Source organism: Chiloscyllium punctatum, chromosome 17 (assembly GCF_047496795.1).
Source record: "Chiloscyllium punctatum isolate Juve2018m chromosome 17, sChiPun1.3, whole genome shotgun sequence".
Classification (NCBI taxonomy): domain Eukaryota; kingdom Metazoa; phylum Chordata; class Chondrichthyes; order Orectolobiformes; family Hemiscylliidae; genus Chiloscyllium; species Chiloscyllium punctatum.
The window spans coordinates 45,317,358-45,461,536 of NC_092755.1; the positions used below are offsets into that span (position 1 = coordinate 45,317,358).

Here is a 144,179-nt window from a genome sequence, read left to right on the forward strand (position 1 = left end):
CTTGAGACGTTCTGCCCCCTTTGTTGCTCTATTGAGTGAATGCAATCTTTTGTAATCAATGAAATCAATTCCACAGAGTCCAATCTCTAACTGATAAAGTTCAACTGTACTTTTGGTGAATTATGCGATCTTAAGACAAATTACCCTCAGAATTCTTTAACATAGCAAATTTTTCTCTTTATTTGTTCTTTTGGAATGCTCTAATCCTAGCAATTATTTTCCTCTCTTGCTGTGAATCATTTTGCTAACTATTTCACTGCTATTTTATGCAGCTATTAATAAATTATAAAACCAAGTTTTGTTTTGCATTGTTTTTATTCAATTATGCGTACTGGGGTTTCACTGGCAAGACTTGTATTCATAACCCATCCTTAAAGAACCTTGAGAAAGTCTTGCTGAGTCATCTTCTTGAACCACTGCAGTTAATTTGGTATGGGTAAACTCAGTGCCTCTGGGGAGAGAGGTGAGGAGTTTGACCCAGACTTTGTGAAGGAATGGTGACGTATTTCAAAGGCAGGATGCTGTGTGATTTGGAGAGGAAATTGCAGATGGCGGTTCTTCCATGCTGCTCAAGTCGTCCCAGTCACTAGAACATAGAACATTACAGCGCAGTGTAATGTTCTATAGCCCTCGATGTTGCACTGACCTGTGAAACCAATCTGAAACCCATCTAACCTACACTATTCCATTTTCATTATTCAATGACCATTTAAATGTCCTTAAAGCTGGCGAGTCTACTACTGTTACAGGCAGTGCGTTCCATGCCCCTAACTATCTCTGAGTAAAGAAACTACCTCTGACATCTGTCCTATATCTATCACCCCTCAATTTAAAGCTATGTCCCCTCATGTTAGCCATCACCATTAAAGGAAAAAGGTTCTCACTGTCCACCTTATCTAATCCTCTGATTATGTTATATATCTCAATTAAGTCACTTTCTCTCTCTAACGAAAACATCCTCAAGTCCCTCAGACATTCCTCATTAGACCTTCCTGCCATAAATCTCCTGAGAACCCTTTTCCAAACCTTTAACATCCTTCCTATAATGGAGTGACCAGAACTGTATGCGATACTCCAAGTGTGGCTGCACCAGAGTTTTGTACAGCTGCAGCATGACCTCGTGGCTCCGAAACTCAGTCCCTCTACTAATAAAAGCTAACACACAGCATGCCTTCTTAACAACCCTACCAACCTGAGTGGCAACTTTCAGGGATCTATGTACATGGACACCGAGGTCTCTCTGCTCATCTACATTACCAAGAATCATACCATTAGCCCAGTACTCTGTATTCCTGTTGCTCCTTCCAAAGTGAATTACCTCACACTTTTCCACATTAAACTCCATTTGCCACCCCTCAGCCCAGCTCTGCAGCTTATCTATGACCCTCTGTAACTTACAACATCCTTCGGCACCATCTACAGCTCTACTGACATTAGTGTCTTCTGCAAATTTACTAACCCATTCTTATACGCCCTCATCCAGATCAGTTTTAAAATGACAAACAGCAGTGGCCCCAAATCAGATCCTTGCGGTACCTCACTAGTAACTGTAATTTAGGATGAACATTTCCCACCCTCTGTCTTCTTTCAGCTAGCCAATTTCTGATCCAAACTGCTAAATCACCCTCGATCCCATGCCACTGTATTTTGTGCAATAGCCTCATCAAACACCTTACTGAAATCCATATACATACATCAGCCACTTTACCCTCATTCACCTGTTTGGTCACCATTTGTGAGGCATCACAAAACTGTGTTCTCTAACCCTAATCAACTTATTCCTTTCTAGGTTATTATAATTCCTATCTGTTATAACCTTTTCTATAATTGCCAGGGTTGTCTCTACTCCCCTTCTTGAACAAGGGGACCACATTTGCTATCCTCCAGTCTTCTGGCACTATTCCTGTAGACAATAACGACATAAAGATCAAAACCAAAGGCTCTGCAATTTCCTCCCTGTTTTCCCAGAGAGTGCTAGGATAAATCCCATCTGGCCCGGGGAATTATCTATTTTCACACTTTCCAGAATTGCTAACACCTCCTCTTTGTGGACCTCAATCCAGTCCAGTCTAGTAGTCTGAACCTCAGTATTCTCCTTGACAACATTGTCTTTTTCCGATGTGAATACTGATGAAAAATATTCATTTAGCGTTTCCCCTATCTCCTTAGACTCCATGCACCACTTCCCACTACTATCCTTGATTGGCCCTAATCTTAGTCCAGACATTCTTTTATTCCTGATATACCTTTAGAAAGCCTTGGCATTTTCCTTGATCCTATCCACTAATGACTTCTCATGTCCCCTCCTGGCTCTTCTTAGTTCACTCTTTAGGTCCTTCCTGACTAACTGAGCCTTCACATCTCAGCCTAATATAAGCCTTTTTCCTCTTGACAAGAGCTTCAATTTCTTTGGTAAACCACAGCTCCCTCGCTCGACAATTTCCTCCCTGCCTGACAGGTACATAGTTATCAAGAACACTCAGTAGCTGTTCCTTGAATAAGCCCCACCCATACTCTGCATCCTAAATCTTGCCTAATCACATCATAATTGCCTTTCCCCCTGCTATTACCCTTGCCCTGCAGTATGTACCTATCCCTTTTCATCAGACTTGTTCGCCTGTCTACATACTATGCCAGGAAACCCTCCTGCACACATTGTACAAAAACTGACCCATCCAATGTATTGGAACTGCAGTATTCCCAGTCAATATTTGGAAAGTTAAAGACCCCACAACAACAACTCTGTCATTCTCACTCCTATCCAGAATCATCTTTGCTATCCTTTCCTCTACGTCTCTGGAACTATTCGGAGGCCGATAGAAAACTCCAAACAGGGTGACCTCTCCTTTCCAGTTTCTAATCTTAGGCCATACTACCTCAGTAGATGAGTCCTCAAACGTCCTTTCTGCCACCATAATACTGTCCTTGACTAACAATGCCACACCTCCCCCTCTTTTACCATCTTCTCTGTTCTTACTGATACATCTAAATCCTGGAATCTGCAATAACCATTCCTTTCCATACTCTATCCGTGTCTCTGAAATGGCCACAACATGAAAATCCCAGGTACCAACCCATGCCGCAAGTTCACCCATCTTATTCTGGATGCTCCTGGCACACACTTCAAACCAACTTCTTGCTTGCCAGTGCCCTCTTGTGACCTTGAATCCTTATTTCTGACCTCACTACTGTCAACCTCCTGGATACTGGAACTACAATTTAGGTTTGCATCCCCCTGCTGAATTAGTTTGAACCCTCCCGAATATCCCTCCCAGAATATTGAACCCCCTCTGGTTCAGGTGAAGACCATCCTGTTTGTAGAGGTCCCACCTACCCCCAGCAGTTTCCAAAACAGCATGCTTGCTGTTGAGGGGAATGGCCACAGAGGATACCTGTCGGATCCCTTTCCATCCCTCACAGTAACCCATCCACCTTCTTAGTGTACCTGAGGTGTGACTACCTCCCTGTATCTCCTCTCAATAACCCCTTCCACCTCCCGAATGATCCAAAGTTCATCCAGCTCCAGCTTGAGTTCCCTAACACAGTTTCCGAGGAGCTGGAGTTGGGTGCACTTGCCACAGAGGAAGTCAGTAGGGACACTAGTGGGGACCCTTACCTCCGACTTTTTGCAGGAAGAACATTCAACTGCCCTAACTTCCATTCCCACTATTCTATATTCCCAACGAGACTACTGACAAAATAAAAAAAAACTAGTCAACTTACCAATCAGGTGCACTGAACCTTTTTTTTTGGTTAGAGGAGGAGGATGGGTGGGAGACACTACCCGAGTAGCGTTTCGGGTAACACAACCGTCCAAATAATGAACCTCACTTACCCAGCAGTCCCGTATCCGTTCCTGCTTAGCATGCGCTTCACCTATACACGAGGTCAGCTTTCTACTTTAAAGTTACCTTCCTGTCAGACCCCTGGTCCTCGCTGTCGCTCCTCCCACTGCAACTGCCACAGAAAAAAAATAAAAACCATGAACACATGAGCACAGTGCTTCTTGAAGATGATACACACCGCTGACAAGATGTACCTGTGGAGAAGTGAAGGGTTCAGCTTGAGGGTGGGGAGCCAATCAAGAATGCTGCTTTGTCCTGAATATTTCGTTGACAACATTGAGAATTCTTTGTCTTTAACTTCATTGTCTGACAGGTTAGGAAGAGGAGAAAATTGCTTAATTATTAGGATAGAGAAGTACAATTAAGCTCACTGTGCTATATTGAAAACAGCAAATACTGTCGATCACAGTGGGTCAGACAGCATCCAGGGAGAGAGAGCAAGCTAATATTTTAAGTCGAGATGACTTATCATCAGAGTTGATCATCTATCTCCATGAATGTTGTCTGATCTGCTGTGATCTCCAGCATTTTTTGATTTCCATAAAGATTCCAGCAACTGCAGTAATTTGCTCCTAACTGCTATGTTATCAATTGCTATAATTCTGTCAGTATTGGAATTAGAGAGGTTTTGATCTCCTTCTTACATGTGTAGGTCAGATCCTTTTAAAACATGCTTTCTGTCCAGCTCCAAAAGCACACTTGTTCATCATTTCCACAAATTAAAAGTATGTACATTTAAATAGAGCCTGTGTGAGTTTCAATACCTCAAAATCATTCAGTCAGAGTGATATGTCTGAAGTGAAACACTAAAAAAAACAGTTATAGATGAAGGATCAAAGTCAAAGTTCATTTGGTCAGAATTAAGGAGCAACAGTGGAATTATTCTGGGTGTATACTACAGGCCTTCAAATAGTAAACAGGTTATATGCAAGCACATTTTCAGGCAAATTACAGAAGATACAAGAACTTCAGTGGTTAGCACTGCTGCCTCACAGCGCCAGTGACCCGGGTTCAATTCCCACCTCAGGTGACTGACTGTGTGGAGTTTGCACATTCTCCCCGTGTCTGCGTGGGTTTCCTCCAGTGGAACAGAGAGGCTGAGGAATTGCGGTATATAACTCTTTGAAGTTTGTATCGCATGTAGATGAGGTAGTTAAGAAGATGTTTAGTGTGCTTGCCTTCATTTGATCAGACATTTGAGTTTAGAAGTTGGGATATTATGTTGAGGTTGTACAGGATGTTGGTGAGGTCTCTTCTAGACTGCTGAGTTGAATTCTGTAATGTGGTTTGAAGTTAAGCCAAGCATTCATTATTTGCTCTGATTGCAGAGCTGTGCAACAAAATCACCAATACTTAATTCTTTAAAGTTTTTAAAATGGTTGAATGAATAACCATGAGTTCTGTTACTTCAAAAGCTGTCTGATCATTTAGTTCAAAGGTGTAACAAATGATTGCATTTCAGTTAATGTAAAGAGCATAGCAACGTGCCCAATTGGCAAGTTAAAATCTGAATCACCATACTGCTGATTTTGAGAAAGTCCTTTATCTCCTCCAGGCACAACATTAGACATTCCCCAGTCATGCGGCACATCACCCGTAGATTACACAAATATTTTTGCAAGGTGCCTGCAATTTCCTCTCGAACTTCCCCCAAAGTCCTGGGATACACTATATATTCAATATATTTGAATACTTGCACAATGTTGGTCAATTTACTGCACTTGCATTTTAAGAACAAAGTCCTATGATTAAATTACTGCATCAAAAACCAGCACAGGCCTCCCTGTGATCATACAACCCACTCATATGACATGGTTCACACAAGCTTCATAAAATCACCCACCTTTCCTTAAATATCAAACACAATGAAATTCTAGAGGTCAGTAGGAAAACAGCAGTCCTGACATTGGTTTGCATGTATGCAGAACACAATCTGCTACATTTTCACCATCTATAAAAATGACAGCCAATAGCAATGAGGTCATAATTTTGGATTTCTGGCTCAATCCACTTCCATTTAAGTATGTCAATGTGGGTTTGTCCCTCATTGGGTTGGCAAAATCTGGCCCTTTAAATATTAGTTGGTCGAGCCCTGGGAGGTGTTGTTGAACAAAGACCTCAGGGTTTGGGTGCATAGTTCCTTGAAAGTTGCAGTCACAGGTATACAGGGTGGTAAAGAAGGTGTTTGGCATGTTTGCCTTTGTTGCTCTGCCTGTTGAGTTGAGGAGCTGGGATGTCATGTTGCAGTTTACAGGATGTTTGTGAGGCCACCTTTGGAGCACTGTGGACAGTTCTGGTTGCCCTGCTATAGGGAGGTTTTTATTAAATTGCAGACAATGCAGAAACAATTTACAAGGATGTTACTGGGAATGGAGAGTTTGAGTTATGAGGAGAGGCTGGATAGGCTGTGACTTTTTACACTGAAACATGAGAGGTTAAGGGGTGACCTTATAAGTTGACCACTCAAAGTCATCTTCAAAGGTATTTCATCATCTCAGTGGGAGCTCAGCAATATTACACCATCCTTGCTGCAGTCACTGGATACGTACCTAAAGAAAAGAACAAAGGACAAAGAAAATTACGGCCCTTTGTCCTTCCAAGCCTGCGCTGATCCAGTTCCTCTATCTAAACCTGTTGCCTATTTTCTAAGGATCTGTATCCCTCTGCTCCCTGCCCATTCATGTCACTGTCCAGATACATCTTAAATGATGCTATCATGCCTGCCTCTACCACCTCTGCTGGCAACGTGTTCCAGGGCCCCACCACCCTCTGCGTAAAGAACTTTCCACGCATATCTCCCTTAAACCTTTCCCCTCTCACTTTGAACTCATGACCTCTAGTAATTGAGTCCTCTACTCTGGGGAAAAAAAGCTTTTTGCCATCCACCCTATCTATACCTCTCATGATTTTGTAGACCTCAATCAGGTCCCCCCTCAATCTCTGTCTTTCTAATCCATAGCTATGAATCCTAATTCATAGCTAGCGCCCTCCATACCAGGCAACATCCTGGTGAACCTCCTCTGCACCCTCTCCAAAGCATCCACATCCTCTTGGTAATGTGGCGACCAGAACTACACATAGTATTCCAAACGTGGCCGAACCAAAGTCCTGTACAACTGCAACATGACCTGCCAACTCTCGCATTTAATACCTCATCTGATGAAGGAAATCTTCTTGACCACTCTATTGACCTGTGTTCCCACCTTCAGAGAACAATGGACCTGAACACCCAGATCTCTCTGTACATCTGTTTTCCCCAGGACTCTTCCATTTACCATATAGGTTGCTCTTGAATTGGATCTTCCAAAATGCATCACCTCGCATTTGCCTGGATTGAACTCCATCTGCCATTTCTCTGCCCAACTCTCCAATCTATTTATATTCTGCTTCATTCTCTGACAGACCCCTTCACTATCTGCTTCACCAATCTTAGTGTCATCTACAAACTTGTAAATCAGACCACCTATACCTTCCTCCAGATCATTGATGTATATCACAAACAGTGGTCCAGGCATGGATCCCTGCGGAACACAACTGGTCACAGTTCTCCATTTTGAGAAACTCCCTTCCATCACTACTCTCTGTCTCCTGTTGCCCAGCCAGTTCTCTATCCATCTAGATAGTATTCCTTGGACCCCATGCAACTTCACTTTCTTCATCAGCCTACCATGGGGAACATTATCAAACGCCTTACTGAAGTTCATGTATATGACATCTACAGCTCTCCTCTCATCAATCAATTTTGTCACTTCTTCAAAGAATTCTATTAATTTTTTAAGACATGTCCACCCATGCACAAAACCATTTTGCCTTTTATTGATAAACCCATTTCCTTCCAAATGTAAATAGATCTTATCCCTCAGTATCTTCTCCACCAGCTTCCCTACCTCTGTCCACTCACCAGTCTATAGTTACCTGGATTATCCCTGCTACCCTTCTTAAACAAGAGGACAACATTAGCAATTCTCCAGTCCTCCGAGACCTCACCCGTGTTCAAGGATGCTGCAAAGATATCTGTTAAGGCCCCAGCTATTTTCTCTCGCTTCCCTCAGTAACCTGGGATAGATCCCATCTGGACCTGGGGACTTATCCACCTTAATGTCTTTTAGAATACCCAATACTTCCTCCTTCTTATGCTGACTTGACCCAGAGTAATCAAGCATCTATCCCTAACCTCAACATCCACCAGGTCCCTCTCCTCGGTGAATATTGACACAAAGTAATTGTTAAAAATCTCACCCATTTTCTCTGATTCCATGCATACTTTTCCTCCTTTGTCCTTGAGTGGGCCAACCCTTTCCCTAGTTATCCTCTTGCTTTTGATAATCAAATAAACGGCTTTGGGATATTCCTTAACCCTGTACTCTAATCAACCTCTCTGTAAAAGCCTCCTACATATCAAATGTGGATTTACCTTCAAACAGCTGCTCCCAATCCACATTCCCCAGTTCCCATGAAAGTTCGGTATAGTTGGCCTTCCCCCAATTCAGCTCTTTCTTTAGGACCACTCTCTTCTTTGTCCACGAGTATTCTGAAACTTACGGAATTGTGATCACTATTCGCAAAGTAATCCCCTCCTGAAACTTCAACCATCTGGCTGGGCTCATTCCCCAACACCAGGTCCAGTATGACCCCTTCCCGTGTTTGGCCATTTACACACTGCTCTGAAAGAAAAACCCTCTGCCCGCTGCCCAAATATGTCGGTTCACTCACCTTCCCAGAGTGCGATTCGACCTCTCCCATTCAGCTCCTCACTCTTACTGTCCCCCACTGCTGCTGAAAACGAAGACCGCTGACACAAGGTAAGTCCTTTTCAGAGGGAAATTTACCATTGCGGCAGCCGCCTTGTCCTCGAAATAGCAACGAAAACAACCACACAGCAGACACACGTTAAGGGTATGCATAAGATTGATTAGGTTTATTTTTGGAGGTGAGGGAAGAACAAATAAGTGTCTGAAACAAGGTGATGGATTTCAGTGCAACGGGAGAGAACAGATGTACAGTAAAAGGAGAGGTGTAGTTGCTGACAGCAAGGGGCTGCCTATGTTGTATCTCCATTGCTTTTCCTCCTCCTTGTACTTTTTGTTTACCTCATACATGCTATCTACTCAATGGCTGTGGAGCCCTGCATGAATCGTGATACCTACTCACTGAGTACAACAGGGCTTTCCCAAAGTGATCCAAGAAATATAGATGTTGTTTGAGGATGATGATAGCATTCCTTGAGACAGCATAGTTTGCATTGTAGGATTTTTTTGTGCTGGCATGCATTGTTTCTTAGCAGAATTGAAACTATGTCCCAAGTGATAACCTTTGTCACCCAGGCGCTAGCCCTTGCGATGCTGTGCTCATACACAGGTGGAGCAGAGAACTGCCGCAGAATGACAGAATTTGCTGCCAGGACACACAAAAGCTGCACATTGGGAGAGTGAAAACCCTTCCTGCTTTGCAGTTGCCAATTTCAGAAGAGAAACAGGCAAGACAACATGCACGTAATCAATGGCACCCTGTACTGTGGGAAAGCCTGTTTGAGCAAAAATGCATTCTCACTCTTCCTGCTTGTATACAGAATGATGGAATGAACTATACTTGTTTATTTATGTGTAGAATGCCTCCATGGTCTCTCTTGTACATCAATGTACAGCAAGTTATGAGATGGCCCTTACCATCTCCAACAGCTGCTTGAAAGGAACCAATGGCAAAATATAGTTAAGAGCCATGGGCATTTTGATGGGCACAGGCAATGCTATCCATATGTTTCTTTGAAACTGCAATTGCGAGTGCAGGAAGTTTCTGTGATAACCTCTTGTAAAAGGAAGACATTGTGTGCAGTGGTCCTTGGAGCCATTTAAGTGAATAAATTTGTCTGCTGATTCTCCAACCAGGGAATATTTTATCTGCACCTAAGTTGTCTACACTTTTATTTTGTATGTTTTAATGAGCATCATGCCTTCAGTGCCGATGTATACCTGGTTTAACATGGACGCCATATCTTGGTGTGTAATACTTTTGGTAAGAGGATTTATTTGCCTCTGAAAATATGAATGAGAAGCAATAATTTTATATCTCATTTCTTGGGAACATCAGTCACAATCTGTCAAATGCAACTGCAGACATTATTCGAAATTCTGATTCCGTGAATGTGTCACTGGATGCTCCCCAATCCGTCAGTAAGTGTTTACCTTCCATTTTCCATTGCAGATGTGGTGGTACTGTGCCTTGAAGAGATGTGTTCTGTCCCATTTCTCTTCCAGAAGGGTACTGCTACACTTATGGTAGAACGTCTCCATCAGAGAGGCAATTGGTAAACAGCCCGGGGTGTTCTTTTTTAATGAGACAAAAGAATCTTGAGTGGCTGGAGTTAGGACTCACACAGACCCAGGACGGCCTTTAGTTTTGCTTCAGTGAGTTGAAGATTTCAACTGGCTGGCAGAGTGAAGTCTTAGATAGTAGACTTCCTCTTAAAACTCAAAAGGGAAGGATTGTTTCTTCCTCATGGACTGGAGAGAGACAGCACATGAAACTTATAACTGTTTTGATGAACTAAAGTTTTGCCAAATGGCTTGTTTATGGGATGCTGCCTCTATTGGTACAGTTGATGATTATAAATTAAATAATACATGGTTACATATTTCAATAGTATTAAAGTTATGCTATTTTTTTTGTGTGTATGCGTTTAGATTGTGTTGTAAGCAAAATGGGACAGCAGGATATCGATAGATTGCAGATTTGGGCAGAGAAATGGCAGGTGGAGTTTAATCTTGACAAATATGAAGTGATGCATTTTGAAAAATCAAATTCTGGTTCAAATCATGCAATAAACGGCAGAATCCTAGGTGCACTGAGATGCAGAGGGATCTGAGATTACAGGATTACATGAGCTGGTCAAATGGGATGATGAGTGACAAATGGAATTTAATCTGGATAAGTGTGAAGTGATGCACTTGGACAGGACAAGCAAGGGAATAAGCAAAGGAATGATGAACAGTAGGACCCTGGGAGGCTCAGAGGAACCTCAGTGTGTTAGTATACTAGGTCATTAAGGCATCAGAACAGGTAGATAAAGTGGTTAAGAAGGAAAATAGGACATATCTTTATCAGTCAAGTCATAGAGTTTCAGAGCAATGAGGTTCTGCTAGAACTGTATAAACATTGGTTAGCTACAGTTAGAGTATTGTGTACAGTTCTGGAATTGACATTGTAGGAGGGTGGAGAGGCTGCAGAAGAGATTTGCCAGGATGTTACCTGGGCTGGATAATGTCTGTTATGAAATGAGATTGGAGAGACTGGGGTTGTTTTCCTTAGAGAGCTTGAGACTGGACGTGGTTGAGAAGTACAAAATTGAGGAGCATTGGCAAGTAGATATCAAAAAGAGACTTTCTCTTTGATGGAGGGGTCAATGAGCAGGGCCATAGACTTGAGATAAGGGGCAGATGGTCTCAAAGAGATGTGAAGAAAAGCATTTACCTGAGAGGGTGGTGGGAATCTGGAACTCATCGCCTTTATAGGTGATAGATTAGGAATCCTCATATAATTTCCAAAATATTGAGATGTGCACTTCCCATACCAAGTCATTCAAAGCTTTGGGCCAAGTGCTAGAAAATGGGATTAGTATAGTTCGGTGGTTGTTTTTGACTGGCATGAATGAGATGGGCCAAAGGGCTTTTTTCTGTGCTGTAGATCTGTATGATGTATGACACCTACCCATTACGAGCAGACATTGCATTCTTCAGGCACATAGTCTCTCAACCAATAGATTACTGTTCATCACTTAAAACGCTGATGCTGAGCCTGCTGTAGTCCATGTGCTAGACATAGACTCACAATGTTGTTAGGGAGGAATATTGTCTCTGGAGTTTGACAGTGAAGAAAAGACGATATATTTCCAAGTCAGGATGGTGAGTGGCTTGGAGGGGAATTTACAGATGGTTGCATTCCTATGTATCTGTTGCCCTTGTTCTTCTTGGTAGAAGTGGCTGCGTATTTGGAAAATGCTTCCTAAGGAGCCTTGGTGAATTTCTGCTGTGCTCGAGCAGCAATTTGAGACACTAAGGAGCACACAAATGGGTCATAGATAGAAGTGATAGAAATGTGGCTACTCCCAAGGTACGGGAAGATAAATCAGTCACCACTGGGCAGGCAGTCAATGCAGGAGGCCCCTGTAACTGCCCCCGATCAGAAAAACTATTCAGTTTTGGATACTGATGAGGGAGAGAGTCCATCAGGTGACAGTAGCAGCAGCAGCCAGAGCAGTGACACCATGGCTGGCCCTGCCGTATGAAGGGAAAGGGGAAAAGCGTAGTAGAGCAATAATAATTGGAGATTCGATAGTCAGGAGTGCAGTTAGGTGCTCTTGTGGCTATGAGAGGGACAGCAAGATGAGTTGCCCCTTTCTTGATGAGAGGGTCATGGAGTGGGTGCAGGGCATCGTGAAACAGAATGGTATACAGACAGAAGTCATTGTCCATATTGGTATATAGGTCGGAAGAGTGACAAGATCCAGCAACAACAATTCAGGGAGCTAGGTAGTAAACTAAAAAGCATCACCTCTCAGGTAATAATCTCAGAATTAATCAATCTCCGTGCCACATGCTACTGAGGCTAGGAACAGAGACAGAGTACAATTGGATACATGGCTAAAGAGCTGGTGTTGTGGGGAGGGCTTCGGATATGGGGATCATTGGGATATCTTCCAGGGAAGGTGGGAGCTGGAGAAGAAGGGTGAGTTGTACTTAAACTGGAGGGGCACCAATATTCTGTCAGGGAGCTTTGATAGTGCCACTCAGGAAGGTAACTTAGTGCCGGTGGTTGGGGGTGGGGGGGGGGGGGGGGGGGGGGTGATTTGGCCGGGGGGGGGGGGGGTCGGTGGAATCGAACCGGCAGGTCAGTAAATATAGAGACTGAAGTATAGCTTCAAACTATCGCTAAGAGGAAGAACGGTCAGGGAGAGGTTGCAGAGCTCAATGAAACTGGAGGCTTGAACTGTATTAGCTTCAATGTAAGAATTATAACAAGCAAGATGGATGAAATTAGAGTCTGAATTAATGCATACAGTTATGATATTGTTGATTCAGAAGGAGGGACAGGATTGGCAGCTTAATGTTCTCAGATATTGAAGTTTTAGTTGAGATTCAGTAGGAAGCAAAAGAAATAGGGACGTTGAGTTACTGATAAAGAAGTATGCTGCAGCTATGATGAGGGAGGATACCCTGGAGGGACTTTGCATCAAGGCACAATGGATAGAGCTCAGGAATAGGAAGGGTGCAATCACAATGTTGGGATTGAACTACAGACCTCCCAGCTGTAAGCAAGAGATAGAGGTATATGGCTATAAGTTGGGAGATGGGAGTGTGCAGCAGGACATAGATGTCCTTGCGCACCTGTCGCTGAAGGTAAGCATGTGGGTGCAGCAGGCGGTAAAGAAGGCATTTGTTGGCCTTCGATGTGAGAGGTTTCGAGTACAGGAGCAGGGATGTGTTGTTGCAGTTATGCAGGGCCTTGGCGAGGCCACACCTAGAGTACTGTATGCAGGTTTGGTCTCTCCCTTTCTGAGGAAGGATGCTCTTGTTCTCGAGGGAAGGCAGCAAAGGTCTACCAGGCTGATTCCGGGACTTACATATGAGGAGAGACTGATTACATTCGGATTGTTTTTGCTGGAGTTCAGATAGGTCAGGGGGAATCTCATAGAGATCTATAAATTCGAACGGGACTGGGTGGGGTAGATACAGAGAGGATGTTCCTGATGGTGAGTATGTCCAGGACCAGGAGTCACAGTCTGTGGATTCGGGGGTAGACTATTTAGGATGGAGATGAGGAGACATTACTTCACCCAGAGAGTGGTGAGCCTATGGAATTCATTACCACAGGAAGTACTGTATATACTCATGTATAGGTTGAACTTTGAAGACTTTTTAAAGCTGAAGTTAGGGGGTCGACTTATATATGAGGTATTGTTTTCAAGAGGCTGAAATTCATGCTGCAGTTCGAAATACTGTATTATTAGAGGAATTCGATTTGATTGCAAAATTAATCCTGGGTAAAGAAGCATCCTAAATACTTATTGAATCCTAACTATCATTTTTCCCCCAATAATGTTCCTTTCAAATAGTTTGGCATGTTTTATTCCATTAAAGGTGAAATATAAAGTTGAATCAACAGAGTTAGAGACGATAATGCATAGCATTTTCCACTGCCTTCCAGGCTCTAAACCAGGCTCTATTTCCCTCTAATTTTATATGATAATGTAGTAACTTGCCATTTTTAAAGTTTATAAGTACTGATAGACTTAGTACCAGTCTGAATGAATGCATGAATCAAAACATGCTGCCGTAAATCAAGTGCAGTAAGTAGAGTTATGAACGAATGAATAGAGATGCGATATAGTAGAGTTACCAGTATGAATGAATGAATGAGATTTCGTTTAAGTGGGTTAATGGGAACATTGACTTATTTTCTTCATTAAGCAGATATTTTCTGAAAAAGCTATGAAATTTCAGCAGAATAGGTTAATGGGAACATGCAGTTTCCTTTGTAAGAGGTTTATAATGTGATATGATAGGGTTGACTTATACACGAGTCATATGGAAAATGCAAGATTTTTTGGCAAAAATAAGAGGTCAACTTATACATGAGATCGGCTTATACAATAGCATATATGGTAGTTGTTGCCAAAGCATTGAGTGTATTCAATAGGCAGCTAGATATAGCATTTGGGGCGAATGGAATCAAAGGTTGTGGTGTTAAGTAGGATTAGGCTATTGAGTTGGATGATCAGCCATGATTGCGCTGAATGGCAGAGCAGGTTTAAAGGGCTGAATGGCCTTCTCCTGCTCCTATGTCTATGTTTTGGTGTTACTATGAAGAGATATGTAATCAGATTCTGGAAAAATGTGTGCAATGATTGTAATGAGATCAGCCAGGTGGACCAGATAGAATATGAGTTCCCTGATTGGGACAGTAAACCTGGTCCAATCAGGGAGCCCTGGCTGACATATATAAACAGGAGATTCAGAGTCTCCTCAGTTTAGGGGACTGACTCTGTGCTGGCTGGTGTTACAGTCAGTATGTTATTGTTAGTTTCTGTTTCCTTTTTTTTGGAGGGGGAGACCTGATTCCTGACCTGGCTGAATTATTTAGCCAGTTTGTTAACTGGCATTCCTTTAGTGAGGACTGATTGTTAAACTCCTGATGCACATAATGTGTTTCAGGTGTAACTCAGTTCTCATCAGGGGAGTGTTGTTTCACTGGCTGGTTACAGCCTGTGTTACTCTTTTCTCTTCTTTTACTTTTTGAGGAAAGTAAAATGTTAATTTTGTGGTAGGGCTTAGCCCTTGGACTCTAGTTTCCTTTGTTTTTTTTGAATGTGTCTTCACTGTTTTTGGTGTTTGGACTGAGCCCTGTGGAAGACATACATTTTACCAGAGGAGCTGTTCCTGTGGGGAGGCCTAGCCCTGGGACTGGGGCTCTGAGGATTGAACACCTGTATGTGTGTTGGGTGGTGAGCACTTGCTGTATCCTGGAGTTTGGGAGAAGACCTTTCCTTCAGGAGTTGACCAAGCCCCCTGTGAGTTAACTGCACCTGTACTATGTACTGTGTTCCTGTGAGTGGGCCTGGTTTTCCAAGGCTGGGCCAGGACTCCATGGCAACTGAACACCTGTGCGCTGTGGGGTGTGCATTTGCTGCCTTCAGGAGTGGACTCTGCAGTTTGGAATGGACTCCATTTTGGACCATGCACCTCAAAAACTGGAGTGGGCTCCATTCCTGGGAATGGACTGTATATTTTGAAGAGTGTATTTGGACTGTGTACCAAAAAGGACTCTTTTCTTTTGGTAATTAACTGTATTGTTGTTTGTTGGGTCTATCACTTGCACTGTCTTGTGTCCCTGGGTCTGGCAGGCCTTACTGTCAGCTGGGAGGCTCATGGGTGGTCCTGAAAGCTGTCACCCCAAGAGCCGGAGGTTGGATAGGCCATCCTGTTAACCTGAAGGTTGGTAGGCTGTCCCGAAAGCCGGAGGGTGGGTAGGCCACCCTGATGCCAGTCGCCCCAAGAGCCAGAAGGTGGGTAGGCCGTTCTGAGCGCTGTCGTCCCGAAAAGGGATAATCGGGGCAGGCAGTCTTAGAGGTGGTCGAAAGGTGTGTCAGAGCAGCCGAGAGCCAGAAGGCACGTAGGGGTGGGCTGAGATCCGGAAGGCTTGTGGGCTACCCTGCACGCTGTCGTCCCAGGGAAGGGAACGGGCTGTCCTAGAGGTGGCCGGAAGGTGTGCCAGGATAGTCCACTGGCGGGATGGGCACATCGGGGTCGGTGAGAGCCCAATGGTACACAGGGGCAGACCGAGAGCTAGAAGGCGGGTAACTGTCCTCAGCGTTGTCACCCCATGCAGGCACCCGGGCGGGCTGCCCCAGAGGTGGTTGAAAGGTGTGTCAGGGTGGACCGTGAACTGGAAGGGGCATGGAGTGGACCGAGAGCCAGAAGGTGTGTAGGGGCGGGCTGCCTTAGAGTGGCTGGAAGGTGAGAGGGGCAGGGGGCTTGCTGGGTCTGTATTGTCTGCACTTTTTTTATGTAACTGGATTGTCTGATGTATAAAGGTCATTGTTGCTGTCTTTTTATATTTGAAACAGGGATTTGTGGTTTGTCCTCAATTCCCTGTAAACTGGTTGAACGGTAGGGTTTGGGGCCTAGCTTTGCTGCTCCTCTTCCTTGTAAAATTGCTGTTGTATACAGCTGTAAATGTTAACTGTTTTTCTGTAACCTCTTTTGTAATTGTTTAATAAAAAAAACAGGAGTGTCAGAGGGTCTCTTCGCTCTGAGAGCTGGCTCTCAGGAAGTCGGACCAAAGTCAAGTACTATATATGTGTGAATAAAGGGTGACTTGGTGATGGGATACCGGCCTCTGTGGAGCTATTTCAATGCGAACATAACAGGGTTGCTGTGGTGTGTGATTTTAACTTCCCCCATATTGACTGGGACTCCCTTAATGACAGGGGTTTGGATAGAGAGCAATTTGCTCGGTGTATCCAGGGGTTTGTTTGAAACAATATGTGAAAGTTCAACAAGAGAGGGTGTCACACTGGACCTGCTATTGGGAAAAGATCCTGGCCAGGCATTCAAAGTTTTATTTTGGGAATAGTGACCATAATTCCATAGGTTTTCAGATACTTATGAATAAGGACAAGAATGGACCTTGGATGAAGGTGTTAAACTGCAGTTAAACTATGACCAAAATAGGCAAGAATTGGAGAATGTGGACTCAGAGCACCTGTCTGAGGGAAAATCCACATCTGTCATGTGGGAGTCTCAAAGATCATTTGATTAGAGTGCAGGACAGACATGTTCCTGTGAAAATGAAGAACAAGAATAGCAGGATTCAGGAATCTTGGATGATAGAGAAAATTATCAGTTTAGTCAAAACAAAAGCATACCTATGGTCTAGGCAACTGAAAATAAAGTTCTTGAAGATCATGGAGGAAGTAGGGAGCAGCTCACACAGGGAGCTAGGAGGGTTGAAAGGGGATATGAAAAGCCCTTAGCTAGCTGGGTTAAGGAGATTCCCAAGGCACTTTACACATATATATTAGGAGCGAGAGGGTAGGTAGGGAAAGAATAGGCCCACTCGAGGATAAAGGAGGGAGGAAATGGGTGAGATCCTCAATGAGTACTTTAACGTTGGTATTCACCAAAGACGGGGACATGAGGGATGCTCTGGTTAGAGATCAGTGTGTGAATACCATTGGACGGGTCGACATACTGAAGGAGGAAGTGTTGGGTGCTTGAAATGTATTAAACTCGACCAGTCCCCAAGGTCAGATGGGTTCTATCCCGGGATACTGTGGGAAGCAAGGGAAGAAATAGCTGCGGCCTTAACAGATATCTTTGCATCCTCTTTGGCCTCAGGCAAGATTCCAGAGGACTGGAGAATTATCAATGCTATTCTTTTGTTTAAGAAGGAAAACAGAGATCATCCAGGTAATTACAAGCCGGTGGTGGGGAAGTTGTTGGAGAAAATACCGAGAGACAGGATTTTTCGCATTTGGAAGCAAGTGGATTTGTTATTAATAGGCAACATGGGTTTGTTTGGGGAAGGTCATGTCTCCCCATCATGGTTGAGCTTCTTGAGGAGCTGACAAGAATGATTGATGAGGGGAGGGCAGTGGATGTTGTCTACATGGACTGTGGTAAGGCATTTGATAACGTAGCTCCTGATAGATTGGTACAAAAAATAGAGTCTCATTGGATCCGGGGTAGGCCGTCTAAATGGATTCAAAACTGACTTGGTCATGGAAGGCAGAGAGTAGCAGTGGAAGGGTGTTTTTCAGAATGGAGATCAGTAACTAGTGATGTTCCGCAGGAATCAGTGCTGGGACATTTGTTGTTTGTAATATATGTTAAAAGTCTGGAGAAAATGATAAGGTCCTAGGGAGTGTTGCTGAACAAAGAGACCTTGGAGTGCAGGTTCATAGCTCCTTGAAAGTGGAGTTGCAGGTAGATAGGATAGTGAAGAAGGCGTTTGGTATGCTTTCCTTTATTGGTCAGAGTATTGAGTACAGGAGTTGGGAGGTCATGTTGCGGCTGTACAGGTCATTGGTTAGGCCACTGTTGGAATGGAGTGTGCAATTCTGGTCTCCTTCTTCCTATTGGAAAGATGTTGTGAAATTTGAAAGGATTCAGAAAAGATTTACAAGGGTGTTGCCTGGGTTGGAGGGTTTGAGATACAGGGAGAGGCTGAACAGGCTAGGGCTGTTTTCCCTGGAGCGTCGGAGGCTGAGGGGTGACCTTATAGAGGTTTACAAAAGTATGAGTGGCATGGATAGGATAAATAGACAAAGTCTTTTCCCTGGGGTCGGGGAGTCCAGAACTAGAGGGCATAGGTTTAGGGTGAGAGGGGAAAGATATAAAAGAGACCTAAGGGGCAACTTTTTCACACAAAGGGTGGTATGTGTATGGAATGAGCTGCCAGAGGAAGTGGTGGAGTCTGGTACAATTGCAACATTTAAGAGGCATCTGGATGGGTATATGAATAGGAAGGGTTTGGAGGGATATGGGCCAGGTGCTGGCAGGTGGGACTAGATTGGGTTGGGATATCTGGTCGGCATGGATGGGTTGGGCCGAAGGGTCTGTTTCCATGCTGTACATCTCTACAACTCTAAAAATGGAGATGGTCTGATTGGTAATGTTGCAGATGACACCAAAATTGGAGGATTTGCAGATAGTTAGGAGGATTGTCAAAGGTTACAGTGGGATATAGATAGATTCCAGATTTGGCAGAAAAATGGTACTGGAGCGTAATCCAGACAAATGCAAGGTGACGCGCTTTGGAAGACCAAATTCAAGTATAAGTAATAGAATAAATAGCAGAACCTTTAGGAGAGTTGACATACAGAGGGATCTGGGTGTATAGGTCCACAGTTCCATGAGAGTAGCAACACAGGTGGATAAGGTGGTCAAGAAGACATACAGCACACTTGCCTTCATCAGCTGGGGCATCAAATATAAAAATTGGCAAGCTATGTTAGGCTGTATAAAAATTTAGTTAGGCCGCATTTGGAATATTGCATGCAGTTCTGGTCGCCACACAATAAGAAGGTTGTGGATCTTTTGGTGAGGTTGCAGTGAAGTTTTGCCAAGCTGTTGCTTGGTCTGGAGGGTTTTAGTTATGAGGAGAGGTAGAAGAGACAGAGGTCGAGGGGCAACCTGATTAGAGGTCAACAGAATTATGAGAGGCATAGATGGGATGTATATATTCAGATAGTTTTTCCCCAGGGTGGAAAGGTCAACTACAAGAGGGCACAGCTTCAAAGTGAGAGGAAGTAGGTTTGGGGGAGAAGTGGGGGGAACATCTTTAACACAGAGGGTGGCGAGTGCATGGAACAAAGTGCCAGTAGAGGTAGTGGAAGCAGACACCTTAGGTGTATTTTGATAGACACATGAATGAGAGGCGAACAGAGGGATAGAAACTGTATATGGGCAATAAGTAGCGAGTCTAAATAAGGATAAGGAATAGGTGCAATCCTGGTGGGCTAAAGAGCCTTTCCTATGCTGTGTTGTATTGTATTATATTGTACTGTATGAATTGCTGGAGAAACTCAGCAGATCTGGCAAAATCTGTGGAGAAAAATAAGGAGGAAAATAAATGTTTTGTAATGCAAGGATTTTTTTTGACTCAAACTCCTGCTTTTGCTCTAACACCTCTCGTAATCAGCCTCAAGGAAAGTAACTGGGGAGGTAACGTGATGGATATCGGTGCAAACCCCTGTGCCTGCCCCCATTGCAATTTTAAAACTCCGGTCCATGGTGAGTATTTGAAGACTGTGCAAGAAAAAGGTGCAACTAACAGAGCCAAAGACATCAACTTTTTTTTTGCAAAATGAGGTCATAAATATACCAGAAACTGAAATGGTGCTGGGCAATATTTGTGATAAGTAAGTTTAATATGCAAATGTGAATCACTCAGCAGCAAGTGAGTTTAACCCACAGAGAAATTTCATTGAACATATTGATGATGTATCAGTTACTAGTTCACTAATGTCATGTGGTGACAAAGTACTCAATACTTGCAGAAAATACAGAAATTTATAGATAAAATTCTTTATTGAATGTAAATAAGATACAAATGTTCATAATCCAAACTGGAATTATATACAAAAAAATCTATTAACACTCTGGTCAGTCTTAAACAATAACAAAAGCAGCACTGATACTTACAGCAGTATTGGGTGATTAGATGTCACAGTAACAATTCAGACTGAATAAATCACAGGAATAGTAAATGTCTATACAGTCTCAGCAATGAAATGTGTGTGTGAGAAAATTAATAACAAACACTTCAACTGTAACAAAAAATCTTTTTTAAACTCACATTGAACCCTTGTCACAAAATAGTTCAGAATCTTTGATTTCTGCTTCTGGTAAGCATTTCATTGCACATAACTATGTATTTTGACACTTAATGAGACAGTGTGTAATATCCATTTGATTTGTGTGTAGAATCATACAAACAAATGACCCTGTGGGAGGCTGGATACTATTGCCAGAAGATGTTTGCCATCATCGTTAGAAAATTATCTGACAGAGCATTGTTAACGTTCAAATCAGGTGCAAGATTCCTATTGTGTAAAACAAAACACCCCGTGGTCCTGCTTTGATTGCTTTTCCCTTTAAAGCAAAGCAGTGGAAATGTTTGAGATGAATTGGCTTATTCGAGAAGGGAAACATTGGATTTTAGAAAATCTCACCCAGTAGTTTTTTTATACTGAAAGGATAATCGGGTCAGGAGCCAGCAACTCTTTGGTGAAAATACTTGACAGATTCTGTTGGTCTGGACCATTAACTCTGTTTCTGTCTCCACAAATACTGCTGGACCTGTTGAATATTTCCAACATTTTGTGTTTTTATTTCAAATTTTCAGCATCTGCAATGTTTTAGTCTTGTATTAGCAGCTCCTTCAGAAAGAAAATGATAAAATTTCTGCAGTACAAATAGAATATTTTCACGCTTGAATGTGGTGATAATACTGGAACCATTATAGTTTATACCGTGGGCTAGTCACATTGGCAATCATAATGACAACAAAACAGTCAACATTTGACACCTCCGAAAGCGACAGCAACATTTCAGGTCTGACATTTGCAGTTAGATGTAGAATGGAGAAATTGCTGTCAACGATTCTGTACTTCCCCATAAAGTATGCAGCTAATGTCCTCCTAAACCACAACCAAGTAGAAAATGCGAAATAATTAGCTGCATCTTACCATTCCAGTAAAGTTCTTGCTGTGTCTTGTTGAGGAAGGAGTAACTGGTGTAACAGTGTAAAGTTACAGAATTAATGCTGAACAGAGTCATGGGTGTGGGAAGAAGTTTAAATCACTGCAGACCATTTAGAGGAGATATCAGCTTTTTACTCAATTGTCTAGATCTGAAACGCCCAAATGGAAAAGGTAGTTGAAAAGATACTCGAGTTAAATGAAGGAATTATGAGGCAAAAAAGGTTCTGACTGTGATTGCCTTTAAAGAATAAAAGAAGGAAAATGGACTGAAATGGTCACATTGGATGCAAGCTTCTATAAGTACCAGTTAAGTAACCAGGCGTAGTAACAGCTTGGTAAAAAATAAATTGGCAGCACATAATCCCCATGTTTGTGTGGGTTTCCTTCCAAAGTCCAAAGATGTGTAGGTTAGGAGGATAGGCCTTGGTACATTGCCCATGTGCAGGCTCGGTGAATTTGCCCTGGGAAATGCAGAGCTCCAGGGATAACGTAGGGAGATGGGTCTGGATGACTCATCGGCAAGTTGGTATGGACTCGATAGACAGAATGGCCTACTTCCACATTGTAAGGGTTCTATGACTTCTTGATGTATCCATAACGTAGACCATTATATGTTTGAGATATTTTATAGTATGACCACTAGAGGGTGTCAAATCCACACAAATCTCAAAGAGGTGACTGACATCTGAGCCCTGAGTGAAGGATTACTTCCACAGAGCATTCTCCATTGTCGAAACCCTACATTTGCCCCATCCACACATCAAGTCTCAGCTTCCCAGCAGAGAAAGTACACTTAATAAGTAATCTGATCAAAGTTGAGGGCTAATTTCATAGAACATAGAACATTACAGCGCAGTTCAACTCCTTCAGCCCTCGATGTTGCACTGCCCTGTGGAACTAATCTGAAGCCCATTCAATGGAGTGAAAGCCTCTGTCTGCTGTTAAAGTGCTATGAGTCAAAAAGTGTGGTGCTGGAAAAGCACAGCTGGTCAGGCAGCATCCAAGGAGCAGGAGAGTTGATGTTTCAATGAAGAGCTAATGCTCAAAACGTCGACTCTCCTGCTCCTCGGATGCTGCCTGACCGGCTGGGCTTTTCTCCCACCACACCTTTTGACTCTGATCTCCAGCATCTGCAGTCCTCACTTTCTCCCTGTTGAAGTGCTATGTCATTTAGTTTGGCTAGTTTCCAACAAACTTCGAGTGGGTATGAGCTCTCTGCACAAAAACCACTTGTCTAACTGGCAGTGGTATTGATGAAAATAGGAAGGTAGCTGGTATGGGCAATGAACCATATTTCACTTATTCAGTAAAAGCAGGGTTAGTCTTGGGACAGGTCTGATCTGACAATGTCAAAAGAGTTTATTCTCCATCCTGTTTTTGATCATAGACTGCCCAATGCATTTGTCAAATGGAATATTTCATTCCAGTTTAAAACTCATTACCATAATAGGCATGCAAAAAGAAAATTACAGCTTGCGTTTGAATCTGAACAATGCTGATTTCAACATTTGAAACTCAATGTTTGCATTGACCCATCCACAGTGACTACATCAAGGAAAGTAAAGGTTTTATATTCCTCAGGGCCCTGACAGTCAGGAATTCTGTTCCCTCACTGCCACACCCACCAAAAAGCTGGTAAAGCCCAGCAGGTATTTTGTGTTTGGTTGGGTAGTAATTGGCTCAGATTGAGATTTTGTTCCTATCTCGGGATGGATTCCTGTCTTGCAGAGCCACCCATCATCCTCAGTGGTTGGCAGCTCTGTAGTCCCAGCAGTGGTCACAACCTGATACTGAGGAGGAGCAAATGAAGGCTGGGGAGTCCCATAACTCCAGCCCTAGAGAGGGGCGGGTGGGGAGGTTTAAAGAGGATGGATATCACCCATAAGAGTTGCCGCTGAGGTACATAACAGGCTTCAAAAGTAGGCTCTGCTCCATTTGTCTCCTTGCTTAAGTAAAGGTAGGCACTGAAAGCTGTAGAGGTGCCCACTCCTGTGGAGCCAGGCAGGTAAAATATTGGTAGGAGGAAGACCGAGCACTCAACTGGTCTTTCATTGGGAGACAGGTTGGATGCAGACAGTAGGCAGCCCTCACTACATTGTACTGGGCCAACCCATCTCTACCAATTCCAAACACCCAGTGCTGGATCATTCAAATCCAACCTATGAGAAAGCCTTTGTGACATGCAGATTAGTCATACACAAACTCATCAATCGAAGCATCAGAGTAGACTAATTGACATTAGATTATCACAGATCATACTGGTTAAATCCAAATTGACCACTTCAGTTGGATTCCAATCCCACCAATAATTGCTGATTTTAGAGAGGTAACATTATTGCAGTTACATAGTAAACTCAGCTTCGACCTCTCTTAACAATCTACAACGTAATGCAGTCCTGGCATCCAGACACCCGGTTCAATCTAGCCCAAGAGGTTAGTCTGCTCCGGTTTAAGGGGTAACTCCAGTGTTAATCCAGAGCTTCACAGTATCATCCTACAGTTGTTCCCATAATTACCTTACACTGAGTGCATGTACTTAATAGAAAAATACTACGAGATGGATTTGGTTGTTTTAAGATTGACAAATCTCTTCCCTCCCAATAAAATATGCTTCATTCCAACTGTGGTTTTAATATGTAACTAGGATCGTTAAAGGAAGCAGGTCCTATTAATATGCACTACTTTAAAGCTAAATATGTAATACACAAAGTAACTGAGTGTCAATCTCTGACTAACTTACATTGCACTCTGATTTGTGATGTAGGACAACCCTGGTCCCATCTTTTTCAACAACTTCCTTCTAATTTACCAATTAAGAATTCAGCTTGGTTCATTTCAGACTCATTGTCCAAAAAGCTCAGGATTCACTAGGCGGTCTGATTACCAGATGATCAATGTTGCACGTTTCTGAGCAAGTTGAGATTTTATCTTACTGACCAAATGGTAGATGCAGTCTCGCTTTCCCACACTGTCTGGCACAGATGCTAGGATAGAAAGTCAAACACTACATCTTTGTTGTCAGTGGAAGTCTTCAGCTTTATCTGAGGTGACCTCCAGACCTGAAGTGCTAGTAGCCAGCAGATTTTCCAAATTTCCTGTCATCTGACACTGCTTCGATGCAGACTTGATCTTTAAATATTCCTTGAATAACAGATGGCAGCTTAATCCCAGAGTCACTGACATTATGGCTTTTCTCCTTCAATGCTTCAATGACAGTCTGCCCAGTAAAATAAACAAACATTTTAAATAACAACGCAAAAGCCTTATTTTCGGATCATTTGTTCTTGGCAAAAGGGATTCCTGGCACATTGGGAAACTTGCACACACGGGGGACAGGGGAATGTATTTCACTCACATTGTGTGGGAATAACATGGTTGTGAGGATGGGGATTTAAGATGCAGCAGGACTGTCATTATGAGGGACAATCTACAGCCCTTAGGGGTGGGGAAGGGGATGGTTGCACATCCTCTATTCTGAGTCTAAGATGAACTTGACTCCAAGGCCAAGACCCTATCCATCATGTTGACTGTGAAATGTCTCCCCAAAATTACAAGTCTGGCCATCGATTACATCTTTTTCAAAATTTGAAGGGGCAGGTTTTGGGACAGTCCTCGGTTAATGCATGTGAGGTTGACATTAAAATGTCTACATTGAAATCCCAAACTTAGATATTCCTGCTGTTTGGAATCTGTGTGCACAGATCAAACTGTTTTGGTGCAGGTCTGTTTCATTTAAAGTTAAAAATCACACAACACCAGGTTATAGTCCAACAGGTGGTGAAGGAGTGTCGCTCCGAAAGCTAGTGCTTCCAAATAAACCTGTTGGACTATAACCTGGTGTTGTGTGGTTTTTAACTTTGTACACCCCAGTTCAACACCGGCATCTCCAAATCATATTTCATCTAATTTATTTTGGACAGCCAGGTGCAGTGAAATATATCCATTATCATGTTTAGAATTTGGATTTTAAAATAAAGGCAGATAGATTTTAATTAGTTCTGGAAAGGTTTGTTTTTACAAAGGTCAGAAAGTCAATTTGTAATAGCGATCTAAATAAATCTAAAAAGGCATATGACTTCAGCCAAGTGCCTAACAGACCCCTCTAGTGTTAATGGTTGAATGCTTATACTCTTGGATTTGTTACTGTCAAAGTAAGCACATTATATAAATTATTTGAATGTGAGGTATGTGAGGAGGTATGGTTAGTAAGTTTACAGATGGCACCAAACTTGGTGATGTAGTGCTTTAATATAGAGCGATAAACATGTACAGCGTAGAAATAGATCCTTTGGTCCAACACATCCATGCCAACCAAATATTCTACATTATTCTATTCCCATTTGGCCTATATCCCTCTAAACCCTTCCTACTAATATATCCATCCAGGTGCAAAGAAAGTTACCTCAGAAGACAACAGGACCTTGGTCAGATGGGCTAATGGGCTGAGGAGTGGCAGATAGATTTTAAATTGGATAAATGTGAGGGGCTGCATTCTGTAGAGCAAAATCAAGGCAGGACTCATACATTTAATGGTAAGGTCCTGGTGAGTGTTGCTGAATAAAGAGACGTTGGAATGCAGGTTCATAGTTTCTTGAAAGTGGAGTCGCAGGTAGCCGGGGTAGTGAAGAAGGCATTTGCCTTTATTGGTCGTTGCATTGAGATATGAATTGTGAGGTCATGGTGTGTCTTGACAGGACATTGGTCAGGCCACTTTTGGAATACTGGTCTCTCTGCTATAGGAAAAATGAAAGGGCTCTGAAAAGGTTGACAAGGATGTTGCCAGGGTTGGTGGGTTTGAGCTACAGGGAGAGGCTGAGGCTATTTTCCCTTGAGAGTCACGGATGAGGGGTGACCTTATAGAAGTTTATAAAATCATGAGGGGCATATATAGGTGAGCCTAAAACTAGAGGGCAAAGGTTTAAGGTGAGATGGGAAAGATTGAAAAGAGATCTATGTGGCAGAGGGCGGTACGTGTATGGAATGAGCTGTCAGAGGAAATGGTGGAGGTCGGTACAATTACAACATTTAGAGGCATCTGGATGGGTATGAATACGAAGGGCTTGGAGGGATACGGGCCGGGTGCTGACAAATGAGGCTACATTCATGTAGAATTTCTGGTCAACACGGATAAGTTAGATCGAAGGTCTGTTTCCACATTGTACATCTCTATGATTCTACAGTAAAGCAATTTGTTTTGTTTCAACTATAGAACAGGAGGCTCAAAGTTCTTTCAGACGAATCCAGAGTTCAATTCAGAAGATAAAGCGGTTTCACCTCACTAGAGAGCCAAGGATTTCCCCCAGTTCAGTTCAGAGGAAGCAGCCACCTCAGCTGGAGTAGCTTCCATCCTGTGGAGCTTTCAAACCGGGAGAGTTTGGATAAAAATCCTCAAATTGAGAAAGTTTAGGCCATCAGAATTGTGAGAGTTCATGCCATCAAACTGGGAAAGGAATTGTTTAAAAAAGGATGTTTCTGTGGCCCTAAGGAAAAGAAACTTGAAAATGTCAATTAAATAAACATTTTAAAAGCTGGGATATTTCTCTGGGAACAAGGATGGCATTGGGAAACAAGCTGAAACTTTATTTTCATGCATGCATTAAGATTTTTTGAACTGTTATATGTATGATGTAGAGGTGCCGGTGTTGGACTGGGTTGGACAAAGTTAAAAATCACACAACACCAGTCATAGTCCAACAGGTTTATTTGGAAGCACTAGCTTTTGGAGCGCTGCTCCTTCATCACGTAGATGTAGAATGGGATAAGACACAGAAATTATAGCAAAAGGTCGCAGTGTCATACAACTGAAATAATGTATTGAGCAAACTTAGATTGCTGTGACATCTTTAATCTTTTAGAATGGGCTGCAGGTATCAGTTCATTAATGTGTAAATCCTAGAACTTCTTTTGAATCACTTTCTCGAGATAACTTAAGGTTTTATTAAAAAAGGTGACATCTCAGTTCAGACAATGCATTAACAGCATGAGGTTAAAGTCTGTCTGTATCCCAGTCTTGAGTCAGACTGGGTTTATTTCCAAAGTGGAATTTACAAACTGTTACATGGATTGACTGCCTGCAAATTGTGCGCCTTTTGAGCAAAATAAAATGGGTCTGCATATATAATCCTGCAAATGCAAATTCACCCCATAGATTTATATGTGTGTCATGTGCGCACATGTAAGTCTAATGAATTAACGGCACAAATACAGATTAATGGGTATGATCTTACAGCCATTACATAGAAATGGTTAAAAGGAGATCAGAGCTAGGAACAAAGTAATCTGGAGTTTTTGACTTTTAGAGAGGCCAGGCAGAATGCGAAGGGTGGTGGGCAGCATTGTTTGTACGGGATGAAACAAATATGATAACAAGAAATGATTTTGAATCAAAACGTGTAGAATCCATATGGATGGTGACAAGAAATAAAAAAGGGAAAGAAGACACTGGTAGGAGTCATCTGTAAGTCTGCCTAACAGTAGAGTAAATGAGGAGATTATGATGGCATGTAATAAAGACTTTAATCTTAATTAGATTGGCATTTTCGGACTGGCAGGATGAAGAATTCATACAGTGTGTCAGGACAATTTTCCGCAACAATGCATTGTGGATACAATCAAGGATTAGGTTATTTTGAATCTGATGATGTATGTTGAGAAAGGTTAAATAAGTAATGTCAGAGTAAAAGATCCCCTAGGAAACACAGTGACCTTAACATGGTACAATTTTGCAATCAGTTTTAGAGGGCGGGGCTGGCTGGAATGAACTGGGGAGAGCAGTTTAGCAGCAAAGATGGGAGAGGAACAGTGGGGGACAGACATTTAACATAATTGTCGTGTCTCAACAGCAAATTTATTCCAGGGAGGAAGAAGACCATAAGCCAACCATAGTTAACCAGTCAATGTAGCATCATATTGAAATCAAAAACATATGATCTGGCCGGGATTAGTAGTAAACCAGAGGATTGTGAAAGATCTAAAAATTAACTAAAAGATGACCAAAAAGAAGATAAACATTGAAGGTAAACATTCAAGTAATATAAAAAGAGGCAGACAAGATCTTCTTCAAATATAGCAAAAGGAAGAAAGAAACTAACATGAGTGTATCCAACAGGACTGAGGAAATGGCAGAGGAGTTGAATAAATGCACTGAATCAGTCTTCACATTAGAACACAACAACAGCATTCCATAGTAATCAAGGAGCAAAAGGAGGAGAGGAAATAAATACAATAATTATCACTGGAGAACTGGTACTAGGAAAACTAATGGGGCTAACCTGAGATGCATACTTCCATTAAAGGAAGTAGTCACAGAGATAGTAAATGAACTGGTAGTAATGGTTCAAGTATCCAGAGGATTGGAAAACTTTCAATCTAATGTCTTTATTTAAAAATGGAAGGACACAAATAAAACAGGTTGCTAAACATATGTTATTGGGAAATTGTGAGAGTTTACTATAGCAGAGCATTCAGAAATACGTCATATAATCAAGCAGAATCAGCCTGGCTTCATGAAGGGGAAACCATGCCTGACAAATTCACTCGAATTCTTTGAGGTGGTAATAAGCAGGATAGATAAAGGGAAAGCAGTCAATATTATATATTCAAATTTCATTTTCCTAAGGTATCATTAAGCAACTTAATAAGAACCCATGGTGTTGAAAGTAGTGTAATAGGATCGGTAGAGGATTGGCTAACCAATAGAAGATAGAGTGTTGGGAAAAGGGGGAATTTTGAGGATACCAACTAGTGGTGTGCTACAGCGGTTGGTGCTGAGACTACGAAAGAAATGAAGGAACAAGAGTGGAACACTCAGCTCTTCACCCTGCTCTACCATTCAATAAGATCATGGCTCATCTAATTTTAACCTCGACTCTCCATGCCTGCATGTCCCTGATAATGTTCCATCCCCTTGATCATAAAGAATCTATTTGTGCCATAAAAATATATTTACAGTACATAATAATGACTTGATTAAGGAAAGTGAATATACTTGCATTTAGTCAAGTTTGCAGACGACACTAAAATAGTTGGGAGCGCAAGTGCTGAGGATGACACAGAGTCTGCACAGGAATAGAGACATTTTAAGTAAGTGGGCAAACACATGCAGATGGAATATAATGTGGGAAACTGTGAGGGTTTGCACTTTGGCCAAGAATGGAAAAGCTGAAAATCATTTACTAGGAAAGATTATAGAAAGCTACAGCACAGAGAGGTCTAGTAACCCTTGCAGATGAATCACAAAACGCTCGCATCCAAATTTACTGGGTATTGTGGACGTCAAATAGAATGTTCGCCTTCATTCTAAAGAAAATGGAGTATAAAAATAGAGAAAACAAAACAGTACAACATTCAGACTACAGCTTGAAAATGGTAATTAGTTTTAGATCGCTTATCTTTGGAAAGATATTTGGAGGCAGTCTGGAGAAAATTCAATGGGCTGATCCTAGAGGAAAGGTTAAGTAGGTTCGGTGTGTACTCATTGGAATTTACTGTTTAACCCACCTGTGAAACTTCCAAGGATCAGGTTTTTTTTAGCTGCTGTAGGTTTACAATGTTAGTGAACTGTAGCAATTGTTTGTCTAACTGAATATCTTGTTACACTACTTGAGAAGACTAGATGAGGGAATGGTGTAGTCTGACACAGAGCGACAGGCACACTACATTAGGTACAACATCCAGACTCTTTCTAAAGGACATTAGGGAAGCACTTTGGTTTTTATAACAGTCAGACAAGATTTATAGTTTTATTTTCATATGTTATATATTGCCAGATTTGTAGAATTATTTCGTAGCTTGTTGCAAAAATCCAATGCTATCCACTACATTACAGAATACCACTGCAGACGTGTAGGTGCTCTGCTTTCATCTTGGAAAGCTGAAGGTCACACAGATGAAATGGTTAGCATCAAAATACCACATAAATGGTGACCTAAGGAAACTCATGGAGAAGCCACCTAAGGGATAAATCCAGGGGCTGGGGAAGCTTTAAAAGAAGTGCAAGTATGGAAGCTATAGGGTGGTGCCTTTTACCCAAGGGAGTAGATCTGGAAATGAAGTCACATTTCTGGGTCATGTCCCTTCATAATGCTAAGGATAAGCAATCGATTTATGTCTTCATCTTTAATTGGCAATGGTTATGGTTCCAAGTTGTAAATCTTAAGACATACAATATAATCTTTTATACTTGGAACTTACCTTATCAAATTGTTTTTCAAACTGTAAGACATCATCTGAATTCACATATAATCTTTCTTTCTCAATTGCTTTTGTCATGTTGAGTCCAAACCATAATTTGTTCATGATGATCTGGAAGCCAAGAAGAGAGAAGTCCACTTCAACTCAGCAAACACACTGTACACAGAGGAAGAGACAAAGGGCAGCAACACTAACAGAAAACATGAGGTGGAACACTATCATCTCTACTGCAATCAACCTTCTTGATGCTGAGGGTAGATATTTCCAATGCAGCTGAAGTGGTTTCCTTTTTCTCCAGCTGGAGGTCAATGACAAGGGATCATCCATTTCAACCAACACTGACAAGAGAGAGGGCTAGTAAGGTAGGTTCTGAAGAAGTGTCAAAGAATTTGAAGTGTTTACCGTGTTTCTCTCTCCATGGAGGCTGCCAGATCTGTTGGTTGCTTATTAAAGGAGCGAGGTTAATACACATTAAGCTTTGCTGCAGGAGTATTTGAAATTGAGATTTTTTTTCACCTTTTCTGGGCAGACCCATATGTTTTGACAGAAGAAGACAAAAAAGTAAATTAAGAGAATATGGGAGCGGGTCGTTGATGCTGCATTTCATATAATCAACTACAGAAGGGCTTCGTTGGTATTGTAAAACATTTTGGGAGTAGCGAAAAGCAAGTTCTTGCTTTGATGTTGGAATTACAGCCATTCAGATAGCAGATACTGTGCTGCTGTATGCACTGACACAAAAAGGTTATCATTCGAGTTTTAATTGGTGGTTGACAAACAGATCCTGAAGACAGGATGGTGAGGCAAAGATTAAGCTCTTCACATCTTTTTTGCACTGTGAAGACATAATCACAGTCTTTCTAAATTACTGCCCACTCAGTCAACAACAATGACTTGCAATTGTTAATGGAATTTGTTATTTTTTGCTGTTGAAAAGAAATATTTATTATTGTGTTGTTGTCATCAGGACAAACACAAAAAATGCCAAATTTCAAGCTAACACAAAAACTTGTACAACAGGCGTTAATGGACACTGATTATTTGGTAAGTTTCCTCTGAGCAATTAAAGTATTGCCATTGAGAAAGCAGCAAGGAACTGGGGGCTCCCTAGCTCCTTGTGAAAGTTCTCTGGTTCTGGATGCAGCCTATAGTTTTCTGTTGCTTTCTCAATGACAATCAGGTGGTGCATGGGAGACATGGAAGGTGCCTTGGAAGCCGGTGGGATGATGGAGGAGAAATGAAAGGACATGAAAGATATGAGAATACATGGGGTGGGGGGAGGGGTCAATGAGGAACACTGATGGTGTGAAATGGCAGAGCTATGGGCCCAACTACAAGGAATTGAATTGGAATGAAGACCCGGTAAATAGAGGCAACCTTCTAAGGTGCTACCCTCCCTGTGTGCCTACCTCCATTGCCACACTGGGTCAGCCCCAACACCCGGAGACTGAAATACCAGATGAGTGAATTGACTTATAAAATCCAGGACCACAATGTCAGGGAATAGCCTGATTTGCATGTTCCTGACTGAAGGGAAATATCTGACCACAGTTTTCATATGTGCAGAGTGAAAGGTAGTATTTCAGGGCTTGGTGGAACCAATGGTCTAGATTTACAATTGCGATGCCTCTGTAAAGGCCCAAAGTGTAAAATAGAAACAGAGAAAATAGAAGCAGGAATAGGCCTTTTGGTCCTTCTATCATTCAATAAAGATCATGGTTGATCATCCAACTGTGTACCTGTTTCCACCTTCTCTTGATGCTTTTTCGTTCCGTTAACCCTAAAGGTTGGATCTAACTCTTTCTTGAAAACATTCATTGTTTGGCCTCAACCATTTACTATAGCAGAGAATTCCACAAGATTAGAGTGGTGCTGGAAAAGCACAGCAGCATCTGCTCCTCGGATGCTATCTGACCTGCTGTGCTTTTCCAGCACCACTCTAACCTTGGCTCTGATCTCCAGCATCTGCAGTCCTCACTTTCGCCTAGAGAATCCCACAAGCTCGCTTCTCTCTGGATGAAGAAATTTCTCTTCACTTCAGTCCTAAATAGCCTCTTCTGTATTCTTAAACCATGACCCCTGATTCTGGAATCCCGATCATCAGGAAAATCTTTCCTTCATTTATCTAACTAGTACTCTTAGAATTTTATAGGTTTCTATTAGACTGCCCCCCATTCTTCCAAAGTCCAGTGAGTATGGACATAACTGATCCAGTCTCTCTTCATGTATCAGCCCCACCATCCCAGGAATCAGTCTGGTAAACCTTTGTTGCACTTCTTCCTGAGCCAGAACATCCTTCCTCAGATAATGACACCAGAACAGCACACAATACTCCAGACTCTTGGTCTCACCAAGGCCCTGCAAAACTGCAGCAAAATATCCCTGCTCCCATACTTGAATCCTCTTGCTCAGAATACCAACACATCATTTGCCTTCTTCACCACCTGCCAAACCTGTATGTTTACTTTCAGTGACTAGTGTACAAGGACACTCAGGTCTTGTTGCACCTCCCCTTTTCCCAAACTGTCACCTTTCAGATAATAACCTGCCTTCCTGTGTATATTACCAAAATGGATAATCTCACATTTATCCACATTATACTTCATCCCTGATGTAATTGCCCACTCACTCAACTTGCTCAAATCGCATGGAAGCATCCCTGCATCCTCCAAAGAAAAAGATATAAATCAACAAATGATCGCACGATGCCAGACATGTTTTTAAAACATGGATTTTCAAATGTTGATTTTGTTCCATCACTGACGTTCTTAACAAGGTTGAATATACATTTATTATTATATTATATAGTTCACAGAGATCTCCTAAAGTAAGCTCACATATTATTCAGTATTTTGCCATATAGGTAAAGACAGCATCAATTTTACCAGGTGTTGGCCATTCAGCCCATCCAACCTGCTCTCTGTTCATATGCCCGTAGTGTTAGGTAAGGGGTAGATGTAGATGTAGATGTAGGGGTATGGGTGGGTTACGCTTCGGCGGGGCGGTGTGGACTTATTGGGCCGAAGGGCCTGTTTCCACACTGTAAGTAATCTAATCTAATCTAATCTAAACACTCCCGATGATCTTCACAATACCATTTCCCTGCACAATCTTCATGTCCCTTAATGTCACCAGTGTCCAGAAACCTATCAATATCTGTCTTGAAACTGCTCAGTGATTGAGCTTCCACAACCCTCTGTGGTGGAGAATTCCAAAGAGTCACCATCCTCTGAGAGAAGACATTCTTCCTCAGCTCCATCTTAAATGGCCGACCCATGATGCTGACACTGTATCCCTTGGTTCATTATAGAATCCCTACAGTGTGGAAACAGACCCTTCGGCCCAACAAGTCCACACTGAACGTCCGAAGAGTAACCCACCCAGACCCATTCCCCAACGTTTACCCCTGACTAATGCTCCAAACCTACACATCCTTGAACACTATGAACAATTTAGCATGGCCAATCCACCTAACCTACACATCTTTGGACGGTGGGAGGAAACCTATGCAGACACAGGGAGAATGTGCAAACTCCCCACAGACAGTCGCCCAATACTGGACTTGAACCCAGGTCCCTGGCACTGTGAGGCAGCAGTGCTAACCACTGAGCCACTGTGTCATCGTTCTAGAGGAAACATCCTATCTTTGTCTACTCTGTCATTTCTGTAAAAGTTCTATATGGTTCAATGAGATCACCTCTTACTCTTCAAAACTGTAGGGCATACAGACCTCATAAAATCTTAACTTTTGAACTCAAATCTCTTTGAAATCAATGTCAAAGGACTATTTGCCTTTCTACTTGCTTGCTGTATGTGTATGCTGGCTTTTAGTGATTCTTGGACAAGCACACCCAGATACCCTTGGATACCCATACTTCCCAAACACTCACTTGTGGTGTCAGGTGTGTAACTTATATATATTTAATATCACTTATCTGAGCTTACATTTTTGAAGTTTGACCTAGTGGTGTGTGTTTTCAGTGTTTGCAAACAGTAAGTGACAGAAAATATTTCAGGAGGAATAATGGGTTTTTGTTTACACTGCAAGAATGTTTCCAGTCAACAACCTTGGGATATATCCAAGGTTATGACAGGAAGTAAGGGGAGAGATTGCTGGGCCTTTGGCGATGATTTTTGCATCCTCACTGTCCACTGGAGTAATTCCAGATGATTGGAGGGTGGCAATTGTTACTCCCTTGTTCAAGAAAGGGAATAGGGGTAATTCTGGGAATTACAGACCAGTCAGTCTTATGTCTGTGGCGGGCAAATTATTGGAGAGGCTTCTAAGAGTCAGGATTTATGATTACTCGGAAAACCATAGTTTGATTAGAGATAGTCAGCGTGGCTTTGTGAGGGGCAGGTCATGCCTCACAAGCCTTTATTGAATTTTTTGAGGATGTGACAAAACACATTAATGAAGGTAGAGCAGTGGATCTGGTGTACATGGATTTTAGCAAGGTGTTTAATAAGGTTCCCCATGGTAGGCTCATTCAGAAAGTAAGAAGGCATGGGATACAGGGAAACCTGTCTGTCTAGATACAGAATGGCTGGGCCACAGAAGGCAGAGGGTGGTTGTAGATGGAAAGTATTCAGCCCAGAGCTCGGTGACCAGTGATATTCTGCAGGGACCTGTTCTGGGACCTCTGCTGTTTGTGATTTTTTATAAATGACTTGGATGAGGAAATGGAAGGGTGGGTTAGTAAGTTTGACAATGACACAAAGATCGGCAGACTGGTGGATAGCGTGGTGGACTGTTGTAGGTTGTAACAGGACATTGACAGGATGCAGAGCTGGGCGGATAAGTGACTGATGGAGTTCAACCTGGAAAAGTGTGAAGTGATTCACTTTGGAAGGTCGAATGTGAGTGCAGATTACAGGGTTAAAGGCAGGATTCTTGGCAGTGTGAAGGAACAGAGGGATCTTGGACACGGTGGCACAGTGGTTAGCACTGCTGCCTCGCAGCGCTGGAGACCCGGGTTCATTTCCCGCCTCAGGCGACTGACTGTGTGGAGTTTGCACGTTCTCCCCGTGTCTGCGTGGGTTTCCTCCGGGTGCTCCGGTTTCCTCCCACAGTCCAAAGATGTGCAGGTCAGGTGAATTGGCCATGCTAAATTGCCCATAGTGTTCGGTAAGGGGTACATGTAGATGTAGATCTAGATGTAGATGTAGATGTAGGGGTATGGGTGGGTTACGCTTCGGCGGGGCGGTGTGGACTTGTTGGGCCGGAGGGCCTGTTTCCACACTGTAAGTAATCTAATCTAATCATAGATCTCTCAAATTTGCCACCCAAGTTGAGAGGGTTGTTAAGAAGGTGTATGGTGTGTTGGTTTTCATTAGCAGGGGGATTGAGTTTAAGAGCCGCAGGGTTATGCTGCAGCTCTATAAAGCCCTGGTTAGACTGCACTTGGAATAGTGTTCAGTTCTGATCGCCTCATTATAGGAAAGATGTAGAAGCTTCAAAGAGGATGCAGAGGAGATATACCAGGATGCTGCCTGGACTGGAGGGCATGTCTTATGAAGAAAGGTTGAGGGGATTGGGGCTTTTCTCATTGGAGCAAAGAAGGACAAGAGGTGACTTGTTAGAGGTGTACAAGATGATGAGAGGCATCGATAGAGTGGATAGACAGAGAGTTTTTTCCCAGGGCAGAAATTGTTATCACTAGGGAGCATTATTTTACGGTGACTGTAAGAAGGTTTAGGCAGGATGTCAGAGGTCAGTTCTTTACACAGAGAGTGGTGGGTGCATGGCATGCAATGCCATCAGTGGTAGTAGAGTCAGATACATTTGGGACATTTAAGCAACTCTTGGATAGGCACATGGACGACACTAATATGAAGGGAATGTAGGTTAGTTTGACCTTAGAATAGAATAAAAGGTTGGCACAACATCGAGGACCAAAGGACCTGAACTGTGCTGTACTGTTGTATGTTCTATGAACAAGGTAAACAGTTATGCATGAGGCTGTAGTTGAGATGGTCAGGGATTGATTTCTTTCTGTTTTGATAGGCAGAAGCATCCATTAACTTTTTTTTTCCTTTCAACTTGGGTGGTTCTACAGAAGTTTAGCTAAAGATGGACCTGTAAGAAAGGGAATTTCTTTGAGAAATAGATTATTTGTGCATGAGGCATTGAGTAAAAGTAGTGGATGAGAAGCGTTTGGTTAAAAACCTGAAAGGGTTATTTGAAGCCGAGAACATTTAAGCTTAGTTGTATGAAGGCTCCAGAAAAGCCTGGTGTTTCTCAATACTGCAGCTTGCAACCAAGTAAGTTAAACCCTTCGAGATGATAGAGAAGGGAATTCTCTCTGTTTTGATACTCTAAAGGGGTGGCTTTGGGATTAAGGAGATTATATTTTTACCATGTATTTTAAAATATTTAAATGTGCATTGCTTGTAAATAGTTTGCTTTATTCTATTTTACCTTCATTTATTAATATTACTGAATTTCAATCATTATCCTACTAAATGCTGGGGAATGTCTTCTGGTTCCCTTTGTTCATACGCCTGCTGCAAAAATGAATCTTGCTTAATTCATCACACTATACACTTACCTGTGCAATTGCACTGATAATCATACTTCCACCAGAACTTCCCACCATCATGATAGATTTTTTGTTTTGTGATATTAATATGGTTGGAGCCATGGAAGAAGGTGGCTGCGTTCCTGCAACTGAGAATGACACAATTATACAGCACACCATGTTAAAAAACACTGTGAAGAACACAATACAACATGACCCAATAAAGCTTTTTTTTTGTGCTGACTGTTGCCAAGTGATTTGGCCTGGAGACTGAGACACTCCACTGTATTCTTACACATTACTTAGTGCTCACCGTATCCCCAACCTCATTCAATGCTGAGATGGAGATTCTTAATCAAGAAGAGAATCAAAGTCTATCGGGAAAAGACAGGAAAGTGGAGTTGAGGATTATCAGATGATCAGGATGATTTCATTGAGTGGTGGAACAGAATTGATGGGCTGAGTGTCCTACTTTTGGTTTCCTCCTTTGGGGTGTCTGCATGCTTGCATTTCTGGAATATGTGTGTGTGTGTGTGTGTGTGTGTGTGTGTGTGAGAGAGATCCTCAGAATGAGGATAACCCTTGTTCCTTCCCCAAGATACTATCTAACCAGGAGTCATAGAACATGGAAATAGGCCCTTCAGCCCAAATTAGTCATGCTGGCCACTCAACTAGCTCCAATTGCCTGCATGTGGTCCATATCCCTTTAAACCCTTCTCATCCATGTACCCACCCAAATGTTTTATAAATGTTGCTCTTGTACCTGCCTTAACTACTTTCTCTGGCAGTCCATTCCATATACACACCATTCTCTGTGTGAAGAAGTTGCCCCTCAGGTCCTTCTTAAATCTTTCCCCTCTCACCTTAAACCAATGCCTTCTAGCTTTTAATTCCCTATCCCTTGGAAAAAGATCATCTGCATTCATCCTATCTATGCCCTTCATGATTTTATACACCTCAATAAGGTCACCCCTCATTTTCCTATGGTCCACGGAATAAAGTTCTATCCTGGCCAACCTCTCCCTATAACTCAGGCCTACTAGTCCTTGCAATAGGGAAGCAAAAGTGTGGCACTGGAAAAGCACAGCAGGTCAGGCAGCATCCGAGCAGCAGGAGAGTCAACTCTTCGGGCATAAGCCCATAATCAAGAATGTGGTGGGGAAAGGGGGCTGAAAGATGAACAAGGGGGTGGGGGTGGGGGTGAGGCTGGGGGCAGGGAAGGTAGCTGGGAAGGCAATAGGTAGATGAAGGTGGGGCATAATTATGATATTCCTGATGAAAGGCCTTTGCCCGAAATGTTGAGTTTCCTGCTCCTCGGATGCTGCCTGACCTGCTGTGTTTTTCCAGCACTACTCTAATCTTTACTCTAATCTCTAGCATCTGCGGTACCCACTTTCGCCTAGGTAATTGTGCTAAGTCAGTGGGGAAGGTGGAATGGATACATGGGAAGGAAGATGAACAGGTACAACAGGTCAAGTTATGCCCGAAGCATTGACTCTCCCGCTCCTCGGATGCTGCCTGACTTGCTATGCTTTTCCAGTGCTACACTTTTCGACTCTAGTCCTGGCAACATGCTTGTAAATCTTCTTTGTACTCTTTCCACTTTAACTATGTCTTTTCTATAACAGGGTGACCAAAACTGTACAAATATTCCAAGTGCGGCCTCACCAATCACTTATACAATTGTAACATAATGTCCCAACTCCTATGTCAGTGCCTCAATCAATAAAGGCCTTGTTCACCACCCTGTCTACCTGTGATGCCACTTTCAAAGAATTATGTATTTGTACTCCTAAGTTCCTCTGTTCCACAACACTCCTCAGGACCTTACTATTTACTGTAGAAGTCCTATCTTGGTTTGACTTTCCAAAGTGCAACACCTCACACCTGTCTGTATTGAATTGCATTTGCAAATCTTCAGTCCACTCCCCCATCTGATCAAGATCTCTCTGTAATTTTTGATAATCTTCCTTGCTATCAACGATACCTCCTAATTTTGTATCATCCGCAAACTTACTAATCATGCCTTGCACATTCACATCCAGATCATTAATGTGACTAACAAATAACAAACTTCCCAGCACTGACCCTTAGGGCACGACACTAGTCACAGGCCTCCAGTCTGAGAAACAACCTTCGACCATCACCCTCTGCTCCCTAATCTAATTAGCTAACTCTCCCTGGATCCCATGTGACCTAACCTTTATAACTAGCATGCCATGTGGCTCCTTGCCAAAGGCCTTACTAAAGTCCATACAGACAACATCCATTGCTGTACTCTCAACTATCCTCTTTGAAAACCTCTAAATGATTTGTCAGACATGACTTCTCATGCACAAATCCATGTTGACTATCCCTAATTAGACCTCAACTATCCAAATGTTGGTCGCTCCTGTCCCTCAGTATCCTCCCCAACAATTTGCTTATTGCTGATGTCAGGCTCTCCCATTCTTGGAGAAAGTGAGGACTGTAGATGCTGGAGATCAGAGCTTAAAAATGTGTTGCTGGAAAAGCGCAGCAGGTCAGGCAGCATCCAAGGAGAAGGAGAATCGACGTTTCGGGCATAAACCCTTCTTCAGGAATGAGGAGGGTGTGCCAAGCAGGCTAAGATAAAAGGTAGGGAGGAGGGACTTGGGGGGAGGGGTGTTGGGAATGCGATAGGTGGAAGGAGGTTAAGGTGAGGGTGATAGGCCGAAGAGGGGGTGGGGGCGGAGAGGTCGGGAAGAAGATTGCAGGTCAAGAATGCGGTGCTGAGTCCGAGGGTTGGGACTGAGAAAAGGTGGGAGGAGAGGAAATGAGGAAGCTGGAGAAATCTGCATTCATCCCCTTGTGGTTGGAGGGTTCCTCCTCCGCCCTTGAGCCCCGCCCCTCCAATCGCCACCAGGACAGAACCCCACTAGTCCTCACCTACCACCCCACCAACCTCCAGATACATCGGATCATCCTTCGTCATTTCCGCCACCCCCAAACGGACCCCACCACCAAGGATATATTTCCCTCCCCTCCCCTATCAGCGTTCCGGAAAGACCACTCCCTCCGTGACTCCCTTGTCAGATCCACACCCCCCACCAACTCAACCTCCACTCCCGGCACCTTCCCCTGCAACCGCAAAAAATGCAAAACTTGCGCCCACATCTCCCCCCTCACTTCCCTCTAAGGCCCCAAGGGATCCTTCAATATTCATCAGAAATTCACCTGCACCTCCACACACACCATTTACTGCATCCGCTGCACCCGATATGGCCTCCTCTACATTGGGGAGACAGGCCGCCTACTTGCGGAACGTTTCAGAGAACACCTCTGGGACACCCGCACCAACCAACCCAACCGCCCCGTGGCTGAACACTTCAACTCCCCCTCCCACTCCGCCAAGGACATGTAGGTCCTTGGCCGCCTCCATCGCCAGACCATGGCAACACGACCCCTGGAGGAAGAGTGACTCATCTCCCATTCTTGCCATTGGCATGTCAGAAGAGTTTACGAACTGATCATGCACCCATTTACACATATCATGATATACCTCCCTTTGATCATCAAGTCCTGAAGTGGGACTTGTTCCTGAAGCTTCTGAACCAGAGGTATGTACATTACCCCCTGCACCACATAGCCTGTATATGGAGCTAGGCCATTCAACTAATTTAACCCAGACTGTGAAAGTTTTGGGTTCAGTCTTCAATCTTTTTTTCCTGGGCTTGGACTTATTATGGGCGGCACGGTGGCACAGTGGTTAGCACTGCTGCCTCACAGCGCCAGAGACCCGGGTTCAATTCCTGCCTCAGGCGACTGACTGTGTGGAGTTTGCACGTTCTCCCCGTGTCTGCGTGGGTTTCCTCCCACAGTCCAAAGATGTGCTGGTCAGGTGAATTGGCCATGCTAAATTGCCCGTAGTGTTAGGTAAGGGGTAGATGTAGGGGTATGGGTGGGTTGCGCTTCGGCGGGGCGGTGTGGACTTGTTGGGCCGAAGGGCCTGTTTCCACACTGTAAGTAATCTAATCTTATTACTGGAGCTGTGTTTAAAATATTAAACTCAAAAGGAACAGTTATCTTGGCTGGCTTACATGTTATTCCTTTTGATTTCCAGTTCGCTGTGCTGCCTGCCCAGTTTGGGATGTTCACTCAGGGCTGGAGAGGAACATGGAGTTGGAGAGGGGAGATACCAGTTAGCATGGTCAATGTAGGTACCAATGACACAGGCTGGAAAAGGAAAGTAATTGTGTATAGCCCGTATATGGAGCGAGGCAAATTATGAAGCAGAACCTCAAGTGATATAATCTGCATTAGTACATGAGCCACATGCAGATTGGCAGGTCGCTCCCCCAACACACAACCCCGCTCCCCCACCCCTACTCTTGAGGATTAGAGGTACAATTCCAGAAGCAGCAATAAATCAGGAAATGGAAGCAAAGGAGGAACTCAGGAAAATCAAGATCATAGTAAATTATTGGAGCTGTTGGCTGATAACTGCCCAGATCCTGATGGATTTCAAGTCAGCCGATTAATTGGTTGCAATTTTCTGAAGCTCACTAGATTTGAGGTTGATTCCTTTAGATTGAAAATAGCTAACATAACTATTTTAATCAAAACATGAGGGAGGTAGGAAGCAGGAAACTACAGGGCAGTTAATTTAGCATCTGTCATAGCGAATGTGTTAGAAGGTACCTTCTGGGGATCAACTGTTTACAATTCATATCAACGTTGTACACTAAAAGACAGGATGCATGGTAACCAGATTTGCTGACACCACAAAGGTAGATCGGAAAGTGGCTCAGCGGTTAGCACTGCAGCCTCACGGCATCAGGGGCCTGGGTTCGATTCCAGCCTCGGGGCGACTGTCTGTGTGGAGCATGCACGTTCTCCCTGTGTCTGTGTGGGTTTCCTCTGGTTTCCTCCCACTATCCAAAGATGTGCAAGCCAGGTGAATTGGCCAGGCTAACTTGCCCATAGTGTTTAGGAATGTGTAAGGTTAACTGTAATAGTCAGGGGTAAATGTGGTTCTGGATGGGATACTGTTCGGAGGGTCAGTGTGCACTTGTTGGGCCAAACAGCCTCTTTCCACACTGTAAGGGATTCTATGAAAGTAAGTTGTGGAAGAGGTTACAAAAAGATTTATAGGTAGGTTAAGTGAGTGGGAAAATGTGAAATTGTCCACTTTGACAGGAAGAATCAAACCATAAAAGTTGGAGAAACTCAACAGGTTTAGCAGCAGCAGCCAGAAAAAAAATTAATGTTTCAAGTCCAAAATGCACTTATTTTATTTTCTCTCCACAGATGCTGTCAGACCTGCTGAATTTCTCCAATACTTTCCGTTTTTATTTCAGCTTTCTCAATATCTGTAGTATTTTGCTTTAATTAGGATTAAAATATGATGGAAATAGTGAGCTATGGAGATGGACAGATGGACAGGGATCCTGGGTGTCCTAGGGCATAAGTCATAAGGATTAGCGTAAACGTACATCAAGTGATTAAGAGAACATCTAATCTCACTTGTCACAAGAGAAACTGAATACAAAAGAACAGGGGTTATTCCTATACTACTACATTAATAATACAAGGCATTGGTGAGACCGCATCTGGAGTACTGTACTTGTTATCGGTCAATTTATTTCCAGGAGAATGTAAATGCTTTGGAGTCAGTTCAAAGACATTTTACCAAATTAATACCTGGAATGGGTGGGTTGTCTTATAAAGGAACAGTTGGGTCGGCTGGGCTTGCGATTAGAGTGGCTGAATTGAAACATAAGTTGCTGAGAGGACTTGACAGGGTAGATGTGGAGAAGATGTTTCACTCTGGGAAAGTCTAGAACTTGGGGTCATTATTTAAGGATCGGGGTGGGGATTCCCTGTTCAAAACAGATATTAAAACATTTTTTTCTCTTGCGGAGGATTGCAAGTCTTTCAAAGGTTCTTCAGGAAAAAATAGCAGAGAGTTCTTGAATATTTTTAAGGCTGAGGTAGATAGATTCTTATTAAGCAGGGCATTGTGAGTCCATCAAGGGTATGTGTGGATGTGGATTTTTGCCATGATCCTTGGTACAGCAGGATTGATGGAATGAACAGCTTAATCCTGTTCCTGACTGATATGTAAATCCTGCTGACATCTATGATAAATGCAAGTTATAGTCTATCATCACAGCTCTTTCAACTGTACTTACTATTTACAAGTGAACTGCCACAAAAGTCTGCCAACTGATTATTCAAGATTATTCCTGTGCGATTGGAGAGGATCATGCTACCAAATCTGTGAGAACAAAAACACAGCTTATCTTAAAACTTCTCCAATTCAAGTTAGAAGCCAGTTTCATCCCAAAGTATCTTTGTTAACATCTTACAAAAACACACCAAAGAACTGCAGATGCTGTCAATCAAAAACACAAACAGAAATTGTTGGAAAAACTCAGCAAGTCAGGCAGCATCTGTGGAGAGAAAGTGAGGACTGCAGATGCTGCAGAAACTAGCCAACAGGCACCTGGAGGAGGAAAGCCTCATCTTCCTCCTTGGGACCCTCCAGCCACACAGCATCAACGTCGATTTCACCAGTTTCCTCATTTCCCCTGCCCCAATTTATCCCAGATCCAACCCTCCAACTTGGCACTGCCCTCATGAATGGTCCTACCTGTCCATCTTCCTTCCCACCTCCCTGCTGCACCCTCCACTCCAACCTATCAACATCACTCCCACCTTCATCTACCTATCGCCTTCCCTCCAGCCCCACTCCCCCTTCCATTTATCTCTCAGCTCCCTTAGCCCCCCCCCCTCCCCCCACATTCCTGATGAAGGCCTTATGCCCGAAACGTCGATTCTCCTGCCCCTTGGATGCTGCCTGACCTGCTGTGCTTTTCCAGCAATACACTCTCGCTTCTGAGCTCCTGCATCTGCAGGCCTCAGTTACTCCATCCAAAATAATATCCCAACCCTCCCGTCTTATCCCACTCCCCATCTTAATTCAGGTACTAATTTCTTGTCCCCACTGACACTTGATGCTAATCACATTTTTTATTCAAACTTCCATCTGAATTTAGGTCCAACTCCCAACTGAGACCCATATCACCTCTAATCCCAGTGTCCTCCATAAGCAAGCATACATGTTCAGATTTAGGGGATCAGTTAGCTCAGTTAGCTGGACTGCTGGTTTGCGATGCAGAGTGATGCCATTTAATTCCCGTACTGGCTGAGGTCACTATGAAAGTCCCACCTTCTCCACCTAACCACTTGCCCCATTGGCAAGGTGACCCTCAAGTTAATTCACTGTCTGCTGTGCCTCGCGAATGAGAGAGCTGGACTACGGTGTCTATACATTTATCTTACACTCAGACTAAACTCAGCACTTTGTAAAGAGAAATGGAACAAAAATATCTTATTTACAAAATTATATTTGCAGCAGACTGACATTTGTTTAATTTGTTACCTTTTTGACATCATAAACATGTTTGAATGTACACTCTGTGCACCATTATGCCTGCAGTAATAACACAATGCGATTACCAGATGGTGCTGTCTCTGAACATAACATTAGAAGCTTGACTGGCTGCCAGTCCACCCATTCCCTGACCCTTCAGCAGAGATAGCAGAAGTGCTGGAGATAAAGCCTGCAGTAGGTCCACCTCACGGGATTTCCAAGAAATCCTCTCCCAAGAAGCAATATTGAGGTATACAGCAGCAGAAGATGGGGCAGGGACCTGTTGGACTTTAGTCGCTGCCATTTCACACCTGCATAGTTTTCCTGCAACACTTTCATTAAAGAGATGCATCTTTAACTTCCAATCCTACAGGCACTCTGTATCATTTTGGACATCAACTTCAAATATTTATGAAACCTGTGCAAGAAAGATTTGTATTTATAGAACATCCTTCCTGACATAGCAAAACACTTTGGAATTATTGGAGCATTTTGAGGTATCGCCACCATTGCAAAGCAGGAGACACTGCAGCCAAAGTTCACATTGTAAACTCCCGCAAATAGCATTGAATTAATGACCATCTGCATAACAGGCATTGATTGAGGTGAAGGATTAGCTAAGATCCCGTGGTTAGTTCTCCTGCTGTTCATTGGGAAAAAAAATGGAGAATCAAATTTAGCACCTTAACCAGGAACATGGCACCTCAGCAAGCACAGTACTCCCTCGGTACTGCACCAAGTGTCAGCCATGTCTCTCGGAAGAAACATGAACTCAAAGCCTTCAGTGATCCAGGCAAAAATGCTTACCAACCGTACCAAAACTGACACACAGTGACACCATTCATTTCGTTAGACAGTTATGGACAGCTGTTGCTTGATAGCAGCTCAATGTATGATTAAAATATAAAGATCTATGACTTTTGACTTAGCAACACATTTCATGTATATTAATAGAGCACTAGCAAAATGATTTGAATTTATTTCCTTTTCTATAATATTACCACTGAGTTAAATGGTAAAGATTCTAACATTAAATAGAATAGAATCCCTGCAGTGTGGGAACAGACCATTCAGCCCAACAAGTCCATGCCTACTCTTCAAAAGAGCATCTGACCCATACTCACCCCCCCCTCCTACTCTATCCCTGATTTGCCATGGCTGGGCCATCTACACATTCCTGAACACTATGGGCAATTTAGCATGGCCAACCCACCTAACCTACACATCTTTGGATTGTGGGAGGAAACCCACACAGACACGGGGAGAATGTGCAAACTCCATACAGACAATCACGCGGGGCTAGAATTGAACCTGGGTCCCTGGCACTGTGAGTAGTAGTGCTAACCACTGAGCCACCGTGTTGCCTTAAGAATTGCGCAGAAGAATTACAGGCTTTTGGTCATGTGACATAGTTTGATTACAATGTTTGGATTCCAAGCACCAAGTACTGATTACACACCTACCAAATGTGATGGATTCTCTGGCAGGTATCCAGTCTATGATTAAATTGGTATCATGTGGCTAAGGATATCTGTACTTACAAATGATTGATCGAGCTAGTGACAGAAACCGCATTGCCATGTCTGTCTAGCACTGAAATGTGACTGGTGCCGTACGTGTCGGGTGCCTGATGGTCAGTGTTGTAGTAATCCGGAGAATGGGCTTGATCATCGATACGCCGTCGTATAGACTCAGCAAACCCATTTGAGAGCAGCAGAGATATCTGAATTACAAAGAGAGACCAGAAAGTTATGCCGGGAACATTGCGCAAATCTATCTCCCCCACAACAGAGGTCGTGGTATAACAGAGGTTCCTGTGGTGAGGAATATGATACATCAGAATGTTGCAGAGAAATGTTTACTGCTGAAGCTGTCTATTTTGGTTTGGTTTTCACTTCTCATCCAGTTTCCCATGCTTCACTTGCGTATGTTTTAAACAATACATCATTGAGAAGAACACACATGCAGAATTAGGAAAATTTAAGTCTTTAATATTATAAAAGGAGTAGATGCAAGATACCCCTTGCAAGAGGGTTCCAATGAGCGTCTCAGCTAATTGAGTGAGTAAATGATTCATGCCATGTGGCACTAAACAGTACCCTCTTTCCTCCACGCCATGAGGGCTTTGTTGTTCAATGCATTTGTTGATCGTGTTGTGCGCACAAACGGTCTCAGTGCTCCCAAATTAAGAACAGGAAGATTAGTGTTGCTTCCCACACCTGGCTAGTACACCTGATGGGCATTCCAGGAAGGTGTCCTTAGTGGATTTCTGATTTCTGGGCAGTGGGGGAGCAGGGTTTTCATTCTGTCTGGATGCAACTCACTGAATGAAATAGAATGTCCAGGCTGACATATGAACAATGTCAACTTGAGCATTTTTATCCATGGAGTTGTACTCCAGCAAGAATTATCACCTTCAACAGCAAACAGCAAACAACCCAGTAAATCAAGATTCACACAGCAATAACTTTCCTTGCCAACAGTTGCAGAGATAAAATAAACAGAGGCCACTAACATTTGAGTTGAAGTTAGAATCCATCGGTTTACTAAGCAGTCCATTTCCAAATTTTAAGGCTTCTATGATACGATGGTATGTCTGGACCCTTTGATGTTCCTTCATAGACTCAACAGAAAATTTAAAACCTGTTGGAGGCCAGAAAATAATGTTACCATTCAATTCACTGGGAGGGAAACACAGATTAGTTTGTTTATCGCTTGAATAAACGCCGAAAAGTAAAGAACTTGCATATCCAAACACAGTGGAATTTATACATGTTTATGTCAGATTACATAATTCGCATTCAAAGCTGGGTTCAGAAGCCAAAAGATGAAGAAATAAATGACGACAATACACACCAAATCACAAAACCCAAGAGTTACTTCAGGAAAATAGAAATAGGAAACAAATGGTGTCTTCACTGGTGTCTCTGTCATTTCAAATATGAATGAAAATGAATGAATAAATGATTAATTGTCACATTTATCTCGGGAGATACCATGAAAAGAGTTCTGTTGCCACAATCTGGTGCCATTTTGAGGTACAGAAGAATAGAAAGGTAAATATTAAATAGAATTCATCTTCATCAACCGGGGTCTCAAACATGGTTCTGGGAATTATTCAAGGCCCCACTCCAGACCTACCACAGCCAGGAGTTCCTGCTCTGTCACCATTGTAGCCAACGCCTTGTCAGCAATTCCATGAATCCCCGCTCTGGTCACCACCAACACTGCTCCAGCCTCCCCACAACATCAGTCAGATGAAGAAAAGAAGAAGAAACAGAAAAAAAGGCGAAAAGGAGAGTGAGAGAGAGAAAGAAATAAAAAGAATTTGGCCAACCTGGAGCAGACAGGCCTGGCGTGCTGGTGCCACCATCTTGAATAGCTAGGCCCACTCTCCCCTCCGTGCTGCGCAGGCTACATACAGAGTTAAGCTCCAAATCCACTGTCCTCATCAAACTCTCCCTGAGGCAGGTAAACTTAGATGCACAGGAGAAGCTTCCAGCACAATGTCCCGACAAACAGTGACAGAACACATACTGCATATGTTTGAAATGGAGGAAAGCTCCCACTGTATCACATTAACAATAGGCTTAACAGCACCAAGCAGGAAGAGTAAAGCAACAGAATTTTGAAGGGAATTTCTCGTGATCATTAGCCTTGAATTGATTGAGAGAACTGCAGATAATTTGGGTCAGTTGTGTTTATGTCGTGTCTTTGAGGTTTTCACAGATCTTCCATGGCACCATACGAGGAGAAACTTTATGGAAACACAGACAAACAGCTAGACAAGTACACAGATATATAAACAGAGACAACATAAAACAACAGAACTGAATGAGAAGACAGATACACAGGTACTTTAATTGTTAACCATACCTTTCAGTATGTTGAGGATGAGGCAGAGAATGATTCCCTTGGATGGCAGAGGTGGGAAGTACATCACGTAGTCACCCACCGAAACATTCAGTGGTACCATAATGGAAGCTTTGTATTCTTTCAAATCTTTAAGCGTTAAAATGCCATCTATTTAAGTAGAAAGCAATGATCTGAGAAATTTTTGAACATTCAATAACCACTCAGATAGTGTTTGAGGCATGATCAGGAAAACCAACACCGACAACCAAGATCCGATATATCAGCTAACCGTGAGTCTGTTCAATTTGCGAGTTGGCCATGAGATGGTGACACTCTGCAAAGATTGATGTGTAAGGTGACCAAAAACAAGGGGTGTCAGGGTGGAATGACTTCAGATGGGAATTACAGTGACAGAACCAGCAGGAACATGCTCAAAAAGAGTTGGAACCTCCACCTGAGGCTCTCCTGGCTGCGTAGCGATGCACCAAGGATTATGAAATGGATTTCAGTGTTTAGGGCTCGACATATCAGTGGGGAGTTTGGTGTCAGAGGTTGGTTGTTTATACAGGGAGTGGTGGGTGCTTGGAATGCACTGCCAGCAGTGGGAGTAGAGTCAGACACATTAGGGACATTCAAGTGACTCTTGGATAGTCACATGGATGACAGTAAAATGAAGGGTATGCATGTTAGTTTGATCTTAGAGTAGGATAAAAGGTTGGCACAACATTGAGGGCCAAAGGGCCCGTACTGTGCTATACTGGTCTATGTTCTACGTTCTATAAGAAATAAAGCCTGACAGGTCACTTGGCAACAACCTCAGCATTGGAAATGACAATGGCAAATCCCAACATTGTTCCCTGCAAAGTTCTCCTTCGAACATCTGGGGTGTGTGCCAAAATTGAGAGAGGTATCCTAAATAGTCTCACAGACTAGCCAAATGACAATGTGACAGTTCTACAGAATCGTACATTACAAACAATGTCCCAGGCTCCAATCCATCTGCTAATCTGCCTCCTATGCATTTGACTGGTGAATCATACTCTTCAGTGTTGAACATCAATTTGGAGAAAACATTCAGGTGACAAGAACACATAACGCAGTATTGATGGGGATGTGGGTGTGGACGCAACAATGGCCACCATCAGGATTGGCTGACGAGCATGAATGATGTCTGAAACCAAAAGGGCGTAACTACTTGATTGGACTGGGCAGGTGGTGAGAGCATCAAAAAATGGAAAAGACCTATTTGATTGCATCCTCAGCAATCTGTCACGTGTGTCGGTCTCTGACCATATTGCTAAGAGAGAACGCTGCACAATCTTGAAAGTGACGACGTTCCAGCCTCACATTCAGGGTACCATCCATCGTGATGTGGGACACAACCATTATGCTAAATGGCACAGAGTCTGAATAGATTTAGTAACGCAAAACTGGGCATCCATGAGGTGCTGTGGGCCATCAGTAGGAGCAGAGTTGTACTCTAGCACAATCTGCAACCTCATGGCCAGGTATATACCCCACTCAACCATTATCATCAAACCATGGGATCAACCCTGGTTGAATGGAGAGTGCCGCAGTGCATGACAGAGCAGTACAAAGTATGCTTAAAAATAAGGTGTCAGCCTGGTGAAGATATCAAACAGGACTAGTTACAATCCAAACAGCACAAGCAGCAAGTGATACGCTGAACTAAGCAATCCCTCAACCAATGCAGCAGTCCTGCCGTATCTATTTGGGAACGGTGGTGGACATTTTAATAAGGAGAAAGTGAGGAGTGCAGATGCTGGAGATCAGAGTCAAAGAGTGTGGTGCTGGAAAAGCACAGCAAGTCAGGCAGCATCCGAGGAGCAGCAGAATCAACATTTCAGGCATAAGCTCTTCATCAGGAATGAGGTTTGTGGGCCGGGGGTCTGAGAAATAAATGGGAGGTGGGTGGAGTTGGGGAGAAGGTAGCTGGGAATGTGATAGGTGGATAGAGGTGGGGGGGGAAGGTGATAGGTTGGAGAGGAGGGTGGAGCAGATAAGTGGGAAGGAAGATGGACAGGTGGGACAGTTCAAGAGGGTGGTGCCGAGTTGGAGGGTTGGATCTGGGAAAAGGTGGAGGGAGGGGAAATGGGAAAACTGATGAAATCCACATTGACCCTGTGTGGTTGATGAGTCCCAAGGTGGAAGATGAGACATTCTTCCTCCAGGCATCGGATGGTTAGGGTTTGGCAATGGAGGAGGCCCAGGACCTTGGCAGAGTGGGAAGGGGAGTTAAAGTGTTCAGGCTCCAGGGATTGGTTGGTGTGGGTGTCCCAGAAATGTTCTTGGAGACGATCCGCAAGTCGGTGTCCAGTCTCCCCGATGTAGAGGAGACCACATCGGGTGCAACGGATCCAGTCGACGACGTCATTGGTTAGGCCAGTTTTGGAATACTGCTTTCAGTCCTGGTCTCCCTACTGTAGGAAGGATGTTGCTAAACTTGAAAGGCTTCAGAAAAGATTTACAAAGATATGGACAGGGTTGGACAGTTTGAACCATAGGCAGAGGCGGAATAGGTTGGGGCTATTTTCCCTGGAGCATCAGAGGCTGAGGGGTGATCTTATAGAGGGTTTATAATATCATGAGGGGCAATAATGGGGTGAATAGACAAGGCCTTTCCTCTAATCTTTACCACATAGTATCAAATTGAAAGGAAAAAAAGAAAGCAAACATCTTTAATTTCTCTGGTTCACCATGGCCAGTTCATCCCTTTCCGAGAATCTTTTCTCCCCCACTGGGATATATCTTTGCTGTGAGTCATGAACTATTTTCTTAAATACCTGCCATTGCTTCTCAACCAATGTTTCTGCTCAACTCCTTTCCCAGCCCACACCTACCAGCTCGGCCCTCCTTTCATTTGTAATTACCCCTTTATTACAATTTAGCACAGTTGTTTCTCATTCCTCCCTCAAACTGATTCCTAAATTCTGCCATGCTTTGGTCGCTGTGTCCTAGGAGATATTTTAGGTTAGATTCCCTACAGTATAGAAACAGGCCATTTGGCCCAACGAGTCCACACTGACCCTCCGAAGAGTAACCCACCCAGACCCATTCCCTACCCTATATTTACCCCGAATAATGCACCTAACACTATGGGCAAATTAGCATGGCCAACTCACCTGACCTACACATCTTTGGAGCACCCAGAGAAAGCCCATGCAGACACAGGGAGAATGTGCAAACCCCACAGAGTTGTCTGAGACTGGAATCAAGCCCGTGTCCCTGGTGCTGTGAGGTAGCAGTGCTAGCCACTGAGCTACTGTGCTACCCCTTTGGTGATTTTACGCTGACATTACTTATTGAACCTGTCTCATTTCACATCACAAGATTCAAAATAGCCTGATCCCTGATTGGATCAACACATACTGTTCTAGAAAATAGTCCTAAATACAGTCTATGAGTTCTTCCTTGTGGCAACCTGACTTTCTCATTTTTAGGAAAATTAAAAACAACCACAATTAATGTACTGCCTCTTTTACATGTTTTCAGTATCTCCTAATTTATTCCCTGTCGTACAGCTTGTCAACTACTCAGAAATATTGAAAATAAGAGCAGGAGTAGGCCTGTTCGGCCATTCATTATGATCATCACTGATCATCCAACTCAATAGCCTATTCCCACTTTTCCCTCATATCCTTTGATCCCTTTCATCTCAAATGCTATATCCAACTCCTTGAAATCACACAATGTTCTGGCCTTGACTGCTTTCTGTAGCAAAGAATTTCATAGGCTTACCACTCAGTGAAGAAAATTCTCCTCATCTCTGTCTTAAATGATATACCCTGCATCCTTAAGACTGTAACTGCTGGTTCTGGACTCCCCCATCATTGAGAAATATCTGTCCTATACCTACCATGTCCAGCACTGTTAAATTGTACAAGTTGCAATGAGATTCCCCTCTCATTCTTCTAAACTCCATTGAATACAATCCTAACTGAATCAATCTCTCCTTATTCATCAACCCTGCCATCCCAGGAATCGGTCTGGTAAATCTTTACTATATTCCTTCTATAGCCAGAATATCCTTCCTCCAATGAAGAGCCCAAAACTGCACACAGTACTCTGGGTGTGGTCTTACCAATGCCCTGTACAATTGCAGCAAAACTGTCCTACTCCTCTCCTTTCACTATAAAGGCCACCATATCATTTGCACTTCTTGTTGCCTGCTGACCTGCATGTTTACCTTCAGCGACTAGTGTACAAGAACACCCAGGTAACATTGTATATTCCCCTCTCAATTTACGGACATTCAGATAATAGTCTGCCTTCTATTTTTGCTCCTAAAATGGATAACCTCACATTTATTCACATTATACCACATCTGCAATGCATTTGCACACTCACTCAACCTGTCCAATCACTCCTCCTAGCATCACCTTTCTCTTATTATTTCTTACCTCCACATATATAGATTCTACAACTTTCAGACAAAATTCACTGACTTTATTGTTTTGGCAATTTTGTCCTTCTCTGATCCTATTTGCTGCTGTTTCCTTATGTTTGTACTGTCACTTTTCATTTTAGTCTGGGTATCATTATCAAAATACTTTCCCTGTTCTGCCAGCATATCTCTTTCTTTTGGAAGTAGACGTATCTTTCCCGAGCATCCCTTCCCCAACTAAAATTAGTATCAAGGAAGGATTAAGGAGCCCTAGCAAAACTGCATTCAATGGGAATTGAAAGAAAAATCTCCACTGATTTGAGTCATACCTGGCTTTACCATTGATTAGAAACTCAACTGGATCAACTACATACATACAATGGCTACAACAGCAGGCCAGAGGCGAGAATACTACAGTCACTTCCTGACTCTCCAAAGCCTGTCCACCATCAATAAGGCACAAGTCAGGAGTGTGATAGAGTACTCCCCACTTGCCTGGATGGGGGCAATTCCAACAACACTCAAGAAGCTTGACACCATTTAGGACAAAGCAGCCAACTTGACTGGCATCACATTCACGAACATCCACTCCATCTACCACCAAGGCTGAGTAGCAGTAGTATGTACTATTAACAAGAAACTCCACTGCAGGAGGCCACCAAAGATCTTCAGCCATCACCTTCCAAACCCACAACACTTGCATCTTGAAAGACAAGGGCTTGAAAGAAAAATAGCAAACACCACCACCCACCACCTGCAAGTTCAATTCCAAGCCACTCACCATCCTGACTTGGAAATATATCACTTTTGCTTCACTATCACTGGATCAATGCAAAAATTGTGAAATTGTGTCAAAACGTTTAATATGCCAGTCGAAGAGAAATCAATTGGAATTGCATTCTTTGAGATTTGATGAGATTAGCAGCAACAACAAAACATGAAAATCTTCCATGACCCAATTTCTCCCCAGGAATGCGATTGAAAGTAGCAAACTGCATGTACACATTCGCAGATGTTCTGTCTGTTAAAATTATGAGACTGAAAAATCAGAAACTGGACCAACTGAATTTCCATAACTGCCATCCTTACAGCACTAGCCAAGGCCATCACCCTTAACTTTCCACTTGTATTACGCCTTAGGATAAAATGAGAGAAATACCTAAATTATTAGCAGCTTCTTCCCGTAGATCCAAAATGAGATCACGTCCAATTACGCCATTGTAGAAAGCATCAGGCCCCTGTTCCGCAATAATCTTCAGTGTTTTTGCAAGCTGTTCATTCTTCACAATCTCACGTGGATGACCAGTATGGTTGTAAAACAGTGAACTAAAATAAAAATATGCCTGATTAACTTAAATCCCTGAACCATCTTCCAATTCAACTCAATCACCTGACGCTGTGCTCAAAAATATCTATCAAGGTGCTAGTACTATTAAAGTGGTTTGGTTTCCTCTGGCAGCTACTTTCAGCACACTATCAATTTACTTGTGGATATCTTCTCGATGTATTATTTTAACAGCTTCCTACATCCAATCTCACACCAAGTCCCATTCATCCACAACCCTGTGCTCACGACTAGATTAATGAGCTATGTGAATGGCCCTTTGCTTATTAAACCCAAAGTCTGGACAAACCACGTACCAATGTATCTGCTGGGCTTGAAAATAATTATCTCTGGATTATTAATTAAATCACATCCAAATTGGCACAGGCCAAATAAGATGGGAGAAGAGTATTCAGGTTCATGAGGCACCAAAAATGGGGGCTGTACCATTAGCACAGTTTTCACAATAACAGGCCAGCATTTCAGTGAACTGTATAACTAGGTAAATAGAGAGGATAATGCACTAATAATGGGACAAAGGTTCAAACTAGCAAAGATGTGGAAACATGTATTGTCATTACAGTGGCATTGCTGCAGGATGACATAGATTGGGTCTCGAATATTGAAGGGCATATGGCATTTAGGGTGGACAAGAAGCTAGGCAGAGGTGGAGGGGTCATTCTCTTACAGAGACACAAATTTGTGAAAAAGGATCACCGGACTAGAGCCATTAACTCTGTTCTCTCTCCATAGATGCTGCCAGACCTGCTGAGTTTCTCCAGCACCCTCTGGTTTGTTTCAGATTTCCTTCATCCATAGTTCTTTGTTTTATAATACAAATTAGGTCTGTTATCTCTAGAATTTAGAAGGTTAAAGGTGATCTGATTGAAATCTCTAAGACATTAACAGGAAAAGACAGGGTAGGTAAAGCTAAACTATTTCCACTGTTTGGACAGTCTAGAACTAGGACACATAGTCTGAGAATTTGAGCCAGACTGTTCAGGACAGATGTTAGGAAGCATTTCTACACAGAAAGGGTGGCAAATGTTTGGAACTCTTTTCCATAAATGGCAGCCGATGCTACGTCAGTTGCTAATTTTTAATCTGAGATAATACATTTGCTCAGCAAAAATGCAACTAAGGATATGCGTGAAAGGCAGGTATATGGAGTTAGGCCATAGATTAGCCATAGTCTCCACTGAATGATAGGACAGGATTAAGGGACCGAATGGCCTAACTCTGTTCCTCCATTCTAAGTTCAGGAAATGAAGATGTGGAAGTGAGTTGGGTAGGGATGAGAAATGATAAAGGCAAGAGGGGTATATCACCCATCTTACAGAGACCAAAGTATTGAAGTATTGTGTGAAGTACTGGGGTGGGGGGGGGCGGGCATAGAATGAGAATGAATTCTGTTTCACTGAGCAACTGCCCCTTATGTATGCCACCTCCACCAACCCAACAACCTTCTAAAACCTAAATTCTACAAAAAGAGGTCTGATTATATAACTCTTTTCATAACTTAGCCCCTGAAGTCTAGGTATCATTCCGTAAACCTATGTTGTGCTCTCTCTCTCCGTGGCCAGTATATCCTTCCTAAGGTGTGGTGCCCAGCACGTTGTCAGTGCTCCAAGTGGGTTTAACCAGGGTTTTGTAAAACTAAAGCAGAAAATGAGGTGCTGTCCCTCCTATTTAGGCTGCGTCTCACTGGAGCACAGCAGCAGGCCCGAGAAAGAAATGTTGGCTCGGGAACATGGGAGAAAAACAGCATCTCATTTTCCACCTGAGCATCCTGCAGCCTTCAGGACTCAATATTGAGTTCAATAATTTTAGGGTCTGAACACCTTCTTCCATGTCCTTTATCTACCCTTATATGCCAGGTCTTGTCACGACATGAGCAGCTTTCTGCGCAATCAACCCATTTTCATCCATTTATGGTCATCATTCTCTCTCTCCCTGGTCTACCATTAACCATCCCTTTGTTTTCCTCACGGTCTCTCTCTCTCTCTCTGGGTTCCACCTTCACCTCTGGTTCACTCCTCCCCCCATCCCACCTTCAGTATATATATCACCTTTTCCTAGTTATTATCAGTTCTGAAGAAGGGTCACTGGACCTGAGACATTAACTCTGCTTTCTCTCCACAGATGCTGCCAGAGCTGCTGAGTTTCTGCACCAATCTTGATTTTTGTTTCAGATTTCCAGTATCCATAGTTCTTTGTTCATTTCAGTCTTCAGGTCAACTTTTGGTCGCTAACACTACTGTGAAGTTTGTGAGCGTTTTTACTATGTTAAAGGCTATTTTGAAATGCACGTCCTTTTTGACGCTGCTGTTGTTTTTGTGTTCGATCAAAATGTTGTGTGATAGAATAACTACATTCAGTGTTGGTTTTGAGATGACTGCAATCATGTGATCTTGTGTGGAGCCCTTACTTACCGCAGTGTTGAACTGTTTAGTCTACGGCGAATGAATCCATTATCTAAAATCTTCTTTAGAAATTTTGGGGTCTGGAATCCTTTCTGTGCAAGCTGTATTGAAGGTTCAAACAGGGCTTTCCATGGTAATTTTCCAAATCTCTTGTGAGCTTCCCAGTAACCTTTCAGTTCGCCTGGAACAGCAACCCATTGGCCACCTGGTTCTGGAGTTTACACATACACAAGTCATCCTTGTGGTTCATTCAATCAGTGGCAAACCATTCCAGTTATTCAGTAAAAATAACCAGATTAAACAGAAGCCTCTGCTTTCTGAGTCCCTGCTTGTACCAGTTCTTTCCTTAAATCTTCCCCTTGGTTCCCCCTTTCTCCTTAATATTAAAAGATTAAAATCTCTACAGTGCGGAAACAGGCTATTTGGCCCAAGAAGTCCACACCAACCCTCGAACAGTAATCCATCAAGACCCAACGTTTACCCCTGAGTAATGGACCTAACACTATGCGCAATTTAGCATGGCCAATTCGCCTGACCTGCACATCTTTGGACTGTAGGAGCAAACCCATGCAGACAAGGAAGAACATACAAACTCCACACAGACACAGTCGCCCAAGGCAGGAGTCAACTCATTTGCTGTGAAGCAGCAGTGCCGCTCCAAAAATGTACCTATTTGACCAAGTATTATCATTTGTTCTAAGATCTCCTCCTCTGACGCTGCATCGATAACATTCTTGCGAAACAAGTGTGTTGAGTGGATGTATAAGTACAAGTAATTGTTAGGACTTGGAGGTGCTGGTGTTGGACTGGGGTGGACAAAGTCAAAAATCACATAACACCAGGTTATAGTCCAACAGGTTTATTTGGATGCACTAGCTTTCGGACGCTGCTCCTTCATCAGGTGATTGTTGATATTATAATTGTAGAAAGAAAAGAACTGTTCAGCAACAGTGCTCATTATCCAGTCTCGAAACCACTCATTTTAAAGTATTTCTCTCTCACTCCCTAATGTGACTAGGTCTCTTGTGTTACAAAAGCAGCTGGATTTTCTAAGGGTTGGCAATCATGTAGATTGCCACCCTGCTGTCAGTTTTTTTTTATGCATTGGGAGAGGTCTCCATGTTTCTGACAGGAGATTCCTATCAAGGCTTGTCCAAAAATGCAAGCGTTATCTCCATTCTGACAAGTCCTTCAGTGTAAAGGAGACTGGAGAAGGAAAACCATGTCACCTATCCCTCACCCACCATCACAATAGTCAGCAGCTCTATTCTGAAATGGAAAAAGCCAATATTATGGTGACACTATGAAAGGATACATATGTAAGATTAGAGAAAAGCCAGACTGCTGGGAGTGTAGGATACCAAGCAGATGTTGCCAGGTAAATAGGGTGCTAAGTGAGTAGAAGGCAATGTGCCAGGTGGATAAATGCTCAGGTGGATAGAGATAGGGTGCCAGGTCTTTAGAGGATAGGGTGTCAATTGGATACAGGGTAAGGTGCCAGTTTTGCAGTGCCATGTTTGCATGGTGCCAAGTGTTGAGTAGGATATGGGTGCCAGATGGGTAGCTGCAAGGGGCAGGTTATTGATCAAGTGTTTAGCACAGGTCAGGATGGATAGGAGACATTGAGTCTGGCGGTTTGGTGTTGGATCCTGTGGGCTTGGGATGTTGGGTACCAGAGATCGAAGGGTGATGTAGGATCAGGGCCTGGGGGGGAGGGGGGATATAATTTTGCAAAGGAGAATATAGTTGGGGTAGAGGAGCAAAGAGATTTGAATGTACAAATACACAAATCACTGGAATGTTGCACCACAGATTGACAAGATCATAAGAAAATAAAACAAGATCCGGAATTATTTCGAAAAGAATAGATCTCAAACATGAAGAGGTTTATGTTGAACATGCATCAAGCCTTGATTATATGACATTGAGAATCCTGTGTGCTGTCTGGCTGCTACTGAGGTAGCAGAAAAGAATTACTAGTATCAGAAATGTAAGAGTATACACATACAGGAGGACAGCATAAGTAGCTGGCAACCTAATTTCTTTACATAAGGAAAGCTAAGGGTGGTCAAACAGAGAGCTTTAAAATTATGAATGCCCCTGATATAGTTAAAAAGGTAAAAGTAAAACAGTCATATCCCTACCAGAAGGCTGCACTTTCATTGGAGAGAGATAACTGGTAGCAACTTTAACTCAAGGGTTACCACACCTCAGGCAAGGGGAGAGGTTGAGAAGGAGGATCCTTCATAGTAACCTCATCTAATGCAGGGATTGAACCCACACTGCTGGTGTTACCCTAAATCACAAGACAGTTGTCCAGCCAACTGAGCTAACCCAACCTCCTTTCTGATACAGTAAGCAGAGGGAGAATTGTTTCTTTTGTCAGAAATATCTCAACTGTAGGCTGTTTATACATAATAAACACTGAGATATCATCCAACTGACAGTGTTCAATGAATGAGGCATGAGAGGAACATCAAAGCTGGTTAGAACCAGTTCAGTTAAATGATTGGTTGTGGAATCACAAACAAAAACAGCCTGTAATCATAGCAGGACCACCTTCTGCGCACATACCCACCCCCCCCACCACCGAACCTGACACTCCATTAACCTTCAGCCACCCACCCCACACTCTCTCCCATCCTCCAATCGCTAACTTCATACCCCTCTCCTCCTGTTTCTGCTCCACCTTCTCCCCAATCTTCTCACTTTTCCCCAACATCAGTATTCACCAGTCATTGCACCCCAACCTTCCACCCCTGCCCTCAACCTTCAACACACCTTATGCCCCTTGCAAATCTCCCACCACCCTGCCATTGCTGCACCTAAACATTCCACCACCCACAGTTCTATCTCGGCTTTCCAACCCTTGTTAGCTTCATGGGGTTGGGGGGGGGTGTGAGGGGGAGAAGTGGACTACACCTAGAATCACCCTCACATTTGTGACTGCCACCATCTTCTATTCACGATATTATTTACCTGGTTTTGGATAAGGGCCACACCCACTGAGTAAGCCTGGCCTCACCTTCTGTGGGGCCACCTCTCTGGCATTAATTACTGTCACATCACCTGAGGGAGAGATGACACAGCAGTTACACAAAGTACATGCAGTGAGATGGTTTATTTACACACTGTCACAGATAATAGAACAAACAGCGAGATGGTATACAATACAGTAGTTCCGCCATACCCATGGGGGATATATTCCAAGACATACTACGGAAGCCCAAAACAGAAGATAAGTGAGCCCATTCATTTAAAAGGGAAATATATCTTCCCAGCAGCTTCCTGGTGCCTGGTTCTGGAACATTCCCTATAATATGCTTGGGCAGCGGTAAACTGGGATAACTGAAACTGCAGAAACCAGAGCCGTGGATACAGGGGTCGCCCTGTATATGCACAGTCACAGACAAAATACAAACAGTGAGATGTTCTACACACACACACTGTCACAGATGAAGCACAGGCTGCGAGATGGTCTGTGCACACACACACACTGTCACAGATGAAGTACAGACAATATGATGGATTTTAACACAGTCGTGAACAAGAGGGATTTGAAATGTGCTTTTTAAAAAATTTTATTTCCCTTTCAAAATAGATCTTGGTGAAATCCCTCCCCCAAATAAACCCGCTGATTGTAAAATCCAATTTTTAAATGACTCACAACAAGTTCTCTTTGGCATTATAGCAAAAGAGAAATGATTTATACAAGCGTTCAACCTGCAGAATAAATGGCATTGCATACCAACACACAGGCATACATGAAAGAAAGAAAGGAAGTTTCAATTACAATTTGCAGAAAATCCTCACTTAAAGATGTGGTTGCATTCCTGAAAAGCCAAACATTAAATGAAGCAACTTTAAAATGAAGAATGTCTTCCTATCAGAATCTATGTTAAAGTGAGAGTTACTTCCCTCAGTGCATTTCTCACCCACAAAAAAATGTAAAAGTTGAAATACCGTACTCTACATATGGAACACTGCATTCGTAACTAACTTACAAAACAAAATTCTAAACATAAAAGGAATACAATATATATCAAAATCTATTCACCTGTACTGCACAATACTTTTGGATAACTATAAGCCCCATCTGGTGCCAATAGTTAGACACTGGTAGCGAGACTCCAAAGAGTACCTACACTGACCAATGTCTACAACTACCTGGAGCCCAGGGTTTAAGCTTTAATTCACAAAGGATGAAGTTTCAGTGGCACAGATGGGAAGATCAGACCTTAACTGGTGAAAATGGGTTGGGAGTGAGGCTGGGTCAAATCAAGGCTGAGGGTGAGATGAGGCCAAGGCAAGGGACAGGCCAGGAGAAGACAAAGCCAGGCTGGAGCAAGCCAGGAGACCAGGGCTGGGGGAGAGGAGGCCAGGAGGGAAGGCCAAGAAGAAGGCAAGACCATTTGTTCATGGCCAGAACCAACGGGGATGCAGGAACTACGGTCCTTGATGCTGATTTGTGATGATGATGATATTGACAACGATTTTAAAATAAAAATAGTGACACAGAAGAGAAACATAGTCCTTGAACAATAAACCTTGTTCAACTAAAATGACTTTAAATGATCACTTCACGTAAACTTCACGTAAATCCATTAAATCAATATCCAAGTATGGGTTTGCAGTTGACTGGTGAGGCAGAATTCCTTTCATGTGGAGCTTGGATGCAGGAGAATTGTAGTTAAAGGCTCAGTAATATTCTTGCAGACAAGGAAATTCTTCTTGCTTTTGAGGTGAAGTACAGGATTATTTTTGGAAATCAGATTTTGAAAGCGACCAAGACTAGTGGCAGGCTTTTTTTCAGCTGAGCCTGGAGCTACTTTAGCTGCCCCCTTTAGTTGAAGGAGGAATAATTTTTAAAATGGAAGGCAGGAGGTTCAGAGGGGATTTGAGGAAAATGGCTTTCACCCAGAGGGTGTTGGGGATTTGGAAATGTGCTGCCTGGGAGAGTAGTTGAGACTGGAAATCTCACAACCTTTAAAAAGTACTTGGATAAGCACTTGAAATGTCGTAAAATTCAAGGCTCTGGGCTTCGTGCTGGAAAGAGGGACGAGTGTAGAATTAGAGGAATTTTTTTGTCAGTGCAGGGCCTCTTCCATACTGTATGATTTGGCACCTTGTGTCTGAACTTGGTGTACAAGTCATATATCACCAATCTTTATTGCAAGGATATGAAACACTCACATTAGGAATATTTCACCTCAGAAGTGTGTGTTTTAATCATCTTACCCACCATCTCAGGGAGGTCAGGCAGGTGATACAGACTGTGTCGTCTATCAGGCATTTAAGATGTACCAAACATAGAGTACAGATGGCAGACAACAGCAGAAACTGATTTTCCGCACAATAAAGAATGAAGCACAAAACGGTTTTCAAGCTACTAGTTGTAACTTTTCCAACTCATCAAAAAACTGTGTTGGAGTTCAGAATCAGTGAAACATTAGTGTGAAAATGGAAGCAGGAAACTACCCTGAAGGAGATCCCAGTGTCAAATATACCATGAGAAAAGGGGCCATACTGATTTGACCTTGAGAACGGTGCGTCAGAATGGGCCCTTGGAAATTACCAGGTCGGTTGCAGCATCACCAGAAATCCAACGCATAGATAAGGATTTAAGTGAATCAAATCAAGCCCAAAAATCAGCCAAGATTACAGAGCAACAGTGAAGTTAAGTGCCACCATTTCCTTTCGCACTCACTCTCTGTTACTGCATGCACCTCCCATTAAGGCTCATATTCCACCATTCTCACTACTGCTTCCAACATCTTCCCTCACTCACTCTCATCCACCTTCTACAGTACTAACCCTGCATTCGGTGGAACCCCTCACCATCTTTCCCCCACCTGCACCAGCACTAACAACTGAGCCAGCCTCTTCCTTCTCGCTCAATCCCCTTCCCCTTTTTCCCTCATGCCAGAACAGGTCAACTCACAACAGGACAATGAAGACGACCCAAAGAAAAGAGTCATACTGGACTTGAAATATTAACTGCTAGCGTCTCCTCAGACACAGTTTGTCCTGCACGTTCTGTTCTTATTTCAGATTTCCAGCATCTGCACTGTGCTTTTACTTGGATGTGAGCAGGATGCCTTAATCCAGCTCTCTTCCCTTACCCTCTCCCATCCTTCCAGCTATAGCAGACTCACCTGTAGCTCTATCAGGAAAATGTCCTACAAGGACACTAACGTGTGATTTTACAGCATCTCACTCAGCAAGTAATTGATGGAAATTACCTTTCGAAGCATCGTAAATGGTGAAAATGGATCCTCCACCAATACCCATACTTTGGGGGTTGATGAGGGAGGTACAGAGCAATGCAGCAATCGCACTATCAACAGCTGATCCACCCTGCAGCAGGATTTTTCTGAAAGAGCGAACAGGGAGAAGGTGGTCACACACAGAGTATGATGCTTTATAATATTAGGGTGATATCTAGGTGCACAGAGGGAGTGATACATTAATAATTAAGAATTAACGGGAACAGTGGGTTGCATGCCCACACCCAATCTATTTCAATTTTCTCCTCTGCAGAGATTAACATGACACCAACAGGAAAATCAGGCCCAATGTTCATTGTCTGATACTGGCTACCTTAACATACTTCTTATGAGCTAGCCCATTGCAATGTAAAACTACTTATCATTTAAAAAAAACACAGAACCTATTTATTTATTCGTGGAACCTCAGAAAGGACTGCAGGCTGACTCACTGGACTAATATCTGGTTCCAGCCTCTTGTTGTTCAATAAAATAGCATTCACATCAAACCAGAAATGAAGCAACAAAGCGAAGGTTTTCAGAAATTAAAAAAAGTCTCAATAACACTCAGCAGTTTCTGAGGACAGAGGAACAGAGTAAATGGATTGGTTGGATTTTCAACATGGAAGCAGGTATTGGGAATTTTCCCAATATCACATTGAGCTTTGAGCCTGCTCTCCCATTCAGTTAGACCATGGCCTGTTTATCTATACTATCTCCAAATCACTTTGCGTGATTAGTCTCCAGAAAATCATCAATATCTGCCTTGAATCTGTTTCACAGCCTCTGGCATAGAGAACTGCAAGTATTTACCTCCCGTTGAGTGAAGAATTCCCTCCTCATCGGAATATCATATGGTGTACAACCATCCAATGATCACCTCACCACCTACTCATACCCCTCCTCACACTCTCCCAACTCCCTTTTATCCCCTTCAAACCCACTCTCCCAGTATACAAACCCACTCTCCCAGTATGCAAACCCACTCTCCCAGTATGCAAAACCCACTCTCCCAGTATACAAAACCCACTCTCCCAGTATGCAAACCCACTCTCCCAGTACGCAAAGTTCTACATCAATACTCGGAAGTCTCTGAAGGTCATAAACCCATCAAAATAGACATAAACAAAATAAACGTCGCCATTTTAAAAAGGTAGTTTCTCTTCAGAAGCTTGTAAATCTGTCAAAGATCAACAAGATCACATCCTGTTGGGAGATTTAATCAGAAACAAACCCTGCTGACCAAAATAAGTGTTCGGTTTGGAAGGCAGCAAAACCAAGCTGACATTCTCTGCATAAACATGTAAACAAACCATGTAGAGCAGAATCCATCAGAGCTGTTGAAAACAGTGAAAAGCTCAGACATCAGTGCTTTGAAACAGTCAAACAGATGGCTCCTGAAATTCAGGGGAAAAAGGTGAAAGCAATAGGGGCATTTCACACAGCCAGGTCTGGCATTCAAACCCGGCCAGCATTTCAATATTTTATAACACAGAATAGTACTTTATCCAGTTATTTCTCTACTGCGTCACAAGACTCTTCCCCTTTCCCAATGCTGTTCCTTCATATGACACCTTGCCAGTTGTCAGAAGTACCAATGTGGTTGATACATATTTAATAGTGACGTACCTTTTCAAATTATAACACCATCAGCACTCACTTTAGTGAAAATGGATACCATCATGCCGCAGAATTTTATTACGACAAGTGAAGTAGCGCAATGTTTTTTATATGAACTTTTCGTATAGCTCTTGTCTTGTCTCAGAACCAGGGCTCCTCCGTGGTTCTACTTGGGCGATTGACATTGCTCATCAAAGTTGCAGGTGCTCTGAGATGCCCACCTTCATAATAGTGCTGGCAACGTTGGAGCAACAGCATGTGGGCACCCAATCAAACCCCTTTCCAAAACCAGTAAAAGTTGCTGTGACTGGAAATCGAAGCAGAAATCCAGCTTATGCATTTTTAAACCCCTTTAAGAACAGCTGGAACCCTGCATAGCGATTGGAAATTCCAGCTGCATGTTTCAAGTCTGTGAACATGCATTTACAGTCAGATATAGGAGTGCACGTGTAATGAGGCAGAGATACAACTACCATTGTAATACCATGACAGTGTTCCTCATTCTTTGCGGTGGAAGTACATGTAAGCTGAATGCATAATATTATTAATTGCTCAGACTGCTTCTGTAATCTCATATCCCAGTTTATACTGTCACTATCATTTCTTTCCCCTCCACTCTATATTTTAGTTCTGTTTCCCCCAAAGCAGAATGTTGCTGTAAACCCCGTATTTTCTCAACGGACTTGCAATAACAAATTCAGCTTTTGTTAAATGCATTTAATGGAAAACTAAAGACAGAGAAAGAAAAAAGGCTGAGTGGCCTTTATATAGGTAGCTCTCCTATAACTCAGTAGGTGCGTTCTTGTGTGGCACCATGTTATAGAAAATCACGCAATATATGGAGCCTATGGGAAAAATAAGGTTGGAGAGAACTACCAAAAATATTGGTAGAAATCAAAACAAAAGCAATAGTTAGCCTAACACAAACGATAGCACAGTTTGAGTAAACCCTTAAATCATACATTTTAAAATAATACAGTAAATGTAACACTTTAACATTAAAATCACTGGTGACAGCATCTTTCACAAAGCGCTGCACCAGAAAGTGCGTGAGCTGACTGACCACATGAGGCCGATGCAGAATTCCAGTTCTCCCCAAGATTCTCACCCCCGGCCCCCAAGTTTGAAATAATGTTCCTTCTAAATGTAAACTACAATTCCCAGTTTCAAGCTAAGCTTCAAGACTTGCAGAGCTGATTGCATTCCTGTTTTAGCTGAACACACTGAATTTCAATTTTCCAGACAGAGGCTGGGTTTGCTGTTCAGGTAAATGCTGGGAATGGAATTACATAACAGAGAACAGGAGTTCGCTTTATTAAAAAAAGATCTGCAATTCACTAATCGCATTACAGCCAAATCGCATTTAATAAACACACATTGTAGGATAACTACCTGTATAGTCTTTCTCATAATATCCTGAAGCACTTTACAGCTAATAAAAGTATTTTAAGGGTGACTTTATCACTGTAGTAATGTAGGAAATGCTACAGCTAAACTGTGCACAGCAAGCTCCCAGAAGCAACAATGATACAATGACTTGATTATTTGTTTTAGTGACATTGGTTAAGGTATGACAGCAGGCAGACATCCCCTGCCGTTCTGTGAATAGGACAAAGAATATTATTTTCAACCAAGAGGTCAGATGTGGCTTCAGTTTATTTCAAGTTGGCAACTCACTCCCACTTTTAGCCCTGAGCGTTGGAGGTCAGAGTGGACGTGAGCACGAACATATATATTTGGGGGTGCAGTTTTAGATATTGGACAGAGGTATATCTTTGGAACAGTAGAGTGGATTCACTGTATCTGGTGTTGTCTCTTCAATGAGTGCAAGTATGCAGCTTCACAGCACTCAGGAACGTGCTGCACAGGGAATTAGAGACCACGTACAACAAGCAGACCTTTGAAATAAATACACAGCGATGTTGCACCTACTCGTGCATATCTGTTTTAAAGAACTGCACAGTGCACATGAAACAGACCAGGGACTACAAAAGGGAACTGAATGCCACTCCCTGAGACTAGGTGACACTAATATTACTCCTGAAGGGAATGGCTCAAACTGTTTTATTCTGGGTCCTAGTCCTAAACTCCCCAACCACTGGAAATTGTTTCTTGCCATCTATTTTCTCTGTTCCACTTAATATCTTGAAAGCTACAATCAAGTCAACCTTTGACTTTCTAAATTCCAGGGGGTACAAATCTAGTTGGTGTAACTTTGCTTTGTAATCCAATCCTTGGAATGCACGTACCATTCTGGTAAATCAACATTCCACTCCAACCAAACTAAATACTTCCTACCTACTATGTGGAAACTGCTCCCAATTCTTCCCTCTTTAACATAGCCAAAGAAAATAAGATTCAAGCCTAACTCTGAGTTGCACAGACCTTTTGGGGGGGTAAGGGGATTTCCACTGAAAGGTCTATTTCCCTCCAGATCTGACAAAACACTCTTGAGTCAGTACCAATCCCATCCCTAGGGCACTTCTCACATCCTATCCCAACCCAATCTTACCACACATTACTCCCACAAGAACTCACCAATCAGTAGATATCCCAGAATTCACCAGCATCCCTTGTTCCTGCGCCATCTTTGAAAGCCCATAGTGCACCCAGACAATCATGGTCAGTCTGGGGCTGCCCTGCATGGTTTCTGACATTTACCCCCAGACATGGCAGACAGGGGGGTGATCAGTGCCCCACGGTGTGGGCAGTGCCCTGGAGCTCCTTCTGGATTGGCTGGTGCAGACACAGCATGTCCTCTTCCCCCAGACTATGCCCAGACTATGCCCAGGCTGGTCTGAGGTTACCACCCAGCTCCGGACAGCCTCAGCCGCTCTGGGGGAAATGCCCAGTGCTGTCAATGACCTTCTCCACTCCACTCGCAAAACTGCCGCCATCTTCTCTCCGATACCTCACCCTCTCTCTCTCTCTCTCTCTGTTTCTGCTCCTGCAGCCAACTCCCATTAAGGCTCATGCTCTATCACTCTTACAATTGTGTCAACCATCTTCCCCCGCTCGTTCTCACCCACCCCCAAGCCATGACACCACTAACCCTGCACGCCCTCTGTGCACCCATTCGGTAAACGTTCCCACGTATGCCAACAGTAACAGCCGTGCCACCCACTTCCATCTCCCTTAAACCCTCTCTCATTTTAGGAGAAAAACAGCCCTCAATCAGACAATGACTGGAGATGGTGGGTGGGCTGTCCAACATTCAGCTCCTCACCCCTTCTCGTGGGGGCCATCCTCAATTCCACCATCCCCAGAGGTTGAACTGACTGCATCCAAGCCCGTGGACTGGTTTCAGAGCCTGCCTTTGACTCACTGTGTCACAGACCCCAAATTGATGGAGACCTGTTAATGACCGTGACAAGCTTCCTGGTTTCATCTCTGTGCTTAAACAGCATGGTTGTGTCAGTCTGGTATCTAACTGAGGGGGCTAAGCACAAAAAGGCAAGGCAAGGTGGAGATGATGTGAGTATTTAGGTAGATTCAGAGTGAGTGACCACTGTGACAGTGAGCATCCAGCCCGGGGATACAGCCTGGCCAATCCTTGAGCTGGGTGTGTGGCCCTGAGCTCACAGTATCCTTGCTGCAGTGTTACAATGAGAGTTACCAGGTCAGCCTGAGGGGCAGCGTTGAGTATGAGTAGGTCAGACATGTGCCATAAGAGTACTCAGAGGTTGGCACATGACAGATGCCAGTGTCTGCAGATGTGGGGTGTCTGTGGCCATTGCCTGTGGGGTGTGACCCAAGATGTTGATGCGCGGTGTTCAACATGGAATTGGGTTGGAATAAGCAAAGAGCAGTGCCTGCTCTGTGTTGAGTTTTTTCAATGTCTAACTCGCTTGGCAAGTTTGGTAAGACAGACAGCTGAATATTAATGAGGCCAGCTGGACTACCGCCAAGGCAACCATCAAGCAATATTCCCCTTTAACTGGCATCTTGCTGCTGCCGAGCAAGAAACCAATTGTGAAAAATCATAAAAGATAGTGCATGACCTCCTGATGTTAGAGTGGGGCTTGCCAGATTTCTTGCCCAGTTCTGGCAACAAATCTCACCAGAGCCCATGTTCACTCAGTCTCCCACAATATTCAACTCAATGATTTCAATAACTTTCAACCTTAATCATTGTATTTCCTTTCAATTGACAGATATCTGTAAGGAATGGCTATTGCTGAGCCCTTGGAGTGGAGATGAGATAGACCCATCCTCAGGGTAGGACCCAATCAGCACATGATCAGCACTTTCCCAGGTGACAGTGCCTTCTCCCCTTTCCCACGTTTCACTCTGTCTGTTGTACGGCCACAACCATTTTCACCTCCCCTGAATCCATGGCATGTATCTATATTTGCCTCATAAGCTCACTGCAGACCACATGATCATTCCTTATGTTATTGAATTGTTCTAGCACTCTACCAGAACACAGTCTTTCCCCTGTCCCCATTCTTGAACTCTATAGTCACTTAAACACTGAAATGCTAACTCTCTCTCTCTCTCTCTACACAACAGTTTTAAAAATTTGCACGATACAAATGCAAGCTCTTTACTTCTTTCTAAATGAATGAATTTTCAGAATGCTGGAACCATGCTTCCCACACTGCTTCTAACTCAGTTGCAGTGGTTTACTGGAAACCAGTCTGTTTAGCAGAACTCAACATGGACACATTGAAAGTAGGAGCAGGAGTAGACCATTCGACCCCTCAAGCCTGTTCCACTATTCATTCTGATTACAGCTAGTCACTGAGCTCAATACCCTAATCCCATCTTCCCATTGGTCCCTGTAGCCATAAGAGCTATATTTACCTTCTTCTTGAAAACACAATGTTTTGGCTTCAACCACGTTCTGTGGTAGTGAATTCCACAGGCTCACCACTCTCTGGGTGATGAAATTTCTTCTCATAGCAGTCCTAAAATGTTTATCCCTTCGCCTTAAATTATAATGGTGGCTCAGTGGTTAGTGCTGCTGTCTCACAGCTCCTGGGACCCAGGTTCAATCCACCTTCGGGCAACTGTCTGTGGGATAGCATGCAAGGTTATCCCAGTGTCTGCGTGGGTTTTTGTCCGGGTGTTCCGTTTTCCTTCCACAGTCCAAAGATGCGCAGGTTAGGTGGATTGGCCATGCTAAATTACCTGAAGTGTGCAGACTAGGGGGGGTAGTCATGAGAAATGCAGGGGTTATGGGAATGAGATGGGGTGTGCCTGGGTAGACTCCTCTTCGGAGGGTCGATGTGGACATGATGGGTTGATTGGCCGATGTCCATACAATAGGGATTCTATAACCCCCAGTTCTGGATTCCCGCACCCCACCCCATCAAGTACATCTTTCCTGCATCTATAAGGTCACCCCTCAACCTCCGACGCTCCAGGGAAAACAGCCCCAGCCTGTACAGCCTCTCCCTGTAGCTCAATTCCTCCAACCCTGGCAACATCCTTGTAAATCTTTTCTGAACCCTTTCAAGTTTCACAACATCTTTCCAATAGGAAGGAGACCAAAATTGCACACAATATTTCAACAGTGGCCTAACCAATGTCCTGTACAGCTGCAACATGACGTCCTAACTCCTGCACTCGATCAATAAAAGAAAGCAGATATTTCTTCACCATGTCTTCTCTAGTAATCATTTCTCCCTTTGTAGCGAATCAATCTTTTGTTGCAAATCTTAATCCATCACTTTTAATCAATCCAAAGAAACCCACTGTGCTACTTTGTTTAGAAGGCTGTATGTTGAAGTCACAATAATCTGAGTTAGCACTTCCACTGAGTGAGTGCTACACTGTCAGAGGCACTCTTATTTAGATACAACATTAAGCCAAAGCTCTGTCTCCATTGTGGGTGGACATGACCAATCCTTTGGCCCCATTTTGAAGAAGAGCAAGGGGTCATCCCTCTGGTCAGCCTGGCTAATAATAAACCCCTCAACCAACATCATTAAAGAAGGTCATCTAGTCATCATCACATTGCTACTTGTGGGACCTTGCTGTTTGTAAATTGGCTGCCTTGTTTCTAACATTACAACAATAACTATGCTTCAGCAAGGCAACGGACGGCCAGAGGTTCTGATCGGCACTATACAAATGCAAGCTCTTTACTTCTTTCTAAATTAGTCAGACAGAGCAGAATGGACATCAATTGAAGGGAAATTCTATGATTTAGAGTCAAAAAGAATTTTTACACTATGGAAAGAGACCCTTTCGCCAATCATGCTTGTGCCGATCATAAAACATCCATCTATTCTAATCTAATTTTCCACGATTTGACCCATAGTCTTGCTATGCATTTCTAAGTAGTTCTTCAATGGTGTCTCAGTTTCTGTCTTTACCACCCTTTCAGGCACTCTCTGGATGAAAACACTTTTTCATCACATCTCCTTTAAACTTCTTGCACCTTACCTTAAAACTGTGCCCCCTGGTTACTGAGTGCTCTATGAAGGGGGAACGTTTCTCCCCATCTACCCTGTCTGTGCCCCTCAGAACTTTGTATACCTCAATCTCCCATCATCGTTCGCTGCTCTAAGGAAAATAACAGCAGCTGTCCAGGCTCTTTTCATAGTTGAATAGCTCCAGCCCCGGTGACATTCTGGTGAATCAGCTCCGCCAGAACCTCCCTGCTCGTGTCTCTAATGCCTTGAGTAATAAAAGTATGCATCCTATATGCCCTCTTAACCACCTTCTCGACCTGTCCTGCTGTCTTCATGGACATGCACAAGAAGGTCCCTCTCATCCTCTGTACTTCATAGGGTCCTACCATTTATTGTATACTCTCATCATCGAATCTCTACAGTGTGGAAACAGGCCATTTGGCACAGCAAGGTCCACACTGACTTTCTGAAGAGCGTCACACCCAGAATCTCTGTAACCTTGCATGGCCAATGGCTAATCCACTTAGTCTACATATCCCTGGATGCTATGAGCAATTTAGCATGGCCAACTCATCCAACTTGCACATCTTTGGACTGTGGGAGGAAACCGGAGCAGACCCAGGGAAAATGTGTAAATTCCTCACAGACTGAGGCTGGAATTGAACCTGGGTCCATGGTGCTGTGAGGCAGCAGTGCTAGCCACTGAACCACAGTGCCGTCTCTCTTGTTTTGCTAGTGCTCCCAAAATGTGTCATCTCACATTATTCAGGATTAAATCCTATTTACCACTGAGCTGCCCATATTAGCAGTGCATCTACACATCATCCTATAATCGAAGGCTTTTCTCCTCACTATTTACCACCCCACCAATTTTCAGGTCATCGACAATCTTACTGATCATACCTCCTCCATTCATGCCTAGATCATTAATGTACACAACAAATAACAAGGGACCCAGTACCAAACCCTTTTATTCAGTGTGCAGTGTTTATATTGCATTAGTTCTGTATGACACAGCAGCAAACATACTAACACTGTTCCACCTCCATACGCAGCCTTGGACACACCTTTCCTTTCCACAGAATCTGGTTTTTAGATAACTGGATAACTTTTTCCACAGCATAATGGCTGGCTGTGTACCAGTGACTTATCCTCAGATCTAAAAGCATTGTTGGTGTGGCATTGAAACAATACAACTGATGGATTTTCAGCAATCATTAACAAGGAATGATTAATCAAGGAAACATGAAGCTTACCTTGGCCCAACAATTCACAGTGTGCTAATACTCTCAGGCACTATATCTCTGTCATTCAGAAAATTGTATTGGCAGCCCTTAAGCCTTGCTCTACTCTTAATAATCATCATACATTAATAATCGGCAGGATGACACAGCGAAGGAATCAAGTGAACAACATCGTGCAGCTTCTTCGAATTTGACGTGTACGTCTCATCCACTTACGGGCAACATTCAGGTAAATCTCTGCACCCCTCCAGTACAATCACATCCTTTCTATCGAGCCTCTATGTACGCAGTGGCTCAGTAGTCAGCACTTTCGATTCCAGCGTCAGGTGACTGCCTGTGTGGAGTTTGCACATTCTCCCTGTGTCTGCGTGGGTTTCCTCCGGGTGCTCTGGTTTCCTCCCACAATCCAAAGATGTGCAGGTCAGGTGAATTGGCCATGCTAAGTTGCCCGTAGAGTTCAGGGAATTGCCCATAATGTGCAGGCTAGGTGCATTACTCAGGGGTTGGTGTGGACTTGTTGGGCTGAATGGCCTGTTTCCACACTCTAGGGATTTTATGATTCTACTTGGGCATCTGTCTGGAGGAAAAGGATTTGTGTGTGCAGGGAGGGATTGGGGAATGGATGTGCTGGGAGGGATTGGGGAATGGATGTACAGATACATGAGGCAGACAGACAACTGCTACCTACACAGCTGTTATTAAACTGGAAAGGATGCAGAAAAGGATGTTACTGAGACTGGGTTTGAATTAGATGGGTAGACAGAGACTTTTCACCCTGGAGTGTAAGAGACCTTATAGAGTTTTATAAAATCATGAGGGGCATAAGTGAGTTGTTATGGCATGGAATGAACCCCTCTGTTAGTTAAACCAAACACCCAGGAAAACTCACCTCACCTCGTAATCGGTTAAAATATGAGTGACAGAGAACTTACAGATTCTACTATTTAAAGAAAATAACATCAATTCTTTTTTTTTACTTTAAAAATGAATTATAAGCAACTATCACAATTCTAAGCTCACTTCCTTTTAAATATTTATCATCTGGCTCCAACTCTATAACAATATGCTGTTCCAATAAAACACTTATTAAAATGACATCAACTTAATTTCAAAACCACACAGCTGCTGTCATCTTCTGTATCTTTCTTCAGAGGACCTCCCAGGGTCATCTTCTTTCTTTTTACTGTGAGAATGTTTCATATGAAAAGGTACCTTTGACAGAGAGTATTTCCTAATTTCTTAGAGAGCAAGATGTTAGCATTTCTGTCTTGCTGGCAGTTGCTGTCTCTTGTAGGCCTTCAACTTCTTAACAAAGGTAAATAGCCAGGGTCTTTTTCCCACGGTAGGGGAGTCCAAAACTAGAGGTCATAGGTTTAAGGTGAGAGGGGAAAGATTTAAAAGGGACCGGATGGGCAATTTTTTTCACACAGTGGGTAGTTCATGTATGGAAAGAACTGCCAGAGGAATTGATAGAGGCAGGTACAATTACAACATTTAAAAGACATTTGGACGAGTACATGAAGGAAAGGTTTAGAGGGATACGGGCTAAAAGCAGTCAAATGGGACTAGTACAGTTGGGAAACCAGATTGCCATGGACGAGTTGGACCGAATGGTCTGTTTCCATGTTGTATGGCTCTACATCTCTACGAGTGAGTATCGGCTGACTATGCAACTGTGGGAAGCATCATAGATCAAGTTACAGTACTCTCACCCATTCTCCAAACTTTGTCTTTTCTAGGAATAATGAAAGGAGGGAAAAAGAATGAAATTTACAGAAGAAAAGACATGATGTAGCAGTTCAGAACATCTTTAAATGCCTTATCAATGACGAAATGCTTTGAAAGTATAGTCAACCTTGTAATATAGCAAACATAACAACTTGTGCACAGTCAGCACCCACGAAGGCAGTAATGATCTATTAATATGATGCTTCTTTAGAATTAGAATCCCTTCAGTGTGGAAACAGGTCCTTCATCCCAACAAGTCCACACCAACTCTCCAAAGAGGATCTCACCCAGATCTATTCCCCTATCATATATTTACCCCTGACTAATGCACCTAGCCTACACATACCTGAAAATAATGGGCAATTTAACATGGCCAATTCACCTGACCTCCAGCCCTGTGGACTGTGGGAAGAAACCAGAGCAGACTCACGCAGACATGAAGAGAACGTGCAAACTCCACACAGATAGCCACCTGAGTGGCTGGAATCGAACCTGGGTCCCTGGCACTGTGAGGCAGCCGTGCTAATCACTGAGCCACCACGCCACCTTCTTGAGGAGTGAACATTTTTCAGGACACAGGAGAGAACTTATTGACTCTTCTGTGAAATAATGTCATCCACCAAAAGGTGCAGGCAGGGTTGAATATTCTCTGCAATAACTGTCACCTGCACCAATGTAGTAGTATTTCAGTAGTGATGGTATGCATGGTGGTTTCAAATCCCAGAGGTACATGGAGCCACAACCTGTCAGCAAGGCCAGCCTCTGTACAGGTAGCATTCAGTATAAGTGCTGCAGTGGATCCCTCTGGAATTTGCCATATCATTGAGCTAGGTGGAGGAGAAGGGTCAGGTGTTGGCGGTAAGACTTTGCGACATCTCAATTTTACAAGCCAATTCCTGTGTCTTGTACTGTCCCAGCTGCTTTATCAATTCTGTGCACTGAAAATGTCTTTGCACCCATGAAATTCCTCATCACTCTATTTGTGCTAACAACTGGTATCAAAGTAGCACATGCTGAGGGGACAGAAACCCCCACAGCTAGAAGACCCCCAGAGGTGATTGGGACCAATACTGAACCTTCACTGCATTCTCAGTTACAGCTTCTGTTCAATCCAGTTGCAGATGCAATGTAAACAGTCAATGATTCAACAAGTTGATTAAACATGCCCCGACAAAGGTGATGGTGCTTCCCAGTAGCTTGTCCTCAAGGATACAATCTCACTAACTGGTTTAAACAGCTGCGGGTCTGTCCAAAGTGTATGTGTGATTAATGACAGATTGAACATAAACTATACTGCTCGTGGCTGGTTCAGCCCACCCAGTAGTTCAACACAATCCAGCCAGATTTAACAGAAACTAGTGAAACAAACAAGCAGGAGCAGGAGTAAGGCCATTCTGCCTTTCCAGCCTGCTTCACCATTCAATATGATCACTGATCAGCCAACTCAGCCCCCTCTGCCCACTTTCTCTCCATACCCTCTGATACCTTTCGCCCCAAGAATTATATCTATCCGTTTATATCTAGAATAGGCTGGCAGGATCTGAGGAAGAATGGTGAGGGAAGATTTGCATGGATGTTTCGGGCCAAACAATCTGTAAATAATGTAGGCTAAGCATGAAATCAGGGGGTCCGTGGAGCAAGGGGGAGGGCAGAAGGGTGCATTGAGTTGTGACCAGGAAAAGCAGACCCCACAACAATGACAAACCATTCTGATTGGCTGGCTCTGCTCACTTGGCATCACGGACCTAGCCACTATCTTCATTTGGACAATGAACTTGGACACAACTGTTTGGGAGGTAGTCTCTGGGAATCTCTCTACTTTCTGACACCCAGCAGTTCCAGATTTCCGGAACCACATTTGGTGGTGCAGTTGGGCTCCTGAAGTTTGGGTGTTAAAGCAACCTTCTCAATGGGAAGCCTTGCTGAATGCATCTGCTTCTACAGTCAGGCCAAGGGAGGTTGCTTCGATCTCCATTTCCGCCCCGAATGCAGCTAAACTCAGCAACTCTATCATGTGCTGACACATTGGGGAATAAAAACATGTACTGCTGAGCACAGTTACTGGGTCAAGTCCTTCAATCTCCACACGCTTGGTGAAATGCCAGTGCCAATCGGGCAAGAGTTGGGTGAAGGAGGAAATAAACAAACAAACAAATAAGGCCATTAACATCAGCATTCCAAAACAGGAATTGCCTCAGTGCTGGTCAGCCAGCGATATTCCCTGGTGTTTCCATTCTGGCACAAGACTCCACTTCCAACCCCACCCCTACCCCATCTACCACCCAATGTTTCCTCAGGCACAGCGCAGAGAAGCCCATCAATGAACCATACAAAAGGGGTGACTGGGGCAGCCATACCATAATCGCGTGGCAGGGACACCAACGTGGGAGACCACAGTCAGATTCCCAACGACTTTACAGGACATTGTTTCCCACCACAAGCTGGCAATGAACTATTGCTTTACTCAATCCCAGCTGTATCACTGCGAGTCAGGCTGACTTTCCCATTAATCCCAGCAGTATCCCTGGCACTGTCCCCTCAGTTACTGTGAGCCTCCAAGCTGTGCCTCACAGAGGCTAGTGACTACTACTTGAATGCTGTTCTGAAACCAGCAATGAAGGGTAACAGCGCAATCCCAGCACCCTCCTCCCATGTCTCAACTTATTGGGATCGAAAGAGGCATGTGGGGTGCCACATTCCCACCAACCCTCCCCCTGTGCCTGGTCTCATCTGCATGTATATTTCCCTGTCCTTCACTCTGTACCATTCCTCAGCTACACACTGTGTGTGTGCATGTGTGTGTGTACATGTATGTGTGTGTGTATATGTGTGTATGTGTGTGTGTGCGCGCGTGCGCGTGTGTGTCTCTGTGTGTGTGTGGTACTGTGTGTATGAATGTGCATGTGTCTGTGTGTGTGTGTGTTGGTTTTTGTGTGTGTGTGTGTGGGCGCACATGCGTGTGGGTCTGTGTGTGTGTCTCTGTGTGTGTGGTATTGTGGGTCTGTATGGATGTGCATGTGTCTGTGTCTGTATGCGTGTGCGTGTTTTTGTTGGTGTATGTGTGTCTGTGTGTGTGTGTGATAAAAGTGTGTGTTTATGAGAGGGAAAGTGAGTGAGTGTATTATGTTTGAGGTGGGATTGTTGGGGGTTGGAGAGTGTGCAGGGTTTGGATGACAGCCTGTTTTTAACGAGGACCTCGTGTTGACCTCAGCATTACTAAGAATTGCATTGTTAAATGGAGCTGGTCCCTGGAACCCCTCTGTAACAGTGACCAGATAGAGGGAGCAAAATGGGGTCTACACCATTCACACTGCTGAAAAGATAACAACAACTTCAATGGGGTAAAATAACCCAAGATGCTTCTATCAAGTGTTATCAAATAAAATTTAATGTAGAGCCAGATGGAGCATGTGACTGGGCTTCGTCAGCTGATGAAGCAAAGGACTGAGCATTGCACAAGAGGGGGTTACCATTGACCAGGAATTCAGCCGGACTTGCTATATAAATTCAGTGGCTACAAGAGCAAGCCAAAAGGTAGGATTACTGTGATGAGTAACATACTGTCTGACTTCCCAAAACCTATGTTTGGGGAGTCAGGAGGGCAGCATGATGGTACAATGTTTAACACTGCTGCCTCACAATGCCAGGGACCCAGGTTCGATTCCACACGATCTATGTGGAGTTTGTTTATTCTGCGTGTCTGTGTGGGTTTCCTCCGAGTGTTCCAGTTTCCTCCCACAGTCCAAAGATGTGCAGGTTAGGTAGATTGGCCATACTAAGTTCTCCTGTAGTGGCCAGGGATGTTCAGGCTAGGTGGGTTAATGCTCTTCTGAGGGTCAGTGCAGACTCAATGGGCCAAATGTCCTCTAACTGCACTGTATGGACTCTATGATTCGATCTCCATCTACAGTGCATAAGTCAGGAGTGTGATGGAGTACTCCCCACTTGCCTGGATACGTGCAGTTCCAACACTCAAGAAGCTTGACACCATCCGGGATAAAGCAGCCCACTTGATTGGTACATCTACAAACATCCACTCCCTCCACCACCGGTCCTCAGTAGCGACAGTGTGTACTATCTACAAGATGCACTGCTGAAATTCATCAAAGATCCTCAGATAGCCTGCACCTTCCAAACCCATGACCACTTCCATCTAGAAGGACAAGGGCAGCAGATATATGGGAGCACCATCCAAATTCCCCTTCAAGCCACCCATCATCCTGACTTGGAAATATATCGCTGTTCCTTCATTGTCCCTGGGACAAATTCCACGAATTCCCTCTCTAATGGCATTGTGGGTCAATAAGGCAGCTCACCACCACCTTCTCAAAGCCAACTAACAACAGGCAATAAACGTTGGCCCAGCTGGTGATGCCCATGTCTCATGAATGAATAAATCAAGGCCAGAAATGGAAAATGGGAGACTCACAGTCCTGTGGGACTGGAGGTGGTTACAGAGATTATGAGGATGCAGCCATGGACACAGAAACAATCATGTTAAGCTTGGGAAATGTTTGTGCATCAAGGGAGTGCAGTGCTGACAGAGGTGCAGTTCATCAGGAATGTTAAAAGGAGGACCCAGCTACTCTCTTGAGCCCCACAAACAATCCCAGATTTGAAGAATGACTGGAAGTTCTCCATCTCCACTGTCCTGAACAAGAATTATTACACATCCAGCAGCACGAAATAAACCAAAATGCGCACTATTGAAAAGAAATTCTGTTACCACGTGCCAATCTGTGGAGGCTTGCTGAACTCAACTCATCTGCTCAGCTTCCAACACAGCAGTGACTACACTTAGAAAGTAGTTAAGTTGGCTGTAAAACATTTTGGAAATTCCTGAGATGTCAAAGGCGCCAAAGAAAAATGCAATCTTTGTCCTTAATCTGGAGGAGACAAAAATACATGATGACATGACCCAGTAATACTTCAAGAACAATTCAAGTGACAAGATACAGAAAGCTCCTCATGGTGTGTTTCCCTGTTGCCCTTGGATGAATAAACTGACAAATCTACCAGTACATTTCCTGTGCTTCATACGATATGATCCTACAAAAGGAAGTTGTGTGCTCCATTCAGGAAGCAACTTGCTCATTAATCTGAAGATAATTGTCTTATTTCCTCCCAAAGCAGTTGACATATTGTGCTTATCAAATAGCAAGGACCCCAAGAGGGAGACTCTCATGTGGATAGGAGAAATCTATTCCTTGACTAGATAAGCTTTCTGGCAAGCTTTATGACGAGGAATAATACATGGAAACCAAAAGGCTTTATCTCAGTAAAGTACTGTTCAGGAAAGTACTCATTGTATTCTCATTTCCAACCGTCATGAGGACATTCCTTGTTTAATAATAACAAAAAAAAGTGCTGGAGAAATTCAGCAAGTCAGGCAGCATTGGTGAAGAGAAAGCAGAGTTAATGTTTCGAGTCTGCCATGATACTTCTTCAAAGCACTCTGGAGAACGTGCAAATTCCGTACGTGTGGAGCTTGCATATTCTCCACGTATCTGCATGGGTTTCCAAAGATCTGCAGCTTTAGTGGATTGGCCGTGCTCAATTGCTCGCAGTGTCCAGCGTTGTCAGGCTGGGTGGATGATCCACAGTAAATGTGAGGCTTACAAGGATAGGGTGGAATTACAAGGATGCAGGGGCTGGGTCCAGGTGGGTCTCTTTGGTGAGTCAGTGCAGACTTGATGGGGCCAAATGGCCTTTTTCTGCATTGTAGGGAGTCAATGATTCTATGGGAATGTGGGAGAAGAGATTTCTTTTCTGAAGAATATTGGACCCAAGGCATTAACTCTGCTTCTCTGAGCCCACACCCTTCCAGACCTGCAGAGTTTCTCCAGCACTTGCTGCTTTTATGCTCAATCTGTAGTTTCTCAGTTTTTGCCATTTCTCCAGATTTAGTGAGCTTGAATTGTGATCACTTTCTTGCTCCTAAAACACAAAACACTTGTGAAGGTCTATTACTTAACAACTGAAATTTGATATTGAATATACTGCAGTAAAGCTCAGACACATTCAGCACAGAACATGAGGGGCCTAACTGTACTTGTTACTACAGGCCATAAAACATAGGAGCAGCTGTAGGCCATTCAGCCCATCAAGCCTGCTCTGCCACTCAAAGTGATCATGGCTGATCTGATCATCCTCAGCTTCACTTTCCTGAGTTTTCCTCAGAACCTATGATTCTCTCACTGGTTAAAAATCTATTGGTCTAAATCTTGGTGACAGTTAATGACCCAACCTCAACAGCTTGGTAAAGAATGCCACAGATTCATTGCCCCCCTCAAGTCTGTCTTAAACATGCGACCCCTTATTCTGAGATTATGCCCACTGGTTCTAGACTCTCCTACAAAGGGAAACAGCCTTTCCATATCAACCCTGTCAAGCCCCTCTAAGAATTTTGTATGCTGCGATAAGATTGCCTCTCATTCTTCTAAACTGCAATGAATACATACCCTACTTGACCGCTCCTCATATTTGGTATCATATTTAGTGAACCTTCTCTGGACTGCCTCCAATGCCAGTATATTTTACCTTAGATAAGGGAACCAAAACGATTCTTGTATCCTAGATATGGTCTAACCAGTGCTTTGTACAGTTCTAGCAAAACCTCCCTGTCCTTATACTCTATCCCTTTTAAAAGAAAGGTCAACAGTCCATTTGTCTTCCCTATTACCCACTGAACTTAAATGCTGGCTTTTGGTGGTTTATGCGCAAGATCCCAAAAACCTGTTCTCTAGCTGTCTGGAGTCTTTCTCCATTTAAATAATATCCAGCATTTTCATTCTTCCTTCCACACTGCATAACTTTATTTTTTCCTGCACTGTATTCCATCTGCCAGGTTTTCAGCCCACTCACCTCACCAACTGTATTATGCTGTAGATTCTGCATGTCACTCTCACCACTTGCCTTTCCATCTATTTTGGTGTCATCTGCAAACTTGGCAATAATACATTATTTTCTCTCATTCAAATCATTAATATGTATTATACATAATTGTGATGTCAGTACTCCTGTGACAGTCCAATAGTTGCAGGTTGCCATCCTGAAAAAGCCCTCCTCATCCTAAAACCCTGTCTTGTATTAGTTAGCCAATCCTCCATCCAATCTAATAAACAACTCCAATTCCATGGTCTATTACCTTATCAACTAGCCCAACATGTGGTACCTTATTAAACACCTTCTGGAAATCCAGATATATTAAATCCATTGCTTCCCCTATCCTGCTTGTCACTTCATCAAAGGATTCTAGTAAATTTGTCAGCCATGATTTCCCCTTTATGAATACACACTGTCCCTGCTTGATCATATTACACATTTCTCAATGTTCTGCGACTACAAGCTATATAACAGACTCTAACATTTTCCCAATAACATAAGCTAACTGGTCTATTGATGCCCGTTTTTCACCTCCTTTCCTTTTTAAATAAATCTTCTGGCATCTTTCCTGAATCTCAGAATTCTAAGAAGATGACTCCCAGTTCATTCACTATCTCTGTTGCTACTTCCTTAAATTTCGTCAGAGGCATCCTGTCAGGTGATGTTACTTGCATGTTTATCTTCAAAGGTTATTGTCCCCCATTGTATTTATTTTTTGGTCAAACTTCATTTGTCTCTTTTTTAAATTTCCCAATCCTTTTGCTTACCAATAACTGGTTGAGGTTACTATGAAGGCCTCTCCTTCTCAACCTCTCACCTTGCCTGAGATATGGTGACCCTTAGGTTAAACTCACCACCAATCATCTCTCTCTGGTAAGACGATTTCATTTTTGTCACATTGTATGTGGAAGATTAGAGACGTTTATATGATTGTATTTCTAGTTTTTACAATTGACATTCCCAGGTGTTTGCACACCATAGGGTTTTATAATGTTCCAACTCTCCAATGCATTCTGCATGCTGGGAGATGCCTAGACAATTGTGCTTCTTCACACAGGTAGCTATCCAGGTTTTAATACATCCATCAGCACATCACCCTGCTCTTTAGATGTACCAGTCCGTTGCACTGAAAAACCAACATGTTTCAGGCAGACCAAACAGTGCCCTTCACCTTGATGAGGCCTCTCATGTTCCTCTCAGTGCATGTCCCAGGGAACAGCAATACATCCTGCGCTTTAGAGCAGCTCAGAATTGATCTTGACACATCATCTCTTTCCAGACCTCTTTTGCAAAGTCACATCCCTGAAGGAGGTGGACCACAGTCTGGTTCCCACTGCAGCCCCTTGAGGCAAGGGGTAGCCAGCTGCAGAGAGTCGGGATCAACAGGAAGGATCTGACTCCTCACCAGCCAAGGTACACCATGAAGCTTGTCTGCACAATCAACTACTCTGCCAAGTGGTTTGATAGTTAGCTCAGCAAATCAGGCAGCATAACTTTTTGGTTCCCTGGTGGGACATGGTCATCGCTGGCTGGTCAGAATTTATTGCCCCATCCATAATTGTCCACGGTAAGGTGGTGGTGAGCTGCCTTCCAGACCATTGCATTTATTATTACCTACCTGCACTTATGTTCCCCTTCAGCACTGTGGAAGTTGCATGCATCCAATGCCTGATGAATTTTTGATCAAAGGTGCTTTTCTACGTTAACCTGAGGGACCAATGAAAGGGCATGATCCAACTGAACAGAACAACATGGTCAGATCCAGCCTGCATTGTCCGAAAAAGCTTCACTGATTCCTGCACAGAGCGGCTGGATCCAACAGTCACATCCATTTTGGAGAACAAATCCAGCATGTGGGTCTGTACTACTGTGTTAAAGGCTTTCTCAGGGCTGGTAGTAACCCCCTTTTACACACAAGCTTGGGATGTTTACACGTAGAGCCGTGTTTCCGAGCTGATCCTGTGCGGGTCTGATCAGGGTAGATCTGATCTGAGAGGATTTTGTAGTTTGCAGTAGACAGTAAAATGAGTCACCGGTGTCTGATTTCCTCCCAATTTCCACCCCGCTCATACCGTCCAGAAGCAAACTCATACAGTTCCAGCAAAACTGGGCAAATCCAGTTCCGTAGGGCTGAACACAATTCAGCTTCTGAATTGGTTGCTTCTGGCGTTTTATACATCTTCAACTACTTGATGGCCTCTACCAGTGCATCTACCAGTCTAGAGATAGCTGTGGACATTGTCTAAGACCCACCCTGATCCAGGATAAGGCTGTTTCTCTCTGTGAGCTTAATCTCATGGCAAAGGCATTACTCCTCGTTTTTCACAACACGTTACAAAAGATATATTATCAAAGGATTGGCAGAAAACTAATATAATACCTACCTTTAAGAAGTGGACAGAACATGTTCAGGGATTTGCCGACAAATCTACTTAACACGTGGTTAGGAAAAACATGATGGAATCCTTACTGAGAGGGAAAATAACAAAATAACAATAAGTAGTCCACATAGATTTCCAAAGGGGAAATCTTGCTCGACCAGGCTTCTTGAATTTGTGGAGGTAATGAGGAGTTAATAGAGAAACAGGAGTAGGCCATTCAGCCCTTTGAGCATGCTCCGCCATTCAATTTTTATCATGGTTGATCATCCAACTCAGTCTCCTGATCCTGCTTCCTTTCAATCTCTTTAGCCCCAAGAATTACATCCAATTGCTTTTTGAAAACATTCAATGTTTTGGCCTCAATTGTTTTCTGTGGTGAAGAATTCCACAGACTCACCACTCCCTGGGAAAAGAAATTTCACTTCACGGTGGTGGCACGGTGACTCAGTGGTTAGCACTGCTGCCTCACAGCACCAGGGTCCCAGGTTCGATTCCAGCCTCGGGCAACTGTCTGTGTGGAGTTTGCACGTTCTCCCCGCGTCTGCGTGGGTTTCCTCCGGGTGCTCCGGTTTCCTCCCACAGTCCAAAGATGTGCAGGTTAGGTGAATTAGCCATGCTAAATTGCCCGTAGTGTTAGGTGAAGGGGTAAATGTAGGGGAATGGGTCTGGGTGGGTTGCGCTTCGGCGGGTCAGTGTGCACTTGTTGGGCCGAAGGGCCTGTTTCCACACTGTAAGTAATCTAATCTCTGCTCCTAAACTTGAATGCTATCACTATAAAGGTTAAACAGAGGTTAATCGGCTGAATGACATACTGCTACTCTTAGTTCTTACAGTGGTAAAAATAATTTCATAGTGTGGTTAGGCCAGAAAGCCTCTTTTTGTGTAATCCTGTTTAAATTGCTTCTGATAGCAATTATGAAAAAAACCAGGCAGAACTCACCTGAGGTACTGACCAATAATAGTCCTCAATCGACACTATTCAAACCAGTTGCTATCTGTGGGAGTTTCCCATATGCAAATAGGCAGCTGTATTTCCAACATTGCAACAGCAGACATCAAAAGCATTACTTCAGTAGTCAGTGCTGCAGGATCCCCACAGGTCATGGAAAGTTCTGTTGAACTACAAGGCTTTTTCCCACCACTGAGTAATACATTCACTCAAACTCATGCTGACATATCTAATCACACAGTCACGAGCAGACTCCTAGACCCATAACTCCCTGACTCTTATGCAACACTCTCACGTCATACTCCCTTAGATGTGAATGGATTAGTAATCCTGAACCCCATGCTAGTGTCCTGGACACATGGGTTCAAATTCCTTTGGGGCAGATGGTGAAAATTTAAATTCAAATAAGAATTTTCACCATGGTGACCATGTTGTCAATTGTATGTTTTCAAAAAAGAAAGCTCCCTGGTTCACCAATGTCCTTTGGGAAAGGAAATTTATTATCCTTACCTGGTCTGTCTTACATGTAACTCCAAACCCAGAGCAATGTGGTTTGACTCTTAACTGCCCTCTGTGTAATTAGGGATGTGCAATAAATGCTGGCCGAGCCAGAGATGCCCACATCCCACGAATGTTTAAATAAACATCATCTCACATGCACACCGACACTTACAAACCTTGTGGAGGAGATAACAAGAAGGGTTGATAAGAGGTGAGCACTTGACGTAATCTGTGGATTTTAACAAGGCTGTGCAAAAGACTGGTTGTGAAAATCCAGTTGATCCAAGGGAAAGGGAAGGAAAGAGCAAGTTAGATGCAATTGGCTTAGATGCAGACAGTGTACTGTAAATATTTGATGAGTGTTTTAGGTATTGCTAGGCTATTTTGAGTGGGACTTTGCAGCGTTCAGTAATGGGTCCCTTGCTTGATTTGTATTCTTGACTTGAATGTAGGGAGTACTCAGATAGTACAATCTTGGGTATGTGGAGAATAATGAAGAGGGAAGATACGAATGGACTTGTCAGCTGACCAGAACTATGAGAAATGGAGTACAACCCAGAGAAATGAGAGATAAAGCGTTTTGGGAAGGCTAACAAAGCAGCAGAATATACGACAGGAGACTGAGAGGTGAAAAAGGGCAGAGGGACTTTCACATTCATATCCATAGATCTCTAAAGATGGCTAGATAGACAGACAAGATGGCTAAGGAATTAGAGCTGGGAAGTTTCACTGAACCTATATAAAACACCAGTTAGGAAGCAGTTGGAGTACCATCCCAGTCACTGCACTTGAGGGGACCTGTGCACAAAACACTGAAAGCAAGAACCTAGGTGCAGCAGGTAATGAGGGGAAGCTAATAGAATGTTGGCCTTCACTGCAAGGGGGTTGAGTATAACAGTGGGCAAGTCTCACTCCAACTTTACAAGGTCCTGGTGAGACCACATGTGAGCAGTTTTGGAACCCTTATTTCAGGAGAGATATAACTTCAACCGAGGCAGTTCCGAGAAGGTTCACCGAGGATGATTCCTGGTATGGAGGGCTGGTCTCATGAAAAAAGAATAAACAGTTTGGGACTCCACTCGCTGGATTTAGAAGAATGAGTGGTGATCCCATTAAAACAAATAGCTAAAAACAATGACTGCAGATGCTGGAAACCAGAGTCTAGATTAGAGTGGTGCTGGAAAAGCACAGCAGTTCAGGCGGCATCCGAGGAGCAGGAAAATCGACGTTTCCGGCAAAAGCCCTTCATCAGGAATACAGCTGCATTAAAACAAATAGGATTGCTAAGGGAGTTGACAGGGGAAATACTGAGAGAATGCTTCCTCTAATGGGAGAGTGTAGGACAAGAGGATGTTGTCTCAGAATAAAGGCAGGCCAAGTTAAGACTCAAAGTTTGTGAGAAGATTTGTAGCTCGGGTGCTCGTTGTTGTGGTTCTGTTCGCCGAGCTGGGGATTTGTCTTGCAAATGTTTCGTCCCCTGTCTAGGTGACATCCTCAGTGCTTGGGAGCCTCCTGTGAAGCGCTTCTGTGATCTTTCCTCCGGTATTTGTCGTGGCCTGTCTCTGCCGCTTCCGGTTGTCAGTTCCAGCTGTCCGCTGTAGTGGCCGGTATATTGGGTCCAGGGCGATGTGTTTGTTGATAGAGTCTGTGGATGAGTGTCATGCCTCTAGGAATTCCCTGGCTGTTCTCTGTTTGGCTTGCCCTATAATGGTAGTGTTGTCCCAGTCGAATTCATGTTGCTTGTTGTCTGTGTGTGTGGCTACTAAGGATAGCTGGCCGTGTCGTTTCGTGGCTAGTTGGTGTTCGTGTATACGGATCGTTAACTGTCTTCCTGTTTGTCCGATGTAGTGTTTTCTGCAGTCCTTGCATGGGATTTTGTACACTACATTGGTTTTGCTCATGTTGGGTATCGGGTCCTTTGTTCTGGTGAGTTGTTGTCTGAGCGTGGCTGTTGGTTTGTGTGCTTTGCCAAAGGACTAGCCACACTACCATACATCAGGAGCATTTCCGAACTGACAGCCAGACTACTGTGACCACTAGGACTCATAACAGCACACAAACCAACAGCCACTGTCAGACAACAACTCACCAGAACAAAGGACCCGATACCCAACATGAGCTAAACCAATGTAGTGTACAAAATCCCATGCAAGGACTGCACAAAACACTACATCGGACAAACAGGAAGACAGTTAACGATCCGTATACACGAACACCAACTAGCCACGAAACGACACGACCAGCTATCCTTAGTAGCCACACACACAGACGACAAGCAACATGAATTCGACTGGGACAACACTACCATTACAGGGCAAGCCAAACAGAGAACAGCCAGGGAATTCCTAGAGGCAAGGCACTCATCCACAGACTCTATCAACAAACACATCGCCCTGGACCCAATATACCGGCCACTACAGTGAACAGCTCGAACTGACAACCGGAAGCGGCAGAGACAGGCCACGACAAATGCCGGAGGAAACAGCACAGAAGCGCTTCACAGGAGGCTCCCAAGCACTGAGGATGTCACCTAGACAGGGGACGAAACGTTTGCAAGACAAATTCCCAGCTCGGCGAACAGAACCACAACAAGTTAAGACTGTGATGAGGAGGGATTTCTTCTCTGAAAGGGTGGAGTGTCTTTCGAACTCCCTGCTACAGACAGCCATGGGGGCAGAGGGTACATTTCAGGATCAGCTGCCATCCTATAGAATGGGGGAAGTAGGAGGGAGGGGCTGAATTGCCTACTCCTGCTCCGATTTCTTATGGTCTATCAGAAAGATTTGATTGCATTAGAGCGGGGACAAAGGTGACATTCAGGAATATTGACTAGATTGCAGAATTACAAAGAAAAACTAAATAGATTAAGAATTGATTTCTTTGGAATTGAAGAGGCTGAAGGGAGATGTAATCAGAATGTAAAAAATTGTAAGGTAGAGTAGTTAGGAGGCCCTACTCCCCTTGTTTGAATGACATATAACCCATAGACACAGATATATATATATAGGAAGAGAGAGGTTGGGATTAGATTCAGGAAGAAATGTGTTCATCCAGATGGTGAAGATCTGGAATGTATTGCCTTAAAAGGTAATCGAAGCAGAAACCCTCACAACTTGTAAAAAGTACTTGGATAGGAACTTGAAGGCCATATCTACGTAGCTATGGGCCAGGAACTGGAGAATGGAATTAGGCTGGAAGATTACACCTAGAATAGCATGGACCTGTTGTTGGAAATTTCTATGATTCTGATGCCCATTGCACAGCAACAGAAACTCTTACACAAACAGCCACTCAACTGCACTCTTATTCCCATAAACCCACCAAGTACTCTTTGTCATAGGCATACTCTCACTCACACTTAGGCAGAGTTAACATGGTCTTGTCAAAGGAAATCATGTTGAATTAATTTATTAGACAGTTCTTTGAAGAAGTCCTGTTGATAAACCAGTGAATGTATTCTATTTATATTTCCAGAAGGCATTTGATAGGGTGGCACGGTGGCACAGTGGTTAGCACTGCTGCCTCACAGCGCCAGAGACCCGGGTTCAATTCCCGCCTCAGGCTGTGTGGAGTTTGCACGTTCTCCCCGCGTCTGCGTGGGTTTCCTCCGGGTGCTCCGGTTTCCTCCCACAGTCCAAAGATGTGCAGGTCAGGTGAATTGGCCATGCTAAATTGCCCGTAGTGTTAGGTAAGGGGTAAATGTAGGGGTATGGGTGGGTTGCGCTTCGGTGGGTCGGTGTGGACTTGTTGGGCCAAAGGGCCTGTTTCCACACTGTAAGTAATCTAATCTAAAATTGATTAGATCTATGCCACAAATGGAAAAACGTGATGTAGAGGTAATACATTGGGCTGTATAAAAGATTGGCTTGTTAACAGGAAGCTGGGAGTGGACATAAATGGGTCATGTGGTTGGGAAAATGTAAACAGCAATGTGCACGGGGATCAGTAATGGGGCCTCAACGTTTTACAAGTTTTACAAATGATTTGGATGAAAGGTCCAAAGGCATGATGGTTACATTTACAGAGGACACAAAGATAGGTAGGAGGTAGGTTGTGTAGAAGACATACGCAGCTTACAAAGGGATAGAGATAGGTTAAGGGAATTGGCAAAGAGCTGGCAAATGGCATGTAATGTTGGAAAATGTGAATAAAAGTGCATTATCTAAATGCTGAGAGGTTGCAGATTTTAGAAATGCAGAGAGATTCTGGAGTCATAGTTCATGAATCACAGACAGTTTAAGGTGCAGCGACGCAAAAGTGAGGACTGCAGATGCTGGAAACCAGAGCCTAGATTAGTGTGGTGCTGGAAAAGCACAGCAGGTCAGGCAGCATCCGAGGAGCAGGAGAATCAATATTTCGGGCAGAAGCCCCCGATGAAGGGCTTTTGTCCGAAACGTCGATTTTCCTACTCCTCAGATGCTGCCTGACCTGTTATGCTTTTCCAGCACCACGCTAATCTAGACTAAGCTACAGCAAAGTGTCAGGAAAGCTAATAATATACTGTGTTTTATTGAGATTATATGGAGGAGCCGGTATTGGACTGGGGTGCACAAAGTTAAAAATCGCACAACATCCGATTATAGGCCAACAGGTTTATTTGGAAGCACTAGCTTTCAGAGTGCTGCTCCTTCATCAGGAAGCTGTGGAGCAGGACCATAAGACACTAAATTTATCGCAAAAGGTCACAGTGTCAGAACATATTGTGACTTTAAAAAAGTTCTGGGATTTACATATTAATGAACTGAAACCTGCAACCCATTCTAAAAGATCAAAGACTTAACAGCAATCTAGGTTTGTTCAATATATTGCTTCATTTGCATGAATTTTGCTATCAATTTTGCATCTTATGATCCTGCTCCACAGCTACCTGATGAAGGAGCAGCGCTCCGAAAGCTAGTGATTCCAAATAAACCTGTTGGGACCAAAACCTGGTGTTGTGCGACTGTTGAGATGGGAATTGAATGCAAGATTAGGGATGATATGCTTCAGTTACACAGGGAGACCACATCTGGAGTATTGCATACAGTCTTGGTCAACTTATTTAAGAAAGGTGTAACTGCATTGGAAGCTGTTGTTAAAGTCTCCAGCACAGACACAAATAGGACAGAGTACTTCGAAAGGATTAGCAATCAAACCTCAAGCACACTGGATAAATGAATGACAATGAGAAAAGGGACAGTTAACACAGCACTGAGGGTGTTCTATCTGAATGCACGCAGTATAAGGAATAAGGTAAATGAGCTTGTGGCACAGATTGAAATTGGCAGGTATGACGTGGTGGACATCACAGAGACGTGGCGACAAGAGGTTCAGATTTGGGAACTGAATATTCAAGGATATACAAGATTGAAAGGTAGGGAGAAGGATTGGGGTTGCCTTGTTAGTAAATGAAATTAAATCAAAAGTAAGAAATGAAGTAGGGTCAGATGGTGTAGAATCTGTGCGGGTAGAATTGAGGAACTTCAAAGGTCAAAAAAACCACAGTTGGCACTATGTACAAGCCTCCAAACAGTCGTCAGGAGTTGGAGCGCTAGATACACCAGGAGATAGAAAAGATGTATAGGAAAAGTAAAGTTACAGTTACAGATTTCAATATGGAGGTGGACTGGGAAAATCAGCTTGTTAGATGATTACAAGAAAAGGAATTTGTGGAATGTTTAGATGATAGCCTTTTGGAGCAGCTTGTGGTGGAGCCCATGAGGGAACAGGCAATACTGGATTTAGAGTCATGCAATGAGGCAGACTTGATAAGGGAGCTTAAGGTGAAGGAATCCAGAGGAGGCGGTGGTCATAATATGATTGAATTTACTCTGTAATTTGGGAGGGAGAAGATAGAGGCAACAGTATTACAGCTGTATAAACGCAACTACCGAGGTATGGGGGAGGAGCTGGGTAGAATTGACTGGAGGAGGAGCCAAGCAGGAACAGCAATGGCAGGAGTTTCTGGGAGTAATTCAGGAGAGACAGCGGAAATTCATCCCGAGGAAAAGGAAGCATGGTACAGGGAGGATGAAGCAACCATGGCTTCACTAGGAAAGTCAGGGATAACATCAAAGCAAAAGAGAAAGCATACAATGTGGAAAAGGGCAGAGAGAAACCAGAGAATTGGGAAGCTTACAAAGACCAACAGAGGGCAACAAGAAAAGAAATAAGGAGGGAGAAGATTAAATATGAGGGTAAGCTAGTCAATAATATAAAAGAAGACTGTAGGAGTTTCTTTAGATATATAAAGAGCAAAAGAGGGACAAAGGTGAACATTGGGCTGCTGGAAAATGACACTGGAGAGATAATAGTGAAAAACAAGGAAAGGGCTGAGGAACTGAATAATTACTTTGTGTCAGTCTTCACAGTGGAAGACATGAGTAATATCGCTCAAATTCAAAAGGGTTCGGGGCAGAGCTGAGTATTACCAAGGAGAAGCTGCTGGAAAAACAGACTGGTCGAAAGGTAGATAAATCACCTGGACCAGATGGACTACACCCCAGAGTTCTAAGGGAGATAGCTGAAGGATAGTGGAGGCATTAGAGGTGATTTGTCAGGAAAACCTGGTGTCAGAGAGAGTCCCAGAGGATTGGAAAAATCCCTAATGTGACACCCCTGTTTAAAAAGGGAGTAAGGCAAACAATGGAAAATTACAGACTGATTAGCCTAACCTCAGTCATGGATGATCCCGGAATCCATTGTGAAGGATAAGATTTCTGAATACTCAGAAGTGCCCCACCCCCTCCCATTTATCTCTCCACTCCTGAGGCTCCCGGCCTCATTCCTGATGAAGGGCTCCAGCCCAAAATATCGATTTTTCTGCTCCTCAGATGCTGCCTGATCTGCTGTGCTTTTCCAGCAACACACTCTCAACTCTGATCTCCAGCATCTGCAGACCTCATTGTCTCCTATGACAAAATAGGACAAAGTCTCATCAAGGGGAGGTCATGCTTGATAAATCTGTTAGAATTCTTAAAGGAAGTAAGAGCGCAGGTTAGACCAAGGAGAGCCAATGGATGTTATCTACCTGGACTTCAAGAAAGCCTTTGACAAGGTGCCGCACAGGAGGCTACTGAGTAAGATAAGGGCCCATGGTGTTAGAGGCAAGGTGCTAGCATGGATAGAAGCTTGGCTGTCTGGCAGAAAGCACAGAGTGGGGATAAAAGGGTCCTTCTCAGGATGGCAGCCAGTGACAAGTGGTGTTCCGCAAGGCTCAGTGTTGGGACTACAACTTTTCACTTTATACAGTAACGATCTAGATGAAGGGACTGAGGGCATTCTGGCTATGTTTGAGATGATACAAAGTTAGGTAGAGGGATAGGTAACATTGAGGAGGTGGGGAGGCTGCAGACGGATTTGGACAGGTTAGGAGAGTGGGCAAAAAAGTGGCAGATGGAGTACAAAGTGGGAAAGTGTGAGCTCATGCACTTTGATAGGAAGAATAGATACATGGACTATTTTCAAAATGAGGAGAAAATTCAGAAATCTGAAATGTAAAGAAACTTGGGAGTTCTAGTCCAGGATCCCCTCAAGGGAAACTCACAGGTTGAGTCACTGGTTAGGAAGGCAAATGCAATGATGGCATTTATTTTGAGAGGACTTGAATATAAAAGCAGGGATGTAGTTCTGAGGCTCTATAAAGCTCTGGTCAAACCACATTGGGAGTAATGTGCACAGTTTTGGGCAGGATGCACTGATTCTGGACCGTGTTCAGAGGAGGTCCACGACAGTGGTCCCAGGAATGAAAAGCTTAACATATGAGGAACGTTTGAGGACTCTGGGTCTATACCAGATGGGGTTTAGACGGATGAGGGGGGAAATCTAATTGAAACTCACAGAATACTGAATGGCCTGGACAGAGTGGATGTTGGGTAGATGTTTCCATTGGTAGGAGAGACTAGACCCGAGGGCACAGCCTTTTTGAATGGAGATAAGGAGAAACCTCTTCAGCCAGAGAGTGGTGAATCTATGGAATTCATTGCCTGGTCATTGAGTATATTTAAGACTGAGCTAGGTTCTTGATTGTCAAGGGGATTATGGGTTACGGGGAGAAAGTGGAGTTGAGAAACTTATCACCCATGGTGGAGCAGCCCTGATGGGCTGAATAGCCTAACATCTGCTCCTAAGTCTCGTGGTCTTATAGTTCAGAGAAGCTTTACTAGACTAACATCTGCAATCGCTGAAAATGTGTTGCTGGAAAAGCACAGCAGGTCAGGCAGCATCCAAGGAGCAGAAGAATCGATGTTTCGGGCATGGGCCCTTCTTCAGGAATGACCTTCTTCAGGAACATCTGCAATAGCTGGGCTGGCATCTCAGGAATGGCAGGATTGGCTAGACCGGTATCTGTTGGAGCTTATGAGTAAGGGAAAACTTGATTCAAACCTCCAAGATCCCAAGGATGTTTGGCTGGGGGCATTCAGAAAGGATATTTTATCCTGTGGGAGAATCTAGAACCAGGGGTCACTAAGCAGGGCTTGACCATTTACGATCTTTCTTCTCTCTGAGAGTCATGAGTCTCTGGAACTCCTTTCCTCAAAAGTCAGCACAAGCAGTGTCTTTGAATATTCTAACGCAGAGGTAGATAGATTGTTGCTGCACAAGGGAGTGAATAGACAGCAATGTGAAGTAATCAGATTAGCCATGATGTTATTGAAAGGCAGAGCAGGTTACAATCCTGTTCCTAATCTCTGTGGTGTTTTTCTCCCTTGCCTTGTGGTGAAGTTGGAACATGGTGACGTTTCACTTGTATTGAGCATTTAGAGTGAATCACCTCCATTGCTCAACATGAAGACTGATGGCGATGGTACAATGGAGCATGAATTAAGAGTCAAGTCTGTGCTTGCTCACTGTAGCTGGCTCTGAGAGCGTAACTGGCTGTTTATCAGTGACGCTGCTGTGGAATGATTATCAATGAGAGCATCGACAGATTTCAGCGTAGAGCATACAGGAGCCAACATCCTGAATTTCTTTTCCCAGTATCTCCCAGTCACACGACTGGCAGGATTTAGGGAAAGCAAGAGAGGTCACACATAATGGAGAAGGGGTTCACTCCCCCCTTCCCTCTCAGTATACCTCCCCCCCTATGATTTGGCACCGTTTCCCATTGAGAATTGTGTGTTCTCAGGTTCACACTGCAGAGTGATAAATATAATCAAGTGTCAACAGATACTGGCCTTGGCACTGTTATGTGGACTGTCCACTATACATTCCACCCCAAAAAGTTACAGTGAAGTTGACAGCTGATCTTCACAGTCCAGGGAATGCTCTCATCACTGAGTTCAGAACTTCTTGGTACAATTCTAAACCCAGAAACTTGAACAGAATGTTTAATTGATCCTACAGCGCAAGACTGAGGGTGAGCTGCATTACTGCACATGCCATTTTTCAAATAAGACATGAAACTGAGTCCCACAAACACACATCACAAACTCCCATCCAGTTTTATACCTGGGGTATGTATTGCAAGTGCCAAGTACAAAGCTCCCCCCGTAGCAGGGTGGGTTAACAAAAGCCCCCAACAATGCTCCCTTCTTGTCAGTTGTTTTTTAACAAATCAAACATGACACTGCACAACAGTTAGGAGGAAGGAGACTGGACACTAATGCGAAAGGGAGAGACCATGGAGGATGACCAAGATTTTGCCACTTCTCGTGAGGTCCATCCACATCTGGCAGGCTTCATAAATAGCAGGCCGGACTCAATCCCAGTGATTCCTGCCCCCGTTCCTGTTGCGGATTATTTTGAACTGTGCAGGATAGGGTTTTGAGTTGCGTGTCTGCAAGTGGCTACCCCAATGTTGCCAGCTTCATTGCAGGCTTGGACATTTCAGTTTAATCTGAAGAAGTCAGGTCAACTTCTAAAGGTGACAGTGGTTTACACCACCCAGATGTACTGTGAACCTCAGATCAAGGCTGTTCTGCTGTCATGAAGCTTTTGATTAAAGCATTTAATCATGAATACTTGGCTGAGCTCCATATCTATTTATGGATTCAGCCCAGCAGATTCTAATGATAGAGCCTTAAAGGGAACTGTGAACATATTTATTTTGAAATTGCTATTGAAGTGGTTTTTGAATGACTGTCTACTTTGACAGTTTTATGGCATCTCAAAATATTTTCAAACATTATTCGAGTGGCACATGTTGGACACTGGATGAGTCAGCATGGGAAGATCAGGAGATTATGGGAGGGTGGATAGGAGTTGACAGGGTGAGAGTTAGGGGGTCATCTAGGTTAATGTCCCTCAAAATCGAAGCACAGCTTTGAACTTCCTCACCTCAGCAACTGCTCATGAATGCTTCCACCTTTGGAATTGCTTCAGAGGCCTGTGGAGCTGAAAATGTGTTGCTGGAAAAGCGCAGCAGGTCAGGCAGCATCCAAGGAGCAGGAGAATCGACGTTTCGGGCATGAGCCCTTCTTCAGGAATGAGGAAGGGCTGATGCCCGAAACGTCGATTCTCCTGCTTCTTGGATGCTGCCTGACCTGCTGCGCTTTTTCCAGCAACACGTTTTCAGCTCTGATCTCAAGCATCTGCAGTCCTCACTTTCTCAGAAGCCTGTGGACCCAACTCCAGATCACACATGCCACCTGACCATTAATATAGCATGGGCAGCATTGCCAACAGCGCAGAGTAGAGAAATCCCAATCTTCAAGGTGGATGCCTGCTCCCAGTCTGTGTTTCAGGCGCTGATCCTTAAGATCCAAAGGTGCTGATTTAAAGAAGGGCAGAAGTTTTCCCCATAATATCTTTGCCAAGTGCAAAAAGCATAAACATATCATAGAATTATTCGGCACAAAGAGGCCATTTGGCCCACTGTGTCAGGCTTGGAACTTGGAAAAGAGCTATTCAATTAATGTTCGTCTCCTTGACTTTCTGCACAGGCCTACAAGTCTTTCCCCATCAGGTAACTTTATTGAATTCTATTTTGAAATCTATTCTGTTAGCTTTCCTGTGAGGCAGCATATTCTAGATCACCACGACTCACTGTGGGGAAACAGGTTTCCTCATGCCACTTTTGTTGGCGTTGCTAATCGGTATTCTTTTGTTTGTCAACTCTTCGGCCAAAAGGAAAGTTTCTCTCAAGATATACTGTCAAAACTATTCATCAGCTCTACCAAATCTCCTCCTAATCTTTACTGTTCGACAAAAGGGAGTCTTCTTCACGAAGTGTTGCAACCCATAATGGTGGAAGTGCTCCCTGTCCTCAGGAAATACCCCTCCCTCTCCCTTAAACTGTTCACAACCTGTGTCATACTTCACTTAGATTACACGCTTGTGCTGTCATTAAACCTATCTATTTCCACTCCACTCCCCCTTCCCCCCCCACTCCACCATAATGTCACCTTGACTCCACCCTTATGTCAGCTCATCTGCTGCAGAAGCCTTCACTCTTGCCTTAGACTGTTCCAGTGTACTCCTTGCCAGCCCATCAATTCTGAACTCGACGCCCTGTCCTTGATGTTACAAAATGAGGAGGAAATGCAAGTTGCAAGGAGAACACCAAGAGATGTAGACAGGTTCAGTCAGTGATAGGGGAGTGTAGTTGAAGCATAATGTGAAAAAAGTATGACGTTATTCACTTTAGAAAAGCAGAAGTTCCTTTTTAGAAAAGTTGTGAAACTTGTAAATGTTGATTACAGGGTGATTTGAAGTACTCTTACAAAGAACACTAGTTTGAATAGGAAGGGGAAAGGCATTTTGACCTTGATTGCAAAGCCGATTGAATAGAGGAAGAAGGGACAGTGTAGAGAGATTGTTTGGAGCACACTTAGAATACTATCTGCACTGTGGTCTCCATACCAAGGATAGGTGTTCAAGGTTCCCTTGCTGGTTGCTGGGAACTGTTCTGTTGTAACTGGAAGAGTAAATTGAGTCTATACCCTCTAGAAATTAAAACCATGAGAGGAATCTCATTAAAAACATACCCGTGTCTCACTGAAGAGACTCAGGTAGTCACAGAGATTCTAGCGTCAGGAGGGGCGGTAGGGATACAATCAGTTTGGACGAAGATATTTCACCCTTGAAGATTCTTAGAGGCTCTCAAAAGAGGGTCTCTCAGAAAATCAAGGTTTATCTCTATACAGGGAGCAGGCAGGGAAGTGAAAAAGGTCAGCCATGATGGTACTGAATGATGAAGCAGGTTTGGTGGGCACTATGGTCTACTCCTGTTTCTATTTCTGTGTTCTTACTTTTGTTAATTTACCCATTGGTCCAGTACTACCTGGCCTACACTGAGATCTGGTCAAACAACATCTCAATCTTATAATTCTCATCCTTGTTTTCAAACCTGTCCATGAGCTTATCTCTCCCAAGATCCATCCCTACATGCCGCTTAAATATCTGTGCTGCCTTCGTTCAGGTCTCCTGTGCATCCCCAAGTTTATCATTCTGCTATTGATTAACATGTCTTCAACTGCTGATCTCTAAACCTCTTCATTTTTCTCAAAGCTGCTTCTTAAAAGCTTTACTCTGTCTCCAAGTTACTGGTGGACTACGCTAATATCTCCTTATTTGACTCAAACATGACTTAATAAAGCTCCCATGAAACAGTGATCACAAACTGTTTTGGTGGAGCGAACCCCTTCAAAGTGATTTATAATCATTGAGCCCCAACTAAATGTATATTCTGAAATAATACATGTGATGTTAAAGTGCTGCATGAAAATGTGGCTTCATTATGCTATAAAGAATTTACTGACAGAAATCAGGGTGGTGTCAGCTTTTCCTAGCACTGTCTGTGAATTCATGGCATTGTAGAGGGAAAGAGAGAGAGAGAGAGAGAGAGAGAGAGAGAGAGAGAGAGAGTGAAAGAGGGTATGCAGAAGTCTGGAAATACAGCAGAGAGCGAGAGACAGCCAATACAGAGGTAAGAGTGAAAGCCCATAAGAAGGGTTAGGACAAAAGTAGAACGTGGAAGTGAACAAGAGTCCAAAGAGTGTCCATTGGAGAACGAGCTGAGAAGGCACACAGATGGAGCTGGAAACGTTCTTGGCTCCTTCTCACTCCTTTATTCTCGATTGCAGTGTCCTGTGAGGTAGTTCATCCAAGGAAGGAGAAGAATAACAATGGTTACAGATTTTGTTTTGGCCATTCAATACATGGCATAATTAAAGTTGATTAATCCCATATCCTGGCTGAATGTTTTCATTGGGTACAGACAAGTGTGGCTGTCAGTGTGTGGTGTACAAAAATATCACATTGAAAGCCACGATCATAGTATCCCTTTGGTGTTTGGCCACATAGTGTGTTATCAGACAGCCTCTCTGCTGCTGAAGGGAGTTAGGACATAGAACATAGAACAATACAGCACAGAACACGCCCTTCGGCCCACAATGTTGTGCCGAACATTTGTCCTAGCTTAAGCACCCATCCATGTACCTATCCAATTGCCGCTTAAAGGTCGCCAATGATTCTGACTCTGCCACTCCCACAGACAGCGCATTCCATGTCCCCACCACTCTCTGGGTAAAGAATCTACCCCTGACATCCCCCCTATACCTTCCACCCTTCACCTTAAATTTATGTCCCCTTGTAACACTCTGTTGTACCCGGGGAAAAAGTTTCTGACTGTCTACTCTATCTATTCCTCTAATCATCTTATAAACCTCTATCAAGTCACCCCTCATCCTTCGCCGTTCCAATGAGAAAAGGCCTAGCATTCTCAACCTATCCTCGTACGACCTATTCTCCATTCCAGGCAACATCCTGGTAAATCTCCTCTGCACCCTCTCCAAAGCTTTCCTAAAGTGAGGCGACCAGAACTGCACACAGTACTCCAAATGTGGTCTAACCAAGGTCCTGTACAGCTGCAACATCACTTCACGAATCTTGAATTCAATCCCTCTGCTAATGAACGCTAATATACCATAGGCCTTCTTACAAGCTGACGGAAAGTTCTGATGGAAAGTGTTCGAATCTGGTTACAAGCCACAGGAAGTAGCTCAAAATTCAAACAAAATTCCCACTTTCCTACATCCTTTCTTTAATGAGAGTGCAATATTAATAACTGCCACACACGTGACAGTGAATCAAACAAACAATCACAGTATTGTCAACAGCGAAATTCAAAACAGAACATTCTAGGAACACTCGGCAGTTGAAGCAGCACCTTATAGAGAATGCCACAGTGTTAATATCTCAATTAAAAGTCCTTTCACCTGAAGGAAAATTTGTACCTACAACATTCGAATATTCTCTCTGGCTATAAATGTTAACATAGAAAACAGGAGCAGGAGTAGGCCATTCAGCCCTTTGAGCCGACACCACCATTCAATACGATCATGGCTGTTCATCCAATTGAGTCCCCTGTTCCTGCTTTCCCCCCATTCCCTTTGATCCCATTAGATCCAATTGCTATACAGCTCACTGAAGTCATCACCAGACTTTCAGACTGGGTGTGACAAATATATGCAGAAAATGTTGACCAATCATTGAACTGAAAGCCCAAGAACTAGTTTCCTCAATCTTCTGATATTTTCTCTCAATCTCTGTACATCTAAAGAGTTGAGTCAGCTTACTCTGACTAACGTTGCAACAAATAATAGAAAATGCACAACAGGAAAGGGAAGTTAGCATTCCATGCTGGAAACTTGCCCCTGTAACACTGGAGCGGAAATCCATCAATGCAACTTTAAAATAAATCTGAAAGTAAGGACAACCTCACAGTTTGAAATCATACACAGATCTCGACAAAGACACAGCACGGAGGCATTTGTAAACAAAATGCGACAATGTTTGGCCTGTTAGACAGCCTCTCACCCAAAAAATGGAATCACTATGGTTTCAAAGGCTGGGATTTCTTCTCAATGCAGAGCAACTAAGTGCTACATCTAATTCCTTGAAGCATTAACAGACTTACACAGAGTTATGCAAGGGCTGATAAACTGTCCAAATTTCCTCAAGCACTCAGTACATCTTTTGCTTCGATATGCAATGACTTAGCACCATGTACAGAGCTCACCCTCTCCAGATGAGCAGGACATATGGGCTTTCCATGAATATACTGTTTCACAATGACTGCAAGCTTAAATCCAAATTTCTAGAGATAAGGGGGACATAGAATCATATTATTGCTGGGTTGAGGCAATATTTCTTTCCTCAGATGTCACATAGCATTTCCAGATTTCTTCATCTGCTAGCATTACAATGAGGTATATTAAAAATACCAACACGCTATCACCCTTAAAGAAGCAATATACAAGATGACCTGAGCTTCATTTGGATTTTAATTGATTACTATGTTTCGATGGCAACTGACGTGTTTGGCACAACATTTCAATATTCAATTGTCATCACCTAAATGTCCAAACTAACTACTCAGGAATATGAGAAAAGGGAGCAGGAGAGGATTATACCAGCTCCTGAGCTTGTTCTACCATCCAGCATGATCACTGCTGACCTGCCACATCAACTCCATTCTCCCACCGATCCCCAAAACCCATAGACCTTGTGAGACCAAAGATCTGTTTGTCTTAATATATACGATGGAACATCCACAACTCTGAGGAGTCAAGGTCTTTTTAGAACCTATTTAGAAAACTTAACAACAACACACTCAATTTCCATTGCAAAGGTCTACTATACAACTCCTGCCACCAGTGCTCCTACCCTTTCTGTTAAACTACCTATTCCTCACATTCTAGAATATTCCAATGCATTGTAACTTTCTGTTTCATTTAAGAGTAGGTGCACAAACATTTATTTCTCAGCTTCTCAACTTTCAATCTAACGATACCTCGATTTCTGTGGATGTCACACCTGACACCACTGTTCGATTCACAACAGTTTCAGTGAAAATCTTTCTCCTTAACTTAGCCCAAAATACTTCAGTCCTTAGGTCATAGAGTCTGACAGCATGGAAACAGACCTTCCGGTCCAACTGATCCATGCTGACCAGGTTTTTCAACTAGGAGAAAGTGAGGACTGCAGATGTTGGGGATCAGAGCTTAAAAATGTGTTGCTGGAAAAGTGCAGCAAGTCAGGCAGTATCAAAGGAGAAGGAGAATTGATGAAGGGCTTATGACTGAAACGTCGATTCTCCTTCTCCTTTGATGCTGCCTGACCTGCTGCGCTTTTCCAGCAACACATTTTTAAGCTCTGACCAGGTTTTTGCCTGTACTTGGCCTGTATCCCCCCACGCCTTTCCTATTCATGTCCCTGCCCAACTTGTCTTTCAAATGTTGTAATTGTATCCGCCCAAACCATTTCCTCTGGTAGCTCATTCCACATGTGCACCATCCTCTGTGCAAAAAAGTTGCCCTTCCGATTCTTTTTAATTCTTTCCCCTCTCACCTTAAACCTACGCCCTCTAGTTTTGGTGTCCCTTATCCTGGGGAAAAGACCTTTGCTTTTCACCTGATCTATGTCCTTATGATTTTATAAACCTCTATATGGATACCCCTCAGCATCCGATGCTCCAGCCCAGCCTGTTCTCCTCCAGTCAAACCCTCCAGTCCCAGCAACATCCTTGTCCATCTTTTCTGCAACCTTTCCAGTTTAATGGCATCCTTCCTTGAGCAGGGAAACCAGAATTGGATGCAGTATTCTAAAAGTCCTTGTCTGGAGATCGTGTTCTAAATTTCTTGATCTTGTCAACCTCCTTTAGCATTGTGTATATTTCAATGAGATCACTTATTAGTCTTCAAAACTGCAGAGAATATGAGCCAAATTTGCTCAATTTCTCATAAGAGACCTTACCCATTGCATAGTAAAACCCTCAGGGAATTCTCTTCAAGGCACATGTATCCTGCCTGGCAAAGTATTCTGCAAACTTTGATCTCAACTGTACAATTGTAGCAAACTTTCTTTATTCTTGTCCTTCAGTCCATTGCAAACAAAACATGAAATGTGCCTTCATTGCTTGCATTAGCTGAAGGTTATTTAAAATAAGGGCTTCCTGTGTGAATCTACAAGTCCCTCTGAAACATTTCAGAGTTTTACATTTTCTATTCTTACAACCAAAGTGGATAGTCTCACATATCCACAGTATCTGCTGGCTTGCTGATTACTCACATAATGCTCTATATTGCTGTGCAGTTTTTATTTATCGTCCTCACATCTCACATTTCCCATCTAGCATTGTCTCGTCAGCAAGTTTAGATGCATTATTCTCAGTCTCTTCATCCAAGTTACTAATGTAGATTGTCATTAGCTGAGGCCCCAGGAATGATCTCATGACACTTGGTACAGCCACTGCTCTACCCAAGAGCATAAGAAACTACAGAAAGTTGTGGACACAGCCCAGACCATCACGCAAGCCAACCTCGCAACTATTGACTCCATCTACACTTCTTGTTGCTGCAGAAAGGCAGCCGACGTCATCAAAGACCCCTCCCCACCTTAGTTATAATCTCTTCCAACCTCATCCGTCAGGCAGAAGATACAAAAGCTACGTATGTACCATCAGGTTCAAGAACAGCTTCTTTCCTTTTGTTATTACACGGCTGGATAGAAGCTCTCTAATTTCAAATTGATTATTGATCTGGCTTTTTTGTGCACCTTCTTTGCAGCTGTAACTTTGTATCCCTCGCTCTGTTCAACCACCCCATGATTTTTTTAAAGTGTTTGCATGTTACTGCTCACAAAACAAAACTTTTCATTGTATTTAGGCACATGTGACAAGAACAAATCAAATCAAATAAAAGACTGATAACTTGAAAATGCCTCATTTAAGCCTACTCTTTGCTTCCTGTCCACTAACCAAGACTAGCCATGCTAAGATATTGCCCCCAGCTCAAGGAATTGGTGTGTTTCTTGTTAGATTTTTCTGTGGCACCTTATCGATTCCTTTTGGAAAAGTTTACATAAACTAGATCTAGTTTAGTTAACTTACTAGTTGCTCCCTCAAAAACTCTAGTAAGCTTGTCAAGTAGGAATTCTCTTTCTTCAAGCTACAATTACGTTGTCCAATGACTTTCAAAGTATATTATCCTTTCCGGAACAAATCTGTTCTAACATTTTTTTTCTGACAACTGATGTCAGACTCACTTGTAAGCCTTTAACCTGTTACCTTTCTCCTGCAAGTCTCTGCTGATATTATTTAAAACGGCCAATTAGATTAGATTAGATGGTATTTCCCTCACTACTATTATCAGAAACAGAGTGTAACCAATGGGGTATGTAATTTATATCTGCTCTTGTGAAAACAGACAATAATTGTTCAATGGGAAGCACTGCTGCAATTGTACAAGGCATTAGTGAAACCACACCTGAAGTGTATAGTTTTGATCCCCTTATTTAAGGAGGGATGTAGTTAAGGATGGAGGCAGTTCAGAGGAGGTTCGATGGATTGATTCCAGAGATGAGGGATTTGTCTTATGAGGAGAGATTGAGCAGTTTTGGATTATACTCACAGGAGTTTAGAAGAATGAGAGGAGATCTAATTAAAGTATATATGATTTATAAAAGGGATTTGCAAAGTCGAGATAGAAGGGATATTTCCTTCTGTGGAACAATCTAGAAGGAGAGGTCATTGTTTTAGGATAAGGGTAGCAATTTTAAACCAGAGATATGAGGAAATTACTGCCAAAAGACTGTAAGTTGGCTAACGTGGTGTCACAATTTAAGAAAGATGATAAGGAAAAGCCAGGGAACTATAGACCAGTGAGCCTGACATCTGTGGTGAGCAAGTTGTTGGAGAGAATCCTGAGGGACAAGGTATATGGAATTTATGTATTTGGAAAGGACTGATTGGGGATAGTCATCATGGCTTTGTGCATGGGGAATTGTGTCTCACTAACTTGATTAAGTTTTTTTGTAGAAGTAACAAAGAGGATTGATGAGGGCAGAGCAGTAGATGTGATCTATATGGACTTCAGTAAGGTGTTCGACAAGGTTCCCCATGGGAGATTAGCAAGGTTAGATCTATGGAATACATTGGATACAGAATTGGCTCAAAGGGAGAACACAGAGGGTGGTGGTGGAGGGTTGTTTTTCAGACTGGAGGCCTGTGACCAGTGGAGTGCCACAAGATCGATGTGAACATAGGAGGTATAGTTAGTAAGTTTTCAGATGACACCAAAATTGGAGGTGTAGTGGACAGCGAAGAGGGTTACCTCAGATTACAATGGGATCTTGATCAATTGGACCAATGGGCTGAGGAGTGGCAGATGGAGATTAATTTAGATAAATGTGAGGTGCTGCATTTTGGAAAAGCAAATCTAAGCAGGACTTATACATTTAATGGTAAGGTCCTAGGGAGTGTTGCTGAACAAAGAGATGTTGGAGTACAGGTTCATAGCTCCTTGAAAGTAAAGTCACAGGTAGATAGGATAGTGAAGAAGACGTTTGGTATGCTTTCCTTTATTGGTCACAGTATTGAGTACAGGAGTTTGGAAGTCACGTTGCAGCTGTACAGGACATTGATTAGGCCACTTTTGGAAGTTGCATGCAATCCTGGTCTCCTTCCTATCAGAAGGCTGTTGTGAAACTTGAAAGGGTTCAGAAAAGATTTACAAGGATGTTGCCAGGGTTGGAGGATTTGAGCTATAGGGAAAGGCTGAACAGGCTGGGGCTGTTTTCCCTGGAGCATCGAAGGCTGAGGGGTGACCTTATAGGGGTTTATAAAATCATGAGGGGCATGGATAGGATAAATAAAGGAAGTCTTTTCTCTGGGGTGGGGGAGTCCAGAACTAGAGGGCATAGGTTTAAGGGTGAGAGGGGAAAGAGTAAAAGAGACCTAAGGGACAACATTTTCACACAGAGGGTGGTACGTGTATGGAATGAGCTGCCAGAGGAAGTGGTGGAGGCTGGTACAATTGCAACATTTAAAAGGCATCTGGATGGGTATATGAATAGGAAGGGTTTGGAGGGATACGGGCCAATTGCTAGCAAATGGAACTAACATTCGGTTAGGATATCTGCTTGGCTTGGATCAGTTGGACTGAAGGGTCTGTTTCCGTGCTGTACATTTTTATGATTCTACTTTCTCTCAAGGGCTGGTGAATCTGTGGGATGTGGTGGATGCTGGGACATTGAGTAAATCTAAAGAGGAAACAGATTTTGGGTTGTGGAGTGTAGGCAGCATTGTGGAGTTAAGGCTGAGATGAGATCAGCTATGATTGTATCAAGCTTGAGGGGCTGAATGGCCTACTCTTTGTTCTTATGTAATGTCTCTGCCATGTCCTTATTCCTCATGATCTTACCACCAGTGTCAGCTTTGGAGAAAGGAATATTTAACTCAGCTGTTTTCTATTTGTATAATTGTTTTTAAAAACTCTTATGATCTCTTTTTAAATTTCAGATTAATTTGTTCTCAATATATCTTCCCCCTTTCCCAATGGTTTCTAAACCATTCTCAATCCTTGGGATTTCCACTATTTATTATAACATTGAATACTACCCTTAACTTAGTTTGTAAACCACAGATAGGTCTTTCTTGCAGATTTTTTATTTGTGAATGAATGTATTTCTGTTGAACATATTGAAATGATTCCCACTGTTTATTACCGCCATTCCAATTTAATTATTGAATGTAATCAACCATGGAAACCTCTTATAAAAGGCACTTTTGTGTGACTTTCTTGAAACAAATCCAGACTCGTTGACCAACAGCCAACCTGAAGTAGGACTTAAACTGGGCAGTGTCCTTGTACATAGGTTTACAAGATCCCTCCCCTCCAGTCTGCATTTAGCCTGGAACTCAAGTCAATTAACTATTCACAATGCATTTAGTTTGACCTTGTGTGGATTGATGAGTCGTTTTTTGAGGTTCACTCAAAAAGTTCAAAAATTGGCAAGTCCATGTATTAGAGGATTCTCTGTGTCTGTCCCCACATAACTAAATTTGACCTTCCTTACTGCGTAAGCCATCATCACCAAAACCTTCATCGAACATCCACAACCAGCCATCAATACACAAACTTACACAGCCCCAAACTAACCCTCAATATCCATATGAGAACATGTCTCCAGGCAAAATGTCTGTGGCAGGGCCTCATAAACTGACAAGCCTTGATAAATTATAAGCAGATGACCTCTCCAAACTACTTCTGTACTGGGTTTATAGTGTTTGGGACATAGCACAGTCTATTTAAACTATCGAAAGTCCTTCGACTTATTTGCCAGGTTCCTGTGAATAACAGAGGGCCTGGCGTCCTGGCTGTGCGGACCCGGAGCTGGGGGATGGGATCTTGCTCTGCAGACTCTGAGCTGGGGAATGGGATCTTGCTGTGCGGACCCGGAGCTGCGGATGGGATCTTGCTGCGCGGACCCGGAGCGAGGGGATGGGATCTTGCTGTACGGTCTCCGGGGCTGGGATCTTACTGTGCGGACCCGGGACTGGGATCTTGCTGTGCGGTCCCCGGGGCTGGGATCTTGCTATACGGTCCCCGGGGCTGGGGGGCTGGGATCTTGCTGTGCAGACCCTTAGCTGCGGGTGGGATCTTGCTGTGCGGCACCCGGGGCTGGGATCTTGCTGTGCGGTCCCCGGGGCTGGGATCTTGCTGTGCGGCCCCGGGGGCGGAGGGATGGGATCTTGCTGTGCGGACCCGGAGCTGGGACTGGGATCTTGCTGTGCGGCCTCGGGGCTGGGATCTTGCTGTGCGGTCCCGGGGGCTGGGTGATGGGATCTTGCTGTGCGTCCCCGGGGCTGGGATCTTGTTTTACGGTCCCCGGGGCTGGGGGGCTGGGATCTTGCTGTGCAGACCCTTAGCTGCGGATGGGATCTTGCTGTGCGGCACCCGGGGCTGGGATCTTGCTGTGCAGTCCCCGGGCTGGGATCTTGCTGTGCGGCCCCGGGGGCGGAGGGATGGGATCTTGCTGTGCGGACCCGGAGCTGGGACTGGGATCTTGCTGTGCGGCCTCGGGGCTGGGATCTTGCTGTGCGGTCCCGGGGGCTGGGTGATGGGATCTTGCTGTGCGTCCCCGGGGCTGGGATCTTGCTGTGCGGCCCCGGGGCTGGGATCTTGCTGTGCGGCCCCGGGGCTGGGGGCTGGGATCTTGCTGTGCGGCCTCGGGGCTGGGATCTTGCTGTGCGGTCCCGGGGGGGGGCGGAGGGATGGGATCTTGCTGTGCGGCCTCGGGGGCTGGGTGATGGGATCTTGCTGTGCGTCCCCGGGGCTGGGATCTTGCTGTCGGCCCCGGGGCTGGGATCTTGCTGTGCGGCCCCGAGGCTGGGGGCTGGGATCTTGCTGTCCGTCCCCGGGGCTGGGATCTTGCTGTGCGGCCCCGAGGCTGGGGGCTGGGATCTTGCTGTGCGGCCTCGGGGCTGGGATCTTGCTGTCCGTCCCCGGGGCTGGGATCTTGCTGTGCGGCCCCGGGGCTGGGGGCTGGGATCTTGCTGTGCGGTCCCGGGGGCTGGGATCTTGCTGTGCGGCCCCGGGGGCCGGGGACTGGGATCTTGCTGTGCGGTCCCGGGGGCCGGGGACTGGGATCTTGCTGTGCGGTCCCGGGGGCCGGGGACTGGGATCTTGCTGTGCGGTCCCGGGGCGCTCCTTACCTGCCGATATTGGAGCATGTGTCTGAGTCCGCCGCCACTGCAGCGTGTGGGTACAGGCTGTGCCCGGAGCACCGGGGTCTCCACACCAACAGCAGGGTGACGATGCTCACCACCGCCGCCACACCGAGCAGCACAAGGCAGCAGCAGCAGCAGCTCCTCCGGGTCTTCATGCTCCCTCTCTCCCCGATACTCTGTCCCTCACCCCGAATTCCTGGTGGAGATTCACTCCGCTGAGCTTCCCGTCAGAGGCTGCCTGCTCTCTCCGGCTCCTTGTCTCTCCAGTGCCTGCTTATCTTTGTCTCTCCTTCCCGCTCAGCCTCTCCCCTGGAGACTTCCCTCAGCCTCTCGGTGAGTTCTCTCTCCAACTCCTCCTGTCTCTCTAGCCCCTATATTCCTCCTATCCAGTGGGTGGGGGTTTTCCTTCCGTATCTGTTCCTGGTGCGATCCGCATTTCTTGCAAGTCTGTAATTGCTCCCCAGTGTTGCTAACACTGAAACCGACCGTGCTCACAGTCCAATCACACTGCTGCTCACAGTCACTACTTTCACCGCACTGAGGAGAGGTGCCGGGGCATCAGAGGGGCTTCAGAGTCTGTCGCCTCATTAACGTTGACTCAAAATTAAAGCGTGTCTCCTCAAGCACTCACCTCTCTCCTTCGAATTAATTGCACTCACCCTCTAACAGACAGGGGACACTGCTCCCTGCATCCTAATACCACCAGAGTGCTGATACCACCATGAACAGAAATGATATGAACATGATATGAACAGAAATTAGGCCATTCAGCCCATCCAGTCTGCTCCACCATTCGATCGTGGCTGATACGTTTCTCAATTGTGTGGCTTTCTCCCAGTAGCCATTGACCCCCTTGATACTCAAGAAACTATGTATTTCAATCTTAAATGCACTTCAAAGCCTCCACAGCCTTCTGTGGGAATAAGTTCCACAGATTCACCATTCTCTGGCTGAAGACGTTTCTCCTTATCTTCATTATAAAAGGTCTCGTCTTTACTCTGAGGCTGTATTCCTGAGTCCTAGTCTCTCCTACTCTCCTGGTTACCATCACCACTGGGCGCACGGACCCACAGTGCGTCCTGAACACCAGACGACCTTACTGCAATGTTCCCTCTCTCCACTTCTGTTTATTCTTTGACAAAGTGTGGGTGCCATCAATGAGACCAGTTTTTTTGCCCATCTCCAATTACCCTGGAAAAGGAGACGGTGAGGAGCTGCCCTCACAGCAACAGGCAAAATTAGTGACAATTTTAAACAAAATTAACTGGCACACACCACAACACAAAATAAGAGTCCATCACTTGAAACATGCTGCCTTCCGGCATGTGAGGTGACAGCAAATAAATTTCTAGGGAATATTTTGACCAGGAAGTAACAATACTGTTAATTGCATCAATGTAATGATTGACACACAGTGTTCATTGCAGTAGCAACCACTCTATTTGTCCCCATCGGAGTAGCTACTAGTCAAATTTGAGAGATACCCCATTCAGTTTCAAGGATTTCAGAAGTTCAGGTCCACCTGGTTCTCAGTTAGCATTCCATTGTTGACTGATTTAAAACTGCTCTCCCCATTAACTTTCAAAAATTGTGGTGCTGGAAAAGCACAGCAGGTCAGACAGTATCCGAGGAGCAGGGGAATCGATGTTTCGGGCATAAGCCCTTCATCAGGAATGTGCGGGGGAGGGGGCTGAGAGATGAATGGGGGGTTGGGAGTGTGGGAGTGAGGTGGGGATATGGGTTGAGGGGAGGGTAGCTGGGAAGGCGATAGGAAGATGCAGGTGGGGGTGATCGTGATAGGCTTGGTGGAGGGTGGAGTGGATAGGTGGGAAGGAAGGTGAAGAGGGAGAACAGCTCAAGAGGGCGGTGTCGAGTTGGAGGGTTCGATCTGGGATGAGGTGGGGGGAGGGGAGATTTGGAAACTGGTGAAGTCAACGTTGAAGCTGTGTTTGGAGGGTCCCAAGGCAGAAGATGAGGCGTTCTTCCTCCAGTCATCGGGTGGCTCGGATTTGGCAGTGGAGATCGCAGACATCCTTGTCTGTGGGAGGGGGGAGTTGAAGTGGTTGGCCACAGGGCAGTGGGTTGTTTAGTGCATGTGCCCCAGAGATGTTCTCTGAAACGTTCCGACGTAGAGCAGAACATATCGAGAGCAACGGACACAGTAGATGAGGTGGGTGGATGTGCAGGTAAAGCTCGGCTGAATGGGAAAAGATCCTTTGGGGCCTTAGATGGAGGTGAGTAGGGAGATAGAACATAGAACATAGAACTGTACAGCACAGAACAGGCCCTTCAGCCCGTGATGCTGTGCTGACCATTGATCTTCATGTAGGGTAAACCTAATGTATGAACCCTCAAATTTCTGTGACCATATGCATGTCCAGCAGTCTCTTAAATATCCCCAATGACCTCGCTTCCACAACTGCTGCTGGCAACGCATTCCACGCTCTCACAACTCTCTGCGTAAAGAACCCGCCTCTGGCATTCCTTCTATACTTTCCGCCAAACAGCTTAAAACTATGACCCCTCGTGTTAACAACTTCTGCCCTGGGAAAAAGTCTCTGGCTATCAACTCTATCTATACCTCTCATTATCTTGTACACCTTAATTAGGTCCCCTCTCTTCCTTCTTTTTTCCAATGAAAAAAGTCCGAGCTCAGTCAACCTCTCTTCATAAGATAAGCCCTCCATTCCAGGCAGCATCCTGGTAAACCTCCTCTGAACCGTCTCCAAAGCATCCACATCTTTCCTATAATAGGGTGACCAGAACTGAACACAGTATTCCAAGTGCAGTCTAACCAAAGTTTTATAGAGCTGCAACAAGATCTCACGGCTCTTAAACTCAATCCCCCTGTTAATGAAAGCCAAAACACCATATGCTTTCTTAACAACCCTGTCCACTTGGGAGGTGTGGGCGCAGGTTTTACAATTCCTGCGGTGGCAGGGGAAAGTGCTGGGAGTGGAGGGTAGGTTGGTGGGTGGGTGTGGACCTAATGAAGGAGTCGCAGAGGGAATGGTCTCTGTGGAATGCAGGTAGGGATGGGTAGGAAATATATCTCTGATGGTGGAGTCTGTTTGTAGGCGATGGAAATGGTGAAGGATGATGCGCTGCATCCAGAGGTTGGTGGAGTGGAAGGTGAGGAACAGGGGGATTCTGTCCATGTTGCGGTTGGAGGGGTGGAGGTGCGGAAAGTGGCGGAGATGCAATCGAGGGCATTGTTGATCATGGGGGAGGGCATATTGCGGTCCTTGAAACATCTTGGGACCCTCCAACCACACGACATCAACATCAACTTCACAAATGTCCTAGTCTCCTCTCCCTCCAACTCATCCCAGATCCAACTCTCCAACTCAGCACTGCTCTAGAACATAGAACATAGAACAATACAGCACAGAACAGGCCCTTCGGCCCACGATGTTGTGCCGAACTTCTATCCTAGATTAAGCACCCATCCATGTACCTATCCAAATGCCGCTTAAAGGTAGCCAATGATTCTGACTCTACCACTCCCACGGGCAGCGCATTCCATGCCCCCACCACTCTCTGGGTAAAGAACCCACCCCTGACATCTCCCCTATACCTTCCACCCTTCACCTTAAATTTATGTCCCCTTGTAACACTCTGTTGTACCCGGGGGAAAAGTTTCTGACTGTCATCTCTATCTATTCCTCTGATCATCTTATAAACCTCTATCAAGTCACCCCTCATCCTTCGCCGTTCCAACGAGAAAAGGCCGAGAACTCTCAACCTATCCTCGTACAACCTATTCTCCATTCCAGGCAACATCCTGGTAAATCTTCTCTGCACCCTCTCCAAAGCTTCCACATCTTTCCTAAAGTGAGGTGACCAGAACTGCTCACAGTACTCCAAATGTGGCCTAACCAAAGTCCTTGACCTATCCATCTTCCTGCCCACCTATCTGCTCCACCCTTGCTACTGACCTATCACCCACCCACCTGCATCTACCTATCGCCTTCCCAGCTACCTTCCCCCCAGCCATACACCCACCCTCCTATTTATCTCTCAGCCACCTTTACACCGCCCACATTTCTGATGACTTACGCCTGAAATGTCGACTCTCCTGCTCCTCAGACGCTGCCTGACCTGCTGTGCTTTTTCCACCGCCACACATTTTGACTCTGACTCTCCAGCGTCTGCAGTCGTCACGTTCTCCCTCACTTACAGCGTGCTGCTGGTTCCCACCCTTGCCCTACCCCTGAGTAGCCCCGTCCATCACACAGCCTGAGTGCACTCTACCCTTTTTGCCTTTTTTGCTATTCTGGGAACCTACAAGCAACAAACAAGATGAGAACTGCCCTATGATCAGAGTATATCCATGACACTATAGGCAGTACACTCAGTAGCTAGTGCACATAGAATCCTGCAGTGTAAAAACAGGTCATTTGGCCATTCAAGCTCACAAAGATGCTCCAAAGACCCTCCAGGCCCCTATCCCCATATACCTGTAACCTGCATGGCTAATCCTTGTAACCTACACTTTTTTGAACACTAGCATGGCCAGTCCTAACCTGCTCATCTTTGGATTGTGAGACTTAATGCAGACATGGTCCAGGCTCAATGGACCATCCAGCCTCTTTCTGCACTGTAAGGATTCTATGTTCTGCCATGGTGAGATTTGAACCCAGAACATTATCTGGGTTTCTGGATTAACAGTCCAGCAATTGTACCACTAGGTTTTTACCTCCCCATAAATAGTACATAGAGGATGGTGCATACAGTGGGCAAAACACACATAGTGCACACATGTTGCTCATACACACTCCTGCCATTCAGCATAGGGAGTGAGCAAATGTTAAACTTGTAATGAAGTGCTTATCAAACTCTCCTCTTCTGTAACATGGATATAGCAGCTCTAATCTCAGTACATAATCTCAAGAGACCTCAACAGGAACATTATCAAATAAGCACTTAAACTGAGTGCAAGTGGATGGTATCAGGAGAGGTGACGAAACACTTGGTCGACATAGAGTCATACAGCATGACGAACAGTGCCCACAGTTCATGACGAACATAACACCAAACTATATTAGTCCCATATCCCTCCAAACCTTTCCTATTCATGTACTTATCCAAATATCTTTTAAACATTGTAACTGTACCCGTATCCACCCCTTCCTCAGGAAGTTCATTCCACACGCAAACCACCCTCTGGGTATAAAATATTGCCCCCATGTCTTATTTAAACCCCTCTCTCTCTCACACACACACACTACTTTTAAGGGAAGAGGGAATGTTTGGGAAGGTAAAGGTATGCCTGTTGTTGCTGGTCCAAAGGAAAGTGGAAATTACCAGGAGGCCAGCCAGATGGGATGCAGAAGAGTCTGAAGGCCGTCAGCCTGTAAGAGGTGATTGGGATGGGGAGCAGCAAAACCAAGGAGGGCCTGAACTGCAGGAGGAGAAATTTAAAGGTGGGATCCCATGACAATCAATACGCCTGGCTTAATGCAACTACAGACTGACATAAAATGCAGAGCGGTTGATGTCAAGCTTACAGAGCAAACTTCTGTCAATATTATCCCCTGCATCAATTTCTCTGAGTAAGTTCATAGCTGAGTTCTGTACTTCTCTTCACATTCTCTGTGCTGCCCATTGTATCACCAGCAGTTACCCCTTCAGCAGTGCCAGTCACCTGATCCTCCTCCCTCCAACATACTGTTCAAAGTCTCAAACTTCCTCACTTGCCTCCTCACTCCTTGCACCCTACCTCTATCACAATTCCTAATGTTCCATCCCAGCTTTTATCTGAATCCAACATTGCCCTAGTCTTCCTCAAACTCCCTTTCATGTCGTTGAATTGTCCTGGTGTCCTGACAGTTCTCATGACCTGCTTATATCTCTGATCCCAATCTCTGTCTCTCTACATAGAGTCATAGAGATGTATAGCACGGAAACAGATCCCTCCTTCCAACTCATCCATGCCGACCAGATATCCTAGAAAAATCTAATCCCATTTGCCAGCATTGGCCCATATCCCTCCCAGTCAGAGAGTGGTGCACATGATCCAAATGGACTTCAGAAAGGCGTTCAACAAGCTTCCTCATGGTCGGCTGGTTAGCAAAGTTAGATTACATGGAATACAGGGAGAGCTAGCCATTTGGATTCAGAAAACGCATCCAGATGTCTTTTAAACCTTGTCATTGTACCAGCCTCCACCACATCTTCTAGCAGCTCATTCCATACACGTACCACCCTCTGCATGAAAAAGTTGCACCTTAGGTCTCTTTGAAATCTTTCCCCTCTCATCTTAAACTTATGCCCTCTAGTTCTGGACTCCCTCACCCCGGGGAAAAGACTTTGCTTATTTAACCTATCCATACCCCTCATGATTTTATAAGCCTCTATACAGTCACCCCTCAGCCTCCTTGTAAATCTTTTCTGAACCCTTTCAAGTTTCAAAACATCCTTCCTATAGGAGGGAGATCAGAATTACATGCAATATTCCAAAAGTGGCCTAACCAATGTCCTGTACATCCATAACATGACCTCCCGACTCCTACACAATGCACTGACCAATAAAGGAAAGCATACCAAATACATTCTTCATTATTCTGTCTACTTGTAACTCCGCTTTCAAGGATCTATGAACCTCCATTCCAAGATCTCTTTGTTCAGCAACACTCTCCAGGACCTTACCTTACGTAAATAAGTCCTACCCTGATTTGCTTTTCCAAAATGCAGCACCTTGCATTTATCTAAATTAAACTCCATTTGCCCATCTGACCAAGATCCCATTGTAATCTGAGGTAATCTTCTTCGCTATCCACTGCACCTCCAATTTTAGTGTCATCCGCAAACTTACTAACTATATCTCCTATGTTCACATCCAAACCATTTATATAAATGACGAAAAGTAGTGGACCTAGCATGACCCACCCTCGTAGGATACCACTGGTTATTGGCCTCCAGTCTGAAAAACAACCCTCCACCACCACCCTCTGTCTTCTACCTTTGAGCCAGTTCTGTATCCAAATGGCTAGTTCTCCCTGTATTCCATGAGATCTAACCTTGCTAATCAGTCTCCCATGGGGAACCTTGTCGAACAGCATACTGAAATCCATTTGGATCAGGTTGACTGCTCTGCCCTTCAAACACCTCAATAAAGTTCGTGTCTTTGCTTATCCATATACAAACATCCACTTTCACTCTCTGCTTGTAAAATCTTGATTTTGAAAGTCTCAAAATTCCTTGACCTTGTGTTAATTGTCAATTTGCTAAACTCCTATGCACCTTTCTCTTTTTGTAGCCCTGTTTCTCTCACTCTCACCTTTCCTCAATGCAGTTCCTATCATTCTCTCCTGTAACCTTAGGAAACAGGCCAGTGCTGCCAGCTATGATTATGTATGTTCCTGGAGGTTTTATTGAAAGACTTGCCCAGCCATAAGTCAGTCCACACGCCCATCCTAGTGAAGGAATGTTCTGTCGATGCCAGTTTGCAAATACACGTAATCGGTTAGAAAGCTAATGACCTTTTCTTGTCTCCTGTTTTCAATATTTGTATATCTCATAAAGAGAAATGTTCAAAGAAATATAAAAAACAAACCCTTACTTTTTAACGTCTCTGATTTGTCACCAAGATTGCCCATAGACACTAGCTGCACCATCTTAATCCTGGAGGGTTGGCAACCCTTCACATTGCTACTCATAACTGGTATTTTATTAGAACACAACTGATCCATCCATTTACTGCCTGAATCTCCCTCAGCAGAAACTGCTTCCCTTAAACTTCAGTGGCCTTCCATTTATGGTGACCTCACCTTGAACCCATTTAACTTCCACCTGTACTGTGAGTGCCTTGTGTGTCCAATGAAGGACTCATTAATCACCAAGACCAAGGAAACCCCATTGTATTCTCCCCCTTCCCTTGCCTCCCACTCACTCTTGTCCTGACCCCATCCCTCTGAAACATCTCCCTATTTCTCTCTGGAAGCTGATTTTGACCCTAAAAGCTACATGGACTCTCTACAATGCACGAAGAAGACATTCAGCCCACTGAATCTGCACCAATTCCCCAAGAGTATGGCACCCAGACCCACACCCTAATGCTTACCATGGCTAACCCACCTAGTCTACACATCCCTGAACACTATGGGCAATTTAGCATGGCCTATCCACCAAGCCCGCACATCTTTAGACTGTGGGAGAAAACCCACAGAGAGAATGTACAATTTCCACACAGACAGTCACCTAAGGCTGGAATCGAACCTAGATCTCTAGCACTGTGAGGCAACAGTGCTGACCACTGAGCCACTGTGCCAATTTTGAATCTTGCACAGTTTCCTTCCCAGTTAGTGCCTGACCACCAACACCCTTTCCTCACCAACCTGGTAAGTGAAACTGTCAATGGTTACTTCTCCTAAGTGTAGGGAATGCTGGACAACTAGAAAACATATTGAGGTTCTGGTCAACAGAATTAAGGTATAGCCAGTTGGGATCAAGTGAATCCACAGAGGAATGTAAAGGCAGTTGGTGTAAACTTAAGAGCGAAATCAGGAGGGCAAAAAGTAGATATGAGATAGCTTTGGTCAAGAGTTAAGGAGAATCCAAAGAGATTCTACAAAGACATTAAAGGCAAAAGAGTAACTAGGAAGAGAATAGGTGCCCCTTAAAGATCAACATGGCCGCCTATGTGTAGGACCTCAGGAGTTTGCTGAGTTTCTAAACAAATATTTTGCATCAATATTTCAAGCTATGGAAATGAATAACGATGGAGGAGAAGGTGAGGACTGCAGATGCTGGAGATCAGAGTCAAAAAGTGTGATGCTGGAAATGCCAGTCAGGCTGCATCCGAGGAGCAGGAGAGTCTCATTCCTGATGAAGAGCTTATGCTTGAAACGTCGACTCTCCTGCTCCTCGGATGCTGCCCGACCGGCTTTCTTTTCCAGCAACACACTTATTGAAATAAATAACAATATCATGTAAAATGTCTGTATTACAGAAGAGCAGGTGCTGGACATCTTAAGATGTGTAAAGGTGGATAAATCCCTGCGATCAGGTGTGGCCCAAACATTTGTGGGAAGCCATGGAAGTGATTGTGTCATCGATAGCCAAGAGTGAGGTGCCGGAAGACTGGAGAGTAGCTAATGTGCCATTATTTAAGAAAGTGGTAGGGAAAAGTAAGGGGATGACAAACGACAAACCTCAGTGGTGGGCAAGTTGTTGGAGGGGATTCTGAGGGACAGGGTTTACCAGCATTTAAAAATGCTAGGGTTGATTAGAGATAGTCAACATGGCTTTGTGCATAGGAAATAGTGTCTCACTAACTTGGTTGAGCTGTTTTGAAGAGATGACAAAGATGTTTGATGAAAGGAAAGCAGTAGACATAGTCCATATGGACTTCAGGTAGACCTTCGACAAAGTTCCACATGGTAGATCGGTGAGCAAAGTTAGATCAGATGGAATCCAGGAGGAGCTAGCCAACTGGAAACAAGGTTGGCTTGAAGGTGTGTGGTAGAGGATTGTTGTTTGGACTGAAGGCCACAAGGACCAGTGCTTTTTGTCGTTTATATAAATGATTTGGAAGTGCATAACGGAGGCATGATTAGAACATAGAACATAGAAAAATACAGCGCAGTACAGGCCCTTCGGCCCTCGATGTTGCGCCGACTGAAGCCTACCTAACCTACACTAGCCCAATAACCTCCATGCTTGTCCAATGCCCGCTTAAATGACCATAAAGAGGGAGAGTCCTCCACTGCTACTGGCAGGGCATTCCATGAACTCACAACCCGCTGAGTAAAGAATCTACCCCTAACATCTGTCCTATACCAACCTCCCCTTAATTTAAAGCTGTGTCCCCTAGTAATAACTGACTCCATACGCGGAAAAAGGTTCTCACTGTCAACCCTATCTAAACCCCTAATTATCTTGTACACCTCTATCAAGTCACCCCTAAACCTTCTTTTCTCCAATGAGAACAGCCCCAAGTGCCTCAGCCTTTCCTCATACGATCTTCCTACCATACCAGGCAACATCCTGGTAAACCTCCTCTGCACCCGTTCCAGTGCCTCCACATCCTTCCTATAGTATGGCGACCAAAACTGCACACAATACTCCAGATAAGGCCGCACCAGAGTCTTATACAACTGCAACATGACCTCAGGACTCTGGAACTCAATTCCTCTACCAATAAAGCCCAGTACGCCATATGCCTTCTTCACAGCACTATTTACCTGGGTGGCAACTTTCAGAGATCTGTGTACATGGACACCAAGATCCCTCTGCTCATCCACACTACCAAGTAGCCTACCATTAGCCCAGTAATCCATCTTCTTGTTACTCCTACCAAAGTGAATGACTTCACACTTAGCTACATTGAACTCCATTTGCCACCTTTCTGCCCAGCTCTGCAACTTATCTATATCCCGCTGTAACGTGCCACATCCTTCTTCGCTGTCCACCACTCCACCGACTTTTGTATCATCCGCAAACTTGCTCACCCAGCCTTCAAGCCCCTCCTCCAGGTCATTTATAAAAATGACAAACAGCAATTGTCCCAAAACAGATCCTTGTGGAACACTGCTAGTAACTGCACTCCAAGATGAACCTTTACCATCAACTACTACCCTCTGTCTCCTTCCAGCCTGCCAATTCCTAATCCAAACCTCTAATGTACCCTCAATGCCATACCTCCATAATTTTTGCAGTAGCCTACCATGGGTTACCTTATCGAACGCCTTACTAAAATCCATATACACCACATCTACTGCTTTACCCTCGTCCACTTCCTTGGTCACCTTCTCAAAGAACTCAATAAGGTTTGTGAGGCACAACCTGCCCTTCACAAAACCATGCTGTCTATCCTTGATCACATTATTCCTATCCAGATGTTCATAAATCCTATCCCTTACAATTCTCTCTAAGACTTTGCCCACAACAGAAGTGAGATTAGTAAGTTTGCAGATGACACAAAATTGGTGGTGTAGTAGACAAGGGAGTAGGTTATCTCAGAGTAAAATGGGACTTTGATCAGATGGTCAATGAGCCAAGAGATGGCAAATGGAGTTCAATTTCAATAAAGTGGGGTGCTGCATTTTGGTAAGGCAAACCAGGGCAGAACTTAAACACTTATTGGTAGAGATCTGAGGAGTGTTGATGAAAAAAGAGACCTAGGGGTGCAAGTGCACAGTTATGCCGAAGTGGAGTCACAGGTAGACAGGGTGGTGGACGAGGGCTTTGAGTATAGGGGCTGGAATTTCATGTTGCAGCTATACAGAACATTGGTGAGGCCACTTTTCAATTCTGGCCTCTCTACTACTGGAAGGATGTTGTGAAACTTGAAAGGGTTCACAAAAGATTTACGAGGATGTTGCTGGGATTGGAGGGTTCAAACTAATAGGGAAGGGCTGAATAGGCTGGGGCTATTTTCCCTGGAATGCTGGGAGGAGTGACCTTATACAGATTTATAAAATCATGCCGGGCATGGATAGGTTGAATAGCCAAGGCCTTTTTCCCAAAGTAGAAGAGTCCAGGACTAGAGGGCACAGGTTTAAGGTGAGAGGGAAAAGATTTAAAAGGGACCTGAGGGGTAATATTTTCATGCAGAGGGTGGTGCGTGTGCGCGACAAGCTGCGAGAGAAAGTGGTGGAGGCTGGGCCGATTCCAACATTTAAGCGGATGGGTACATGAATGAGAAGGGTTTAGAGGAATAATGGCCAAATACTGGCAAATGGGACTAGATCGGTTTAGGATGTCTAGTTGCCAAGGATGAGTTGGACCAAAGGATCTGTTTTCTGTGAGCATTCTATCTTCATTCAGAAGCCAAGATCAATCCCTTCCTTGAAAATAAAACACGTCTCTAACCTGCAGAAATGTTTGTCCCATTTCTCAGCTTCCAAGTTATGGAGTCATAGGGTCATACAGTACATTGAGTCCTTCGGCCCATCCGTCTGTGTTGGTCTCCCTACACTAATTCCAATTTCCTGAACTAGGCCTGTAGCCTTGAATGTTATGAAATTTCAACTGCTCATCCAATTGTATTTTTAAAGATTATGGGTCTCCTTGCCTCAATTACCCTCCTAGGCAATGCATTCCAAGCCCCCACAACCCTCTGGGTGAAAGAATACTTGCCTCAAATCTCCTCTGAATATCATACTTTCACCTAAGAATTATGTCTTCTTGTTATTGACTGTTTCACTAAGGGGAACATTTGCTTTCTATCCACCCTGTCTATGCCCCTCATAATCTTATACAGGTCTCTATCAGGTCTCCCCTCAACCTTCTCTACTCCGAGAAAAACAGTGGGAGCCTATCCAGCCCCTCTTCTTCTGAGTAAACACAGAGGTGAAGTTTCATGTATCAATGTACTAGTGTCCTCCAGTTCCACAGACTGCTCTGTTGGTCCCTAATGGGCCCTACACTTTTCTCTGGTTATTCTCTTCTCCTTGATGTGCGACTGGAATATCTTGGAATTCTCCCTAATTTTAACCAGCAGTATTTTTGCATTCCTCCTCTTTGCTATCCTGATCACCTGGGGAAAGTGAGGAGTGAAGATCAGAGTCGAAAAGTGTGGTGCTGGGAAACCACGCGAGCACCTGAGGAGCAGAAGAGTCGACATTTCGAGCAAGAGCAATTCCTGATGGAGAGCACATACTCGAAACGTCGACTAATTGGATTACTTCTTAAACAGTCCCCAACCCCTGACTCACTGTTTCTACTCCACCAGGGCCTCTGTTGCTTTGCTCCCTTTGTACTTGTTAAAAGTCTTTATTTTCCTCCTTATCGGGTTCTGAGTATTGCTAAACATCCAGGTTTCGCTGGATTTATTGCTTCTACGTTTCACACTAAAGGGAACATGTTGGGCCTGTCCTTTTTGACCGTCCCCCACCGTTCTGCTGTCGACTTCCCCACAAGGAGCTGTTCTCACTCTACTTCGGACAAATTCTGTCTTTTTTAAAATGCATTTGTGGGACTTGGGTGTCGTTGGCTGGCCAGCGTTGATAGCCCATCCCTATTTGCTCTTGAGAAGGTGAGCTGCCTTCTTGAATCGCTGCAGTCCACTTGCTGTGGGTTGACCCACAATGCCGGTAGTGAGGGAATTCCAGGATTTTGATCCAACGACTGCGAAGGAACTGCGGTATGTTTTCAAGTCAGGTTGGTGAGTGGCTTGGAGGGGAACTTCCCAAGTACCTGCTGCCCTTGTCCTTCTAGATGGAAGTGGTCATGGGTTTGGAAGGTGCTGTCTTAACACCAGTGGTGTAGGGACTGAATGTTTGTAGATGAGGTGCCAATAAAGTGGGCTGCTTTGTCCTGGATGGTATCAAGCTTCTTGAGTGTTGTTGGAGCTGCACCCATCCAGGCAAGTGGGCACTTTAGGTGTCAGGAGATGAGTTACTCACCGCAGTATTCCTAGTCTCTGACCTGCTCTTGTAGCCAATGTATTTATGTGGTAAGTCCAGTTTCTGGTCAATGGTAACCCCAAGGATGTTGACATTGGGGGGTTTCAGTGATGGTAATACCATTGAATATCAAGGGGAGGTGGTTAGAGTGTCTCTTATTGGTGATGGTCATTGTCTGGCATTGATGTGGTGCAAATGTTGCTTGCCACTTGTTGGGCCAAGCCTGCATATTGCTGCATTGGATATGGACTGCTTCAGTATCTGAGCTGTCGTGAATGGTGCTGACACTGTGCAATCATCGGCAATCATCTCAACTTCTGACCTTATGACAGAGGGGAGTCATTGATGAACCAGCTGAAGATTGTTGGGCCTAGGACACTATCCTGAGGGACTCCTGCAGAGATGTCCTGGAGCTGAGATGACTGACCCTCCACAACCTCAACCATCTTCAGTTATGCCAGGTATGAATGTAAGCTTGCCCCCTGATACCATTGATTCCAGTTTTGCCAGGGCTCCTTGATGCCATATCTGCCAAATGTGGCCTTGATGTCAAGGGCTGTCACTCTCCCCTCCTCTCTGGAATTCAGCTCTTCGGTCCATATTTGAACCAAGGCTGGAATGGGGTCAGGAGTTGAGTGACACTTTTAAAACCCAAACGCTATGTCACTGAGCAGGTTATTGCTGAGCAGATACTGCTTGATAGCACTGTTGATGACACCTTCCATCACTTTACTGATGATGATTGGGAGGTAATTGGCTGGGTTGGATATGTCCTGCTTTTTGTGTACAGGACATACCTGGGCAGTTTTCCACATTGTCGGGTAGTTGCCAGTGGTGTAACTGTACAGGAAGCAGCAAGTTCTGGAGCGCCCATCTTCAGTGCTATTGCCGGAATGTTATTAGGGCCCATTGCCTTTGCAGCAGCCAGTGCCTCCAGCCGTTTCTTGATATCGCGTGGAGTGAATCGAATTGGCTGGAGACCGATATCTGTGATACTGGGAACCACTGGAGGAGCCCAAGATGGAGCCTCCACTCAGCACTTCTGACTGAAGATTGTTGCAAATACATCAGCCTTATCTTTTGCATTGATGTGCTGGGCTCCTCCATCATTGAGGATGGGGGTATTTGTGGAGCTTCGTGTTGCAGTACATTGTTTAATTGTCCACCCCCATTCATGACTGGATGTGGAAGGACGGCAGAGCTTAGATCTGATCCGTTGGTTGTGGGATTGCTTAACTCTGTCTTTCACTTGCTGCTTATGCCATTAGGCACGCAAGTAGTCCTGTTTGGTAGCTTCACCAGGTTGACACCTCATTTTTAGGTAACCCTGATGCTGCCCCCGGCATGCCCTCCCGCACTCTCCATTGAACCAGGGTCGATCCCCTGGCTTGTTGGTAAGGGGTGAGTGGGGGATATGCCAGGCCATGAGGTTACAGGTTGTGCTGGAGTACAGGTTCTGCTGTTGTTGACGGCCCACAACGCTTCGTGAATGCCCAGGCTTGAGTAGCTCGATCGGTTCGAAATCTGTCCCAGTTAGTTAAAAAATCATACAACACCAGGTTATAGTCCAACAGGTTTATTTGGAAGTACTAGCTTTCAGAGCTCTGTTTCTTCACCAGGTGGTTATGGAGCAGAATCATAAGACACAGACTTTATAGCAACACGATCGCAGTGTCATGAAACATAATTAAAAATCACACAACACCAGGTTATAGTCCAACAGGTTTAATTGGAAGCACACTAGCTTTTGGAGCGACGCTCCTTCATCAGGTGATTGTGGAGGGCTCGATCGTAACACAGAATTTATAGCAAAAATTTGCAGTTTGATGTAACTGAAATTATACATTGAAAAACTGATTATCTGTTAAGCCTTTTATCTGTTAGAATATAGTGATAGTTTCACTTCTTTCATGTGTAAATCACAAAACCCTTTTTTTAAAAGTTGCATTCTCGGGTTAGCTGTTAACAATGGTGATAGCTAGACAATATGTTGAAGGTGTTAGCCCCCTGTGTTCTCTGTCTATGACCTGATGTTTAGATTGATTCTAATCTAAAAAGTGAGATAACAGAGTTTTACATAAATTCATGCAGTTTTTGAGCTCAGAGTTCTGCATGAATGTATGCAGTTTTTGAGCAAAGTGCAATGTAACTCTGCAAGTACAAATTCACCCCACAAAATATATGTGTGCATGTGGGTCTTTGTCTGTGTGTGTGTGTGTCTATCTGGGGTGGGGGTTGTGAGTGTGAGAAAGTGTGTGTGTGTGTGTGTGTGTGTAGTGAAGGCAGAATGTCTTAAGTCTATGAGGGGGTGCATGTGTGAGTGTGGGAGTGTGTGTATCTATAAGGGTGTGTGTGGGTGTCTGTGTGCACGTCTGTATGTACCTGTGTCCATGTGTATGTGAGAGTGTGTGTGTGTGTAGGAATATCTGTGTGTGTGTGTGTGTGTAGTGCAATGGTGGTCACCTGTAGTGTGACATGAACCCAAGGTCCTGGTTGAGGCCCTCCCTATGGGTACCGAACTTAGCTCTCAGCCTCTTCTCGGCCACTTTCCTCTGCTGCCTGTCCTGAAGTCCACCTTGGAGGATGGTCACCCGAAGGTCTGAGGCCGAATGTCCTGGACCACTGAAGTGTTCCCCAACTGGGAGGGAACCCTCCTGCCTGTTGATTGTTGTGCGGTGCCCATTCATCAGTTGTCGTAGCCTTTGCTCGGTTTCCCCAATGTACCATGCCTCCGGGCATCCTTGCCTGCAACGTATAAGATAGACAACGTCGGCTGAGTCATATGAGTACCTGCCGTGTACAAGGTGGGAGGTGTTCCCACGTGCAATGGTGGTATCTATGTCCACAATCTGACACATCTTGCAGTGTCCACCGTGACAGGGTTGTATGGAGTTGTCCTGAGAGCCGGGCAGTTTGCTACGAACAATGATCTGTTTGAGGTTTGGCGGTTGTTTAAGGGTCTTGGTTTTTTAAAGGTCTTGGTGAGGTGCTCATCCTCATTGATAATGTGTTGCAGGGGCTGAAATATTACACCATGTTCTTCGTGACCTGCAACACATTATCAATGAGGATGAGCACCTCACCAAGACCTTCCCCACACCTCCACTACTTGCCTTTAAACAACCGCCAAACTTTGTACACCCCAGTCCAACACCGGCATCTCCAAATCATGGAACATAATTATTGAACAAATTTAGCTCAAATCTTTCACCTTTGGAATGACCATGTTAGTTTCGGCTCCTTTAAATGTAAGTCCAGAACATTTTTAAAGTTACATTTTCAAGATAGCTTTTAACAATAGGTGTCATCTCAGCTCAGGTTCTGCATTGAAGGTGTGAAGGTAAAGTCTATCTGTGTCCCAATGTTAGGTCAGACTGATTCTATTTCTAAAATGGGAGTTACAGAATCTTACATGTGGAGGCTACGACAACGGATGAATAAACACCGCGCAACAATCACCAGGCATGAGTGTTCCCTCCCCATCGGAGAACACTTCAGTGGTAAGGGACATTCAGCCTCGGACCTTCGGATCCTCTAAGGCAGACTTCACAATATGGCCGAGCAGAGGCTGATAGCCAAGTTCGGTACCCATGGGGATGGCCTCAACCGGGACCTTGGGTTCAGGTCACACGACAGGTGACCCCACTGCCACAAAAGACTCTCTCTCTCCACACACCTGTGCAGACCCTCGCTCATACACAAACTCTCTCTCATGCGCTCACACACGTACACAACCACACTCACACCCACGACATGCACCCTCTCACAGACGCATACCCCATTACACTCACATTCACACACATACACACACACTCTCTCACAGACTTATACCCCATTACACTCACACACCGACACACACTCTTTAACAGACACTCACACCCCCATGCACACACTCACTCGGCCTCCCCTGCACAAACACACATATACGTTTGTGGGGTGAATTTGTACTTGCAGAATTACATTTTATTTTGCTCAAAAACTGCATAAATCCATGTAAGATTCTGTGACTCGCACTTTAGAAATAGAATCAGTCTGACCTAACATTGGGACACAGACAGACTTTACCTTCACACCTTCAATGCAGAATCTGAGCTGAGATGACACCTATTGTTAAAAGCTATCTTGAAAATGTAACTTTAAGAAAGTTCTGGGACTTACTTATGAAGGAACTGAATCGAACATGATTTGGAGATGCCGGTGTTGGACTGGGGTGTACAAAGTTAAAAATCACACAACACCAGGTTATAGTCCAACAGGTTTAATTGGAAGCACACTAGCTTTCGGAGCGACGCTCCTTCATCAGGTGATAGTGGAGGAATCTAATATGGTCGTTCTAAAGGTGAAAGAGTAAAGCTAAATATGTTCAATATTATGTTCCATGACACTACAATCGTGTTGCTATAAAGTCTATGTCTTATGATTCTGCTCCATGATCATCTGATGAAGAAGCAGCACTCTGAAAGCTAGTGCTTCCAAATAAACCTGTTGGACTATAACCTGGGATTGTGAGCTTTTTAACATTGTCCACCACAGTACAACACTGGCTCCTCCAAATCATGTTCCATTGAGTGTGGTGATAGTGCCAAACAACACGATGGAGGTTATTCTCCATATGAAGGCGGGACTTCATCTCCACAAGGACAGTGCAGTGGTCACTCTTACCGATACTATTATGGATAGATGCTTCTGCAGTCGGTAGATTAGTAAAGGCGAGGTCATGTATGTTTTTTCCCTCTTGTTGGTTCCTTCACCACCTGCCGCAGACCCAGTCTACCAACCAGCTCGATCAGTAATGCTGCTGCTGAGCCACCATTGGTGGTGTACATTCAAATCCCCCACCCAGAGTACACTTTGCACCCTTGCCATCCTCAGTGCTTCCTCCAAGTGTTGTTCAACGTGGAGGAGAACTGATTCATCAGCTGAAGGAGGACGATACGTAGTAACGAGCAGAAGGTTTCCTTGCCCATGTTTAACCTGGAGCCATGAGACTTCATGGGGTCTGGTTTCAAGGACTCCCAGGGCAACTCCTTCCCGATTGTATCCCACTGTGCCACCCTCTCTGCTGGTCTGCCCTGCTGGTGGGACAGGACATATCCAGGCATGGTAATGTTAGTGCCTGGGGTGTTATCTGTAAGGTATGATTCTGTAAGAATAATTATGTCAGGCTGTTGCTTGGTTAGTCTGTGACACAGCTCTGGCAGCATCCGAGGAATAGAAGAATCGACGTTTCAGGCATAAGCCCTTCATCAGGAATCATTCCTTATGCCTGAAACGTCGATTCTCTTGCTCCTCGGATGCTGCCTGACCTGTTGTGCTTTTCCAGCAACACACTTTCAACTGTGATCTCCAACATCTGCGGACCTCACTTTCGCCTCCTCCCTGTGAGACAGCTCTCCCAATTTCAACACTAGCCCCCAGATGTTGGTAAGGAGGACTTCGCGTGGTTGCCAGAGCTGCTTGTGTATTTGGCATTGTCTTTTCCGGTTCCACGGTTGATGCCAAGTGGTCCGTCCGGTTTCAATCCTTTGTTGTGAGTTTCTAGTGATTGATACAACTGAGTGGCTTGCTAGGCCATTTCACAGGGTAGTTGAGAAACAACTGCATTGCTGTGACTCTGGAGTTACATGTAGGCCAGACCAGGTAAGGATGGCAGATTTCCTCTCCTAAAGGACATAAGTGAACCAGATGGATTTTTCTGACAATTGACAACAGTTTCATGGTCATCAGTCAACTCTTAATTCCAGTTTTTAAAAAAATTGAATTCAAATCCAATCATCTACCAAGATGGGATTTGAATCCAGGTTCCCAGAACATTATTCTGGGCTTCTGGATTAATAGATGAGCAATAATACCACTAGGCCATCACCTCCCCTATCATAAAGTCACTGAATTTTTCAGTACAGAAGGAGGCCATTCAGCCCGTCATGTCTGAACCAGCTCCAGGAATAGCTTTCCAGTTAGTCCCATTCTCCAGCTCTATCTCTGTCGACCTCCAAATTCATCCAGATCTTCTTTGAAGCTTCCAATGGAATCCGCCTCCACCATTCTCCCAGGCAACTCATTCCAAATCCTAACAACTCTCTGAGTAAAGAAGTTCCCCCTCATCTCACTCGCAGCTCCCTCACTGACTATCTTGAAATTGTAACCCCTGGTTACTGACATAACAACTCATGGAAACAGAATATCCTCTTTTAGCCTGTCAACATTGTGCATCATTTTTAATGCCTCTTAATCTTCTTTGCCCCAAGGAGAATACACTCCGTTTTTTTCATTTTGGTCAAATCTGCCTTTCAGCCAAACCAAAACCTTTTAATTTATAATTAAAAATCACACAACACCAGATTATAGTCCAACAAGTTTATTTGGAAGCACTCGCTTTCGGAGCGCTGCTCCTTCATCAGGTGGTTGTGGAGCAGGATCATAAGACACAGAATTTATAGCAAAAGGTTACAGGGTCATGCAACTGAAGAGATATATTGAACAAACCTAGATTGCTGTTAGGTCTTTCATCTTTTAGAATCAGTTGCAGGATTTGGTTCATTAATATGTAAATCCCAGAACTCCTTTCAAATCACATTCTCGAGATAACTAAGGTTTTATAAAAAAAAGTGACATCTCAGCTCAGACAATGCATTAACGGTGTGAGGTTAGAGTCTGTCTGTATCCCACTCTCAAGTCAGACTGGTTCTACTTCCAAAGAATTTATAAAATGTTTAGTGGATTGACTGCCATCAGATTGTGTGTTTTTTGAACAAAATCCAATGTATCTGCAAATACAATTCTGCAAATGCAAATTCACCCCAAAAACATATACACATGCGTGTGAGCATGCATGTGAGAGAGAAAGAGAGAGAGAGAGAGAGAGAGAGAGAATGTGTGTATGTGTGAGAGAAAGAGAGTGTGAGTGTGAGTGCATGAGACTGTGTGTGTCAGTGTGAGTGTGAGTGTGTGTTTGCATGTGTGCCTCTCAGGGGGTGTATGTGTGTATGTCTAAGAGATAGCGTGTATGAGAGAGAGTCTGCGTGAGTATATGAATATGTAAGAGAGTGTATGTGTGTGAGAGAGAGAGAGTGTGTGTGTGTGAGTTCATGTGACTGCGTGTGTGTCAATGTGAATGTGTGTAAGTGTGTGTTAGTGAGTTTTGAGAAGAATTGTAGCTCAGGTTGAGGTTTTGGATGTAGGTTTGCTCGCTGAGCTGGAAGGTTCATTTCCAGACGTTCTGTCACCTTACTAGGTAACGTCTTCAGTGGGCCTCAGGCAAAGCAATGCTGAAAATTCCTGCTTTCTATTTATGTGTTTGGGTTTCTTTGGGTTAGTGATGTCATTTCCTGTGGTGATGTTATTTCCTGCGGTGAAGTCACTTCCTGTTCCTTTTCTCGGGGGGTAGTATATGGGGTCTAACTCAATGTGTTTGTTGATAGAGTTCTAACTCGATGTGTTTGCATGTGTGCCTCTCAGGGGTGTATGTGTGTGTACCTAACAGACAGCATGTATGAGAGAGGGTCCGTGTCAGTGTGTGTGTATGTGTGTGTGAGAGAGAGTATGTAGTGCAGTGGAGTCACCTGTAGTGTGACATGAGTCCAAGATGCTGGCTGAGACCATCCTCACGGGTACGGAACTTGGCTATCAGCCTCTACTCGGTGACTCTGCGGAGCTCCGTATCCTGAAGTCTGCCTTGGAGGATGGTCACCCAAAGGTCCGAGGCCGAATGTCCCAGACCGCTGAAGTGTTCCCCGACTGGGAGGGAACATCCCTGTCTGGGGATTATTGTGCAGTGTCCCTTCATCCATTGTTGTTGCGTCTGTTTGGTCTTGCCAACATACCATGCCTTGGGGCATCCTTTTGGTCAATATTGTGAGATAGACAGTGTTGGCCGAGTCACATGAGTACCTGCTGCATACATGGTGGGTGGTATCCACCATGTACACCATCTTTCTCCTCTTACATAATAAACTTAACTCGTAGTGTGTTGTGGTTGCTATCACGGTTGTTGGTATGGACTCAGACCTATAATTCTTGTCTCTAAGTGTGGAAGGTGTGCGTCCAATTCCCATTCTATAGACTTCGCTGTATAACAGATGCAGACTCTCCAGTTCAATATTGAGAGAACGCTGTACTGTTGTTCACAGGAGCCTGCTAATCCATGACCCCATCTGCCCTCATGGATAGGTGGTAGAAATTTCATGTGTTTGTTTGGAGAGCCATGTTCATCCCCTAATTAGTTTCACTAAAATAACTGATCTCCTTGCTATTTGTGGAACCTTGCTGCGCACCAATTTTGTTGCTTCTTATCCTCACTTTCTAATGACCTGATGTCAAAAGCACTTCACCGGCTGTGAAGTACATCGAGAGGCCCTGACAACTTTAAGGGAGCTGCAAGTTGCTCCGTCTTTCCTGTCCAAGACCTTTCAATGTGTTCCTGGCTCTCAGCTTCAAGTCCATGTTTCCTGTAACTCCTAATTCTTCTCACCTAGGAGAAAACAGGTCAGTGTCGCTGTTTATCCTTCCTCATCTTTCCCAACATCTCACAATATCTGCATATACAAGCTACAGCCCATTGTGCAGACTGTTGGGACTGACATGGTTCCTCATCTTTGAACTTGGAACACACCACCAGCAAAATCTTCTCCTTCCTCCAAGTTCCTTCGGGTTCTGCAGTTTCTTGTCACCCTTCTCTTCCTCATCCTGACGCTTTCCCTTCATGTCATCAGCTGCTGGTGTGACATCACATTCTACACACATATACTATTGATGCCCAGAAACCCATCACTCTATCACCCTCCTACATCTTTCACCGCGTCTTGTTGTTACTATCCAGTCTGGAAAGAGTGAAATTGCACCCAGCTATCAGATAATCAGAGGGGATGGGAAATGCGCCACTGGTTGGAGTCATACCTGGCAGAGAGGAAGATGGTGATAGTTGTTGGAGGTCAGTCATCTGAGCTCCAGGGCATCTCTCCAGGGGCTTTTCAGGGTAGTGTCCTAGTCCCAACCATCTTCAGCTGCTTCATCAGTGACCTTCCCTCCATCAGAAGGTTAGAATGAGGACGTTCGTCGATGATTGCACAATGTTCAGCCCCATTCACGACTCCTCAGACACTAAAGCAGTCTATGTCCAAGTGCAACAAGGTCTGGACAACATCCAGGCTTGGGCTGATGAGTGGCAAGTAATATTCACGCCACACAAATGCCATCTCCAATAAAAGACAATCTAACCCATTAACCCTGTTATTATCACTGAATCCTGCACTATCAACATCCTGGGTATTACCATTGACCAGAAACCCAATTGGAATTGTCATATAAATACAATGGATACAAGAGCAGGCCAGAGGCTAGGAAAATAACAGAGAGTATTTGCTCCTTTACCTCCCTCAGCAATCTAGGATGCATCCCATTTGGGCCTGGTGACTTGCCTATCTTGGGTGCTTTTTGCACCTCTTCTTTTATCTATCAATTGCTCAACACCCACATTCTACATCGGTAAAGACAGAAGCTCACTGAAGCAAAAGATAAGACAGAGGGACTAAATGAATAGTGAGCAGCTACACATTCTACATCAGTAAAGACAGAAGCTCACTGAAGCAAAAGATAAGACAGAGGGACTAAATGAATAGTGAGCAGCTACTCTGCTTGTTCTTTATGGGCCCCAATCTATCATTCACTAATTGATTTCAGCACAGCCGCCATCTTTTCCTCATGCTTCCTTTTAGTCTTCTTCATTCCAGCCTTCACCTCTGTCTTGCATTTGAGAAACGCCTCCTGATTTCTGTTGCTATTACTATTCCAATATGCCTCCTTTCTCCTCCTTATTTTCTTAACAATATCCTCATTTCTCATGGATATGTACCCAGCTTGTACCCTATTCATCTCTTTTTTTGAAAGTCTCCCCTTTTTTATCCATGGTTTTGTCCACCAAAATGTGTTTTTAATCAACATGCTCCAGTTCAACATTTAGACCCCTAAAATTTTCCCTTTTCCAGTTTATGGTCTTTATCCTTGACTAATTTTCATCCTTTTCCAACTTAATCTTGAACTGTATTATGTTATGATTACTATTTCTCAAATGCTCCCCAATCTGGTGTTATCCATTAGGCCTGCCTCATTTCCTAGGACCAGGTCCAGCACATTCCTCTTCCTTGGACGGCTGGAAATGTACAGTTTCAGCAAGATCTGCTGCCCACATTGCAGAAATTTGTTCCCTTCTGTGCCCACACTCAACCTTTTCCCAGTCTACCCGAGGATAATTGGAATGACTAACACCCTAGGTGTCCTGCAGGTTTTCATAATCTGCCGACAAATACTCTCTTCTACTTCCTCCCCACTATTTGGAAGTCTACAATAAATACCCAGCAAGGCCATTGTTCCCTTCCTGTTTCTCACCTACAAACATTTAAATTCTAATTCAGGGACTGCATCTTGTTCTACTAAAAGCTCTATAACCCAAGATGTTTCAGTATCCAGTCTGTCCTGATTTGGGCCACAGAATCCCTACAGTGTAGAAACAAGCCATTTGGCTCAACAAGTCCACGCCAATCCTCTGAAGAATAACCCACCCAGACCCGTTCCCCTGTTACTTTACGTTCCTCCTGAATAATGCACCTAACCTACATATTCCTGGACACTATGGGCAACTTAGCACAGCCAACTTACCTAACCTGCACATCTTTGGAAACCGGGGTGCCTGGAGGAAGCCCACACAAACACTGGGAGAATGTGCAAACTCAACACAGACCATTGACTGAGGCTGGAATCAAACCCGGGTGCCCTGGCGCTGTGAGGCAGTAGTGTTACCACTAAGCCACATGTTTTATCAATGCCATTATGACATATCCCCCAGAGCAATTCTGTTTCCAGTTCCCCAATTTTGTTCATTATAGCTCACGTATTTGCATACAAACAGTTTAACTCTGCCCTTATCTTTTTCTTGTCTGTTGAATGGCGATAATTTCTTTGGTCACTGTCAGCATTCGAGCCTTCCCTCAAGTCCTTTACCCTGTTTCCCCATCTTCTTTCTTTTGCCGGGTCTGGTACTTCCAACATTAGGCTCACTAATCAACCCAATGCCCCATGCCTTACAAGTCGAAATCCACCCTTGCTACACTATTCACTCTCTCAGCCAGGAGATCAGTTCATTTCCTGTTCCAAGTGAATTCCATCTCTTCTGAATAGTTTTCTCCCTTCCCAAAAGTGATCTCAATGCCCCAAAAACATCGAAACCCCTCCCTCTGCACCATCCCTCAAGGTACCCATTGACCTCCCTGATCTGCTTTGCCGAAATGATGACGTTTGTGGCACAGCTAGTGTTTCTGAGATTACTACCGTGGAGGACCTGAGTTCCACTAACTCCTACTCCCTAACTCCTGAAACTGATCCTGCAAATCCTTCCAAGCTATTCCTCCCTATGTCATTGATTCGCACATGAACCACTACCATTGGGTGGACAGTCTCCCTTCCCAGAAGTTTATCGAGCCGTTCCGTTATGTCCTGAACACTTACACCTGCAAGGCAATAAACCATAAGGACTCACAATCTTGACTGCAAATTAGACAATCTATATCTCAAGCTCATGACTATTGCCTTTCTAATCTGCCTACCAACCTCTCTCTCTCTTTCCCCCAAATAGCCTCAGCTACCATCACACTGTGGATATCCCTTTAAGTCATCCACCCCTGACCCAGTCGTGTTCCTGAATAAATGTTAACTCAGACAGTGCCTTAAACCTGAACCACAAAGAATTGTTTAATTCTATTTACCGGGAAGAAACATGCAGACAGAGAGAGGGCGAGATTTTCACCCTCACTGTGAGATTTGCTGGCCAAGTTCTGTAAAGAAGCAGCTGGATTTTCACTGCGTGGGTTTCATTGTAATCGGCTGTGCCAGGTGACCTGCCTGAAGATGAAAGCTAAAATGTATCTTCTAATGGTTGTGATATGATGTGCTTGGTTCCATGATTTCTTAGTTTAATTTGTTAGTGGAGTTTAATGTGGAAAAGTGTGAGGTGATTCACTTTGGAAAGAGTAACAGGAATACAGAGTACTGGGCTAATGGTAAGATTCTTGGCAGTGTAGAAGAGCACAGATCTTGGTGTCTATGTACATTGATCCCTGAAAGTTTCCACCAAGATTAATAAAAAGGCATAATAGTGTTAACTTTTATTAGTAGAGGGATTGAGTTTCGGAGCCATGAGGTCATGCTGCAGCTGTACAAAACTCTGGTGCGGATGCACTTGGAGTATTATGTACAGTTCTGGTCACTGCGTAGTAGGAAGGATGTGGAAGCATTCGAAAGGGTTCAGATGAGATTTACTAGGATGTTGCCTGGTATGGAGGGAAGGTCTTATGAGGAAAGGCTGAGGGACTTGAGGCTGTTTTCATTAGAGAGAAGAAGATTGAGAGGTGACTTAGTTGAGACATATAAGATAATCAGAGGGTTAGATTGGATGGATAGTGAGAGCCTTCTCCCTTGGATAGTGATGGCTAGCACAAGGGGACATAACTTTAAATTGAGGTGTGATAGATATAGGACAGGGGTCAGAGGTAGTTTTTTTACTCAGAGAGTAGTCGGTGCGTAGAATGCACTGCCTGCAACAGTAGTAGACTTGCCAACTTTAAAGGCATTTAAATGGTAAATGGATAAACATATGGATGATAATGGAATAGTGTATGTTAGATGGGCTTCAGATTGGTTTCACAGGTTGGCGCAACATCGAGGGCCGAAGGGCCTGTACTGCGCTGGAATGTTCGATGTTCTATTAAGCAGCAAGGTAGGTGTTAGATATACTATACTTAGCCTCTTAATAAGCTTGATAAATATCCAACCTTATCTTCAAATAAAGAACACCAAGTTTTGTGTTTGATTGCTATATTTACATGGAAGGAGAATGTAACATGAATGATATAATTATGTGGAAAAACCCAGAGTTGCAATAGTGTATAAATTTCAGCTGAATGCTGTTTACGTTTCCACTGATTCAGAAGACTGTGGCTTTGAACTCACTCAGAAACCTCAGCATATAAACAAGATCAATACCCCAATACAATACTGAGAGAGTCTGCTATTGAAAGTGCTACTTTTCCAATGAAACATTGAAACAAAGCTTTCTCTGCTTTTTCAGGTGAGTGGAAATAAACCACAAGACACTAATCAAAAAAGAGCTTCTGATCTGATCCAAACCTTCCTGTTCGTATTAAAAGGAAGAGAGTAACTAAAGTAAATGTTAGTCCCTTAGAAAATGAGGCGAGGGAATTAACAATGGGAAAATAGGTAATGACAGAGACTTGGAAGGAATATTTGGCATTTGTCTTCACTGTAGAACATTAAGAAAGGATCCTCTCCTTCTGCTTCAGTTGTGTTGTTTGAAGTCCAGTTGGGCTTCAACTACTAGGTGCTTTTGCATGATTATATCATTAATATACGTCCCAAACGGTTTCCCAGCATCTCATTAAGGGTTAAACCAAAGTCACATGTCTCTTCCAGTCAGCTTAACCTATTTAAAAATCCCAATATGGATTCCCTGGTTCTCGAATTGCCAAGAATTAGAGGAGGCTCGAGTTGCAATACTCCTTTAACATCACTGCTAAACATCTATATTCCACTAACATTCATACAAGTATAGTTAGCAATGTGATATTGACCAGTTATCTATTTCTGTGATGTCGACTGAGGGACAGTCAGTATACCAGGGAGAGTTTCCCCAGTTCCTCTTTGAAATGGGACCATGAAATAATTCACCTCACTCAAACAAGCAGTTAGGATCTTAATTTCCCATCTCGTCTCAACAATGTTTCTCAAGAATAGCAGAAAGTCAAAGATCAAGAGTTTGTCTGGAAAAAGTAATTGGATCTAGTTTGCTGTGAAGTAGTTCATGGCTCTTTCATTATGTTGTTCAATAATATGATTGCTACAGGCAAGCTGCAGAGTTTCCAAGGTAAACACAAATAGCTTCAGTGAAGGGTTCACACTCCCAGGTTCAGATCATGCACAGCATTCACATTGTCCAGTTCAGTCAATAAATAACACTCAGTATTGATTTCCTGGAGTTGAAAGTTAAAAATACAGCACTCTCACTCCCAAATGCAGAGCACACAGGAGGCCAATATCATGTTCAAACTAAACTTAATGTCACTCACGATTCTGAGTTTAGATAATCCACTGTAGATCTGACTACGGCCCTAAGCTATGACCAGCTCTCCACTCAAACAACCTTTTGACATTATTCCCCATGGTGTTCCCCTCCCACTCCAATCTCACTCTCTCTCTTTCCTCTCAAATTTCTGCCAACTCAAAGATTTAGAAGGATCTGCTGGGATTGGAGAGTTTGAGCTACAGGAAGAGGCTGAACAGGCTGGGACTGCTTTCCCTGATGCATCAGAGGCTGAGGTTTATAAAATCATGAGGGACATGGACGAGGCATACAGTCAAAGTCTTTACCCCAGGGTAGGGGAATCCAAAACTAGAACGCATAGGTTGCTGGTGAGAAGGTAAATATTTAAAGGGGACCTAAGAGGCAACATTTTCACACACAGGATTGTGCATGTATGTAATGAGCTGCCAGAGGAAGTGGTGAAGGCTGGTACAATTACAACGTTTAAAAGGCATCTGGATGGGTATATGAATAGGAAGGGTTTATGGGGATACAGACTAAGTGCTGGCAAATGGAACTAGATTAATTTAGGATATCTGGTCGGCATGGACACGGTGAGCCAGAGGATCTGTTTCCATGCTGTACATCTCTATGACTCTAAGACTCGTCTACCCCTCTGATCACAAGTCCTTTAGCTCCCTGCTCTGATGTTCTTTCTGCACTTCAATATTTTTTCTCCACACCCTCTGATATTCTTCTAACCCCCACCCTCCCCCCCCCCCCCGCCCATCACCAATCTCCACTCCCAAAGTCCTCTGTGCCTTGTAATCTCCTGTCGCCTGCTCCTTCAGACCAGATGCTCTGACTAAAACTTTGGGTGTGTTGCAGTGACCCTGTTGTGGGTCCTCAAGTTTGGTCTGCAATCACCAGATTTACTGTCACACACATGATATATTTTTGTTCATTTTTACTTCTGACCTGACCCAAACCTTCCTGTTCAGTTTAAACCCCCTTCCTGGCTGGATGAACACAATAGAGGCTTCTTATCTTATATCTTCTCAGTTTGGTTCCCAATTTCCTCTTTACTTTTACAGACAAAAACTGCACTATTCCAAACAGGACTCTGAAACAGAGGGAGATGGCCTGGAGTATGCACACAAGATAACAGGGCAAGTTGAAACCACTGTTCCAAAGAATATAGGACCCTTCTCTTCATTAATAGGGCAGCAGAAGTTATGATGAATGAGAGAGCTCAGGCAGAGTTTGCATTGGCTGAGACTGAAGCAGAGTCAGGTGGGTGTGGGGGAGACGGTGAGGGTACAGAGATGGTGGGAGATTTCCATGAGGTGGGAAAACAATGGGAAGTGTTGGGGGCCATGAATGATGGAGAAGATTGAAGATCCAAACAACTGACTCCCATAGTTCTTTATTTCAATAATGGAGTCTCACCTTTATATTCTGGCCTTTGGTTTGCTGCCTTGCAGCTGGATACGTTGACTCAGCAGGTAGGGTAGACAGGAGAAAGCTTGATCTACAAGTCCTTGGGTTCTTCCTGCTTAAGGAGGAAGGTCAGACCCAGCTCTTTCTGACCCAGAAATGGCGGAGATGACCCCTCCCACCTCACATTTTCCACCAAACAACCTCCCATCTGAAAACCCCCAGCACAGGGATTTCGATCGAGGGCTTCATTGTTAACACCTCACCCCTCACCCCTGACAGAAATGAGAAGGAGATTAATAATAATCACTACATCCCAACTGGGGGAAGCTTTAGTGAGGACGCTCTGGATATTTTCCCGGGGTCACACCAGTGGTGAGGAACTTTGACGATGCAGAGAAACCTGATCCAACAGGATTGATTTTCTGAGAGTAGAGAATGTTCACAAAAACGTAGGAAATAGGAGCAGGAACACGCCATTCAGTTCCTCTAAGCCTGCTTCCTCATTAAATATGATCATGGCTGATCATCCAACTCAGTCCCTCGTTCCCTGTTACTCCGCAAACCCTTTATTCGCTTTAGTCCTGAGACATACATCTAACTCCTTTTTGAGAATACTCAATGTTTGACCTTGACTGTTTTTTTGTGACAGGGAATTCCACAAGCTCACCATTCTCTGGGTGAAGAAATCTCTCCCCATCTCAATCCTAAATAGCCTCCCCCAATCATTAAATTATGGCTCCTGTTTCTAGGCTGCCTGGTCACCAGAAACATCCTTCCTGTCTTGGTTTACCTTTGCTTAGTTCTGATAAGTGTCAATGGGATCTCCCCTCATTTTTTGTAAGATGCAGTGAATACAATCCTAGCCAATCCAATCTCTTGTCAGAATTGCCTTCCCAGGAATCAGTCTGGTAGTTGAGTGATGATTTAGTACACGATTGTTAAACAAACTATTTACTACAAATTATTTGCAGAAGCAGGAACATCAGTAATCACAGATTTCAGACAAAGTATGCAAGGGTTTCAGGGACAACAGGAGACTTTTTAATGTGTAGTGACTCGATAGAACTGAAATACATGACTTGGAAGATGGATTGTTCTGTTCCTTCAGTGAATGAGTTATGATCATAAGATGATAAGACCATAAGACCTAGGAGCAGAAATTAGGCCATTCAGCCCATCCAGTCCGCACTGCCATTCAATCCTCTGGTAAGTTTCTCAACCCCATTCTCCCATTTTCTCCCTGTAACCCTTGATCCCCTTGATACTCAAGAACCTATCTATCTCAGTCTTAAATATACTCAATGATCTGGCCTCCTCAACCTTCTGTGGCAATGAATTCCATAGATTCACCACTCTCTGCTGGAGACATTTCTCCTTATCTCTGTTCGAAAAGGTCTTCACTTTACTCTAAGGCTGTGCCCTCAGGTCCTAGTCTCTCCTACCAATGGAAACATCTTCCCAACATCCACTCTGTCCAGGCCATTCAGTATTCTGTATGTTTCAATTAGATCCCCCCTCATCCTTCTAAACTCCATCGAATATAGACACAGAATCCTCAAAAGTTCCTCATATGTTAAGCTTTTCATTCCTGGGACCATTCTCGTGAACCTCCCCTGAACACGCTCCAAACTAACACATTCTTCCTGAGATACGGGGCCCAAAACTGCACACAGTACTCCAAATATGGCCTCCCAAGAGCTCTATCGAGCCTCAGAAGTACATCCCTGCTTTTATAATCAAGTCTTCTCAAAATAAATGCCATCATTGCAATTGCTTCCTAACTGGTGACTCAAACTGCAAGTTTCCCTTGAGAGAATCCTGGAATAGAACTCTGAAGTCTCTTTGCACTTCAGATTTCTGAATTTTCTCCCTATTTAGAAAATAGTCCATGTATCTATTCTTCCGACCAAAGTGCATGACCTCACACTTTCCCATGATGTACTCCATCTGTCACTTCTTTTCCCACTCTCCTAACCTGTCCAAATCCTTCTGCAGTCTCCCCACCTGCTCAATACTACCTGTCCCTCTACCTATCTTTTGTATCATCTGCAAACTTAGCCAGAATGCCCTCAGTTCCTTCATCTGGATCGTTCATGTATAAAGTGAAAAGTTGTGGTCCCAATACTGAGTCTTGTGGAACACCACTTGTCACTGGCTGCCATTAGATTAGATTACTTACAGTGTGGAAACAGGCCCTTCAGCCCAACAAGTCCACTGCGACCCACCGAAGCGCAACCCACCCATTCCCCTACATTTACCCCTTCACCTAACACTACGGGCAATTTAGCATGGCCAATTCACCTGACCTGCACATCTTTGGATTGTGGGAGGAAACCGGAGCACCCAGAGGAAACCCATACAGACACAGGGAGAATGTGCAAACTCCACACAGTCTGTCGCCTGAGGCGGGAATTGAACCTGGGTCTCTGGTGCTGTGAGGCAGCAGTGCTAACCACTGTGACACCATGCCACCCACTTTTTTTAAACTACTCCCCAGTCATTCACTTACCTGTTGGCTGTGACTGCACACGTAAACCTCCTTTTAATTCTCCTTTGCCCTCGTGCCTTCAGCAGCTGCAGTAGTTCGCTTCTCCTTCGACTCCCTTACCTCACTGATTAGATTAAATCCTGAGAACTCTGCAGTGCAGCCCATCTGGTCCAGGTGATTTATCCACCCTCAGGCCATTCAGTCTCTCTAGCACCTTCTCCTTACTCCAGCCACCATACTCGGCTCTACTCGACTCTCCTCAATTTTTGAGATATTACTTGTGTGTTCCAAAGTGAAGATTAATGCAGAGTAATTATTCAGTCCCTCAGCCATTTCCTTATTCCCTACCACCATCTCTCCAGCATCATTCCCTAGTGGTCCAATGTCCACCTTTGCCTCTCTTTTGCCCTGCATATATCTAAAGAAACTCCTACAGTCTTCCTTTATATTACTGGCTAGCTTACCCTCATATTTAATCTTCTGCTTCCTTATTTCTTTTCTTGTTTCCCTCTGTTGGTCTTTGTAAGCTTCCCAATTCTCTGGTTTCCCTCTGCCCTTCGCCACATTATATGTTTTCTCTTTTGCTTTGATGCTGTCCCCGACTTCCCCAGTCAGCCATGGTTGCCCTCACCCTCCCTTCTTTTCCCTCGGGATGAATCTCTGCTGTGTCTCCTGAATTACTCCCAGACACTCCTGCCATTGCTGTTCCACTGTCTTTCCTGCTAGGCTCCTCTCCCAGTCAGTGTGACCCAGTTCCTCCCTCATGCCTCTGTATATTCTTTTTCTCAGCTGTAATTCCATTACCTCTGACTCTATCGTATCCCTCTCAAATTGCAGAGTAAAATAAGTGAACAATTTTCAGGGCGACCATATTGTTTCGAGTCTTCCACAGACCCTCCCACTTTAGTGTTGAAAACCTTGTTCAGGTTAATGAGCATTCTTTATTCTGTTTGCAGGACATTCCTTGAATATGTTTTACAATTCCCTACCCTGCTCAGAGGCTGCACTCTGACTCTGGAAAGACAGATAATAAGGTGACAAAATGGAATTGGACATAAACTTGAACAATTGCTGCGCAGTGAGGCAAGAGCAGGGGAGTGGGGATGATTAAATAACTCACCTGAAGAGACGGTACAGACACAATGGATTTGAATGGCCCCCTTCTGTGTTGAACAAATTCTATGAATCAATTTGCCCTGAAACATCATGAAGTGGATCCAATGGGCGGATGCGGCACGTTCAGTCTCTTCAACCCCTTTAAAGGTCATAGATGGAGTCTTCCCTTTGAGCTTGACGTGACACCCCAGCCCCCAACTATGAAACCTTGGCCATCTCTGGGCAAGAGAGAGGAGCTCCAGCCTCAGAAGCAGGAACAGGAAGGCCTGTCCGTGGCCCTCTGTAATCACTGTTATTTGTTGGCAGTAGGTGTTAGCATCCAAGGCCATATGAAAGAGGGCACCCTGAGCTAGGGGCAAGGCCTGGGCCTCTCCTGCTGCTGCTGCCAGGATCGGGTATCTGCTCACTTCAGGAGGCAGCACCACACAAGCTGCTGAGGCCTGTCCTCTTGTTAAACAGGCCCCTCCTGAGCAACACACACACACACTCACACTCACTGCCAGAAGGAATAGGGCTATCAAGTCTGTGGGGGAAGCAGGGGTAAGAAGCAGGGGCATTTTCTGAGGAGAGGACAAGGAGTGGGGAGTCATACTCAAGTTAAGCGGCGTGTATATGAATCAGTCTCCCAGGGCAAGGTATGCTACAGGAGAGGGACTTACTGGAAATGATCACCACCATGGGCATTCACAGTCAGAACATGGAGGAGGAGGGTGTGATGTCAAGATTACAGCAGTAACAGACTGTAAGGCAGGGGGGAATGGGGGGTGGGGGGCACAGTAGTGATAGTAGCTGGAACAGGCTGTAAGGCAGTGAAAGGTCGTGGCCTGAGGGGAGTGGGGGGCGGGGGACAGTGGGGTGGCGCTCAACTTTGTGGAGTTAGACATTAGCTCCCTTGACCTTCCGATTCAGACATGAGAATGCTAATACTATACTGCCTCCAAAACTTTGCTTTAATGGTTGTCTTTGATCAGAATTGGCTGAGGTAGACGTCATGATTTGAGACAAATTCGTGTGGTCAAAGAGGCCGGGTGCTGGCAGGTGGGACAAGATTTGGTTGGGATATTTGGTTGGCGCGGACGAGTTGGGCCAAAGGGTCTGTTTCCATGCTGTACATCTCTGTGACTCTAAACCTAAATGCTTTTATATTCTTGAAAAAAGATACATCCATCAAAGATTTTCATTGCGTACTCATCAGTTTTCACAGGAATACCAATTCACAGGGATAAAACAGGATCTGATGAGTACACATTCCTGATGAAGGGCTTTTGCCCGAAACGTCGATTTTCCTGCTCCTCGGATGTTGCCTGTGCTTTTCCAGCACCACTCTAATCTACCCATCGGAGAGATGAGTGCTGATAGATTGACAAATGGACTCTGGTTAGTAGAGGTGTTGCCATGGAGTATGAAAAGCCTCTATCATTCAGAGGCCACCTGCCAATCTATTAGCATTCTCCCCTCATGCACTTTCAATACTGCCTTTGCCTGTGAATCTGTCTTCTTGTAAAATGTCCTGATGAGTGCATGATGAATAGCTTTGACAAAATGTATCTTCCTTCAGCAATACTGAAAGTTTTCCACCACCAAATAATGAGTTTTACATTCTTTAATCTTGCATTAATCCTGATTTAGTACATCTAGATAATATTTTAAAAACCTACATGTGACTGATAGTCTAAGTATCATTGTCGCTGAATTGAAGTTTGCATAAATAAAAGTAACACTCTGACCCTGTTGGTGGCACTTGCATATTCTGCTTGCACACTGCCTAATTATTATTCAACCAATAGTTGAAAGAATCCCTCCACTTTACTGCACGATGGTTCTATGGACAGATTTGCATTTTTATAGTGCCTACTTTACATTGGCAATAGTGAGTTTTGAGGAGGTGTTTGTTGCTGCAAAGTGCTGTAACAAGGTGAATATGAGGTGCTTGGACATTTAAGACTATGCCAGGTGGAGGGAAGGGCAATGCAACAAAATATATCTGCCATCCCTCAATCCGTGTGAATGATCGATGGAATAATAGCGGGGATTTCTCATTCTGGGGGCTGGCACCTTTCTGCTTTAACCTGATGTTTTGGTCAAACTCACTGAAGGCACTTACCTGCAACCAGCAGGGTGTTCTAATCAACCTGTTCAGAGATGATTTTGATTTGAATATAGGAGTTTCAATTGAAACATTAAGATTTGATTACCTACAGTGTGGAAACAGGCCCTCTGGCCCAACAAGTCCACACCACCCCTCCAAAGAGAAACCCACCCAAACCCATTTCCCCTACCCTATATTTACCCCTGACTAACACTGTGGGCAATTTAGCACAGCACCTGACTGCACATCTTTGGATTGTGGGAGGAAACCGGAGGAAACCCATGCAGACATGGGGAGAATGTGCAAACTCCACACAGACAGGCGAGAATCGAACCCAGGACCCTGGTGCTGTGAGGCAGCAATGCTAACCACTGAGCCACTGTGTCGTCCGTTAAATTAAAGAAAACGAGAGGTAAAGGCCTCTCAATGCCTTGGTCATGAGTTAATCCATAAGCAAGTGGTTCAACCAACTGGCTATTTATCTCATCACTGTCTGTGGGACCTTCATGTAGGTAAATTGCTGCTACATTTCCAAATTACAAAAGTGACCATACTTTGTATAAAAGTACTTCTCACTGGTTAACACTGTTGCCGCTCAGTGCCAGAGACACAAGTTCCACTCTCTGGCGACTGTCCGTGTGGAGTTTGCACATTCTTCCTGTGTCTGCGTGTGTTTCCTCCAGGTGCTCTGGTTAGTGATGACAAAACCTTGAGGTCACTCAAGAGAGTGCCAAATCCATGTAAAATAGCTGGAGTTTGCCATTTGAGAAATACTGATGTAATTTCCAGTGACAATTGTTGATTAAAGCCTGTATGAAAATTGTGCTAATGAAACTTGTTACGGACCACGAATAGACTACTAATTTGGTGAAATCAGTTGACGTGCAGCTTACCAGGATATTACCCCTCACAAAACTTAATGTTCTCTATGGAGTATTAGGCATCTGATGTCAAGGATAAGAAAGAAAAATAAATCATATTAATAATGTACTCAAAATTAATTTTTAATTGTTAAAACTTGCTATTAAAAATGTGACAAAGCACATTGATGAAGGTAGAGCAGTGGATATGATGGATATTTGAATTTTAGCAAGGTGTTTGATAAGGTTCCCCAGGGTAGGCTCATTTAGAAAGTGAGGAGGCATGGGATCCAGAGAAATCTGTCTGTCTGGATACAGAATTGGCTGGCCCATAGAAGGCAGAGGGTGGCAGTAGATGGAAAGTATTCAGCCTGGAGTTCGGTGACCAGTGATGTTCTGCAAGGACCTGTTCTGGGACCTCTGCTCTTTGTGATTTTTATAAATGACTTGGATGAGGAAGTGGAAGGGTGGGTTAGTAAGTTTGCTGATAACAAGAAGGTTGGTGGAGTTATGGATAGTGTGGAGGGCTGTTGATGGTTGCAGAGCTGGGCTGAGAAGTGGCAGATAGAGTTCAACCTGGAAATTTTGAAGTGATTCATTTTGGAAGGTTGAATTTGAATGCAGAGTACCGGGTTAAAGGCCGGATTCTTGGCAATGTGAAGGAACAGAGGGATCTTGGATTCCATGTCCAGAGATCCCTCAAAGTGCCACCCAAGTTGATAAAGTTGTTAAGAAAGCATATGGTGTGTTGGCTTTTATTAGCTGGAGGATTGCGTTTAAGAGCTGTGAGGTTATGCTGCAGCTCTATAAAACCATGGTTGTACCACACTTGGAATGTTGTGTTCAGTTCTGGTCCAGGATACTGCCTGGACTGGAGGGCATGTCTTATGAAGAAAGGTTGAGGGAGCCAGGGCTTTTCTCATTGGACTGAAGGAGGATGAGAGGTGACTTGATAGAGGTGTACAAGATGATGAGAGGCCTAGGTGGAGTGGATAGTCAGAGACTTTTCCCCAGGACGGAAATGGCTATCATGAGAGGGCTTAATTGTAAGGTGATTGGAGGAAGGTTTCGGGGAGATGTCAGAGGTAGGTTCTTTACACTGAGGGTGACGGGTGTGTGGAATGCACTGCCAGCAGTGGTAGTAGAGTCAGATACATTCGGGACATTAAGTGACTCTTGCATAGGTATGTGAATGATAGTAAAATGAAGGGTATGTATGTTAGTTTGATGTTAGAGTAGGATAAAAGGTCGGCACAACATTGAGGGCCAAAGGGCTCTCTGTGCTGTGCTGTTCTAGGTTCTATAGGATGTAGTTAAAAATCATACAACACCAGGTTATAGTCTGACCGGTTTATTTGGAAGCACTAGCTTTCAAAGCACTGCTCCTTCATCATGTGGAGCAGGAACATAAGACACAGAAGTTATAGCAAAAGTTCACCGTGACATGCAATTAAATTGATAAATTGAACAAACCTAGATTACTGTTACATCTTTCATCTTTTCGAATGGGTTGCAGGTTTTGGTTCATTAATATGTAAAGCCCAGAACTTCATTAAAATCACATTCTCGAGATAACATGGTTTTATTAAAAAAAGGTGCCATCTCAGCTCAGACAATGCATTAAAGGTGTGAGGTGTCTCTCCTCCAATCTCAAATCA

General features: G+C 44.0%; 1 protein-coding gene across 1 annotated transcript; it reads right to left on the reverse strand.

Annotated features, from left to right (window-relative positions):
• Positions 1 to 22,653: 22,653 nt before the first annotated feature.
• LOC140487785 (glutathione hydrolase 5 proenzyme-like) lies at positions 22,654 to 107,672 on the reverse strand. Its single transcript, XM_072587040.1, has 12 exons — positions 107,076 to 107,672; positions 62,965 to 63,095; positions 59,702 to 59,791; positions 56,732 to 56,933; positions 54,135 to 54,301; positions 48,592 to 48,738; positions 47,231 to 47,358; positions 46,257 to 46,438; positions 43,472 to 43,557; positions 37,350 to 37,468; positions 30,799 to 30,909; positions 22,654 to 24,823 (listed from the first exon to the last, which is right to left on the reverse strand). The coding sequence occupies exons 1-12, from the start codon at positions 107,243 to 107,245 to the stop codon at positions 24,674 to 24,676; spliced, it is 1,683 nt and encodes a 560-aa protein (XP_072443141.1). The 5' UTR covers positions 107,246 to 107,672; the 3' UTR covers positions 22,654 to 24,673.
• Between the last annotated feature and the right edge of the window lie 36,507 nt (positions 107,673 to 144,179).

What these genes read in the sequence shown, in the direction of transcription:
- LOC140487785 (XM_072587040.1), bottom strand. Translation starts at nt 107,245, where the DNA reads ATGAAGACCCGGAGGAGCTGCTGCTGCTGCTGCCTTGTGCTGCTCGGT. An exon ending in TGGCCCTTATCCAAAACCAG is followed by an intron (nt 56,934 to 59,701) that starts GTAAATAATATC and finishes TGTAAACTCCAG; the next exon opens with AACCAGGTGGCCAATGGGTT. An exon ending in ATTCTAACTTCAACTCAAAT is followed by an intron (nt 46,439 to 47,230) that starts GTTAGTGGCCTC and finishes TTTGTAATTCAG; the next exon opens with ATATCTCTGCTGCTCTCAAA.